The following is a 120053-nucleotide window of genomic DNA, read 5'->3' on the forward strand; positions in this document are numbered from 1 at the left end:
CCCACTGCCACTACAATCCAAGTCTTACATCCGAATCCAGCTTTCAGAGCAATAAGTCCAAAGCATTTTGGTACAGTAAATGAAAGCAGTACAGACAGATTAAAATGGTCTTTGACATAAATGGCCACCCTCTACTATTATACATAACTGTTTATAGTCACATCAGAATCAGCAATACGTTTTGTAAGCCAGGTTTCTGTGACAACTAAAATATCAGGATCTGCCTGTGAGACCAAAATTTTTAAATGGTCTAGTTTTTCCTGCTTCATAAACTCCGACGTTCAGATGTATAAATCCCAAACCTTTTCTGGATTTAAAGGTGAGGGGATTACCAAGGCAGAACGAGGTGGATTCAGAGTTCTGTGGTGACAAGACAGTAGGGTGAGGGGGAATGGCTTTTAGGTTAAGAGCAACAACTCTTTGAACTTTGGCGATTTTCTTTCTTGAATGAATGTAATCCTTATGGGAGTGGTAGCACTATTTGATGTGAGGGAGTTTTTTAAAGTGGCACAACTGTTAGAATGAACTGATTGTTTGTTTATTTGTTTTGAGGGTGGGAGACAAAGGGAGCGCGGTTGGACAGGTGTAGATAAGGACAGTCAGAGGCACAAAGCCTTGCAGGTGCGGAGTGTTAGCTATATAAAATGCTGACGCTTAATCATACTTAAAGTATCAGTGGATAAGCTTAACCAAATACTGATTTGTTCAATCAGTTTTTTATCATTCTGTTATATTAATTTGTCTATACAGTGGAATATGGAATAACTTTTTGAAGGGATTAGGTGAATGTGGTTAATCAAAGCCCTGCAAAAGTCAGTAAAGGCAGAATAGCCTGGGTTGTATTCCTGAGATTAATTGAAAGATTCCTGGACCTAAACAGAAGAATCTGAGTTCATGTTTATACATTTCATTGGGCGGATTCTCACTTCAGAACATTGATATGTTCAATCCACCTGCAAAAATCATTTGGGTTACTTCAATATTCAGTTGATCTGTCACATTCATACAGATTGTTGAACATAAAATATAGTTGAATTCATCCAACTTGACTCGAGTCTGCACACTGAAACATCTGAAGGGAATGTTGTCAATTCTAAAGAGAGGTTAGAAATGTTTATGCATTTAGCAGACGTTTTTATCCAAAGCAACTTACAGATAGGGTAAGGGGGTCTTGCCTAGGGACCCCAACTGGAGACAGTACCTTTCATGCAGGGGAAGAATTAAAATCCCCTGATTCACACAAATGAAAATGCGCTTGCTGGGGCCGGGTTTTGGTTGATTCGAAAAGGATGGAAACAGCTGTGTTCACATCAAGTCTGACGTAGCGCTCTTTGGCCCGACTGCTTCTGGTGTTTGTAGGTCACTCACAAGACAACAAACATGCCGGACAACGGAAGATTTGTGTGGAAGGAGGAAGAAGTTGTGGCGTTTTTAACTTTAATTAAGGAGAAACAAATGACCGCTATCCTTGACAATAAACAGCAGAGAAATGCCAGCTTATGTGAAGAGCTCCGCAGGGAAATGTGTAGCCGGGGGTTTGATGAACCATGGACTGCATTGAGAAATGAATGGAAGCAACCCAACTGTGCGATTTAGTAGTTTTCAAAGTCTGTACTTTTGATGGAAACATACGATTCTAATTTATTTTAATGGGCATTTCCCAATGATTCGAATCACTTTTGGATGGAAACATGACTACTGTAGCACATTTATTTAGAAATATGGTGACTTTCAAAGTTTGATTTTGAACAACACGAAAACTGCTGCGTGTTGTCTGAGTTTTGGTTTATCTAGAGAAAGACTTGGAGCATCTGATTTCATCAGCAACTTGACACAAGACTGTTGCAGAAACACAGGCAAGACAGGCAAAATTTCCAGTACAATGACGTTTATTTATACATCTATAAGTCACCTGAGCACAGATATATGGAAGGAAACAAGAATCAGCTGTGGATCTACTGAGGATCACTTGTGATCATTTACTTATGATTTGAAATCAATGATAGAGATACAAGGATAATATATTGTGGATCCATTGACAATCTGCTGTGAATTGGTTATTTTATAATCACCTAGAGCTCTGGAGAATCTCACGTGGATCAACAAAGAATCCGCTGTTGGTCCACTTTCGACCACAACAATTCACCCCCAGATCTCTTTTGGATCGCTACAAGATTACTATGATTCTCAGGGAAGTCGTAAAGATTCCCAGTGGATCTCCAGTAGATCTGTAATCAAAATCCGGAAGATATTTAGTGGATTTATTATAGATTATTTTTTTATTTAGCCAGGAAGGTCCTGTACAAGATCTTTTCTTCCAGAGAGTCCTGGTCTTTTGTGTGTTTTCAAAGTAACTGTGCAGATCTCTAGTAGATCCCCAGCAGATTCAAGTTGATCTCTAGTGAATTTTCCTTCTTTGGAGGTCTCTGGTAGATTCCCAGAGGGTCTTCAGTGGATCAAGTGTGGTCTCATGTTTAACTACGATGGGTTTATTGCATGTTAACTGATCTTTACACGTCTTCTTTAGATCCCCAATAGATCCGTGGTTCATGAAGAATCCGTCTCAGGGCACAGTCTCCATGTTGACACGGGAAAGGTTGAGGTCATTGTAAATGTTGACCGCGTTGATTGATCTCAGGTTGGTGAGCCGGTGTTTGAAATCAAGCAGGTGAGAATTGTTGACTGCCACCTTAAACTCTCGGTTTGTGCACAGGATTTTTATCTGTAAGAGTAAAACCGTAAAGTGTTAGAAACTTACTTACAAGTTCAAGCGCATAGTCAAGACTGAATATGAATGGAATAAGTGTCTGACCTCAAATGGCTGTCCCTGTACAAAGGGAAAGTGCAGCAGATCTCGCTCCTCTTTGCCCCACTTCTTGCTGAAGCAGCTGTTCCTGACAATCACCTTCTTGCCGCTCTCATTGAAGCGAGGGTTGAAGTGGAAGGCCAAATCACTGGATGCAGCGAAGTCAATTGTGATCCTAATCAACAACATAGTTCTCTGACAATTAGTTTATTGTAAAATATTATTATAATTTAAATATATTATCTATAATATAAACATTGATCACCCATGATGTTAACACTACTGACAAGTACAGTGAACTTGTGAACTTTACTTATTACACTGCAACGTTCTGCTCATAAAACTTACATCCTGGCATTCCCATGGATGTTAAATTAGACACTAGTTATCTAACAAAGCAGTTTTGCAGACCAGTCACACTCCCATCCCCACCTCACATGGTGACAGCATTCTGCAATAATATCAGTCGTCTCCAGTAGGACAGCCGTGGGCCCCACAAAAACTGCTTGGAATAGGCTCAAATAAGTCAGCTGAGTGTGAGACGCTCACACGACCTACAATATCCCCACATGCAAATCTGATCAGATCTGACGGCCCCTGTGAGAGCCTAAGCCATCTCACAAAGACCCCCACAACACATAGGACCCAAAGGATCTATTACTAAGACAACAGATACAACCTTAGATGTTCTATATCTTCGCCATGACTGGTCAGAGCTATTTTGGCAGGATTAGGAGGACCCATTTAATATTTGGTAGATGGTTATAGTGTTTTGGCTCATTGCTTTATATTGTACCTGCTGTCATCTGGGTTGCTAAGAGCAGCGAAAATATCTGCACTGTTCATGCCAACACATAAATCTCATGTCATTACATTCATACTGACTTGTCAGCATTGGGTTTGATGGTCCCAGTGATGGTTATGAGCAGTTTGTCATAAATTCCATTTGGCAATGTCTGTTTGTGGGGGACCACCTGTCAAAAAGTAAACAAGAAAACAGCTGTTTACCACACCCGTCTTTACTTCAGTCTTTCTTGATGTCTGTTTTTATGCTGTGCTTTTGTTTTTCTCACCAAACTGTGCTGTGAGATAGCAGGGATGGTTGGTCCAGGTCCAGGACCAGGTCCAGGTCCAGGGTTGGACCATCCTCCATGTCCATGTCCAGGTCCAGGGTTGGGCCATCCTCCAGGTGCAGCAGGTTGCATCATGCCTTCTCCTCCATGCTGACCCCCAGGCCAGGTGGGGTTGGCAGCTGGTTGACCTCCAGGCCAGGTGGGGTTGGCAGCCGGTTGACCTCCAGGCCAGGTGGGGTTGGCAGCTGGTTGACCTCCAGGCCAGGTGGGGTTGGCAGCCGGTTGACCTCCAGGCCAGGTGGGGTTGGCAGCTGGTTGACCTCCAGGCCAGGTGGGGTTGGCAGCCGGTTGACCTAAAAATTTAATTATTTCAGACTATTTTTATACAATTTCATTCTGGAGATGATTTTCTTTTCCTTTAAAAAAAAAAATATGGTGGATAGCCACCTTTCCTGAGTCTGGTTCTGCCAGAGGTTTCTTCCTGTTAAAGGGAGTCGTGCAATCTGTTGGTTTCCTTAGCTAGGATATTATTTTTGAATTGGCTCTACATGAATGAAATGGATTATTTTGAAATTAATTAATTGGGTTTCATTAGATTCTGATTACAATTAATTGAATTGCAATTGGCTTGAATTGGACTATATTATTTAAGTGCCTTGAGATGACATTTGTTGTAATTTGGTGTTATTCATACATCCATCCATCCATCCATCCATCCATCCATCATCTGCCGCTTATCCGGGGGTCGGGTCGCGGGGGCAGCAGCTTGAGCAGAGAAACCCAGACGTCCCTGTCCCCGGCCACTTCCTCCAGCTCTTCCGGGGGGACCCCAAGGCGTTCCCAGGCCAGCCGAGAGACATAGTCTGTCCAATGTGTCCTGGGTCTTCCCCGGGGTCTCCTCCCAGTGGGACGGGCCCGGAACACCTCCCCAGGGAGGCGTCCAGGGGGCATCCTAACCAGATGCCACCTCATCTGACTCCTCTCAATGCGGTGGAGCAGCGGTCATCATCCAGAAAAAGCAGAGACCTGATTCTGAGGTCGCCAAATCGGACTCCCTCAACACCCTGGCTGCACCTAGAAATTCTGTCCATAAAAGTTAGGAACAGAATCGGTGACAAAGAGCAGCCCTGACGGAGTCCAACCCTCACCGGAAACGTATCCGACTTACTGCCGGCAATGCGGACCAAACTCTGACACCGGTCATACAGAGACCGAACGGCCCCTATCAAGGAGTCCGGCACTCCATATTCCCGGAGCACCCCCCACAGGACTCCACGAGGGACACGGTCAAACGCTTTCTCCAAGTCCACAAAACACATGTAGACTGGTTGGGCGAACTCCCATGCACCCTCGAGGATCCTGCCGAGGGTATAGAGCTGGTCCACTGTTCCACGGCCAGGACAAAAACCACACTGCACCTCCTGAATCCGAGGCTCGACTATCCGATGGATCCTCCTCTCCAGTACCCCTGAATAGATCTTACCAGGGAGGCTGAGGAGTGTGATACCCCTATAGTTGGAACACACCCTCCGGTCCCCCTTTTTAAAGAGGGGGACCACCACCCCGATCTGCCAGTCCAGAGGCACTGTCCCCGATGTCCACGCGATGCTGCAGAGGCGTGTCAGCCAAGACAGCCCTACAACATCCAGAGCTCTGAGAAACTCAGGACGGACCTCATCCACTCCCGGGGCCTTGCCACCGCGGAGCTTTTTGACCACCTCGGCAACCTCAGCCCCAGAAATGGGAGGCCCCGTCTCCGAGCTCTCCGACTCTGCCTCCTCCGAGCATGTGTTGGTAGGATTGAGGAGTTCCTCGAAGTACTCCCCCCACCGACTCACAACGTCCCTAGTTGAGGTCAGCAAAGCCCCGTCCCCACCATACACAGTGTTGACTGTGAGCCGCTTCCCCCCCCTGAGACGCCGGATGGTGGACCAGAATTTCTTCAAGGCCGTCTGGAAATCGTTCTCCATGGTCTCACCAAACTCCTCCCAGGCCCAAGTTTTTGCCTCTGGCCTGCCGGTATCAGCTGCTTCCAGAGTCCCACTGGCCAAAAAGGCCCGATAGGACTCCTTCTTCAGCTTGACGGCTTCCCTCACCACTGGTGTCCACCAGCGGGTTCGGGGGTTGCCACCACGACAGGCACCGATCACCTTACGGCCACAACTCTGATCAGCCGCCTCGACAATGGAGTCACGGAACATGGCCCATTCGGACTCAATGTCCCCCACCTCCCCTGGGATATGCTTGAAGCTCTGCCGGAGGTGAGAGTTAAAGCTCCTCCTGACGGGGGATTCCGACAAACGTTCCCAGCAGACCCTCACAATACGTTTGGGCCTGCCAGGTCTGATTGGCATCCTCCCCCACCAGCGGAGCTGGCTCATTCCGGATCAACTATAAGATTCTGCTGCTCACCCACAAAAGCCTCAATGGACACGCACCTCCCGAGTTACAAGAACTCATCACTACACAATCCTCCACCCGAGTGTCCAGGACATACGGCCGCAAGTCAAGTGCACATATGGACACCCTTATGCCTGAACACACAATATTCGTTATGGACAGTCCATGACTGGCACAGAAGTCCAACAACAGAACACCACTCTGATTCAGATGGGGGGGGGGCGTTCCTCCCAATCACACCCCTCCAGGTCTCACTGTCATTACCCACGTGAGCATTGAAGTCCCCCAGCAGAACGAGGGAGTCTCCGGTAGGAGCATTCTCCAGTGCCTCCCCCAGGGACTCCAAAAAGGGTGGGTACTCTGAACTGCTGTTTGGTGCATAAGCACAAACAACAGTCAGGATCCGTCCCCCCACCCGAAAGCGGAGGGAGGCTACCCTCTCGTTCACTGGGGTAAACCCCAATGTACAGGCACACAGCCAGGGGGGTAATAAGTATGCCCACACCTGCTCTGCGCCTCTCACCACGGGCAACTCCAGAGTGGAAGAGAGTCCAACCCCTCTCAAGAGGACTGGTTCCAGAGCCCAAGCCGGCACCAGCTCCGGCTCCTTCCCCAACAGAGAGGTGACATTCCACGTCCCAAGAGCTAGCTTCAGTAGCCGAGGATCTGACCGCCAAGGCCTCTGCCTTCAGCTGCTACCCATCTCACAAGGCACCCGACCCCCTTGGCCCCTCCCACGGGTGGTGAGCCCGTCGGAAAGGGGACCCACGTCATGTTTTCGGGCTATGCCCGACCGAGCCCCATGGGCACAGGCCCGGCCACCAGGCGCTCGCTGCCGGGCCCCACCCCCGGGCCCCACCCCCGGGCCTCACCCCTGGGCCTGGCTCCGGGGGGAGGCCCCGGTGTCCATTTATTTTTCATCATAGGGAGTCTTTTGAGCTGTTCTTTGTCTGGTCCCTCATCTAGGATCTGTTTGCCTTGGGTGACCCTACCAGGGGCTTGAAGCCCCGGGCAACATAGCTCCCAGACTCATTGGAACACGCAAACTCCGATAAGGTGACAGCTCATGGGGGAGTGACAGCTCATGGGGGAGAGACCGCTCATGTGTATATATATATATAAAAACGAGGTGGAAATCAGTGTTATCTAGATAATTATGGATATTGCTTGTTTTGGTGTAGAAAGGTTGAAAATTGAATAAAACATTCTCATGCACATGGCATCCATAGTCATAGACGAACGCAAAACAAGAGACTGATGATTGTACCTGGCCAAGTAGGATTGCTGGGATTTGTAGGCCAAGGACCACCTGACTGGTTGTTGCCAACATCGGGCCCAAGAGCATCTGAGAGCTAGCGAGAGAGAGAGAGAGAATCTGCTTTCACACATCGAAACATTCAGGAGACACTTTGGTCCTTTTTTCAATTCAGGCATGTATGCACACAGGGGTTGTTCAAGTATGTATCACATTTTCTGTTTTAATGAGCTCTCACAGCTTGAAATGCAAGGGAGTGAATGTTGAGATGCATCTTTCTGCACTGCAAAGGAGGCATGAGACGCAAAAAAGTATGCTGTGTGTTTTCTTTACGACAAACTGAGAACAGCAGCGAGGGCTCTTTGTCCTTCTTGCGTTGATATCAGCATAGCATGGATCAACTGCTACATTTGCACAAGGCTCACCCACTTATCTTCCTGACATTTTAAAAGAGGGCTGGGTGGAAAATAAATGCTGTGCCCTCTACAAACATCTCAGGAATCCAGTGCATGTGTGAAAATCATAGAGAAAGACGGGTGTGAAGAAGTCAAGTGCTTCACAAGCTTCAGGATTCCTAGTTTTCAAGAGAAACTCCTGAAAATACCAGTTCTCAAGGTATTTAGCCACAATTATAAGGATTCTGTGAGCAGACTGTGAACCTTATGAGTTATTCCTCCTGTAGTATGTGTAAATATTTAATATATAGGATTTGTTTTAATATCTATACATAGCTATTTATGTGGGTTGGGTTTGGATTGGGATTCTTGTTGAGAACTCGTGTTTTATTATATATATTATCATATTACATATAGTGTGTCTGACTACTGTGTTCTTTACTCAAATATTTATATTCCTCTAGCTGAAGACCTACGCTGTTCAATAAAGATTAGAAAATAATTTACAAGTTCTAATTCTAAGTCATGACAGGAAGTAGACGACATTTGCATAACAAATCCCCACAGGCTGAATACAGCTTGCCTGCCAAATGCACGAGGTATTGCATTTTCACCATAGCCGTCCCATAATAATGCTGTCTTGTATGTGTGCAGTCGGGTTGCCAACAGAAGAACCTGTTGCAGGGCTGAGATTGCTTTTTACTACAGTATAGGTAATTAAACTGGATTAATCGTTTAGGATACATGTATTTATAAGCAAACCAGTCTTACTGTTGGTTGAATATCTATGTTTTTGATGGACTTACATAGACACCTTTCCTCTTCAGCAGTATTAATCAAGACCAATACACCGATACAATTGAGGAGGGCAGGGGAGTGTAGAGAGCATAATATTAATATTTAGAGTTTCAGATGACGATACATCATAACAGAATTCAAACAGCTTTAAACTAGATCAAGTAAGACTTGCATTTAGGTGTGTCCTCAGGTGTGTGTGGGGGTGCAAAGTGAGGGTGTGTTCAGTGACTGACTCCTCAGGAATGCTCTGAATTAAAAAGTGTTGGTTTAACAGATCCCTTCTACGGGAATGGGGGCTGCGGCCGGCGCTGTCTGTGACATCATCAGCAAAGCTGTTGCCAGGTTACAGACACAACGCTTCAACACATTTATAGGGATCTCTAAAGATATCAACCATGTCTCCCACTCTGCTACGCCTCCAACCTTCCAACGGTTTGCTCCACCATAGACAATAAAAGTTGAATTTACACTTCTTGTTCAGCAGCAACCTGTTACCGTATGGACTTTGAATAAGTAGTCCCAGGAAGCTGAAGAATCTGCAAGGACTCTGTGAGCCACATAGATGACATTAGTGCCATGACTGAGTGAGTGTACAGAAAAAAGCTGGAAAACAAACTTGAGAATAATGTGCAGACTTCAGCAGTGAAAAAGACCTTTAAAGAATCACCATTTACAATGCTGAAGGATTTGAATGCATATGTATGAAATCAATTCATGTGCAACTTAGTGTACATTGTATATATTACAGTATCATGTACTGCAAAAAAGTAGAGAACAAATGAAAATTTAATAATGAAAGTTGTTTTCCCAGTTTTCTCATGAATGAAACGGTATTTCAACTTTGGTTATAAGTGCACAATGTCCAACAGTTCCGCTTGATCAGGGTATAGTTTTGGATCCACGTTAGAGAAGAAGAATTGCTTGCTTGCTGAAATGCTTTTTCCTTGTAACCTTAAGCAAATTTATGAGTTTTTTTTACCCTGTTTAAAAGCTGTAATCGTGTTAGCAAAATACTCTATATAATATTTTTTATGTTTTTTCTCCATCATCATGAAAATGAGTCTTTAATCAGTAAAAAGTATACTTTTTCAGGGTACGTAAGGGGCCTCCAATTAAAGGGAAACTCTGGTATTTTTAAACCTAGACCTTATTTCTGGAATAAAATACATTCATCTACTCACCAAGAACAGTTTTAGAGGCTGCATCCTCTAAGCCCCGTTCACTCCATTATATGGATCTCCAGTTATCTAAATAACTCCGACTTTCACCAAACTGTTCTCGGTGAGTAGATGAACGTATTTCATTGGATTATGATTGTATTACAATTAATTGGATTTGAATTGGATTTGAATTGGATTGTACCTTTCATGATCATGCTTGGCTGTGGAGCTGTGGAGTGCAGGATTATCCCTCTAATTGTTTCAGGAAACTGTTGTGAATTAATTGATTTCCTCCTGTTCCCCGTCTCTAGCATCCCTGTAATTCTTGGCTACCCCTGGTTAGCACTTCATAACCATCACATTCTCTGGGTGGACCGTCGGAATGAAGCCTTTTCAGTCACACCCGTAAGTTTATCTCTATTCTCACCATCGTGGACCATTTTCCTCAGGCTGCTCACTTCATTCCACTAGATAAACTCCCATCATCCTCCGAGACTGCAGCTAGTAAACTATGTCTTCCGCCTTCAAGGCATTCCCTCAGAGGTGGTGTCTGGCTGGGGCCCCTAATTCAACTCACAGGTATGATGGGCTTTCTGTGCTGCTCTGAGAGCCAAGGTCTCTCTAAGCTCTAAGCCCCAATCCAATGGACACACTGAACGGCTTAATCAGGAGCTTAAGGCTGCTTACTGCTGCATTACCAACAACAACCTTTCATCCTGGAGCCAGCAGTTGAGTTGGATTGACTGTTAGATTGTTCAACAGTATCTTTGAAGTGCCCGTTGTAATTTGGCACTATATGAATAAAATTTAATTGAATTAATCATCAATCATTGTATATATGTATTGCTGTGGGCAGGGATGACCTCCTGTCCCATTCTTTGTTGCAGCAGAGTTTATTAATCCTCTGACTGAACACACTGTTACACCATTATGTCAAGTAGAGAGTGTGCAGAGTTGTCCATTAGCTTGTGTAGGCAGCATTCTTCTTTTCAACATCAGCTTCCAGGGCACAGAGCCTGACTTCTTTATCGGTTTGTTCAGTTATATCAATCATCTTTGACGTTTACGGTGGATTTAATAGACCACAGTTTATTTGAATAAACAAAGTAGCAGCAGAGTAGAAACCCCCTGGTTAGACAGCAAAAGTGATCAGTGTGTTAAATTCATTCATATGAAAACATTAGGGCTGGGCACATTAACGCGTTATTTTTGCGTTAAGTAATGAATTCATTATCGCCGACAATTATTTGTCTCCCATTAACTGAGTTTTTATCATTTTTATTGTAAACGTGTATTTTTATTGTAAACTGGCTTTTATTTTGAAAAGGTCCATCGTGAGCGAGCCGAGTGTGTTGCTTCCTGCTGCGGCTCACAGGAAACAGTCAGAAAAGAAAAGATGAAGCGGGTTAAACAAACATGGAGAAGGTTACCGAACTTTTACATTTTCATTTCAAAGTTCTTCCAGACGGCGCAGTTGACAGAGTCAAAGTTATTTATAGCACTGAAACGTTGAATTATCTTATCACCGGAGTACTTCCATCATATGACTGTACAAGTCCAATAAAAGTGCGTTTTATGCTGCTTTTGAATCCATTATTGGATTTTGCGTATATCAATGCGATTAACGCAATTAAAGAATTTAACATTTGTCCAGCTCTAGAAAACATTTTAGATTTATTTCGCCAACATTGGTGCCAAAATAAGCTGCATAAAATACAGAGTGCATGCAGTGTTTCTTGTCTTTTAACATCTTGTACAAAAATTGCAGGCAATTGAGGCAGGTCAACCTCTTTTAACTTGCTTCCCTCCGTTGTTTTATTAAAGTTGTCACAGTAATTCCATAAGCATATTCCAGAAAACTGGACACTAAACAGCCAAATTTAGTCTTTGCTATTGCTGCAGATTTCGAACTGAAGGATGTTTAACTAATGAATGTAGAGAGCACAACTCTCTCATGATACTGAATGATGTTCTTGTTATGATCAACTGTGCTTGCATGCACTTCACAGAATGATGATTTGCAATGATTTCTGAACCAAACTGTATTAGTTATAGTAGTTATAAACACGAGTTGAGGTATGTAGCAACATCCTCACAGCAGACAGGAAAACAGACACTGACAAACAGTAGCATCCTGAAACTAAAGACAGTTTCAGATGAGAGAAGAGTTGGTGAGGCCTGCCAGCTGAATCTGAAGACTGTAATGAATGACTTTATACAGCACAAAGTCTGTGGAGAACTCCTGTAAGTTAGACCTTTGTTTTCCATCCTCACCGGTGTCCTGCACTGTCCCCAAGTGTAATTTCATCTGCTGCCCTGCTCCCACATCAGACTTTCTCACACTGCTACTGACTTTATGCTTGTTTTGAAGTTTCTAAAGTTCCCATTTGTTACTGTGACGTTTATTGTGAAACTTAAACATTTGTCACTCTGCTGGTTAATATGGTTTGATTATTAGATGAATTCATATGAACCTGAACAGCTCTGGAAATGTATTGCACATGCGTCTGATCAGTCTTGCAGATCATCCAGATCATGGATCCTGAATCATCATTATTCAATGTGGAAATGCAAACTTATTACTTGGCTTACCCTCTATTTGGCTTTGATGGCAAATTAATTGCATGATTATATTTCAGACCACCCCACAGATTTAGTATCTTCCGAAGTTTACTCTCAGAATTTAAAATATAATCAGGTGCCGACAGGAACAATGAGCCGTACATTTTTAACCAGAGCATGAGCAAAATCCAATTATGCAAGGTTGTGTGCAAATTTGAATACGTTATCAGATGCAATGTATTGACTTTCAACAATATTAGAACAGTAATTCATATTATGAACCTTTGCGATTTGAGAAGATTATAAGATTAATGTAAACTAAACCTTCGGTAAAACTAGCTGCTTGAAAATCACGGCCTGAGAGCAGGAATACAGAATGAGAGCAGCACAGTGGGGAAACACATTAAAGATATGGTTAGATTTGTTCAGCTATTGCTCTAAAAGTGAACACTTCATTACTGTGTCCTCCATGCTATTTTTCATAGGCTTTTAGGGTTGTGATGAAATTTAATGATTATGTCATTCACATAATTGCAGGAAATGATTTGAGTGTCTCAGTTTTGTTTTAGGCTACGACTATACTCTAAACTAAAGATATATATTCACATGTATGTCTATTTGCATTTAAGGCTTACCATGTCCACAGCAGAGAACAAGCAGGCATGCACTGAAATGAGGTCTCTAAATGAACATGAACTTGGTACTCAGTACCTCAGCTCCTTTAAATGGTAGAAAACAATGTGGACATGTCTCCAACTTAATAATGTAGGTGGTGCTCTGCAGATCCAAAGCAGATATCCCCAGCCACACTCTTTTGTTTAATTGAAAAAAAAAAAGTTTAATTAAAGGGAGACTTTAAAATAAATCCAATCTTGTAGCGTTTTAACCATCTTGGCCATTGCACCATGTGATTTCACATTTCCATTTCAGAAGTTCTAAATCATTCATTTATAACTATTACACAACCATTTGCTTTTCATTTGAATGATGAAATAAAATTATAACCAATTTAACTGCAACCAGATGCTCTGGATATTCTTTCCTTTACTCCCTATCAGACCCATTTGATTCTGCACGTTAAATAAAAGAATAAAGCAAAAAAAAGACAATAACTAATACTAATAATACTGAAAAATAGTTAAACATCTAAAATGAAAAAAGAGACTTACATTCATGCTGCTCCTCGGTGACCTGAAACAAAAAGAAAGACATTTGAAGGCAGTAGATGTTCAGGTTAAAGCTCGTTTTTACTGACTGGAAACATCATCCACAGTGTAGATCATACAGTCTGTCAGAGGTCTGTAAATGTTTGGTCTGATTTTACTGATTTTAGTTTAATTAAATCTAAAAATGTTTTATGCGATTCCAATAAACTGAAACACCATTTTATCCAAATTCTCCTCATCAGTTCTTACTGCTCGGCCAAGCGGGTTAAAGTTGCCTAAAATTAAAAATAAATCAATTAAATCCATGGAGTTGATGATGAACGATTGATCATTTATTTACTTGGGTTATAAAGAAAGATTTTATGTGATCACTGCCATGAACGTCTCTTTACGCGTGTGTGTGGTCTTTGTGCCACGTGACTGTATGACTGCCCGTTAGAACAAAACGTGTGTTTTCAGACTAAAACCTTTGCACTGTGTTGAGAAACAAACCAAAAAAAAAAACGTGAACGCGCATTATTGATTGATAAACGTGCAGAAGGATATGTGATCCATGCACGCATTTTCCAGCTGGGACTGATGCGCTGTCGCTGCGCGCTTTGTCACATATGCAAGTACAGAGGCGATCCGCTCCAGATGCGCCTCTGAGCCAGCACGTGGCGGACGGAGGCAAAACGGGCGCACTCTGCGTGTGCTTAGACACATTAAGCCGGTATCATGGAGCTCGCCGCTCAAACTAGGTGCTGTTGTCACGAGAGGAACGTCAGCTGGTTAATATGGCGCAACTGATATGTGGAAGAGCCTTCTGACTTTTGTTTTCCAGTTTTTGCCCTCTGTTCATTGAACTCCTCTGGCTGCCCTTAGCCGCCTGCATCAGATCCAAGTCCCTGATGTTAGCTACAAAGAGCTTAATGGAACGGCTCCATCTACTTGAATGCTCTTGCAAAGGCTTCTGTCCCAACTGGGTCCCTCCGTTGGTCCCAGGATTGTCGTCTAGCAGCTCCTACACCACGCCTAAGACAATCCAAACTCTGTTCATGTGTCGTCCCACGATGGTGGAATGACCTACCGAGCGCTACCAGAACAGGGGCGTCCCTGTCTATCTTCAAGAAGCTCCTGAAAACCCAGCTCTTCAGAGAGCATCTCCTATCCCAGCACTTACCTTGTACTTCCCTCCCCCCTCTATCTCTGCACTTTATCTTTCTGCACTTCCTTCTATGCCTGCACCCTATCTCTACTCTGTCCCCTCTGACAGAGTCGGACTCCTGGGTTCCTTCTATGTAGCTTATTGTTAGCTTTTTATAAAGCTGTTATATCTTCATTTGTAGGTCGCTTTGGATAAAAGCGTCTGATAAATACAGAAACAGATATGAAAGGTGTTTGCACCGATTTGCAAATTGCGTCTTCAGTAAAAGGACAGAATGCTTGTATTCAGGATTGTTTCTGACCAATCGACGGTCTGCAGTATTTTCACGTCACTTTTTAGCATTTGCACGGCTCACATGGAACCTTGGCTGAAGTATTATTTATGTGGTTCTACCTACAATAATAGTCACGGTCATTTTATTTCAGTTATCACAACATGGCGTCGGCAGCAACACATTTCTAGAATGTCAACAACTCAAGTCTATAACAAGAAAGAAATATATCCTCAACCAACGTGACCTATAACTGCCTATTCAGGTAGCATGTGCACCCCAAAAGTGATATAAATATATATAAATTATTGTCTAAGATAGATGACACAATGTCTCTACCATCCTCAAAATGGGAGGCAGATTTATCCATCAGTTCTAATCGTAACTTATGGCCAAAAAGATGTTTGAATACCTTCAAAATGACTTGAAATCCTAATTTACAGCTCATACAATACAAAATTCTTCACAGAACACATTATACAGGACAAAGGATGTTCAGGATGGGTCTAACACACTCAAACATCTGCTCACATTGCATAGATAACACACCTGATGATTATGCACACGCTTTGTGGTTTTGTGCACCTGTCCAGATGTTCTGGCTTGAGGTTTATGAGGACCGAGCAACATGGCTAAAGTGTAGCATCCCTGCCTGCCCCACACTGTGCATACTGGGTGACTTAAACAACATCAACGTGGAAATTAACTCAGCACACATGGTCCTAAGCGAAGAACAATCTGTGTATTAACCAGTTTCACCTAAGCTTTGGTGACTCGTGGATGATGCTGTCTTGTAGCGATGGGTGGGGTCACTGGGGGCCCGCAGTTATAACTTTATACAATCACTCTATGGTAGGACAATCTTCTCCTTCACTAACCCAGGACTGAGGGAGAAGGTCTGAGTATCTCGATATTCTTGCTGTGAGGACACAGAGCTAACCACCACACCACCGTAAAGCCCCAGAAAATGACTGTCTGTGAACATATAAATTAATTAGATTTATCAGTATTATTGCTACGACATTAAGTTACAAGTAGTTGGTGCAGTTGAATACACATTACTTATAATAACATAAGCCTTCAACTGCATCCCTGGCTGTGTTCAGAAAATTAAGTGCAAACATAGAAACAAAACCAATAATAGTTTATCAGGAATACCAAGAATTCTTAGTGTCAGACACACTTTTTTCAACTCATTCTATAAGCTGGAAGAGTAAAACAGGAACATACAAACATTGTGATGCACAAGTCACTCAACTTGATGCAGAGTATGACAAAGTATAGTGTACTGGTATAATTGCCACCTTCTGGGTTCAAATCCCCTGCATGACAGGTACTACCTCCAGTACTCTACCTGTAAGTTGCTTCAAAGCGTCTGAACAAATCAGCATGGAAACTTCTCATAGTGAAGTAGATGCTTCAGACTGACTGTATACAAAAAACTGACCAACAAGTGACATCATTAAACCACATAGTGCAGACTCAGCAGGATTAGCACACCTCAGCTGTGAACGACTGTGGCGCTGTCAGTGGAAATAGTGTCATAATGGTGGTGCGCCATGCCAATAAGGCAAATGAAACATGATTTATTTAGAGAGCCAAACAAAAGGTGCGGCTGAGCCGGAATAGAGTAACCTAAACTATGCCTGTGAAAACCTAACACGAACAAGACAACAAGGACAAACCTGGAACACAGCATGAACGACAGTGAGGATCTGGCAATGGGCATGAAAAAAACAACCTGGAGACTAAATACTGAGGAGGGTGATTAGTGAGTGAAGGCAGCTGATGGCAGGCTAAGAGTCGCTGAGGAAATCATGGTAAAAACTAAAGACAGCAACCTAAAATGTGAACCAAAATGCAATTTGTGACAAACAGAGCTTCAGAGAAAGAACTCAAGCCAACACCAACGTAAAATGACCGGTAGATTTCAGTTTACTCATGTCTAATGTTCAGATTTCACATCAGCTTGCTGTGTCCTCCTTTGTTTGTATCTCAGAGGAAGAGGAGAAGCGCTGCTACTGTTAAAATAAAGTCTAAACTGCCATTAGGGCAAAGTGTTACATGTGAAAAGGAGGAAAGAGACATACCTGAGTTCACGCGAAAGCTGCACACTCAGACTGATGCCGTGTGAAATGTGGGTGTGTTTAAGTGCTGAGCCTCGCCCTGTTCACGTGTTCAGACCTGTTTCTGTAACTTCAGAGAACAATGGGGCGCTATTCAAACCTCAATCACGACTGCTACCTGTCTGATAGAAACCTTCCCCACACTCATTTTTAATGATTAGTGGTTCCTCTGTGTGAGCAGCCAGCTGTCCCCACAGCAGGAGTAATCCACACAAACAGTCCCTTCTTGGGTGTGTCGGTTGCTGTGAAAGCATTTTCTTTTCTTTTCCAGGATTAACAGGATTTTTGATGCATATCTGTTGTTACAGATCGTTTGGTCTGTTCTCATGTGTTGCCATATAAACTGAAGAGAACTCTTGGTAAAAGGATCTGCTGCAACTATTTTCAGTGAGTCACTTGCTGGTGTCACATGACTTCACGGTCATCACACCCTTTGTGTCTCATGCAGTTTTTTGGTGTTTTGTTTCATATTGTTTTTCCTCTTGCCTCCTGTCTCATGCAGTGTCTCTTGTCTTGTGCTGCCTCTTCTGATATTTCATTTCTCCCTGTTTTCTTTATTCTTTCAACAGCTTATAGGCATGCACATGTTTTTACATGTGTGTCTCTATGGTTCGTTTATTCTTATATGAACAAACTGGTTTATTCGTTCGCTTTCCACTCGCTTCTCATGCAAATGGAGCATATCCCAGCTGCCATTGAGCGAGCAGCAGGATACACCCAGGATATTTCACCTGTTCATTGAAGGGCTGTCTTTAAGTGTCTTGGATTCTAAGTTTAAGTTCAATAGAAACTGAACTGAAGTCCAAGCCACCTTATTCAGTGCTCAGGCTGTGTCAACACAGCACACAAACACACCCTGTCAGTAAAGAATTCTTCTGAGTAAGAGTCAAGCTGTTGCAAAAACCACACAGTGAGAGCTGACTGGGTCTGATCAAATTACACAATCAGCTTTTGTCAACTCTCATGTACAAGGAAACCACAAAAGAATTCTGTTTCGTGTACCATTATGAAAGGAAATGTGTGTATTACCACAGCAGATCAACATTTCTTATATATTTCTAGCAACAATTCATGATTAATACACACTCTTCTGAGAGTTCTTCTCTTTTTGTTATGCACAGCGTTTTCAGTACATGTGCAGTTAGATGCAGTCCAATTCAATCCAATGAATGACGAAGGGATCACTCTGAATCTTCAGTTCGATAGGTGATAGTGGAGAGGAGAGGTCGTTTTAAAGAGGAGGAAACCTCCAGCACAACTAGGGTGGCCAGAGGACAGAAAAGAGGGGTCAACAACAATGTCAGAGTGCAGAAATAGTAGTAAAGAGACCAGAGAGAGGAGGCCAAGACATGTCACTAACCCCCAACACTTCCCCAGAGTAAACGAATGGAAATATAATTATTATTTAAAATTAAATGCATTTATATCCATTTACAATTCATTTATTCACTCTGCCAGGTAACAATCAGAGTCTATTCTCCTCACCTTGTGTTTCTGTAATGAAGCAGCAGGAGGCAGCAGAGCTTCAACACAAGAGCTAAGGATTCAGGTTCATCAAACCTCTGAGTCTAATCCTGAACTCTGAGATAGAAAACTCTGAGTTTCCCGTTCCAGAAACGCCGATTTCAGTTAGTTCAGTCAACTCTGAGTAGTCTCACCTTGAGTTAAGCGCATGCGCCACAACTATAAAAAGCCAGCATCAATGGAGCCTCGATTCGACGAGTCACCATGGCAACGGCGGAGAGGACGGCTGCGTTTTTCACCAACCTCGAATTGGAAAAGTTAATGCGCTCATACGGCGAGTTTCAACACGTTTTTAGAAAGAAGCGCAGGAGACGGCGTGGGAGAACGTTGCTGCTCGGGTCAGTGCGTGAGTTTAAATGTAGTCCTTTGCAATCACAATAATATTACAGGGGAAACTGCTTGAATGGTAGCCTGTTCATTTATTTCATTTAGGTGCAATCCCACAGGGGAGAAGCGCACTTGGCAGCAGCGGCATGGAGGCACCTCATTTTGATCATGTTTTACACTGTAAAGTAAATATTAAGTGGCTATTTGACTGTTTTATCCCAACATAATGCTGTTTTCACACACATAAATGTCTTCATCTACATCTTGTCCTGTTAAATAATCAAGCCTATGTAAACTAACACAGACTTCTACCAACAGAAAGAAGGCAGATGTCCGTAAAATGGGTGGTGGCCCAGCACCGCCACCTCTAACGGAGGCAGAGCAGCTGGCCCTAAAGCAGGATATTGGAAGGCCAATGGCTGAGGGAATCCCTAGAGGGAGCTCACCCTCTGAGTCCACCCCCAAAGACACAGGTGTCTTTATAAAATGTAACAGGCCTATAGATTTATTTTTTAAGCCTATTCATACAAATGTTATTACTAATATATCTTTTTTTCTTTTGTCCCAACAGATTCTGATGGTGCTATCTGCCCGGTGGAGCCCCCTCACGCCACAACAGGCCTTGTAACTGTAAGTTTTACTCCAAAGGTTTTACCAAATGGTAGTTTAAGTATACTGAAACATACCGCTCATCTGGGATGAGGAGGATGAGGAAACTGTGTCTGCTGCCTTTACAAAGGGGGATCCAGAAAGGCCTATAGATGTAACATCCTCATATGTTACTGATAGTTCTCTTTCCATTCACATTTCTTAACATTCTGGTTGAATATATAGTGACATTTAGCCTACACTGAAGTATTAACACATCCTTTTCAACAGAGCATGGCTGGGCAGCAGCAGGAGGATCCCTCAACTTGCACAGATTGACTCAGTGAGATGTTCAGTAAACACCAGAGGTTCATTCTGTGGAATTCATGTGCAACTTTTAATGCCCTCCTTCTGTTGACAGTAAAAGAGGTTTATAAAATTCACCTGAAAAAAAAAAAAAAACGATAAAGCCCTAAATGCCTCTCCCTGCTGCTTGTGGCCTCACCCACCTGTGTTTATGTTTCTGTTTATGCATTTAGCAGACGCTTTTATCCAAAGCGACTTACAGGTAGGCAGATAGGGTAGGGGGTCTTGCCTAAGGACCCCTACTGGAGGTAGAACCTTTCATGCAGGGTCTTGTGGCCCTCTCTGCCTGCTTCTGATTGCTTGGGGGGGCTGTAGATTGTGGCTCTGTACACTTATACACTCATAACTAAGCACGGTTATCATGTAGGTCCTTGTTTTTGTTTGTTTGTGTGTTTGTTTTTTCTCTGCTTGTCTGCTTTCAGGTGCTCCTGGTGGCGCTAAGGCTGGATTCCCCTCAGAAGCCATGGATTGTTGTCTGTTTTGTTTTTACAGGTGTAGCAGCTGGTTGTCTGGTTTTTGTTTCTATTTTTGTTCTGTTTCCTCTTCTTTCCTCTTCTTCTTTCCTTGTCCCCCGGTCCAGTTCAGTTCTATTACATCTTATATATTGTCAACAGAAATAAATAAATGGGCATCAAGGGGAGCTTTACATTTATAAAACTTCCCTTGGCAAAGCAAATCTGTTTGGCATCAAAGGTATTCAGACTACAATTCTGCTGCCATAATGAAAAAAAAAAAAAAAGTCAGGATACTTTGAAAGACTGACCAGTGAAGTATGATTCAAACCAGGAGTGTGCTCTCCCTGTGATGCCCATGTTAGAGAGTATGGACAAAAGGATGCTGTGGTTGACAGTGTCAAATGCTGCTCAAGTTATGAATGAAGGCAAGCGTGAGAATCCTGGCCGGGGTCGGGGGACTGGACAGGTCTTTCATTACTTAGATTATTATTAGTGTTTTTGTTAGAGTTGTATTTTTTTTGCCAAGCTTACATTGGATGAACTTGTGCAGTAAATAGAGGCTAAAAGCTTCAGAATAAAGCCTAAACACCACAAATGTATGAGAGGAACCCTGAGATAAACTGTTTATTGTAAGCTTGGCTGTTTGCTGCAATGTAACCTCTTATCCAAATAAATCAATGTTTACTATTTGGATTTTTCCAGGTGCAATGAAAAAATATTTGAAACTACAACAGGCACCTGAGGAGCCTCCGTCACAAGAGTCTTCAGCTGAGCCTTTCCATGAAGAAGAATGGAAGTTTATTTAATTTTGGAATATGACAGAAGTACAATTATTTTTCACGATCTGTTTTTATTAGGATATATAATATGAATATCAGCTTGTAGACATGGTTACTGTTTTTAAGAATTTTGCTGCAAATTAATATCAAAACAGGAAAGCAGAAATTTCCTGGGACTGATGCTTTAAAATGTTTGAATTCTACTGTTTTTTAGTGCCTTTGTATTTGGTGATGTTAGTGCTATTTTATCGTTTAAGATAATTCTTTTTTGCACACTATGTTCATCGTTTTTAAAATAGTTCTTTGCACTGATATAATAATAAGATCATCATACTCTTACCCCTCTTTCTCTGGTTTGAGTTACCTCCCTTTGTGAAACGGAAAACTCAGAGTTTCCCTCATTTCAGGGTGAAGAAACAGGGTGAGTTTTCACTAAACCTGCTTTGTGAAACCATAAACACACTGATATGAACTCACCTGACATATACTAATGTAAATGAAAATGGGCGGGGCCTCAGAGCCGGTGAACCAGATCAGGAAGGAACCCAGACGCATTTAGGTAGATCAGGCTCAGTTTGGAGGTGAGTGTTAACAACAATCCTCTTCTTTTCCTCCAGACTGGGTTTGTAGAGGCTGAACTCTGGTCGGTTCATCTACAACACAAACTGCTTTTATTCAACTGTGGACGGAGTCTCTGTGAGACTTTGAACAGAAAACACTCCTTTATGTCAGATAACTGAACATTTATCTCCTAACAAACACATTTCAGCGTCTTTTTATTTTTAATGGCGGGTTTAAATCCGCTCATCTCTCGTGTTTCTTCCCACACAGATAAACATGTCGTATTCAACACTTTAAACATTCAGTTTTAGTTGAAACTGCTCGAACCGCGCACACAATGCCGCGATTAAGCCGACGTGTGCGCGTACCCCGCTGGAGCGCGCGCTCCGCTGTGAGCCACCTGACTGAACAAGAACTGCTGCGGCAGAGGTTTAAAAAGGTGTGATTTCCCTCCATGTTTGGTAAATGTTAAGTGACCCGCAGCTTCTGATCATTTACATCGATCAGTAATGTGGTAGAAGCACAACTTGCGTTACAGGAACGGGTTTTATTCACGTGACTTGTTAGAAAGGCCGCCTCTGCGCGCATGCGCCAGCTAGAGCGTTTCTGCAAGTTCGATCCAGCAGCAGAGAGACTTTTGTGTGACATGAGATATAATGACGTGAAATAATCTACGTTCCTAGTTTGTACTTTTCCACTCTGCTCATACAACACAATGTTGAATGGTCCAAGACTTTAAGATGACATAAAGGGACAAAATTACTGGGTCAGATAAAGCATCTGTCTTGTCAGCGTCATGTTCTTTGGATGTGATCAGCAACATGTGTGTGAGTGTTGTTTTCGGCGTGTATCTAATGTGTAATTTCTGCCTGTAACTACTGCTGCTGTACTATTTAAATGTACATCTGAAATGTGGATGTCATGTTATTTTGACCAATTCCTTTTGATTGTGACGACTCACACACAAACAGGCACAATTCTTCATCTATATTCTCAACTAACCTGATGTAAATATGGATGTAATAATTTAATATTTGCACCAACATGAATGATTTGTCTTAATTTTGTCCTGAAATATGTCTTATTAGCTGACAACATAAAGCTTCTGAAGTTTTTATCCATTTTTTTAGGACTTACACTTGAACCAACTCCTCCAACACAGTTTTGGTTAGTATTAGGATCGACGCTTTATTTTAAAAGTGATGTTTTGTGCCACGTCCACCAAGAACAGGAAGTGTGATTGTTGTACACTTTGTGGTCCTGTTTCAACATGAACGCTGCAGCCCAGAAACATCCAATTCAGTTTTATTTATATGACGCCAAATCACAACAAATGTCAACTCAAGGCACTTCAAACATACAGCTCAGTTCAAGCCAAGAGAAGAAAGCAAAATTACAGGAAACGAGAGACTGAATGTTAGAGAACTACACCAACACACACCTCTACTGGGTCTGAAGACTTGACTGAGGGGCTTTACTCTGTGAAGTCTGCAGAGTGAATGAATATCTGTGTCTGATCCGAGTCAAACACTGTTCCAGTCGAAGCACAGGTACTGGGTTAGATTTAGAGTGTGTGTAACTGTCCAGTCATTGACCGTTCCTTATCCTGTTTTGCCTTCTTGTCTCATCACTGTATGCAGTTCAGACAAACTACCTGTTTCTGGTTGTGATCATTGGTACATTGCATTTCCCACACCTATTGTTGACTTTGCGATCTTTGTTACTTGGGCAGATCTGACACCTCTTTCTCTTTGGTTGGCCCAGTCTGCTTCTTTCCTGTGGCTGGGTTGTGGCTTTTGTCACCCTACACCTTTCCATTGCTTCAATGATTGGGGTCTGCAGTTGGGGGCAGCCTTCCAGTCGACTCCTCATGTGTGGTGTGACAAGCTCCTTTGACAGCTCTTTGTGGAAGAGACGTTGTGCATTGGTGATGCCGCTCTTGGGTGCTGAGCCGTGAAAAAGGCATTCAGGGTGGCGATGTCGATTAAGTTGTACCACAGCACCATGGGCCACCTCTGTGTTTGGCACTTGCAGGTGTACATGCCAGCCATCTGGTCAGTGGTGTCTACACTTCGTTTCGTGTTGTTAAATGTGATGACTTCTGTTTTTTTCTTTCTGCTATTTTCATCCACGATTTTGTTGTGTTGAATTGTGCTCAAGAGCACAACAGCTTTTCCTTTCTTTTCGACACAACTGACCATGGTAAGGCTGTCGTTGAATCCAAACTCTGTGCTGTGAACCTCCCTGGACTTGGAAGGTTTCATCAGAGGAGGGATGTCTGGCTTGTTCTGACATAGAGTCCCCACAATAGTGAGCTCCTTCTCCAGGAGATGCTGCACAAGAGGCACACTGGTGAAACACAACTACTACACAACTGCTGGACAATGTTTTCCCCCAGGTTCTTCTGAACTTCTTCCCCTGGTTGTCTCCCTGTGTAAACTATACCATCTATTGCATAGGGGATGCGTGCATCACAAACCCAGAAGATCTTCAGGCCCTACTTGGCGGGCTTGCTTGGCATGTACTGTAGAAACTTGCACCTACCCCTGAATGGCACAAGCTGTTCGTCCACAGTGACACAATCACTGGGGATGAATCGCAGTCTACAGTTGACCAGGAACAGGTCCTATACATAGCGGAAAGCTGCCACATGATCTGTTTCCTGTCGGAAGGCTCTGGTCCTCTTATCATCGAAGCGCAACTTACGGCGAATGTCTTCAAATCTTCAAACAGCCATACTGCCTTTGTACATGGGATTATGTAGAGGACTCCCAAACAGATACATCCCAGTTCTTCTCACTTCCTGCAAGCAGGGTCAATCCAACGAAGGCCATGAATTCATCTTTGGTGACATTTTTCTATTCTTTTCCTCTAGCTGTTGCTACTCTCCGTCCTTCCAAATTTGTGCACTTCATCACCTCTTGTATTATATCATCTGTGATAAAGAGCTCCCATGCATCTTTTGGTGAGACAGTGGTGCTAAGCCCTGGTGCAGGCCCTGACCGACTTCTGACGATATTGTGTCTCTGTGTTCTACCCTGGGTGGGAGGTAACTTGCTCCAGTAAGAGCCCTTTCGACTCATTCTGTTGGACATGATTTGGACACTTCTTCAGAGGACACAGAAGAGGAATCTTCTGAGTCAGATTGATCCTGTTCAGTTGGATTTCCAGGGATGAATGCCACTGTCACCTGGACAATAGTCTGGGTCCTCATCTTCAGAAATTTCAAACTCCGAGTCCAACCCTGTTACTGCCTCTCCATCATCCAGCATCTGTAGAACCATTTCAATTGTGTATCTAGCATCCATGACACCTTGGATGAGGAAAAATAAGAGTAATGTTTTCAATAGATCAATATGTAGTTATATAAATAAATATACTCACACACACACACACTACATATAGTAATGTTAGCTAACTTAGTTAGCTAGCTAGTGTTAGCTAGTTATACAGTAGACTAATTTGTTGATGAATAATAATAACATACTCTTTCACACCACAATCATGAATGACACACACAGACACACAGACACACAATACACATAGTAATATTAGCTATCTTAGTTAGCTAGCTAGTGTTAGCTAGTTATAAAGTAGGCTAATTTGTTGATAAATTATAATAATAAACTCTTTCAAAGCACAATCATGAATGACACACACACAATACATAAAGTAATGTTAGTTATCTTAGTTAGCTAGCTAGTGTTAGCTAGTTATAAAATAGGCTAATTTGTTGAAAAATAATAACAGCAACAGTCATGAAAGACGCACACAATATTATATGAAGATAATACTTACACGTATCAGCTCTTTCTGTGTAAGATAATCTTCCTGAGGGATGACACTTCTGATATAGAATGTGTGGTCCACAGTTCAATATAATATGAGCATCTGCCAAAATGAGTCCAATTCGGGACACTTTTTCAATGACGGAAGTGTGCGAAAGTGAACCCTTCGTTTACATGCTGCATTTTCAGACACTTTAAAATGACAAAAAAGTCTTCCATTCTTACCGGCTTCAGTTTGGGACACTTTTATCGGTTAAAAGTGCCTGATAGTTACTTCATTTTTGAACACTCTTAACTGATGAAAAGTGCCCCATTTTTACTTGCTTCAGTTTGGGGAACTTTTATCAGTTAACAGTGCCCCTTTTATCTTAGTTAGCTAGCTAGTGTTAGCTAGTTATAAAGTAGGCTAATTTGTTGAAAAATAATAACAACAACAGTCATGAAAGACGCACACAATATTATATGAAGATAATACTTACACGTATCAGCTCTTTCTGTGTAAGATAATCTTCCTGAGGGGTGACACTTCTGATATAGAATGTGTGGTCCACAGTTCAATATAATATGAGCATCCGCCAAAATGAGTCCAATTCGGGACACTTTTTCAATGACGGAAGTGTGCGAAAATGAACCCTTCGTTTACATGCTGCATTTTCAGACACTTTAAAATGACAAAAAAGTCTTCCATTCTTACCGGCTTCAGTTTGGGACACTTTTATCGGTTAAAAGTGCCTGATAGTTACTTCATTTTTGAACACTCTTAACTAATGAAAAGTGTGCCATATTTACTTGCTTCACTTTGGGAAACTTTTATCAGTTAAAAGTGCCCCATTTTTACTTGCTTCAGTTTGGGGAACTTTTATCAGTTATCAGTGCCCCTTTATTACTTGCCTAACTTTGGGGGCTAGGATCCCTGGCCCTGAACACTCAGCCACACTTAAGCACTCCTCCTCGGGCACACACTCCCGTCCGAGCCCCCTGGTACTTTGTAAAACAACCAGACTCCAGGCCCCCTGACCTGGCAACCTCACCCTAAATTATGCACTACTCCTTGGGCACACACTCCCGTCAGCACCCGCTGTAGCTCCGGTTCCCATCCAATGCCTCTCCCAACTTCTAGGAGCCAGGCCCCAATTTGGGACACTATTTCAGTCAGGGAAATGCTCCAAAGAACCCCCATTGTAGCCCTTTGCTCATGGCCATGGAGAAAGTACTTAGAAAATCCTTATGAAATCTTGCTATATGTGTTGCACATATGCTGCACATCACATTTGGTGCCGAGCGCCCCACTTTTAAGGCTCCAGACCCCCTCAGGGTACACACTCCCGTCCAAGCCTCCTGGTACTTCATTGTACTTTGTAAAAGATCCAGGCTCCAGGCCCCCTGACCTGAAAAGCTCAGCTGCAATTAAGCACTCCTCCTCATGCACACACTCCCATCAGCACCCACTGGAGCTCCGGTTCCCATCCTGTCTATAATATGAGCATCCGCCAAAATGAGTCCAATTCGGGACACTTTTTCAATGACGGAAGTGTGCGAAAATGAACCCTTCGTTTACATGCTGCATTTTCAGGCACTTTAAAATGACAAAAAAGTCTTCCATTCTTACCGGCTTCAGTTTGGGACACATTTATCGGTTAAAAGTGCCTGATAGTTAATTCATTTTTTAACACTCTTAACTGATGAAAAGTGCCCCATTTTTACTTGCTTCAGTTTGGGGAACTTTTATCAGTTAACAGTGCCCCTTTTATCTTAGTTAGCTAGCTAGTGTTAGCTAGTTATAAAGTAGGCTAATTTGTTGATAAATTATAATAATAAACTCTTTCACAGCAAAATCGTGAATGACACACACACAATACACAAAGTTATGTTAGTTATCTTAGTTAGCTAGCTAGTGTTAGCTAGTTATAAAGTAGGCTAATTTGTTGAAAAATAATAACAACAACAGTCATGAAAGACGCACACAATATTATATGAAGATAATACTTACACGTATCAGCTCTTTCTGTGTAAGATAATCTTCCTGAGGGGTGACACTTCTGATATAGAATGTGTGGTCCACAGTTCATTTATTTCATCCACAGCCAGACAGAAGGTTCCCATTGGATTCCATAGAAAATGGCTAATTTTTGACCCACTTATGGAAACTTGGTGTAGTAATACAAAAACTGCAATTTCTTAAAATGTATAAAAGGTAAGTTAAAAATGGAAATAGCATTATATCAAAGACATGATTTTTGAGGAATACCTAGAAAATGAAATGATAACAATTTTTCATTATGAAGATATTTTAAGAAAACAACCGAGTAATTTTTGACCCACTTATGCATCTAAGGTTGCTGATACCACGATTGAACGGTTTAAATGTATTGCTGATGGTATTTTATCACTAACTAATGCTGCTGGTTTGTTAATGTGCTGCTGAAGTGTAATTTTGAAATATCAGTGAGTTCTTTAACTATAGTAGATGATATTTGTTCCCTACCATAGTGACCAGTTCAGGAAATACAGCCTCCGTTCCATTTTGTATTGGACAGAATGGACCAGAGCCTCCTGCTAATGAAGCTATAAAATACCGTTTCAGTCATGCTGAGTAGTGATTAAACAGAAATTAACTCTGCACCTTGTTTTCCAGACATGATTTCTGAGTAAAAGATGACAACACCTGCAGCAGCAAAGAGGAGGACACCTCAAGAAGTCCTCCTGAAGATCTTGGAAGATTTAGGAGATGAAGAGTTTAAAAGATTTAAGTGGTTCGTTTGTCAAAGGAGGATCTTTGAAGACCTACCATCAATCCCAAAGAGTCGACTGGAGAATGCAGACAGGATGGATACAGTGGATCAAATGTCCTGGACCTACTGTATAAACACGGTTAAAGTCACTAAAAGGCTTTTGGTTAAAATCCCTAGAAATGATCTGCTGGAAGAGTTCCCAACATACATGTCAGAACCCTCAGGTAAGTCAAGTAAAGATTCAGTGGGATGTTCCAACACCTGCTCACCTTGGACAAACCTAACTGAATGTATGACTGTGGTAAACTGGACCTGACTGCATTCAGATCCCCTCCAGACACTATGCTGTAACAACAGTTTGGTTACTGTTTGATATGAGTTTGTGATTCCTCCATAAAACCTCCCACACAGTCAGGACCTGACAGTCCAATGAGCTGAATACACACAGCACTCAGAAAGTCTTCTCTTTCACTCTGTTTCTGTAAAGCATTGTCTCATGTGTGCCTTTCTGTCTTCATTCAGACATCCTCAGTGAGTGTCAGCGTCAGCTCAAGGCTCAGCTAACGGAGAAGTTTGAGTGTGTGTCTGATGGGCTCGGTATGGCAGTGAAGGAAACCTCCCTGAATCAGATCTACACAGAGCTCTACATCACAGAGGGAGGGACTGCAGAGTTTAATGATGAACACGAGGTCAGACAGATTGAAGCAGCATCCAGGAAACCACACAGACCAGAAACATCCATCAGACAAGAAGACATCTTTAAAGTGCCACCTCGAAGGAAGAGACCAGTCAGAGCTGTGATGACAATGGGAGTGGCTGGCATTGGGAAAACAGTCTTAACTCAGAAGTTCACTCTGGACTGGGCTGAAGGCAAAGCCAACCAGGACATCCAGCTCCTGTTTCCATTCACTTTCAGAGAGCTGAATGCGCTGAAAGAGAAAAAGTTCAGCTTGGTGGAACTTGTTCATCACTGCTTTACTGAAACCAAAGAAGCAGGAATCTGCAGCTTTGAACAGTTCCAGGTTGTGTTCATCTTTGACGGTCTGGATGAGTGTCGACTTCCTCTGGACTTCCACAGCAATGAGCCCCTGACTGATGCTACAGAGTCCACCTCAGTGGATGTGCTGCTGACAAACCTCATCAGGGGGAAACTGCTTCCCTCTGCTCGCCTCTGGATAACCACACGGCCTGCAGCAGCCAATCAGATCCCTCCTGACTGTGTTGACATAGCAACAGAGGTCAGAGGGTTCACTGACCCACAGAAGGAGGAGTACTTCAGGAGGAGATTCAGAGATGAGGAGCAGGCCAGCAGCATCATCTCCCACATCCAGACATCACGAAGCCTCCACATCATGTGCCACATCCCAGTCTTCTGCTGGATCACTGCTAAAGTCCTGGAGGATGAGCTGAAAACCAGAGAGGGAGGAGAGCTGCCCAAGACCCTGACTGAGATGTACATCCACTTCCTGGTGGTTCAGACCAAAGTGAAGAAGGTCAAGTATGATGGAGGAGCTGGAAAGGATCCAGATGTCAGGAAAGTGATTGAATCTCTGGGAAAACTGGCTTTTCAGCAGCTGCTGAAAGGAAACCTGATCTTCTATGAATCAGACCTGAGAAAGTCTGGCATCGATATCAGAGATGCTTCCCTGTACTCAGGAGTTTTCACAGAGATCTTTAGGGAGGAGAGGGGACTGTACGATAACACAGTTTACTGCTTCGTCCATCTGAGTGTTCAGGAGTTTCTGGCTGCAGTCTACATGATCCACTGTTACACCAACAGGAAGAAAAAGGCGCTGAAGAGCTTCCTGGGAGAAGACTACAGTTACTCATCTCTGGATGACTTCCTGATCAAAGTCATGGAGAAATCCTTGGACAGTAGAAATGGTCATCTGGACCTGTTTGTTCGCTTCCTTCATGGCCTCTCTGTGGAGTCCAACCAGAGACTCTTAGCAGGCCTGCTGGGTCGGATAGAGAACAGTCCAGAAACCATCCAGAGAGTCATCAACAACCTGAAGAAGATTAATCGTAACAGTGAGGCCCGCACAATCTCTCCTGACAGAAGCATCAACATCTTCCACTGTCTGATGGAGATGAACGATCTATCAGTTTATCAGGAGATCCAAGAGTTCCTGAAGTCAGAGAACAGATCAGAGAAGGAACTCTCTGAGATCCAATGCTCAGCGCTGGCCTACATGCTGCAGATGTCAGAGGAGGTTCTGGAGGAGTTTGACCCACACAGCTACAGCACAACAGATGAGGGACGACATAGACTGGTCCCAGTTGTGAGGAACTGCAGAAAGTTTAGGTGAGTCCAGATATCAGCAAACTTTAAAGGAAAAGCTGCTTCAGGCTTCCAGACAATTAAGACTTGAATGGAGAGTCAGCTTTAAACGTACAGATAAAGTAGAACTTTATCTTCTTCTGTTCATATTTACTTTTGTTCTTAATTGCACAATTGAAATTATTTTCCACCACTGAAACCCCCCTCAAATCTGATCATAATTGCAGGATTTAAGGAAAAAAAAGAAGAATTAGACATAAAAATAAATAGAAAAAGAAAATGAGAGAGTGAAACATTTTAAAGGGGATAGTATCTCGCCTGGTAGCATCTGTAGTCCTCTAGTTGGAGCTTGTACAAACTGCTAATAACAGGGATTATGGGCATCTCTGTTCCACCTGTAGCTACATATGGATGGATGGATGGAAGTATTCAACACAAGATCATTCATATTATTCATAAACAATGTTTCACTACTTTTATGCAACAATTGAATTTCAGGTGTATTTGTTACAGCTCTACTATGAGCTCCCTCCAGACGATGGAGCTCCTCCTCTTGAATGTTGGAGCTCCACCCACTGTATTGGTAAGCTCCTCCCTCTGGATGGGGGAAGCTCCTCCCCCCATCTCTAAGGCTGAGCCCAGACCCCTCTGAAGGAAACTCATTTCAGCTGCTTGTATTCACGACCTCATTCTTTGGGTCAGAACCCAGATTTGTGACCACAGGTGAGGGTTGGAACAAAGATGGAGCAGTAACCTGAAAGCTTCTCCATCTCAGCTCAGCTCCCTCTTCACCACAACGGACCAGAGCAGCGCCCTCATTACTGCTGAGGAAGACAAGATGCCTTTTATTTTTATGTCTCTGCCATTATCATGATCTCTTCCTCCGTGGCCATGTTTGTTATTGTCTGAAACCGATGTCGGAACTCTGTACTGCCCTCTGGTGGATGTATTGTGTAACAACCATGCCAACGTAAAGCACACATGGGATTAACAACGTTGGAACAGCAACGTTTGAAGTGGACGTAGCTATTTACAGTCAGGCAGGACACAGGACACAGATGCAGGATCTTTCAGTATAAGACAGTTTATTAAATAAACCTCTTATGGGTCTCCTGACAGAGAAAACAAGGGGCTATTAAATCCTAATACATTATCCTCAATAATTAGGCTTGAGGCTAGTGTAACTATAAAACTTAATGAAAAATCAAACTCACTCCACGCCAGGAGGAAAACGAAAGACTATAAAAGATTATCTTTAAACTCTACGCACTCGTCTAACGAGGCAGAACAAACAAATGATGCTCTCCCGAAAACAGAGGCACTATGAAACTTTACAAAAAACAAAACACTCTCTGTCTAATGGAGGCTCTATGAAATTACAAATCACTAAACGCAACCGCTCCTTTAACGGAGGTGCTATGAAACGAAAGATCTCTCTGAAGGAGGAATGCTCAACTTCAAAGGACAAAGCGACTATGGAACACTGGAAATGGCTACGATGACGAACTCTCATAAGATTGTAACGAATAAACGAAAGGGAAGTTAATATTTCAAAATAAAACCGGAAATGACGAGACAACACCTATTTCAAAACATAAAGTGTCAATGAATCCTGATATTTACGTTCGTAACAGGAGTATAACTTAGTCTTTAATTTGCCATGGGAGACCCTACCAGGAGCCAACGACACCAGCAACACAGCTCTGAGGATCATGGGGATACTCAAAGCCCTCCACAGGGTGGGAGGGGGGATGTTATTATTATTAGTAGTAGAAGTATTGTGTATGTGTTATTGTTCTCTTTGCCATATACACCAACACTAAACATAAGAAAGATCAGACCATCCCTAACTCAACATGCCACCCAACTCCTGGTGCAGGCCATGGTCATCTCCCGCCTTGACTACTGCAATCTTGACACTTTGTCTTTCTGCACTTCTTTCTATGCCTACACCCTATCTCTACTCGGTCACCTCTGACATAGTCAGACTAGTGGGTTCCTTCTATGTAGTTTATTGTTAGCTTTATATAGCTTGTTAAGTCTTCATTTGTAAGTCGCTTTGGATAAAAGCGTCTGCTAAATACATAAACATAAACATTGTTAGAGCTATTTAGTATCTGCTTTCATAATGACATGCTTTGTCATGTGTTATAATAGATTCGGTTTCTGCGCGCTGTCAGCGGCTCAATGTGAAGTTATTGCCTCAGCGATGAAGTCCAGCCCTTCCCACCTGAGAGATTTGGACCTGACAGGCAACAGTCTGTGGGACCCAGGGGTCAAGATTCTGTCAACTGGACTAGAGAGTCCAAACTGTCATTTGGAGGTTCTCAGGTGAGTTAACTCTATGCCCTAATATGTTAAATCTATTTCCTCTGTAAAGTTTTAATTTTCTTGGTTCATAAATCTTCATGATTTAAAAATGTATGAACTTATCCAGCGATGTTCTAGGTTTTGGAACAACACCATTATAATCAGTGGTACCTGACAGAAAACAAAAGCCAGTCGGGCTCTGTGTATGAATGTAAAGGAGGATGTTAAACTAATTTGAGATTTCAGCAGGGGGCTGCACGGTGGTGTGGTCCTGGCCCATGGAGGCTCGGGCGACCTTGCGCCATCGCTGCTTGTCGCCAGTGGGGACCCTGGAGGTCCCGCAGCGGACTCCACCTCGGATCGCTGCCCTGAAGGGGCGGCTGGGTCACCGAAGATCGGGCCGTCCACCAGACGGCCTCCGGCACTGGGGATCGGGTCCCTGGAGGTCTGGCAGTCCGCCAGACGGGACCCGGCTTTAGGCCCTTCAGAGCCCCTCCCTCCCACCCTCGTTGGATGTCTGGAAGCCATCCTTGAGGGGGGGGGCTCTGCTAGCTTTTCTTTGTAATCCACTGGCAGTTGCTGCGCCACGGTAGTCCTCACGCGGATAGACGCCTTTTCATAAAACGAAAGCACGAAGACGGACCTCCGGCAAAGTTTTCTGCTATCTCTTTTGCCTTCAGCCGAATGGTGACTGTAGAGACGCTTCTCCCGGCTGTTCTTTGTTCAATGACCCATTGCTCAAGTTGGTCTTCTAACTGTGGCCACCTCGCTTTGTTTCCGCAGAAACTCAGTTTGGTCTTTTTAACTTGGCGCAGTTCATTTTGTTTTTTCCTCCACTTCCGTGCAATAGATTCATTGATATTGAATTCTCTCACAGCTTCTCTATTCCCATGAACAGCCTCGTAACTGATAGCCTGCAGTTTGATTTGTGCCTCGTAAGCATGTCTCTTTGCTGGTGCCATTTTCGGGTGTCCTTAGACAAACAAATGTTGTTTTGCAGGATACCGGTAGTATACCTACCAGAGTCTCTGATTGGTTTATCGCTGCCAGCACACATACGTCCCTGTGTCAGCGGGAAATGGTCCAGTCAAGGACAACGTCATCGGTCGTTTTTACACTTGCGCGGCAAAAGTGAACGTGGCGGTGAGCGGTGCGAAGGGAGAGCGGTGAGTGATGTGGAGGGGGCTTAATGCCCTGATGAATGCTCGGTGCTCCCGGCAGTAAGTTCAAAATGGCGGTATCCGTGACAGATTTTGGAATCCGGTGCAGACATAAGGCGCACCGGATTATATGGCGCATGGCCGACTTTTGTGAAAATTTAAGGCTTTTAGGTGCACCTTATGGTGCGGAAAATACGGTAATTAATCAACAGGCCTTCTCTGACCCCTGTTGTAACACTGCGTCTGAGACCAGGTTGTTTTGAGCGTTAGAGAAACTTGAGAGTGAGGAGAGGACCGGTGTTGTGTTGGAAACACACCTCATCCACACAGCTGCAGGTTGTCTGAGTTACAGAACGGAACCGTTCAACTAGAAAGCTTCAGCTAGCAAAGTAATGTGGGAACAATAATGTTCATCTTTCAGAAAGGAACAGCAGTAACTCCTTAGAAGTTGGTGTATGTCATCTTCATTAGCTAAGCTGTTAGCGTTAGCTGCTGCTAAAGGAAGAAATAAACCAGTAAATAAACCATGAGGAGTTATTTCTCAGATGCTTCCATTTCCCTGCTCTGAAGTTCAGGCTCTGAGAGTTGGAACTGATCCTCTTTGTGGCTCAGTTCCTTCAGTTCAGCGTTGAACTGGACCAAGTTGTTAAAACAGTGGGATGAAAAGTGGCTGCTGCACATTCACAGTTTTTAGCTAACTCTGCTGGAACATTAGCCTCAGATATAGTTTATCCACTGGGCTCTTATATACTCTGAGGCTGCTGCTGGATGGAAGATGCATGCTCCTCAGTACAGCTGACAGCAGAATATTTCCACCAGAAGTTGGCTTCATCTGTCAGCAGGATTGGTAATAATTGATATTTAATTGAGTTTTTTTTATCTGAGACAAGTGTCCCGACTTTGATCTGAAGCTGACAGCAGCTGCAAAAAGAGATGATCTTTCCCAGTTGGTACTGCTCACTGAGCTAAACTCGGTCCAGTTACATGAACAATAACGGGCAGTAAACAAGTTCCTCTTCAAAAGTTGGTCTCGGGATCATTTTGAGGATTCAGCTGTGGGTTCAGATCTCATTGATGTGAAGGACAAAAAGTTCTGTTTTCCAATCAAATGCATGAAATCAATATAAAGTGTCTGCTCTCATAGTGACATGACTTGTTGTGTGTGTGTTATTACAGAATCAGTCAGCTCTCAGAAACTGAATGTGAAGTCATGGGCTCAGCTTTGAAGTCCAACCCTTCCCATCTGAAGGAACTGGACCTAGAAATGTGTCGTATATCTGGTTCAGGAGTGAAGTTTCTGTCCGCTGCACAAACTGGAGGCTCTGAGGTCAGTTTGTTGTTATTTTCAAAATATTCCAATCCAGTTTTGACATTTAATTGTTTAGTTTATAGAATTTCAGGTCTACATTATGTGTCTCCTGAAAACATTTGAGTGTTTTTCATTGGCAGGGTCAGAGACACAGGTCAAAGCTGAAGAAATGATGAGAAATTCTTTAAGGGTTGAATATGTAGAATGCGCAAAATATCGACATCTAGTGGCTCAAGAGTGTAGTTGCAACAACATAAAAATAATTCCAGCAGGGTTTCCAGGTTCGTTGTAGAAGCGATCAGCACACAGACGATAACACTGTAGCAGACTGTATTAGCCTTACAGTTTTGAAAGACATCGGTAGGTCAAAGCTGCGTACGGTAGGCCACGACTATGTTAGCGGGGACTCATCCGACTCTGGCCCAGCCACCTCGTCCTCCTTCTGTCTGCGGCGAAGGAGAGAGGTCACTAACACTAACACTAAGAGCCCCAAAGGGTCCAAAGATGTGGGGAATATGGCAAATGGCACATGTGACCTAACTGTTCTGTCATTAGCCAAAAATCTTGATGGGAAGGAGGAGTTTACCCGAGATAAACAAACATGGAGTATCAGAAACGTGTGTGAATACTTTGTTTTGTTGCTTTTCTCCTTTTTTCTGACAAAAATACACGCAATACACAACGGATAATGTAACAATCAGAAATATATATAACAACAACTGCTCGCTCTCCTCACTTTAACTCAATGTGGGTCACCACTAACGGCAACAACGGCTAAAAGCTTAACTTACCGGTCGAGGAGAAAACTTGCCGTTTCAGCGTGCATCCTGATGCCGTGGAAATCTTTCACCATCCCTTGTAGGCGTTGTCGATGTTTACTCTACTGACGTTTACTAGTTTTCGCCCTTCTCCGGTCACTCTGCTGCTGGGATGGATAATGCACCGGTCGCCGAGTCTCTGCCATGTTACCCAGTGTCAGCCAGCTGTGTCGAATGTAGAGACTGTACTTGACAACCCGCAGTGATGGGCCGCTATTGGCTGTTACTATGTAAACACCAAGTCATTGACGAACCAGTCAAAATTTCTTAAAGTCTTTAATTCAGACAAATATTATTTTTTATGGAAACGCTATACTGTCATTCTGCACTCCTCTAAAAGCCTTGTGGATATATTATTTTTTTTTAAATATAGCTTTTCATGAAAATTCTACATATTCAATCTTTAATGTTCCAAAAAAACTTTGACTGGGACAAGCAACACTGAAGTGGTTTAACAATGAACCTTCCTTTTCAAGTTTACAGATTATTCTTATTGTAATTATGGTGGATGTCCTTTGTTCATGTAGCGAAGCACAGCAGGAGAGGAAAATTTGCCGGTCTGACGCTTTAACCTGCGTCCACGTTAACTGGCGCCCTTCAACCGAAAGCGTTGTTGTCTGCTGACAGCTGCGGCAGCTGTTGGAAAACCGGAAGAGGTTGTTTAGCTGTCCTAATCAATGTCGTATTGTGTGTGCGCCACATCAAATTATATGTGTGCCACTGCCAAAGGCAGGGCACACATATAATTATTGTGCATACTTATTATTCTCCCGCTTCCGTCACGTTTTTCGGCGCGCTACTCCTCCCGCAGCGAAGGTTCGACTAAAATAAAAAACACATCGTTACGTGCACGCCGATGGGCAGAAGTGTGCTTGTATTTATCTCTCTCATTACTCGAAAGGAATAGCGGATAAATGGGAAAAAGCGGGAAAATTGTCAATGGGAAAATGAATGGAGAAGGCCTTAACGGCCCTTAGAGGCCTCTGAACTCAGTCATACAAGGTCACACACACATCATTCAAAGTTTGTGTGTGACAGGAAAGACTCAGCTTTAACTCTGATAAAGGGCTTGTTAATAGCTTATACGGCTTTGACACAACGGCAGTTTACGTTTTAGGTGTCCAGAGGACCTCGTCTCATGCCGTCACACTCTGTCACTCTAAAAATCTTTAAAAAAAATTTCTCGAACAAATTCCTCTCACGTTCAAAATGTCTGCCTGATCTGAATAAATTATACATCAAAACGTAGGTATTTTAGTTGTCCTTCACCCAGTGTGACTGTCATTGAGCTTGGCCTCACAGATTTCTCACAAATCACCTCTGAGTGCAGAGAGGGAACATTCCATCCCATTATAAAACGGCCTAGCCCTGAAATCAGTCGGAAAACTCATTTTAAAACTACCATAATAAAGGAGCCACGGGGGTTAGAAGAATAAAAATTACACCGCTGGCTTCCCCCGTCCCTTCTGGCGCTCACAGTGAAAGAATTATTCGGATACGACTTCTACTTTTCGAACAGCGAGCGTTTGTTCCAGACTTGTGCCTCAAAATGAAAACCCCAGGATTTTAAGGGGACAAAGTGAGGTGCCCATAGCAACTAATGCTGACCACACCTAAGATGGCTGCCCTGTTCTATCACAGCTGATGAAGCCAGAGCCAAGATGGCGGATGAGGGCAGAGCCAAGATAGCTGATGAGGGCAGAGCCAAGATGGCTGATGAGGGCAGAGTAAACATAGCAGCAGAAGGGCAGCAGCAGGGCTGCAGAAGGGCAGGAACAGGGCAGCAGCAGGGCAGGAGCAGGGCAGCAGAAGGGTAGCAGCAGGGCAGGAGCAGGGCAGCAGAAGGGCAGCAGCAGGGCAGCAACAGGGCAGCAGAAGGGCAGGAGCAGAAGGGCAGCAGGAGGGCAGCAGCAGGGCAGGAGCAGGGCAGCAGAAGGGCAGCAGAAGGGCAGCAGAAGGGCAGCAGCAGGGCAGGAGCAGGGCAGCAGAAGGGCAGCAGAAGGGCAGGAGTAGGGCAGCAGCAGTAGCATGCCTCGATGTACTCCCAAACCTCCAACTTCGTGGAAGGCCACCAGAACCGTTGAGAAATTACATACATAGTGCGCCAGACCCCCGGGTGGAAGGTAAGCAGCAATGTGTGAGCCCAATGGATTACCTGCGGGTGCAGACCGACTGGTACAAACAGTCAGTTCTCTGGGCAACCCTTAGGTAATGGCGCTCCACCAAGTGCTTGCTTTACGTGTTGTTCTATTTGCCAGACACTGCTCCGACCACACAGTCTGGTGGAAGGATGGATTCAGGTTCCTTGGCCGCCGGCTCGGAGTCGTACAGCCGGGACAGAGCGTCTGGTTTAACGTTCCGGGAGCCCGATCTGTAGGAAAGTGTGAAAAGAAAATGATTAAAGAATAGAGTCCACCTGGCCTGTCGAGAATTAAGTCTCTTTGCCCGCCTGATGTACTCTAAATTCTTGTGGTCTGTCCACACTAAAAACGGGTGCATGGCCTCTTCCAGCCAATGTCTCCATTCCTCCAGAGCAACTTTCACAGCCAGCAGTTCCCTGTTACCAACGTCGTAGTTGAACTCCGCAGGGCTGAGCCGCCGGGACAGGAAGGCACAGGGATGCATCTTGCCATCCTCCGATCGCTGAGACAGCACTGCCCCAACACCGGTGCTAGACGCATCCACCTCCACCACGAACTGCCGCTGGGGGTCTGGAAGGGTCAGAATAGGTGCAGATGTGAAGCGACGCTTGAGTTTGTGGAATGAATTTGCTGGCACTCGAGACCAGACATAATAAACTCGAGAAGAAGTAAGAGCATGTAGTGGTGCGGCGATTGAACTGAAACCATGATAAACCGTCTCTAAAAGTTAGCAAATCCTAGAAATTGCTGGAGCTTTTTTCGGCTGTCTGGAGTTGGCCAATTGGCCACAGCACTGATCTTGGGTCCATTTCGGCTCTCCCTGGTGACACAATAAATCCCAAGAAAGACAGTCTGAACATGAAACTGACTTTTTTCGGCTTTAACATAAAGCTAGTTGTCAAGAAATCGTTGTAGCACTTAGGATACATGGTTTCTGTGGGTAGAAAGATCAGGTGACTAAATCAGAATATCATCCTACACACAAATTTATCTAAGAAATCACGAAGAACGTCATTAATCATGGCTTGGAATACTGCGGGTGCGTTCGTGAGTCCAAAGGGCATCACACAGTATTCGTAGTGTCCCGTGGGTGTGTTGGAGCCGGTTTTCCATTCATCTCCCTCTCGGATGCGCACGAGATGGTATGCGTTGCGTAGGTCCAGTTTGGTGAAGACCTGGGCTAGTTGGATCTGGTCGAAAACCGAAGACATGAGTGGAAGTGGGTACCGGTTCTTGACGGTGATGTCGTTGAGAGGGCTGTAATCTATGCAGGGCCGTAACGACCCATCCTTCTTGTCCACGAAGAAGAATCCTGCTGCGGCCGGCGATGATGAAGGTCGGATGAGTCCAGTTTTCAGGGAGGCCTCGATGTAGTTGGTTATTGCCTGGCGCTCGGTACCGACATCGAATATAATCGCCCCTTAGGGATAGGGGTGCCAGGCAGCAGATCAATGGGGCAATCGAAAGGATGATGAGGAGGAAGTGATGTGGCTTTGACTTTATTAAATACTTCTTTTAAATGATGATAACAGCGAGGAACTGTGGTCAGGTCTGGGTACTGGGAGTCTGTGATGGGATGAGCAGAGATAGCATTAAACATGGTTGAAGATGCTATTCTGGCCCCTAGACACTTCTGTGTGTTCTCCAATGGTTAAGGAGACAGGTTCTGTGGCGTGAGTAATAACAAATAGTTCTTGGCCATCGAGTGAAGTGGCCTTCACGGATCTTTCAAGTCTCTTGGATCCCAATCTCTGGGCTAACCCTTTGTCCATTAGACTCTCGTCTGCTCCAATGAGCGCCTCCATAGAAATAGTGAGGGTGTGGTGTTTTACCTGGACGGGGGTTAGCATTCGGGTTGTTGGCACGACGAGTGTGGTGCTTCGGGGAATCCGGCGGATTCTGGCGGGGCAAGTAGCCACTAGGTGTCCCAGTTCTCCGCAGTAAAGGCACGACCTTCTCTCAAGCGTCTTTCACGCTCCTCTGGAGGGAGTCGGGCCCGTCCCATCTGCATGGGTTCCTCGGTCTGTGGCGTTGGAGCTGGTTGATTCCGCTCCAATGATGGTCCTGTCGGAGGTACCCATGATGTGGTGGTCTGGGTTCGGACGAAGCGCGGCACCTCACGTTCCAACCGCAGAGACTTGAGTTCCTCCAGCCGATTGTCTGTGCGGATGGCCAAGGAAATCAGTGAGTCGAGGTCTGAGGGAAGATCTATGGGCTAAAGTCTTTCGAGAACATGATTGTTTATGTTTATGTATTTAGCAGACGCTTTTATCCAAAGCGACTTACAAATCAAGATATAACAAGCGAGAACAAGTGGGACGACACATGAAAATTGGATTGTCTTAGGCGTGGTGTAGGAGCTGCTAGACGACAATCCTGGGACGAACAGAGGGACCGAGTTGTAACATAAGCCTTTGCAAGAGCATTCAAGTAGATGGGAGCCGTTCCATTAAGCACTTTGTAGCTAACATCAGGGACTTGAACCTGATGTGGGCGGCTAAGGGCAGCCAGTGGAGTTCAATGAACAGAGGGGGGACGTGTTCTTTTAGGCTGATTGAAGACCAGACGTGCCGCCGCGTTCTGGACCATCTGCAGAGGTTTCATAGTACAGGCTGGGAGACCAGTTAGGGGATATATAGGTATGGTCTGATCTTTCTTATGTTTAGTAATGCAAAGTGGCATGAACGAGCAACCGAGGTAACATGTTCTTTGAAGGTTAGTTGGTCATCAATCATGACACCCAAGTTTGTAGCAACCTTTGATGGAGCAAGAGAGAGGGATTCAGTTTGGATGCAGATGCTGTTGGGTATGGTTGGTTTGGCTGGGAAGACCAGCAGTTCAGTTTTTGGGAGGTTAAGTTGGAGGTGATGGGCTTTCATTCATGTTGATATGTCAGAGAGACAGTCTGAGAAATAAACACTATGAAAAATTACTACAAGTTACAAGACAAGTCACAAAACGAAAAGTGTTCAGGAATCATGACAATAATCAACCCGTATTGTTGAAGGTCAGCAGGATCAGCCAAGAACAGGGAGGGAGGAAGAAGCTCTCAACAGCATCCCCTCATTTGCCTACTTTCATTAAATTCCATTAAAGTTTTGTTTTAGTGAACATTTGCATTGATTATTCAGACGCATCATGATAAAGAAAATGTGAAAACCAGAAGTATCACCTGTGGGTCTCTAAATGGCGTTGTGATGAAAGGTTCCCTTTACCAGCCCCATATGTATATGCGTAATTATGTTCATATGTAATAATATTTTACCAGATCCGGTAAGTGTTGTGATGTTTTTCAGAGGTCATTTTTATTTTTGGATCATATAACAGCAGACTCTAAATGTTGCACTGATGGACGTGAAGCTGGCAGCATCATCAGATGTGGGTTCAGATCAGACTGATGTGAACAGCATCATACTGTTTCCCCATTAAAATGCATGAACTCAACATAAAATGTCCACTTTCATGATAGTGTCTTTTGTCTTCTGTGTTATGACAGACTCTATTGGTGTGAATTATCAGACACTGTTTGGGAAGTTGTGGCCTCAGGTCTGCAGTCCAACCCTTCCTATCTGAAAAAACTGGAAGTGGACTATGACAACCTGAAGGATTCAGAAGTGGAGCTTCTGTCTGGTGGACTGGGGAGTCCAAACTGTAGGCTGGAGACACTGAGGTCAGTTCACTGTCTTATTATCATTATTATTGTTACTGTTAGCAGCAGCAGTTGTAAAAACAACTTAGGAAGGGCTATAAAGCCTGTCAGAGAGCCAGAGGTGTTCCCCTGACCTCTAAACTCTCCAGATGCCAATCTGATGGAGTCGAATCTGAGGGAAACAAGCCCAGCACACAAAGACCTTGTTGTTGTTCTTATTAGCATGAAGCGCCTCGCCTGTCCTGCTGCAGCCACCTGCCAGTTTTTAACGTGGTGACGTTTTCCACCCACCAGATATCGTGACATGATGATGATCTACGTTAACAAAACAGCTTGATTCAGAGAAAAAGTCATTGATCAGGGCATGGGAATGTTGAGCTGCCCATTTAAAACCTGAACACACCTGGTTGCATTAAAAATGATGTGACCTTCATGTTTGATTCTTCATTCAGTTTGGACAGCTGCAGTTTGTCAGAGACCAGCTGTGCTTTCCTGGGCTCAGCTCTGAAGTCCAACCCCTCCCATCTGAGACATCTGAGGCTGAACAATAATTCCAGTTTGAACGACTCTGCACTGAAGCCATTTTCAGGTTTTCTGGAGAGTCCACACTGTAAACTGAAGACTCTAAGGTCAGTTCACTGCCTGCTGGTATAGCAGATCTCGTGTTTAAAACCAAGTGAGGTTTGAACACACAGAACATCTAAACATTTAATTCTAAATATCCTTTTCTTCATTTTTCACTTTTCTTCTTGTACATTTAGCCTTCTGTCACAAAAAGTTGAGGTTTTGTTGAAAATGCTTAAATGTTCAGTCAACTCTTCAGTTCAGCAAATATTTATAATTTGAGTATACCGAGAACACAGACACACACATAAATGTAAGTTAAAGCATAACTGCAGATGCAGTTATTAAGATATGAAGGTTAAAGATATAACACAGACTTATGATATAAGAACATCAAATAACAACATGACATAACATAGGTAATGATTATGAGTCTCAGCATTCAGATGGATATCTGTAAATGTATGCTCTATAAATAATGAACCAAATCATGTAATTTTCCTGTGTTAAACATGGAATACAAGAAGTCACAGCAGGAAACATCAGTTAATAGTTGCATTATTTCATATAAATGTCCCACTATTGACTTGATTTTGGGTTTAACTATTCAATACTACAGACCACTAGGGGGCAATATGGCCCCATAGGCAGATCAGTAATTTTCCAAAATAATGATTTCTTCAGTATTCCTCCAAGTACAATCATGAAATAGGTCTTAAAAGGTAGTTCTTGATTTCATTGAGAACCTGAAAGAACTTGTACACAGATATAAAACACATTTAATAGAGTTTCAAGATTAAACTGAAAGTGAATCTGAGCAAGGTCATTGTCAGAGTTCCATGAGGCATCTGGCTGAGCCAGGGTACATGTCACTTTAGTTTATGGTTGTTCAGATAAAATGGGGGTGTCTTTGTATTTTGTCTCCAATACTCTCCTAAGAGGCCCGTTGCTTGTTCAACTTGTTATTAATGCATCCACCTAAGTTTATGGTGCAGGTCTGTGGAAAGGAGGGCTGAGAAACAAAATGCTATCATGGAGCAAAGGTTGTTGTAAATTTATTTTTCTTTTGGTTTAGAAATTCCCCCATCTGGTCTTTACACACTGACTATCCCCACAAAGGAATGTGGGAATCCAAAAGGTTTGCATTAATTCCACTCTTAAGTTCGCTACTTATCCCCCATTCGAATCGGATCTGGAGTTGTTGCAACTCCGAATTGCAGGTGAAGAACTCCAGTGTGTCCGAGAATGGTGGTAGTTGGAAGTTTCAAGAGGGTTACAATTTCTGGATGTAATCAGGTTGACGTTCAATTAATCTACTGACGTGGTGTCGAGACAATTTGTGTTAAACGGATGCGTTTGGGAATCTTCGCAGATAGAAATATCGTTCAAATATGCTCGGATGTCATGTGGTATCCCAGGATTGGGGTCAAACCTGGGTACATTGCGAGCAATTTTGTCAAGGTGTTCATCGGAGCGAGCTTGTGAATTGTGGGGTTCCTAGAGTAGGAAATAATTGATCTGGTTTACCTGGATCAAAAGTGATCATTTCAGATCTGAAAGAATGTGTTGTTGAAGACGGGTATAACAGTTGGGCTTTTGTAGGTCCCTTTCTTGTTAGGACAAGGGTCCCCTCTATCTTCCCAGGAGAAACCATGTGTTTCCTGCTCACATCCAGTCTCCAAGGACTGACGTAGGTCTCTCTTAACACCTTCTGATAACACCAACAGGTGCTCCCGTTGTTGATGTGTTTTGTTCATCTTTAGCTTTGCCTAACTGTTCTTTCATCAGCTCCATTTGTTCCTGCTGAAAGGGGAATTCCGGTATTTTTAAACCTAGACCTTATTTCTAGCATGAAATACGTTTATCTACTCACCGGGAACAGTTTGGCGAAAGTCAGCGTCCTTCGGGAAGCTATTTAGAAAACTCGCGATCGGCATATGTCCATATAACGGAGTAAATGGGGCAGGGACGATGCAGCCTCTAAATAAGCCATTATCTGTCTTTATTTCAAATGAGTGGCTCCTTATCAGGCCACTGCAGAGCTTGATGACGAGCTGATCATTTGAATCAGGTGTGGTGGAGGAGGGAAACATCGAAAACTTGCAGGGCAGTGGGTCATGAGGACTGGACACTGGTCTACCATAAGAGGCCTCACACGGGGCACCAAAAATGCATAGTAAATTGTTTCAAGATTCGACTGAAAGTGAATCTGAGCAAGGTAAGTTCCATGAGTTCCATGAGGCATCTGGCTCTTATCTGACTGAGCCAGGGTAAATGTCACTTTAGTTTATGGTTGTCCAGATAGAGTGGGGGTGTCTTAGTCTGTTTTGTCTCCAATACTCTCCTAAGAGGTCTTTTGTTTGTTCAACTTAGTTAGCACTAAGTCATTAATTCATCCACCTAAGTTTATAGTGCAGGTCTGTGGAAAGAAGGGGTGAGAAACATCCCCCAAAATGCTTTCTGGGGCAAATTTATTTTTCTTTTGGTTTAGAAATTCCCCCATCTGGTCTTTACACACTGACCATCCCCACAAAGGAATGTGGGAATCCAAAAGGTTTGCATTAATTCCACTCTTAAGTTCGCTACATATCCCCCATTCGAATCGGATCTGGAGTTGTTGCAACTCCGAATTGCAGGTGAAGAACTCCAGTGTGTCCGAGAATGGTGGTAGTTGGAAGTTTCAAGAGGGTTACAATTTCTGGATGTAATCAGGTTGACGTTCAATTAATCTACTGACGTGGTGACGAGACAATTTGTGTTTAACGGATGTGTTTGGGAATCTTCGCAGATAGAAATCAATATTGTTCAAATATGCTCGGATGTCATGTGGTATCCCAGGATTGGGGTCAAACCTGGGTACATTTGGTACATTTGGTCTTTTGGTTTAGAAATTTTTAAACACAAACATTTGTGTGGGTGGTGACCGCAGGGCTCAGAGGTGTGAGACTCACTTTGTGTCTCTACTAAAGAAGCAGGTTGCATCATTTTATACTTGATGCACAAGTCAGAAATGATGATTATGATAGCTGCGGGCCTGCAGTGATGATAGCTTTATTACACATTCATTATTTGTCTGTTTTGCTTCATGGCAGAGTAGAGGATTTCACACCATTACTTTAGTTCATGTAGAAACTGTTATTTTAGTTTTTATTTTGTGTCCTTGGGCTCCTTTCTTCTTCTTTTGATGGGTTGTTTGCATTTGTAATGTTCCCATTTTGATTCCCTCTGATTCCAGGAGATGTGATGACATGAACCACATTCACAGAAAGAGAAAATCACTTCAAATGTCACTCAGATCAGGGAAAATCTAATTTAGGACATAATAATGTTCAGTGTTTTATTCTTTCTCCAGTTTGTGTCGGTGCAGTTTGTCAGAGATCAGCTGTGCTCTGCTGGGCTCAGCTCTGATGTCTAACCCCTGCCACCTGACAGAGCTGGACCTGAGTTACAATAAGCTGAAAGATGCAGGAGTGATGGAGCTGTGTGGCTTTCTGAAGAGTCAACGCTGTACACTGAAGACTCTGAGGTCGGTTCTCTTTCTGCCTGCAACTATTATAGATTAAATATATATTTTCTAAACCTATGTATGAGATTATAGAGCTTCCATCCATACAGTTGTTAATGTAGCTTTTGTTCATATTTTAGTTTTCTTGTCCTTAATTTGATCTTTTGTCACAATAAAAGAGTTTCAGTTTTATACAGAAACCGTGGAAAAGGTCGACTGTCAACTCTTCAATGAAATACGTGTAATTTTTCTTTGTTAACTTGGAACATTTGCATGTGGCTATAGAAACATTTCTGTGTTTTACTTTCTCAAAGTGATTTCACTGACTGACAATTGATAGAAATACACTTGTGTGTGTGTGAAGGATTTGCAGATTAAATCACAGATTAAATCAGATTAAATCACATTTGTAGATAATTTCCATTTATTACAAAAACGATGTCCACAAAATCTTTGCTGTGGGAAAGAGTCAAAGCTGACTGCACGTGTTGAGATTCCTGTCAGATATTTCTTGGTCACTGTTGACGAACTCTGATGTTTAAGACTGGAAAGGAAAAAGAGAACAAAGAGGAATTGAACGTGTGGCGTACTAACACCAACGGCTGCAGTAAGATGATTTACAGTTAAAACTGACAACGCCACCCTGGGGATTTCACCAAGGGAAAACATTTATTAAAACAAGTTAAATACAATAAGGTATGGGCTGTTAAAATAATGCTAAGGCTCACCAGTGGGGGAGGCAGTTGCAGTTTAGGGCTTTCAGTGATTGTTCACCTTCAAGCATACAACGATATGACAGGTTTATGAATCACGTTCAGGAACCACTGTAACTCAAAACCTTTTGTCACTTCCCTGTTGAACCAAAATCAAAGCAGCTGGATTAGGTTTATAAAATGATCATGGCAAAGATTCACATTCATTCTTTTTACAATGTGACTTTTCAGTTTATAAAAAACTGGAAACGGTACCATGAAAACAAATTTTCACAGTTTATATGCTATTGAAGGGATTATACAAATAAAATGTGAGAATATGGGTTTAGGTGATTAACTTATCCGATATACAAACTTATGCTATAAGATAAACTTATATCATATTGTACTGTACTGTAGTGCACTGTACTGTTTTGCACTGTACTATGCTGTATTGCACATGTTAATTTGCATTTAAAACCTTAATGTTTTAACTTAATTTACATGTTTTACTCTGCATACAGATTGGTGAACTGCTTTTTGACAGCGATCAGCTGCGCTCTTTTGGCCTCAGCTCTGAAGTTTAACCCCTCCCAGATGACAGAACTGGACCTGAGTCACAACAAGCTGAGAGATTCAGGAGTGAAGCATCTGTATGGTTTTCTGAATAATCAACATTGTAAACTGGAGAGTCTGGGGTAAGTTTCCTTTCTGTCTGCTATTGTAGATCATATGTTTACTTCCTGACTGAAGCAGCTTATGTATAGAAAGAACTTCCATCCATAGAATTGTGAATATTCCTTTGTTCATATGTTCACTTTCCCCGACTTCCTGGAATAATGCCGGATAATAAGCTGGAATGTTGGTCATGAACAGCAGCAGACAGAAATGTGATATAATTACTGATTTATGAACACTATGAACTATGTCAGTGTGTATTTGTTTTTGCCTGTTTGCCACCAACAGTGTTAGTTGGTTAGTTTTTTGTTTTCTAGCTTTGTGTGAAATCCAGATTTTCCACCAAACATGAAAACAAGAAAATTCTACACTCATCTGTCTGTTGTGCTGCTTCAGGAACTTGTGATGATAATTATGGCACTTTTTGTTCTGAATAACCACAACAACCGGAAAGCTGTTCACATGTACCCCTTTTCAACCAAAGCGGTTCCAGCGCGGGTTCAGGACTGGTGTTAGAACCAGTTCTGCTGAGTCTAGCTCAGAACTGGTTTGGTTTTCCACAGTAGGTGTTAGACCCAGAACCAAAATCTACAGTGTTTGTCTCGTGTTCCCAGCAAACGGTCGTCTTTTGGTCGACTACTAATGGATCTGTGTACTTTTCACTGTAGAAACTTGTGACATATTGAGCTGCACATTCAAACCCTGATCAGATGTGACTGGATAAGAAATAATTGCATCTATATATTTTATTCCTTCTCTAGCTTGGTAAACTGCACTATGTCAAAGGTCAGCTGCGACATTCTGGCTTCAACTTTGAAGTCAAACCTGTCCCATCTGACAACGCTCGACTGTGGTGGCAACAACCTGACAGAGTCAGATGTGAAGCAGCTGAGCGACATAAAGAAGAGTCCACACTACAAGCTGAAGACTCTGAGGTCAGTAGAGGTTTGCAGTGATTCTGTGCTTCTTTCAGCAGGAAAGAAGGCTTCATGACTGTCAGCACTTTATTTACACTGTGGATGTCAGTTAAATCTGCAGAGCAAACTGACTTGATGCTAAAGTCTCTGCAGGTGTGTGAGCGTCTGTGTGTTTATTCCAACCCGTTAATGTGAGATCTGACAGGAGGCCGGCTCACCTGCTGCTCTTTATACTGAATACTGCATCAGCTGAGGAAGTGATGCGAGGTCAGTACTCATCCGTTCTTTCTTCTTCTCTCTGCAGCTGGAAGTGATGATTATTTTCCAGATGACAGTGAATGGGACAGTGTCTCTGCTCAGAGCGGTGGAAGCAACAACAGTTTGTCCGTAGAGGCTCTGACTGGACCGTGTAACTGGGAGGTGGAGTAAAGAGGAGGGCTTCCAGATCCAGATGCTCTGCTAAGACTGTCAGCAAAGCTGCACTGAAAGTATTCAGACAGCATGAACATAAAAGCCCGTCCTTCATGAAGCTCATTGATGTTTCACTGTCACGTAAACCTTCCTGCATCAACAGTCCGTTCTGTTGTTAGTCACTGCTGGTTGTGCATATATGTATATATATCTGGAACAGTGTTTTTTACCCCTGATTAATCCACACATTTATTCCATTTGAGCTGCTCCAGCTTCCATGCACAGTTTCTACTTTCTTTCTTACTGTCAGCTGTTTTTATGCAGTGGGAGGAAAATAGTGTCTCATGGAGGAAACGAGTGATTTATTCTGCAGATGAGTTCTACAGTCACAGAAGCTGCTTGAAGATGAATTTTGGAACATTTTTAACTGATGATAAGTGTGCCATTTTTACTTGCTTCACTTTTGGAAAACTTTAATCAGTTAAAAGTGCCCCATTCTTACTCTCCCCACTTTGGGGGCAAGCGTCCCTGGCCTGGAACACTCAGCCACAATTATGCACTCCTCCTTGGGCACACACTATCGTCGGCACCCGCTGTAGCTCCGGTTCCCATCCAATGCCTCTCCACACCTCCAGGAGCCAGGCCCCAATTTGCGACACTATTTCAGTCAGGGAAATGCTCCAAAGAACCCCCATTGTAGCCCTTTGCTCATGGCCAAGTAGAAGGTACTTAGAAAATTCTTATGAAATCTTGCTATATGTGTTGCACATATGCTGCACATCACATTTGGTGCTGAGCGCCCCACTTTTAAGGCTCCAGACCCCCTCAGGGTACACACTCCCATCCAAGCCTCCTGGTACTTCATGGTACTTTGTAAAACAACCAGACTCCAGGCCCCCTGACCTGGCAACCTCACCCTCAATTATGCACTACTCCTTGGGCACACACTCCCATCAGCACCCACTGGAGCTCCGGTTCCCATCCTGTCTATAATTTGAGCATCCGCCAAAATAAGTCCAATTCGGTACACTTTTACAATGACGGAAGTGTCCAAAAGTGAACCCTTCGTTTACATGCTGCATTTTCAGACACTTTAAAAATGTCAAAAAAGTCTTCCATTCTTACCGGCTTCAGTTTGGGACATTTTTATCAGTTAAAAGTGCCTGATAGTTACTTCATTTTTTAACTGATGAAAAGTGTACCATATTTACTTGCTTCACTTTGGGGGGGCACTTTTATCAGTTAAAAGTGCCCCTTTTTTACTTGCCTAACTTTGGGGGCTAGGGTCCCTGGCCCTGAACACTCAGCCACACTTAAGCACTCCTCCTCGGGCACACACTCCTGTCTGAGCCCTCTGGTACTTTGTAAAACAACCAGGCTCCAGACCCCCTGACCTGGCAACCTCACCCGCAATTATGCACTCCTCCTTGGGCACACACTCCCGTCAGCACCTGCTGTAGCTCCGGTTCCCATCCAATGCCTCTCCACACCTCCAGGAGCCAGGCCCCAATTTGCGACACTATTTCAGTCAGGGAAATGCTCCAAAGAACCCCCATTGCAGCCCTTTGCTCATGGCCAAGTAGAAGGTACTTAGAAAATCCTTATGAAATCTTGCTATATGTGTTGCACATATGCTGCACATCACATTTGCTGCCGAGCTTCCCTCTTTTAAGGCTCCAGACCCCCTCAGGGTACACACTCCCATCCAAGCCTCCTGGTACTTCATGGTACTTTGTAAAAGATCAAGGCTCAAGGCTCCCTGACCTGAAAAGCTCAGCTGCAATTAAGCACTCCTCCTCGTGCACACACTCCCATCAGCACCCACTGGAGCTTCAGTTCCCATCCTGTCTATAATATGAGCATCAGACGGAAGTGTGCAAAAGTGAACCCTTCGTTTACATGCTGCATTTTCAGACACTTTAAAATGTCAAAAAAGTCTTCCATTCTTACCAGCTTCAGTTTGGGACACTTTTATCGGTTAAAAGTGCCTGATAGTTACTTCATTTTTGAACACTCTTAACTCATGAAAAGTGTACCATATTTACTTGCTTCAGTTTGGGGAACTTTCATAAGTTAACAGTGCCTTTTTTTTACTTGCCTAACTTTGGGGGCTAGGGTCCCTGGCCTTGAACACTCAGCCACACTTAAGCACTCCTCCTCGGGCACACACTCCTGTCCGAGCCCCCTGGTACTTTGTAAAACAACCAGACTCCAGGCCCCCTGACCTGGCAACCTCACCCTTAATTATGCACTCCTCCTTGGGCACACACTCCCATCAGCACCCACTGGAGCTCCGGTTATATATTATGAGCATCCGCCAAAATGAGTCCAATTCGGGCCAAAGTGATCTCTTTGTTTACATGCTGCATTTTCAGACGCTTTAAGATGTTAAAAAAGTCTTCCATTCTTACCAGCTTGAGTTTGGGACACTTTTATCAGATAAAAGTGCCTCATAGTTACTTCATTTTTTAACTGATGAAAAGTGTACCATATTTACTTGCTTCACTTTAGGTCCAGATGATATCCCACGAAATCAAATCAGACTGACATTTAAATAAATTAATTTGTGTCGACGCCCGACATCAAAACCAGACTAAAAGCACTCGTTATGACTCATGTTGAAGAAACCATAAATATATTATTGACACATTAAATCGGTGATTTCATCTACATGAAAGTGAAACAAACCGAAACAGGACATTAAGATCTAAAAGCCAACAGAAGCATCAGATAATATAGAGAATAAAGAGCAATAAAAGCTAAATCTGAGATTTTAAAGTTGCAGATGAGTCATGCAGATGAAAAAGCCTCCAGTATGAAGCAGTTTGAGTCTCAGCCTGGTTGTTCTGGTCCTGATGCTGCTGAGCTTCTTCATGGGGGGGCAAACAGACGGGTGGTAGGAGTCCTGATGGAAATGTTCCCAGCTTTTTTCCAGCTGCTGCTGATCTTCTGTGCAGACTCAACTACCTGCTGCAGAGCAGCTCCACAGAAATGTGAGAAAAATCCAACACGAGACAATCAGAAATGAGAATGTGGAAGGATGCAGCCACAGAAACAATGTTTCACTCATGTCGTGGAAGTTAGACATGTTTGTGTCTCCTCCATCAAATCTGCTCCTTGTAGCAACAAGTGAGCAGAGTGAGTCCACAGAATAATCAGGAGTGTGACAGGGAACACATGAACGTGGACATTTTGTCCATCAGTGAGCTGCAGATGCAGGAACATGAGTGTCAGACAGCAACAAGAAGCCTCACTCAGCAGTGAGCATGAAGGAGCTCTGAGATGTGACTTCAGCCCTGATGCAGTTGGTTGGTTTGGACAGCAGGTGGTGCTGCTGCACCAACACAAACAGGAAGTTCTGACATGTTGTGAACTCCTCACAGCCACCTCCCCTCAAATGTCCCCCGAAGCAGCTTTAAGGTTAAAAACTGCTGCAGCTGGATGAGACTGAAACACAAAGCAGCATCTTTGTTTAGTTTCTGCTCCACAGCAGAGTGAGCAGCATTAATGTCCCTGTAGCTCCAACAAAAAGGGAGAAACAAGGACGAACAGCAGTCCGATACCTTCTGAATGTGAGCAACAGCTGGAAGTCACCTCCACACGTTTTTTTTCCTGACAGAACTCAGAACAAAGAGGTCCACCCAGCGGGGCTGTTAGTGGACAAAAAGAGAGTTCAGTTGACTTTTTCTGTTCTTAGAGGTGATTCACTGAGATGACACTGAAGTACACCTGGATTACAGGGACGAGTATCCAGAGAAGTCTGAGTATATTTGACCTGTTCTGGTATTTAATCTGTGCTCCTCTTTCTTTCTTTTCAGCTGCTCCATGTGTATTCCTCTGGCAGTGCTCACACAGTGAACTTCAGGTAGATTTAAAGCTGGATTTCAGGTAGAAAAGAGCAAAAGCTAAGCTCAGCTGGAGACTTTAAAGTAGAAAATAACACTGAAGCAGTGAACTGTGCTTTGAAGTTCCCTTACAGAAAACTGACAGGTGTACTGGCAGTATAAAAAACATCAAATTACTATTTGATTCACAGCAGACTTAAATGTACTTTAATGGGAATAAAAGAAAATAATAGAACTTGTGAAAAACAAAGTTTCAAAGAACAAACTAAAACTTAGTTTTGTACTCAGAGTTTGTTCTTCTTACTTTTAGAAAGTAAAACAAGGCCCATTTAAATCCTACAAGTACTGACTGAGTTACACTTTAAGCTACTACTTTGGTCATACTAGTTCACTCAGTCCACAGAGGTCACTGATGGAATAAACCTGGACTTTACCAACATGTGAAATGAACATGAACCGTAAGAAAGGCGGGTGCACAGTTTGTGCTCTTCCTGTAGACCAGAGGCAGGAGAAGTCAAACCGAAAGTGTTCAGGCTCCATTTTGAGTCGACAGCAGTGGGATGGAGCCTGAAGTCAGACTCAGGGTGAGTCTTAACAACATTCTTCTTCTTTTCCTCCTGAGTCTGAGCGGGTTTGTAGAGGCTGAACATTCATAGAGTTGAAACTGCCCGAACCGCGCACACCCGCAGCGGAAACTGCCGCGGTCAAGCCGCTGGAGCGCGCGCTCCGCCGTGAGCCACCAGACCGAAGAAGAGCTTTAAAAAGGGGTGATTGCCCTCCATGTTTGGTAAATGTAAAGTGACCCGCAGCTTCTGACCATTTACATCTATCAGTAATGTGGCAGAAGCACAGCCTGCAGTGTCGCCAGGTGGGAAATGTAGTATTATCTACCAGAGACATAAAATGATCGTATTTTGAGGGAAATTGTCGTACACCCGTCATAACCGAAATAACAAGTCTATTGGTGCGCTACAGTCACTCTAGTGTTGAATAGCGTCTAACAGGCACTCAAGGCTTTGCATCTACTAAATACTCTTCCTGTAACTACTGCTGCTGTACTATTTAAATGTACATCTGAAATGTGGATGTCATGTTATTTTGACCAATTCCTCCCGATTGTGACGATTCACACACAAACAGGCACAATTCTTCATCTATATTCTCAACTAACCTGAGGTAAATATGGAGATAATAATTCAATATTTGCACCAACATGAATGATTTGTCTTAATTTTGACCTGAAATATGTCTTATTAGCTGACAACATAAAGCTTCTGAAGTTTTTATCCATTTTCTTTAGGACTTACACTTGAACCAACTCCTCCAACACATTTTTGGTTAGTATTAGGATCGACGCTTTGTTTTAAAAGTGATGTTTGCCCCGGGAACGAATGGTGAATAAAGCTTTCATATTTCTCTGTCAGTGACTGTTTCCTTGTTTTTTGCGATGTAAGGAGGGGTCTACAGTCCTGTTCCAAAGTCCTAATCCAGCCCTCATTTCTATCTATCTTTAGGCACTTTGTTACCAGCAGCCTGTCACAAAGACACATCATTTGTTCCCATTTCTTTAGTTGTATCTATGAAAAACACCAAAGATAACACAGTTTGACAGACAGAAAATAGGATTTTTGTGGTTCCCAAAGAGCTATTAGCTGAACACTTGATGTGTCACTTCTGCTGAAGACTATTCATAAAAGTTTGAGGTGGCCTCTCGCTCTCAGAATTGAAGCCAACAAGGCAGTAACACTGAAAGTCGCTATAATTCTGGCTCCAAAACATCTGATTCCATCAGACTCCCGTTCAAAAAGGAATATCTTTGCTAATGAAACTCTGAGTCAGTACATTTTTCCCTCGTATCACTCCTTAAGTCCGCCTTCTTGTCCAAATATGGTCTCTTCCTGCTCCAATAAGACAGAGATGCTGCTGTCTGAATACACAATGGGACTGCATAAACTTCTGGGGGCCATCAGTCCACATACATACAGTCTGTGCTTCTACCCTGAAGTGTTGCTGCTAGTTGGCAGCCCCCCCTCTGTTTATTTCAGTTGTATAAAGCATAGCCTGAACTGTCACAGCAGTGTGACAACACCATGCAGCAGAGTTCATTTGCTTCAGAGCGGCGCTCGTGTCCGTGTGACATGTGAAAGCCACTTTGTGACGATGCAGAACTGATTGTGTCTCTGTGCTGACGGCAGTTTCAAACTATCTGTTTGATGCTGGTAGGGATCAATGTTGCTGATTCCACGATTGAACGGTTTAAATGTATCACTGATGGTATTTCATCACTGACTAATGCTGCTGGTTTGTTAATGTGCTGCTGAAGTGTAATTTGGAAATATAACTATAGTAGATGATATTTGTTCCCTACCATAGTGACCAGTTCAGGAAATACAGCCTCCGTTCCATTTTGTATTGGACAGAATGGACCAGAGCCTCCTGCTAATGAAGCTATAAAATACAGTTTCAGTCATGCTGAGTAGTGATTAAACAGAAATTAACTCTGCACCTTGTTTTCCAGACATGATTTCTGAGTAAAAGATGACAACACCTGCAGCAGCAAAGAGGAGGACACCTCAAGAAGTCCTCCTGAAGATCTTGGAGGATTTAGGAGATGAAGAGTTTAAAAGATTTAAGTGGTTCGTTTGTCAAAGGAGGATCTTTGAAGACCTCCCATCAATCCCAAAGAGTCGACTGGAGAATGCAGACCGGATGGACACAGTGGATCAAATGTCCCGGACCTACTGTATAAACACGGTTAAAGTCACTAAAAGGCTTTTGGTTAAAATCCCTAGGAATGATCTGCTGGAAGAGGTCCCAACATACATGTCAGAACCCTCAGGTAAGTCAGGGAAAGATTCAGTGGGATGTTCCAACACCTGCTCACCTTGGACAAACCTAACTGAATGTATGACTGTGGTAAACTGGACCTGACTGCATTCAGATCCCCTCCAGACACTATGCTGTAACAACAGTTTGGTTACTGTTTGATATGAGTTTGTGATTCCTCCATAAAACCTCCCACACAGTCAGGACCTGACAGTCCAATGAGCTGAATACACACAGCACTCAGAAAGTCTCCTCTTTCACTCTGTTTCTGTAAAGCATTGTCTCATGTGTGCCTTTCTGTCTTCATTCAGACATCCTCAGTGAGTGTCAGCGTCAGCTCAAGGCTCAGCTAACGGAGAAGTTTGAGTGTGTGTCTGATGGGCTCGGTATGGCAGTGAAGGAAACCTCCCTGAATCAGATCTACACAGAGCTCTACATCACAGAGGGAGGGACTGCAGAGTTTAATGATGAACACGAGGTCAGACAGATTGAAGCAGCATCCAGGAAACCACACAGACCAGAAACATCCATCAGACAAGAAGACATCTTTAAAGTGCCACCTCGAAGGAAGAGACCAGTCAGAGCTGTGATGACAATGGGAGTGGCTGGCATTGGGAAAACAGTCTTAACTCAGAAGTTCACTCTGGACTGGGCTGAAGGCAAAGCCAACCAGGACATCCAGCTCCTGTTTCCATTCACTTTCAGAGAGCTGAATGCGCTGAAAGAGAAAAAGTTCAGCTTGGTGGAACTTGTTCATCACTGCTTTACTGAAACCAAAGAAGCAGGAATCTGCAGCTTTGAACAGTTCCAGGTTGTGTTCATCTTTGACGGTCTGGATGAGTGTCGACTTCCTCTGGACTTCCACAGCAATGAGCCCCTGACTGATGCTACAGAGTCCACCTCAGTGGATGTGCTGCTGACAAACCTCATCAGGGGGAAACTGCTTCCCTCTGCTCGCCTCTGGATAACCACACGGCCTGCAGCAGCCAATCAGATCCCTCCTGACTGTGTTGACATAGCAACAGAGGTCAGAGGGTTCACTGACCCACAAAAGGAGGAGTACTTCAGGAGGAGATTCAGAGATGAGGAGCAGGCCAGCAGCATCATCTCCCACATCCAGACATCACGAAGCCTCCACATCATGTGCCACATCCCAGTCTTCTGCTGGATCACTGCTAAAGTCCTGGAGGATGAGCTGAAAACCAGAGAGGGAGGAGAGCTGCCCAAGACCCTGACTGAGATGTACATCCACTTCCTGGTGGTTCAGACCAAAGTGAAGAAGGTCAAGTATGATGGAGGAGCTGGAAAGGATCCAGATGTTAGGAAGGTGATTGAATCTCTGGGAAAACTGGCTTTTCAGCAGCTGCTGAAAGGAAACCTGATCTTCTATGAATCAGACCTGAGAAAGTCTGGCATCAATATCAGAGATGCTTCCCTGTACTCAGGAGTTTTCACAGAGATCTTTAGGGAGGAGAGAGGACTGTACGATAACACAGTTTACTGCTTCGTCCATCTGAGTGTTCAGGAGTTTCTGGCTGCAGTCTACATGATCCACTGTTACACCAACAGGAAGAAAAAGGTGCTGAAGAGCTTCCTGGGAGAAGACTACAGTTACTCATCTCTGGATGATTTCCTGAACAAAGTCATGGAGAAATCCCTGGACAGTAGAAATGGTCATCTGGACCTGTTTGTTCGCTTCCTTCGTGGCCTCTCTGTGGAGTCCAACCAGAGCCTCTTAGCAGGCCTGCTGGGTCGGATAGAGAACAGTCCAGAAACCATCCAGAGAGTCATCAACAACCTGAAGAAGATTAATCATTACAATGGGGGCAGCACAAGCTCTCCTGACAGAAGCATCAACATCTTCCACTGTCTGATGGAGATGAACGATCTATCAGTTCATCAGGAGATCCAAGAGTTCCTGAAGTCAGAGAACAGATCAGAGAAGGAACTCTCTGAGATCCAATGCTCAGCGCTGGCCTACATGCTGCAGATGTCAGAGGAGGTTCTGGAGGAGTTTTGCCCACTCAGCTACAAAACAACAGATGAGGGACAACATAGACTGGTCCCAGTTGTGAGGAACTGCAGAAAGTTTAGGTGAGTCCAGATGGGTCATTGTGGAAGGGCAGAAGTAGTTGAGAACTAAATGTTCCTGGATTGTTTTACCAAAGCAAGCAGGACTGTGGTGAAAAGGAGGCATACACCCTCTGGATGTTGGAGCTCTTCCCCTTCGATGGTGAGACCCCTCCCCCCAGATGGTGGAGCCCCTCCCCCTATCTCTAAGGCTGAGCCCAGCCCCCCTCTGAAGGAAACTCATTTCAGCTGCTTGTATTCACGACCTCATTCTTTGGGTCAGAACCCAGATATGTGACCACAGGTGAGGGTTGGAACAAAGATGGAGCAGGAACCTGAAAGCTTCTCCATCCAGCTCAGCTCCCTCTTCACCACAATGGACCAGAGCAGCGCCCTCATTACTGCAGACGATGACAAGATCCCTTTTATTTTTATGTCTCTGCCTGAGAAGTTGCATTATCATGATCTCTTCCTCCGTTGCCATGTTTGTTATTGTCTGAAACGGATGTCGGAACTCTGTACTGCCCTCTGGTGGATGTATTGTGTAACAACCATGCCAACGTAAAGCACACATGTGAATAACAACGTTGAACAGCAACGTTGGAAGCGGACGTATCTTTTTACGTACGTAACAGGAGTATAACTTAGTCTTTAATTTGCCATGGGAGACCCTACCAGGAGCCAACGACACCAGCAACACAGCTCTGAGGATCAAGGGGATACTCAAAGCCCTCCACAGGGTGGGAGGGGGGATGTATATTATTATTAGTAGTAGAAGTATTGTGTATGTATTATAGTTAGAGCTATTTAGTATCTGCTTTCATAATGACATACTTTGTCATGTGTTATCATAGATTTCGTTCCTACGATCTGTCAGAGGCTGAATGTGAAGTTATTGCCTCAGCGATGAAGTCCAGCCCTTCCCACCTGAGAGATTTGGACCTGAGACGCAACAGTCTGTATGACCCAAGGGTCAAGATTCTGTCGACTGGACTAGAGAGTCCAAACTGTCAGTTGGAGGTTCTCAGGTTAGTTAACTCTATGCCCTAATATGTTAAATCTATTTCCTCTATTACCTTTATATCCTCTGTTTTAATTTTCTTGGTTCATAAATCTTCATGATCTAAAAATGTATGAACTTATCCAGAGATGTTCTAGGTTTTGGAACAACACCATTATAATCAGTGTTACCTGACAGAAAACAAAAGCCACAGTCGGGCTCTGTGTATGAATGTAAAGGAGGATGTTAAACTAATGTGAGGTTTCAGCAGCTTCAGTTCCACACACCAAATCTGTTTGTTTCCACAGTTTTCCCTTAGCTCTATAACCCTTAAAGGAGACACATTTTGCCCTTTTTTAACACGTTGCTACTGTTTCCTGAGGTGTTACTGGAAGGTATGAGATAGGCTTTGGTCAAAACATCCATTCAATTCAATTCAATTCAGTTTATTTATATGGCGCCAAATCACAACAATCCTCATCTCAAGGCACTTAAATAATATAGTCCAAATCAAGCCAATTGGAATTCAATTCGTTATAATCATAACCCAATTAAATGGATTAATGGATTAAAAAATAATCCAATTCATTCATATAGAGCCAATTCAAAAATAATATCCTAGCTAAGGACATGCACATGAACTGAAACTTGTCTTCAGTCCAATCTCCCGTCCTGAGCCTGAGGGACTGTGGAAAGGAACGACTCCCTTTTAACAGGAAGAAACCTCTGGCAGTACCAGAACCAGGAAGAAACCTCTGGCAGAACCAGAACCAGGAGGAAACCTCTGGCAGAACCAGAACCAGGAAGGGTGGCCATCCGCCTCGACCAGCTGGGGTTTGAGAAGACAGAAAAGAGGGAAAAAAGGGGGGAAAAACACCATAACACCATTCAAAGGATACCTGTTGGAACAGGGAAACACAAGTTAATAACCACAATAATGTCACATGGACATCAAATCATTTGAGATATTAAACAGGGGGAAAAGAAAGTAGCAGCAGTAACTCTTAGAAGTTGGTGTACGTCATTAGCTAAGATGTTAGCGTTAGCTGCTGCTAAAGGAAAAAATAAATCGATAAATAAACCACGAGGAATCAGATACTTCCATTTCCCTGCTCTGAAGTTCAGGCTCTGAGAGTTGGAACTGATCCTCTTTGTGGCTCAGTTCCTTCAGTCCAGCGTTGAACTGGACCAAGTTGTTAAAACAGTGGGATGAAAAGTGGCTGCTGCACATTCACAGTCTTTAGCTAACTCTGCTGGAACATTAGCCTCAGATGTAGTTTATCCACTGGGCTCTTATATCCTCTGAGGCTGCTGCTGCAGGATGGAAGATGCATGCTCCTCAGTACAGCTGACAGCAGAACATTTCCACCAGAAGTTGGCTTCATTCGTCCGCAGGATTGGTAATAATTGATATTTAATTGAGTTTTTTTTATCTGAGACAAGTGTCCCGACTTTGATCTGAAGCTGCCAGCAGCTGCAAAAAGAGATCATCTTTCCCAGTTGGTACCGCTCACTGAGCTAAACTCGGTCCAGTTACATGAACAATAACGGGCAGTAAACAAGTTCCTCTTCAAAAGTTGGTCTCGGGATCATTTTGAGGATTCAGCTGTGGGTTCAGATCTCATTGATGTGAGGAACAAAAAATTCTGTTTTCCAATCAAATGCATGAAATCAATATAAAGTGTCTGCTCTCATAGTGACATGACTTGTTGTGTGTGTGTTATTACAGAATCGGTCAGCTCTCAGAAACTGAATGTGAAGTCATGGGTTCAGCTTTGAAGTCCAACCCTTCCCATCTGAAGGAACTGGACCTAGAAATGTGTCGTATATCTGGTTCAGGAGTGAAGTTTCTGTCCGCTGCATTGGAAAATCCAGACTGTAAACTGGAGGCTCTGAGGTCAGTTTGTTGTTATTTTCAAAATATCCCAATCAAGTTTTGACATTTAATTTTTTAGTTTATAGAATTTCAGGTCTGCATTATGTGTCTCCTGAAAACATTTGAGTGTTTTTCATTGGCAGGGTCAGAGACACAGGTTAGAGCTGAAGAAATTATGAGAAATTCTTTAAGAAAAACTGTTAATGTTCAAAAGAAACTTTGACTGGGACAAGCAACACTGAAGTGGTTTAACAATGAACCGTCCTTCTCAAGTTTACAGATTATTATAATTGTTAATATGATCTTGGTGTTCTATAATAGTATATGAATTAGGGATGCACCGATCAGCTTTTTCACCTCCGATACCGATATCTGAGGTTTAGTATCGGCCGATACTGATCCGATACCGAAAAATAGCACAGAACTATGGCAACAAATGGTAAATTTCATTGTGTGGAAATTACTGGAATCATTATTTTGTGCAACATCAGACTTGACTTAAACATTTCTTTCCTATTTTTTTCAAAACAAATAGCAGATATAAAGGTACTGAATTACTTGTTTATTTAATAATTGTCCACCAGTAAAACAAAGTTAATCTTAAAAAAAATTTAAAAAAAAGAAGAAATCAGTGATATGGATCGGTCACCGAAACCCGATCTTGATAAAAAAAATTTTTTGCTTGTTGATTCAGTTTTCTGAAGGAGAAAAAACCCCCACATTTTTCGCAGGTGAGGAAGTCTGACACTTTAACCTGCGTCGTGACATAGAAAATGTGAAAACCAGAAGTATCACCTGTGGGTCTCTAAATGGCGTTGTGATGAAAGGTTCCCTTTACCAGCCCCATATGTATCCATCTCACTAAGTGGGCTGTGACGAGGTTTTGCAGAGACCTCACCTACAATATGCAATCCGTTATGTTTTAAAACTGAAGGAAGCAGCTTGATTAACCTGTGAGCACCGAGGCGTTAGCACACGCAGTAAGGTTATGTGGGACAATGATCTACATCTCCACCTTGCACTGATGGAGGTGAAGCTGGCAGCATCATCAGATGTGGGTTCAGATCAGACTGATGTGAACAGCATCATACTGTTTCCCCATTAAAATGCATGAACTCAACATAAAATGTCCACTTTCATGATAGTATCTTTTGTCTTCTGTGTTATGACAGACTCCATTCATGTGAATTATCAGACACTGCTTGGGAAGTTGTGGCCTCAGGTCTGCAGTCCAACCCTTCCTATCTGAAAAAACTGGAAGTGGTCTCTGACAACCGGAAGGATTCAGGAGTGGAGCTTCTGTCTGGTGGACTGGGGAGTCCAAACTGTAGGCTGGAGACACTGAGGTCAGTTCACTGTCTTATTATCATTATTATTGTTACTGTTAGCAGCAGCAGTTGTAAAAACAACTTAGGAAGGGCTATAAAGCCTGTCAGAGAGCCAGAGGTGTTCCCCTGACCTCTAAACTCTCCAGATGCCAATCTGATGGAGTCGAATCTGAGGGAAACAAGCCCAGCACACAAAGACCTTGTTGTTGTTGTTCTTATTAGCATGAAGCGCCTCGCTCGCCTGTCCTGCTGCAGCCACCTGCCAGTTTTTAACGTGGTGACGTTTTCCACCCACCAGATATCGTGACATGATGATGATCTACGTTAACAAAACTATGATTGATTCAGAGAAAAAGTAATTGATCAGGGCATGGGAATGTTGAGCTGCCCATTTAAAACCTGAACACACCTGGTTGCATTAAAAAATTATGTGACCTTCATGTTTGATTCTTCATTCAGTTTGGACAGCTGCAGTTTGTCAGAATCCAGCTGGACTTTCCTGGGCTCAGCTCTGAAGTCCAACCCGTCCCATCTGAGACATCTGAGGCTGAACAGTAATTCCAGTTTGAACGACTCTGCACTGAAGCCATTTTCAGGTTTTCTGGAGAGTCCACACTGTAAACTGAAGACTCTAAGGTCAGTTCACTGCCTGCTGCTATAGCAGATCTCGTGTTTAAAAAAAAACAAAACAAGTGAGGTTTGAACACACGGAATATCAAAGTCTAAATATTATCCTCTGGTTAATTTGGCTTTTAAACTGTTAGATAACCATGGTAACAGATCCTGAACACAGCTCTGAGGAGGTTTCATTTGGACTCTTTGATGAAATTGCTCACGGTGCCATTCTTTCACCAGTCGATGTTCTCACTGAGGGCTACTTTATAAATGAAAGTTCATGATGCCACCTGATGAAGTGGGTAGTAACGGTGCAGCAGACTGAGTGTCAAGAACTTCGGACTCAGGACACAGATGCAAGGTCAGTTCAAAACCAAAGAGGTTTATTTTACAGCACAGCAAGGAAGGATGAGGATCTCCTCACAGAGCAAAAGAACAGGCTTTGAAAATCCTGAGAGCTCTCCTCAGTAACTATGGCCGAGGATGAGTGCAGCTATGAAAGTTAACAAAAGTTCAATCCACACCAGGAGGAAAGCAGAAAAGCTATGAACAATAACAAACATAATCTCTCACACTCTCCTAATGAGGCTAAACGAAAGACGCACTCTTAAAAAACAGAGGCACTATGAAACTTAAACTGTAATCTTAAACACACCTTTAACGGCGGCGAACAGGATCTCAAGAACAAAATGCAAAAGGGCATTTAGGCCAGCTTTGAAAGAGTCCAGACTCTATGCAGCCCTCAGCTGGATAAGGAGACTGCTCCATAGTCGAGGCACCGCCGAGCAGAAGGCTCGGTCTCCCATGGTGGAGAGCTCGGTGCTGGGAGCTCGGAGGAGGAGGCTGCCTGCGGATCTGAGGGTGCGGGTGGAGGATTGTGTAGTGATGAGTTCTTGTAACTCGGGAGGTGCGTGTCCATTGAGGCTTTTGTGGGTGAGCAGCAGAATTTTATAGTTGATCCGGAATGAGCCGGCTTTGCTGGTGGGGGAGGATGCCGATCAGACCTGGCAGGCCCAAACGTATTGTGAGGGTCTGCTGGGAACGTTTGTCGGAATCCCCCGTCAGGAGGAGCTTTAACTCTCACCTCCGGCAGAGCTTCAAGCATATCCCAGGGGAGGTGGGGGACATTGAGTCCGAATGGGCCATGTTCCGTGACTCCATTGTCGAGGCGGCTGATCGGAGTTGTGGCCGTAAGATGGTCGGTGCCTGTCGTGGCGGCAACCCCCGAACCCGATGGTGGACACCAGTGGTGAGGGAAGCTGTCAAGCTGAAGAAGGAGTCCTATCGGGCCTTTTTGGCCAGTGGGACCCTGGAAGCAGCTGATACCGGCAGGCCAGAGGCAAAAACTTGGGCCTGGGAGGAGTTCGGTGAGACCATGGAGAACGAATTCCGGATGGCCTCGAAGAGATTCTGGTCCGCCATCCGGCGTCTCAGGGGGGGGAAGCGGCTCACAGTCAACACTGTGTATAGTGGGGACGGGGCTTTGCTGACCTCAACTAGGGACGTTGTGAGTCGGTGGGGGGAATACTTCGAGGAACTCCTCAATCCTACCAACACATGCTCGGAGGAGGCAGAGTCGGAGAGCTCGGAGACGGGGCCTCCCATTTCTGGGGCTGAGGTTGCCGAGGTGGTCAAAAAGCTCCTCGGTGGCAAGGCCCCGGGTGTGGATGAGGTCCGTCCTGAGTTTCTCAGGGCTCTGGGTGTTGTAGGGCTGTCTTGGCTGACACGCCTCTGCAGCATCGCGTGGACATCGGGGACAGTGCCTCTGGACTGGCAGATCGGGGTGGTGGTCCCCCTCTTTAAAAAGGGGGACCGGAGGGTGTGTTCCAACTATAGGGGTATCACAGTCCTCAGCCTCCCTGGTAAGGTCTATTCGGGGGTACTGGAGAGGAGGATCCGTCAGATAGTCAAGCCTCGGATTCAGGAGGTGCAGTGTGGTTTTCGTCCTGGCCGTGGAACAGCGGTGTCAGAGTTTTTCATTCAGCACCTCCAAATCCGAGACTATGGTTCTCAGCCGGAAAAGGGTGGAATGCTCTCTCCGGGTCGGGAATGAGATCCTTCCCCAAGTGGAGGAGTTCAAGTATCTCGGGGTCTTGTTCACAGTGAGGGACGAATGGAACGTGAGATTGACGGGCGGTTCGGTGCAGCGTCTGCAGTGTTGCGGACTCTGCACCGACCCGTCGTTGCGAAGAAGGAGCTGAGCAAGAAGGCGAAGCTCTCTATTTACTGGTCAATCTACGTTCCCATCCTCACCTATGGTCGCGAGTTGTGGGTAGTGACCACTTTCACACCATTACTTTACTTCATGTGGAAACTGGTATTTTAGTTTGTATTTTGTGTCATTGGGCTCCTTTCTTCTTCTTTTGATGGGTTATTTGCATTTGTAATGTTCCCATTGTATAAAGAAATGGACTGACAGTGGACACAGTGAAAAGTGGCATGGCTTACTGAGTCTGGTTGGAGTTATATCTTTGACCAGCCTCACTGGGTTGTCTAATGAATGTTTGATAATGTTGACGAAGATGATGCCTTTATAGTTTGAAATCCATTTTTTTTAAATAGTCCCAGAAGAAAACATGGATTCATTGTGTCCTCTTTTGGAGAGATAACCATAGAAGATCAATGATTTGAAGATCTGCAAATAAACACAGTGAAGTAATTGAAAAGTCATTTAGTGCCATTTAGTGTAGAGTTGGGTCATCCCAGAGGCAGCTCACACATCAAACATGAGAACTAACTCCAGCCAACACATCTCTGTCAGGTTTACTGCGACGTCCTGAATCCTCTGATTCCAGGAGATATGATGACATGATGACGAGCCACGTTAACAGGAGGAGAAAATCACTTTAAATGTCTCTCAGATCAGCGAAAATCTCATTTAGGACATAATAATGTTCAGTGTTTTATTCTTTCTCCAGTTTGTGTTTGTGCAGTTTGTCAGAGATCAGCTGTGCTCTGTTGGGCTCAGCTCTGATGTCTAACCCCTGCCACCTGACAGAGCTGGACCTGAGTTACAATAAGCTGAAAGATGCAGGAGTGATGGAGCTGTGTGGCTTTCTGGAGAGTCAACGCTGTACACTGAAGACTCTGAGGTCAGTTCTCTTTCTGCCTGCAACTATTATAGATTAAATATATATTTTCTAAACCTATGTATGAGATTATAGAGCTTCCATCCATACAGTTGTTAATGTAGCTTTTGTTCATATTTTTATACTGTACTGTAGTGTATTCTCTGTACTGTATTGTAGTGTACTGCACTGTAACCTTGTTTAATGTAATGTAGTGTACTGTACTGTTTTCCACTGCACTATACTGTACTGCACTATACTGTACTGTACTGTTTTGCACTGTACTGTACTGTTTTGCTCTGTACTGTACTTTATTGCACATGTTAATTTGCATTTAAAACCTTTTAACTTAATTTACATGTTTTACTCTTCATACAGATTGGTGAACTGCTTTTTGACAGCGATCAGCTGCGCTCTTTTGGCCTCAGCTCTGAAGTTTAACCCCTCCCAGATGACAGAACTGGACCTGAGTCACAACAAGCTGAGAGATTCAGGAGTGAAGCATCTGTATGGTTTTCTGAATAATCAACATTGTAAACTGGAGAGTCTGGGGTAAGTTTCCTTTCTGTCTGCTATTGTAGATCATATGTTTACTTCCTGACTGAAGCAGCTTATGTATAGAAAGAACTTCCATCCATAGAATTGTGAATATTCCTTTGTTCATATGTTCACTTTCCCCGACTTCCTGGAATAATGCCGGAGGAATGAAGAACTGGTTTGGTTTTCCACAGTAGGAGAGCCTCACCGTTATAGCGCTTCTTTTCCAACACATCTGACCCTCACTCCCGTGTGCTCTGAATTCCTGTGGAGGAATGCAGTGAATTTTCACAAAAAACATAAAAATCTACAGTGTTTGTCTCGTGTTCCCTGCAAACGGTCGTCTTTTGGTCTCCAGTTTAGTTTTAAACCTATTTAAACCTATTTTAAAGAGTTGGTGTTTGTGAATTTACGATGCTGACAGGTGTTTCCAAACGCTAACAGTAATTTAAGACCAGTAATACAAAAACAGGGTTTAAATACGTTTTAGTGGGGTCAATAAACACCAGCTGAATATTGAAATAGCAACAGTGTTCAGAAGCAGAGCTGCAAACACTGGGGAAGCTCAGCTGCACACTGATTGTTTCTGCAGCTCTGTACAGCACATTTGGCAGCATTCACTGACACCGCTGGCATATAGAACATTAAACAAGAGGAAAATGAGAGGAACACTGACCTCATGTTCCTCTACTGCTGCTTCAACATATTTATCACTGTTCTCACTTGAATTAAGTCGACTACTAATGGATCTGTGTACTTTTCACTGTAGAAACTTGTGACATATTGAGCTGCACATTCAAACCCTGATCAGATGTGATTGGATAAGAGATAATTGCATGTATATATTTTATTCCTTCTCTAGCTTGGTAAACTGCAGTATGTCAAAGGTCAGCTGCGACATTCTGGCTTCAACTTTGAAGTCAAACCTGTCCCATCTGACAACGCTCGACTGTGGTGGCAACAACCTGACAGAGTCAGATGTGAAGCAGCTGAGCGACATAAAGAAGAGTCCACACTACAAGCTGAAGACTCTGAGGTCAGTAGAGGTTTGCAGTAATTCTGTCATCAGCTGAGGAAGTGATGCGAGGTCAGCACTCATCTGTTCTTTCTTCTTCTCTCTGCAGCTGGAAGTGATGATTATTTTCCAGATGACAGTGAATGGGACAGTGTCTCTGCTCAGAGCGGTGGAAGCAACAACAGTTTGTCCGTAGAGGCTCTGACTGGACCGTGTAACTGGGAGGTGGAGTAAAGAGGAGGGCTTCCAGATCCAGATGCTCTGCTAAGACTGTCAGCAAAGCTGCACTGAAAGTATTCAGACAGCATGAACATAAAAGCCCGTCCTTCATGAAGCTCATTGATGTTTCACTGTCACGTAAACCTTCCTGCATCAACAGTCCGTTCTGTTGTTAGTCACTGCTGGTTGTGCATATATGTATATATATCTGGAACAGTGTTTTTTACCCCTGATTAATCCACACATTTATTCCATTTGAGCTGCTCCAGCTTCCATGCACAGTTTCTACTTTCTTCTTACTGTCAGCTGTTTTTATGTGTGTGATCTCTTTGTTTACATGCTGCATTTTCAGACGCTTTAAGATGTTAAAAAAGTCTTCCATTCTTACCAGCTTCAGTTTGGGACACTTTTATTGGATAAAAGTGCCTCATAGTTACTTCATTTTTTAACTGATGAAAAGTGTGCCATATTTACTTGCTTCACTTTGGGCCACTTTTATGAGTTAAAAGTGCCCCTTTTTTGCTTGCCTAACTTTGGGGGCTAGGGTCCCTGGCCCTGAACACTCAGCCACACTTAAGCACTCCTCCTTGGGCACACAGTCCCATCCGAGCCCCGTGGTACTTCATAGTACTTTTGAAAAGAAACAGGCTCCAAGCCCCCTGACCTGGAAACCTCACCCACACTTAAGCACCCCTCCTCGGGCACAAACTCCCGTCCGAGCCCCCTGGTGCTTTATAAAAGAACCAGGTTCCAGGCCGCCCCAGCTGTACCCGGAGCCAGGCTCGCTAAGTGCTCCAAGATGACCAAAAGTACCCCAAAATGGAAGGAGAGTGCCCCCTGTGATTTACTGTCAAAGTGCCCCAAAATGACAAAAAAGCACCAGCTTCCATGCACAGTTTCTACTTTCTTTCTTATTGTCAGCAGTTTTTTTATGCAGTGGGAGGAAAATAGTGTCTCATGGAGCAAACGAGTGATTTATTCTGCAGATGAGTTCTAGTCACAGAAGCTGCTGTAACTCTGTCTGTGTTCAGCTGATGAGTTAACAGGAGTGATAATATCGGACAGCCAGCTCTGAATCTATACTTCATGTTGCACAATTTCACATAAGAACAGCAAGAATCACTTTGTTTTCCTTTTTTAAAAGCTTGCATTAATCAATTAATTAGAAGGATAGATTCAATTTATAGTTTTGATATGTATTTCCATTCATTTATGGGGACTTTGCACGTAGGACTGAGCAAATTTGCTTCTATGATCTTCTTTATCATTTGTTTGGAAACCTGAAACTCATCTGGAAGAACCGACTCCTGTTCAGATCCTGAACTGTGGCTGACGGATGCAGATCTTTGTCCGTTCCAGTGTCTCTGGCATCAGGCAGGGGAATGGAGGCAATTTGCCCCCCTGTTGTCTGGAATATATATTCCAGAAACAAACATTACGTTTTTATGTTTCACTAGTTGTCAGACGTGAATAAAACTTTACTCTTTACTTTAAAAACTTTTCTTCATTGTTGTTACACAGAAAAAAAGGAAAACAGAAGCTGTTTCACTGTGTCACCTGGAAGGAAAAGAAGTGAAATGATGATACTGGAAAATGGAAGTTTTTCAGTGTTAGAGTGTAGAAATTAAAACTGATATATATCCCAGATGTCTTCTTTTCCTCAGGAGTCAGAACGGCGCCGCCCTACTGGCAGCTCGCTGCTACAGTCCTGGACAGAATGCATCTTTCTTTGTATCTTCTTCAGATTTTCTACTGAGCTTTTTTGTGTGAAAGATGTTTCTGTGCAGCTGGAAGGACCTCTGCAGGTAATTCTTTACATCTGTTGTAATGCGTAACCAGAGGATGCCCTGAGGATGAACCTGAGGGGTGAACTATGAAGACAGAAAAGCCCATCTCACAGAGATATGTGGCAAAGGGAAGAAGAATGCACACAGCTCTCTGCCCGATGAGTGGATACTCCCTCTCCACTCCAAACCAGAATTCATTCAGAGTCTGAGCTTTAAACTTCAGCCTCAGGGTGGAGTCAGATGTCATCTCAATAAACTGGTCCTCCTCAGCAGAGCTAAAGTCAGCAGGTGCTGCAGACAGAATATAAATAAATAGGCTTACTTTATGTAGAGGTTTCTATCGTTTTGAGATCTTCCAATGGCTTACTCGGTTGTCTATCGTTGGCAAGAAGTTTCGTTCCACAAGCCCATAGCTCGCCCAGCTGTACAGTTCAACAAAAATCCACTTCAGAAACGTTGTAATAAAGAGAAAAGAAATCTCCATTTCATTACTCAGTTCCAAAGTTATAGTTCCACTGGCTTACTAAAAATGTTGCAGCTAACTGCAACTAATTACTAAGCACTGAAAGGAAGGTAAGAAAACGGTTTGATTCCATTGCTCTCAAGCACTGACAGCCCGCTCTCCACGTCAGAATATCTAGCGCACATATATGGTCTTAAAGGGCAAGTACACCTTTTTATCAACGTGTACCAAATGACATAAAACAGGAATTCTAGTATGCTTTTGATGTTTTTAACCATTATATGAACTTCTATATGAAATGATGTATCTTTTTAACACATTTTAATCATGTTAACTATAGTTATCACTATGAACTGTTCTTTTGCCTCTACACTTTATTTGTAATTGCTTAATAAACACAAATAAATCTGTTGTCAACATCCATTCCAGTTAGTAGTAGGATACAACATAAATAAAATGCATGTATAATATATGAGTTTAATATTCAATAAAATGTCAAAATACCAACCTGTTGGATCCATAACCCAGGCATACTGAGCACTGTTGTTTGGGAATTATTTTTTAAACAATCCTCTCAGGGAAGAGATGTTACTGTGGTAGCTCCAGAATCAGTGGTTCTGATTCTTCATTCAGGTTCTCAAAAACATAAACATGTTTTGCTGATCAAGGCGCTTGCACCATACCTCGAGCTTTCGGGAGAATGCAGTGGTCTTATCTGCCAGGTGAGGTAGGTGCTTGTCTTTGCCATGAAGCTGGAGATTTAATTCATTCAGCTTGCCCATTTACACACTTACACATCGCTGAGGTAGGCCAGTTTAAACAGAAATTGTTCATCACTAAACTTGCTTGCAGCCTCATACATGCGCTCCTCCAAGAACATCCGAATCTCTGCCCTGAGCTCAAAGACGCACGACAGCCACCTTGCTTCACTGTGAAAGAGCACAGATGTGTGATCAGCTCCCATTTCCTCACAAAGTGCGAAGAACAGTTGCACTTTCAGGGGTCGGGTTTTGATAAGATTTACCACACTCACAACTTCTGCCAGAAACTCATTTAGTTCAGGGCTGAGCTGCCTTGACGCGACTGGGAGTGGGACCCTCTATGCACTTTGGGCCACCTTTAACTTTTAACAACACCAGGTGGCATTTAAGTTGAGCGAGTATTCACTTTCGGTCATCCGTGCCATCAGAAATGTGTTCCAAATTGGACCATCCGCCAAAATGAGTCCAATTCGATTTTTTCAAAGGTAATGGTACCTTTTTCAAAGGTAAAAGTGGACCAAAGTGGACCCTTTGTTTACATGCTGCATTTTCGAACCCTTTTAACTGATTAAAAAGTGTGCCATATTTACTGATAGGGTTTTGTTCCTTATTAACAAAGTCCCACATTAAACAGAAAGAACCACACAAGAGATCAATATTAAGTTCAGCTTTTGCAAAAGAGGAGAGCCGTCGCTGCTTCAGCCACAGGTGTATGTGTCTGAGCAACCAACAATATCCGACTCCCTCCTTGCAGCACCCTTGTTTTATTCAAAGATATGAAAAGGGGAAGAGCTTTACAAAACAAAAGGTTGCATAGAAAACTCAGAACGCGTGACTCTGTCGAATGCTTAGATATGGAGACACATCTGCAAATTCAGGGTGTGAGACTTTGTAGAAAATCATACAAAGAGATGCATCTGTAAACTGGTTTAAAAAAATACTTTGTATCCATCTTAAACTCACTCTGTTAGTTTCTTCATATTTTTACTCTTATTTTCTAATGATCATTGAAAAGAACTGGAGTACAAAGTTCAGAGTTTGTTGTTCAGGAACTTAGAGGTGTTTTTCTAACATGAACTCCAAAGGTCAGACAGGTTCTATCTGTCCCGCCTCCATCACAAGTCTCTGCTCTGACTGGTTCCAGGAAGCAGCTCACCTGCGTCTCAATCTGTCGAGTGGAGAGTTTTCTTCTTCTTCAGCTATGAAGAATCTGTAAGTTCAAACTTTCCAGTGTTTTTCTGCTCGCTTCTTATTTCAGAACAAACTTTGATCAGTTTGTGTTTGAAGACAAATCTACATGATTATCAGATTATTGATTAACAGGAAACAAAGTGTCGTCTCCACCTTTAAAGTCAGAAAGAGCAGCTTCCTGTCAGACCTATCAAAGACAACACTGTAGCAGATATTTTACAGTTTTACATTTTACAGTCCTCTCACTGCAACCGAGTATTGCATGTAATAAATTTAATTCTGCTTCCTCTAAAGATAACACAGAAATAAAGGCGACCTATGAACGCTTACAGTCTTTAGTTTAGACTGTGGGATTTAGATTAGATTAGATTCAACTTTATTGTCATTGTGCTGAGTGTAGGTACAGAGCCAATGACATGCAGTTAGCATCTAACCAGAAGTGCAATATACGAATCCTGATTCGTCCTGATCAACTCCTGCTCTCCTGAACATTTACTGACATTTCCCAGCAACCCCACCCCCAACCCACACAGGGGGGAAAAAAAGTAGTCACTGAATTATGCTGAACAAGAAATTACTTGATTACTTGAAGCCCTGGCGGTCCAGCTGCTGCTTCCACAACCTGCACTACACTTGTACTGGATCTCTGAGTTTCCTGAATGACAAATAATGCTTCAATGAATAAAATGTAGACGTTATATGATGACTATATGCATTACACTTTTCAAACTTATTAGAAAAACGTTTGAATATTACAGGAATAAATCCCCTGTTAGGAGCTTTAACTCCCACCTCCAGCAGAGCTTTAACCATGTTCCGGGGGAGGTGGGGGGACATTGTGGGCCATGTTCCGTGCCTCCATCGTTGAGGCGGCTGACCAGAGCTGTGGCCGTAAGGTAGTCGGTGCCTGTATGGCGTCAGGGAAGCCGTCAAGCTGAAGAAGGAGTCCTATCTGGACTTTTTGGCCAGTGGGACTCTGGAAGCAGTTGATGGTTGCAGAGGCGGGGGTTCCATGGTGGCACGGTGGGGGCGCCCTCTGCAATCTGATTGGCCACCCCGTGTGTCCCCCCCAATGGTCATTGACTCGTGGTAATGTCAATCATTTTGTAAAGCTCTTTACTGACGCTCAGTGTTGCCAGGTGTGCGATAATTATCGTATTTGCACGATAATTTTGGCCTGTGTACGATGTACGATCAATAATCCCAAAAAAGGCCAAATATACAATAATTTCACCATTCTGTGAATGTGTGGTTGTAATCGGTTGTAGTCAGCCTGTCGCAACTGTCTGTCGGATTTTTTTGTGAACCCTGAAGGCATTTCCATTTCCATGTCACAAGTTTCAAGCCAATCATGCTTTTCTATGTGAGCTACGAGTGATGTGCATGTGTTTGCCTCAGAAGTTCCTAACAGTAGGTGGAGCTCATTAGTTCCAACTCGTCATTGTTTACGGGGACATTTAACCTAACGCAACTGTGGGGCTGCTGATGCAAAGCTGTGAGTGCCTGTTAGACGCTATTCAACACTAGAGTGACTATAGCACATCAATAGACTTCCTACCTCACGGGATGAGTTTCTCTGTGATAATTAGCGACCTCTCCTCCTCATCAGCTCCTCTGTTTTCTGGCGTTTCCCATTTTGGGCCCTGTTTTGTTCTCATTATATCTCTTGCCATTAGGTTCAAAAATTCAAAAATTCTAAATTCTCCTTTCATCTGTATGCAGATGATCTACAACTCTATATGCCCATCATGTCAAACTCTCCAGATGCCATGGAGTCCATCCACAAATGTCTGAGTGACATTAAAATCTGGCTGTCACAATATTTTCTCTCCCTAAACGACAGAATTTATTTAGTTTGGCTCATCAAACCAGCCTCGACTACACTTGTTCTTGGTCCACTGTCACCCTACTGTAAGAATCTGGGAGTGAAATTTGACTCCAGTCTTAAATTAAATGGTTAATGTGCTGCTGAAGTGTAATTTTGAAACACCACTGAGTTCTTTAACTATAGTAAATTAAATTTGTTCCCTACCATAGTGACCAGTTCAGGAAATACAGCCTCCGTTCCATTTTGTATTGGACAGAATGGACCAGACCCTCCTGCTAATGAAGCTATAAAATACCGTTTCAGTCATGCTGAGTAGTGATTAAACAGAAATTAACTATGCACCTTGTTTTCCAGACATGATTTCTGAGTAAAAGATGACAACACCTGCAGCAGCAAAGAGGAGGACACCTCAAGAAGTCCTCCTGAAGATCTTGGAGGATTTAGGAGATGAAGAGTTTAAAAGATTTAAGTGGTTCGTGTGTCAAAGGAGGATCTTTGAAGACCTCCCATCAATCCCAAAGAGTCGACTGGAGAATGCAGACCGGATGGATACAGTGGATCAAATGTCCCGGACCTACTGTATAAACACAGTTAAAGTCACTAAAAGGCTTTTGGTTAAAATCCCTAGGAATGATCTGCTGGAAGAGTTCCCAACATACATGTCAGAACCCTCAGGTAAGTCAGGGAAAGATTCAGTGGGATGTTCCAACACCTGCTCACCTTGGACAAACCTAACTGAATGTATGACTGTGGTAAACTGGACCTGACTGCATTCAGATCCCCTCCAGACACTATGCTGTAACAACAGTTTGGTTACTGTTTGATATGAGTTTGTGATTCCTCCATAAAACCTCCCACACAGTCAGGACCTGACAGTCCAATGAGCTGAATACACACAGCACTCAGAAAGTCTTCTCTTTCACTCTGTTTCTGTAAAGCATTGTCTCATGTGTGCCTTTCTGTCTTCATTCAGACATCCTCAGTGAGTGTCAGCGTCAGCTCAAGGCTCAGCTAACGGAGAAGTTTGAGTGTGTGTCTGATGGGCTCGGTATGGCAGTGAAGGAAACCTCCCTGAATCAGATCTACACAGAGCTCTACATCACAGAGGGAGGGACTGCAGAGTTTAATGATGAACACGAGGTCAGACAGATTGAAGCAGCATCCAGGAAACCACACAGACCAGAAACATCCATCAGACAAGAAGACATCTTTAAAGTGCCACCTCGAAGGAAGAGACCAGTCAGAGCTGTGATGACAATGGGAGTGGCTGGCATTGGGAAAACAGTCTTAACTCAGAAGTTCACTCTGGACTGGGCTGAAGGCAAAGCCAACCAGGACATCCAGCTCCTGTTTCCATTCACTTTCAGAGAGCTGAATGCGCTGAAAGAGAAAAAGTTCAGCTTGGTGGAACTTGTTCATCACTGCTTTACTGAAACCAAAGAAGCAGGAATCTGCAGCTTTGAACAGTTCCAGGTTGTGTTCATCTTTGACGGTCTGGATGAGTGTCGACTTCCTCTGGACTTCCACAGCAATGAGCCCCTGACTGATGCTACAGAGTCCACCTCAGTGGATGTGCTGCTGACAAACCTCATCAGGGGGAAACTGCTTCCCTCTGCTCGCCTCTGGATAACCACACGGCCTGCAGCAGCCAATCAGATCCCTCCTGACTGTGTTGACATAGCAACAGAGGTCAGAGGGTTCACTGACCCACAAAAGGAGGAGTACTTCAGGAGGAGATTCAGAGATGAGGAGCAGGCCAGCAGCATCATCTCCCACATCCAGACATCACGAAGCCTCCACATCATGTGCCACATCCCAGTCTTCTGCTGGATCACTGCTAAAGTCCTGGAGGATGAGCTGAAAACCAGAGAGGGAGGAGAGCTGCCCAAGACCCTGACTGAGATGTACATCCACTTCCTGGTGGTTCAGACCAAAGTGAAGAAGGTCAAGTATGATGGAGGAGCTGGAAAGGATCCAGATGTCAGGGAAGTGATTGAATCTCTGGGAAAACTGGCTTTTCAGCAGCTGCTGAAAGGAAACCTGATCTTCTATGAATCAGACCTGAGAAAGTCTGGCATCGATATCAGAGATGCTTCCCTGTACTCAGGAGTTTTCACAGAGATCTTTAGGGAGGAGAGAGGACTGTACGATAACACAGTTTACTGCTTCGTCCATCTGAGTGTTCAGGAGTTTCTGGCTGCAGTCTACATGATCCACTGTTACACCAACAGGAAGAAAAAGGTGCTGCAGAGCTTCCTGGGAGAAGACTACAGTTACTCATCTCTGGATGACTTCCTGAACAAAGTCATGGAGAAATCCCTGGACAGTAGAAATGGTCATCTGGACCTGTTTGTTCGCTTCCTTCATGGCCTCTCTGTGGAGTCCAACCAGAGACTCTTAGCAGGCCTGCTGGGTCGGATAGAGAACAGTCCAGAAACCATCCAGAGAGTCATCAACAACCTGAAGAAGATTAATCGTAACAGTGAGGCCCGCACAATCTCTCCTGACAGAAGCATCAACATCTTCCACTGTCTGATGGAGATGAACGATCTATCAGTTCATCAGGAGATCCAAGAGTTCCTGAAGTCAGAGAACAGATCAGAGAAGGAACTCTCTGAGATCCAATGCTCAGCGCTGGCCTACATGCTGCAGATGTCAGAGGAGGTTCTGGAGGAGTTTGACCCACACAGCTACAAAACAACAGATGAGGGACAACATAGACTGGTCCCAGTTGTGAGGAACTGCAGAAAGTTTAGGTGAGTCCAGATGTGTCATTGTGGAAGGGCAGAAGTAGTTGAGAACTAAATGTTCCTGGATTGTTTTACCAAAGCAAGCAGGACTGTGGTGAAAAGGAGGCATACACCCTCTGGATGTTGGAGCTCTTCCCCTTCGATGGTGAGACCCCTCCCCCCAGATGGTGGAGCCCCTCCCCCTATCTCTAAGGCTGAGCCCAGCCCCCCTCTGAAGGAAACTCATTTCAGCTGCTTGTATTCACGACCTCATTCTTTGGGTCAGAACCCAGATATGTGACCATAGGTGAGGGTTGGAACAAAGATGGAGCAGGAACCTGAAAGCTTCTCCATCCAGCTCAGCTCCCTCTTCACCACAATGGACCAGAGCAGCGCCCTCATTACTGCAGACGATGACAAGATCCCTTTTATTTTTATGTCTCTGCCTGAGAAGTTGCATTATCATGATCTCTTCCTCCGTTGCCATGTTTGTTATTGTCTGAAACGGATGTCGGAACTCTGTACTGCCCTCTGGTGGATGTATTGTGTAACAACCATGCCAACGTAAAGCACACATGTGAATAACAACGTTGAACAGCAACGTTTGAAGCGGACGTATCTTTTTACGTACGTAACAGGAGTATAACTTAGTCTTTAATTTGCCATGGGAGACCCTACCAGGAGCCAACGACACCAGCAACACAGCTCTGAGGATCAAGGGGATACTCAAAGCCCTCCACAGGGTGGGAGGGGGGATGTATATTATTATTAGTAGTAGAAGTATTGTGTATGTATTATAGTTAGAGCTATTTAGTATCTGCTTTCATAATGACATACTTTGTCATGTGTTATCATAGATTTCGTTCCTACGATCTGTCAGAGGCTGAATGTGAAGTTATTGCCTCAGCGATGAAGTCCAGCCCTTCCCACCTGAGAGATTTGGACCTGAGACGCAACAGTCTGTATGACCCAAGGGTCAAGATTCTGTCGACTGGACTAGAGAGTCCAAACTGTCAGTTGGAGGTTCTCAGGTTAGTTAACTCTATGCCCTAATATGTTAAATCTATTTCACTTGACTTAATTAATCAGTAGGCCTTCTCTGACCCCTGTTGTAACACTGCGCCTGAGACCAGGTTGTTTTGAGAGTTAGAGACACTGAGAGTGAGGAGAGGACCGGTGTTGTGTTGGAAACACACCTTATCCACACAGCTGCAGGTTGTCTGAGTTACAGAACGGAACCGTTCAACTAGAAAGCTTCAGCTAACAAAGTAATGTGGGAACAATAATGTTCATCTTTCAGAAAGGAACAGCAGTAACTCCTTAGAAGTTGGTGTACGTCATTAGCTAAGCTGTTAGCGTTAGCTGCTGCTAAAGGAAGAAATAAATCAGTAAATAAACCATGAGGACTTATTTCTCAGATGCTTCCATTTCCCTGCTCTGAAGTTCAGGCTCTGAGACTTGGAACTGATCCTCTTTGTGGCTCAGTTCCTTCAGTCCAGCGTTGAACTGGACCAAGTTGTTAAAACAGTGGGATGAAAAGTGGCTGCTGCACATTCACAGTCTTTAGCTAACTCTGCTGGAACATTAGCCTCAGATGTAGTTTATCCACTGGGCTCTTATATCCTCTGAGGCTGCTGCTGCAGGATGGAAGATGCATGCTCCTTAGTACAGCTGACAGCAGAACATTTCCACCAGAAGTTGGCTTCATTCGTCCGCAGGATTGGTAATAATTGATATTTAATTGAGTTTTTTTTTATCTGAGACAAGTGTCCCGACTTTTTTCTGAAGCTGACAGCAGCAGCAAAAAGAGATGATCTTTCCCAGTTGGTACCGCTCACTGAGCTAAACTCGGTCCAGTTACATGAACAATAACGGGCAGTAAACAAGTTCCTCTTCAAAAGTTGGTCTTGGGATCATTTTGAGGATTCAGCTGTGGGTTCAGATCTCATTGATGTGAAGGACAAAAAGTTCTGTTTTCCAATCAAATGCATGAAATCAATATAAAGTGTCTGCTCTCATAGTGACATGATTTGTTGTGTCTGTTATTACAGAATCGGTCAGCTCTCAGAAACTGGATGTGAAGTCATGGGCTCAGCTTTGAAGTCCAACCCTTCCCATCTGAAGGAACTGGACCTAGAAATATGTCGTATATCTGGTTCAGGAGTGAAGTTTCTGTCCGCTGCATTGGAAAATCCAGACTGTAAATTGGAGGCTCTGAGGTCAGTTTGTTGTTATTTTCAAAATATTCCGATCCAGTTTTGACATTTAATTTTTTAGCGAATAGAATTTCAGGTCTACATTATGTGTCTCCTGAAAACATTTGAGTGTTTTTCATTGGCAGGGTCAGAGGCACAGGTCACAGCTGAAGAACTGATGAAAAATTCTTTAAGAAAAACTGTTAATGTTAAAAAAAACTTGCAAACAAACAACACAAGATTGCCACCTTTCATGTGGGTGACCTGGGTTCAAATCACAAAGCCACCTTGCAACACTGAAGTGGTTTAACAATGAATCGTCCTTCTCAAGTTTACAGATTATTCTAGTTGTTAATATGATCTTGGTGTTCTATAATAGTATATGAATTAGGGATGCACCGATCAGCTTTTTCACCTCCGATACCGATATCTGAGGTTTAGTATCGGCCGATACTGATCCGATACCGAAAAATAGCACAGAACTATGGTAACAAATGGTAAATTTCATTGTGTGGAAATTACTGGAATCATTATTTTGTGCAACATCAGACTTGACTTAAACATTTCTTTCCTATTTTTTCAAAACAAATAAACAGATATAAATGTACTGAATTACTTGTTTATTTAATAATTGTCCACCAGTAAAACAATGTTAATCTTAAAAATTAAAAAAAAAAAAAGATATGGATCGGCCCATTGTCACTGATACCCGATCTTGATAAAAAAAAAAATTTGTTTGTTGATTCAGTTTTCTGAAGGAGAAAAAAATAAAACATTTTTCGCTGGAGAGGAAAATGTGCCGGTCTGACGCTTTAACCTGCATCCATGTTAACTGTCAACCTAAAGAGTTGTTGTCTGCTGACAGCTGCAGCGGATGGTGGAAAACCTGAAGAGGCCGCTTAGCTGTCCTTGATTATAATGTGGAGTGTGGCCTGAGTGAGCAGACACATCCAAGAAATATTCAGTCAATATTCAACCCGTATTGTTGCAGGTCAGCAGGAACAGCCAAGAACAGTGAGGGAGGAAGAAGCTCTCAGCAGAATCCCCTTATTTGCCTACTTTCATTCAATTTCATTAAAGTTTTGTTTTAGTGAACATTTGCATTGATTATTCAGACGCATCGTGATAAAGAAAATGTGAAAACCAGAAGTATCACCTGTGGGTCTCTAAATGGCGTTGTGATGAAAGGTTCCCTTTACCAGCCCCGTATGTATCCATCTCACTAAGTGGGCTGTGACGAGGTTTTGCAGAGACCTCACCTACAATATGCAATCCGTTATGTTTTAAAACTGAAGGAAGCAGCTTGATTAACCTGTGAGCATTAGCACACGCAGTAAGGTTATGTGACCATATCTGTGATGTCGCATTGCTCGTCTCATGAAACCAGCTGAACACCAGCTCCCTCATCAAGGAAGCCCAGCAGAGGATGTGCTTCCTGGGACAGCTGAAGAAGTTCAGTCTGCCTGGGACAATGATGGTGAACTTCTACACCTCCATCATCGAGTCCATCCTCAGCTCCTCCATCACCGGATGGTACGCCGCAGCCACTGCCACACTCCCAGGACTCTAAGGCGTGCAACAAAGGTTGTAGCTGACCCCTCACATCCGGACCAAAACCCTTTGAGGTGCTCCACTCTGGCTGCGGCCCTTCAGAACCAAAACCTCTCGCCTAATCAACCAGGCTAAAGAGCCTCACTGACTCTGACCAGCAGCTCTATCCACATTCCCATCACTTTGCACAGTGATATCAATACTCATGATCATTACTATCATCATTACTCATCATTATGTAAATATTCCACATAACTTTTTTACTTAACTTATTCTTACCTTTATTTTAGTTTTAAATGTTTTTATATTTATTTTCGAGTGTCTTATTTATTTTATCATCCACAAAATGCGTAATTGTGTTCATATTTAATAATGTTCAGATCCGGTAAGTGTTCAGATGTTGTTCAGAGGTCATTTTTATTTTTGGATCATATGACAGCAGACTCTAAATGTTGCACTGATGGAGGTGAAGCTGGCAGCATCATCAGATGTGGGTTCAGATCAGACTGATGTGAACAGCATCACACTGTTTCCCCATTAAAATGCATGAACTCAACATAAAGACAACACGTGTTTTTTTGTCTTCTGTGTTATGACAGACTCTATTGGTGTGAATTATCAGACACTGTTTGGGAAGTTGTGGCCTCAGGTCTGCAGTCCAACCCTTCCTATCTGAAAAAACTGGAAGTGGTCTCTGACCACTGGAAGGATTCAGGAGCGGATCTTCTGTCTGGTGGACTGGGGAGTCCAAACTGTAGGCTGGAGACACTGAGGTCAGTTCACTGTCTTATTATGGGTGCCAATGCCAAAGGCAGGGTGCACATATTACTATTGTGAATACTTATTATTTTTCCGTTTCCGTCAGTTTTTCGGCGCGCTACTCCTCCCGCAGCGAAGGTCCGACTAAAATAGAAAACACATCGCTGCGTGCGCGCCGATGGGCAGAAGTGTGCTTATATTTATCTCTCTTATTACTCGAAAGGAATAGCGGATAAATGGGAAAAAGCGGGAAAATTGTCACTGGGAAAATGAATGGAGAAGGCCTAAACTGCCTCACATTGGAGGCCTCGTAACTCAGCCATACAGCGTCACACACACATCATTCAAAGTTTGTGTGTAACAGGAAAGACTCAGCTCTAACTGTGGTAAAGGGCTTGTTAATAGCTTATACAGCTTTGACACAATGGCAGTTTACGTTTTAGGTGTCCAGAGGAGGTCGTCTCATGTCGGTTACACTGTAACTGTCACTCTAAAAATCTTTAAAAAAAAATTCTCAAACAAATGCCTCTCACGTCCAAAATGTCTGCCTGATCTGGATAAATTATATATAAAAACGTAGGTATTTTAGTTGTCTTTCACTCAATGTGACTGTCATTGAGCTGGGCCTCACAGATTTCTCACAAATCACCTGTGAGCGAAGAGAGGGAACATTCCATCCCATTATAAAATTATTTAATTTAATTAATTATTTATTATATTTATTAAAAATTACACCGCTGGCTTCCCATGTCCCTTCTGGCGCTCACGGTGAAAGAATTATTCGGATCCGACTTCTACTTTTCGAATAGCAAAAGTCTGTTCCAGACTTGTGCCTCAATATGAAAACCCCATGATTTTAAGGGGACAAAGTGAGGTGCAGATTTGACAGTTGACAGTTGGCAGTCACAGCTGTTGCCCATAGCAACTAATGCTGACCACACCCAAGATGGCTGCCCTGTTCTATCACAACTGATGAAGCCAGAGCCAAGATGGCGGATGAGGGCAGAGCCAAGATGGCTGATGAGGGCAGAGTAAGCAGGGCAGCAGCAGGGCAGGAGCAGGGCAGCAGAAGGGCAGCAGCAGGGCAGCAGAAGGGCAGCAGAAGGGCAGGAGAAGGTCAAGAGCAGGGCAGCAGAAGGGCAGATGCAGGGCAGGAGCAGGGCAGGAGCAGGGCAGCAGAAGGGCAGCAGAAGGGCAGCAGCAGGGCAGCAGAAGGGCAGGAGAAGGCAGGAGCAGGGAAGCAAAAGGGCAGATGCAGGGCAGGAGCGGGGCAGCAGAAGGGCAGCAGCAGGGCAGCAGAAGGGCTCATAAATTCTGCCTTTAACTCATAAATTTTCATTATTCAGAACAGATTAACAGGTTCATGCCAGCCCCTGATGAGACAAATGCGCGCTATAGCGCGCACTAACTCATAAATTTCCATTATTCAGAACAGATTAACAGGTTCATGCCAGCCCCTGATGAGACAAATGCGCGCGATAGTGCGCACTAACCCATGTTTTCCATTAATCTGAACAGATTAATAGGTTCATGCCAGCCCCTGATGAGACAAATGCGCGCGATAGCGCGCACTAACTTATGTGTCTAAAGCAGGCAGATTTCACCAGAACAAGCCAGAATCTCATATTTTAGACTGGATTATGATCATATAATGGTTGACCTTCAATTTGACCTTCAACTCTCAGCACATTAACTCATATGTCTCTGTGTGGACGGGCAGCAGCTTGGCACCCATCAAAATTTCTGAAGAAATTTTCTGGTTATCATTATTATTGTTACTGTTAGCAGCAGCAGTTGTAAAAACAACTTAGGAAGGGCTATAAAACCTGTCAGAGAGCCAGAGGTGTTCCCCTGACCTCTAAACTCTCCAGATGCCAATCTGATGGAGTCGAATCTGAGGGAAACAAGCCCAGCACACAAAGACCTTGTTGTTGTTGTTCTTATTAGCATGAAGCGCCTCGCCTGTCCTGCTGCAGCCACCTGCCAGTTTTTAACGTGGTGACGTTTTCCACCCACCAGATATCGTGACATGATGATGATCTACGTTAACAAAACAGCTTGATTCAGAGAAAAAGTCATTGATCAGGGCATGGGAATGTTGAGCTGCCCATTTAAAACCTGAACACACCTGGTTGCATTAAAAATGATGTGACCTTCATGTTTGATTCTTCATTCAGTTTGGACAGCTGCAGTTTGTCAGAGACCAGCTGTGCTTTCCTGGGCTCAGCTCTGAAGTCCAACCCCTCCCATCTGAGACATCTGAGGCTGAACAATAATTCCAGTTTGAAGGACTCTGCACTGAAGCCATTTTCAGGTTTTCTGGAGAGTCCACACTGTAAACTGAAGACTCTAAGGTCAGTTCACTGCCTGCTGGTATAGCAGATCTCGTGTTTAAAACCAAGTGAGGTTTGAACACACAGAACATCTAAACATTTAATTCTAAATATCCTTTTCTTCATTTTTCACTTTTCTTCTTGTACATTTAGCCTTCTGTCACAAAAAGTTGAGGTTTTGTTGAAAATGCTTAAATGTTCAGTCAACTCTTCAGTTCAGCAAATATTTATAATTTGAGTATACCGAGAACACACACACACACATAAATGTAAGTTAAAGCATAACTGCAGATGCAGTTATTAAGATATGAAGGTTAAAGATATAACACAGACTTATGATATAAGAACATCAAATAACAACATGACATAACATAGGTAATGATTATGAGTCTCAGCATTCAGATGGATATCTGTAAATGTATGCTCTATAAATAATGAACCAAATCATGTAATTTTCCTGTGTTAAACATGGAATACAAGAAGACACAGCAGGAAACATCAGTTAATAGTTGCATTATTTCATATAAATGTCCCACTATTGACTTGATTTTGGGTTTAACTATTCAATACTACAGACCACTAGGGGGCAATATGGCCCCAAAATGGGGTTGTCTTTGTATTTTGTCTCCAATACTCTCCTAAGAGGCCCGTTGCTTGTTCAACTTAGTTATCACTAAGTTATTAATGCATCCACCTAAGTTTATGGTGCAGGTCTGTGGAAAGGAGGGCTGAGAAACAAAATGCTATCATGGAGCAAAGGTTGTTGTAAATTTATTTTTCTTTTGGTTTAAAAATCCCCCCATCTGGTCTTTACACACTGACCATCCCCACAAAGGAATGTGGGAATCCAAAAGGTTTGCATTAATTCCACTCTTAAGTTCGCTACATATCCCCCATTCGAATCGGATCTGGAGTTGTTGCAACTCTGAATTGCAGGTGAAGAACTCCAGTGTGTCCGAGAATGGTGGTAGTTGGAAGTTTCAAGAGGGTTACAATTTCTGGATGTAATCAGGTTGACGTTCAGTTAATCTACTGACGTGGTGTCGAGACAATTTGTGTTAAACGGATGCGTTTGGGAATCTTCGCAGATAGAAATCAATATCGTTCAAATATGCTCGGATGTCATGTGGTATCCCAGGATTGGGGTCAAACCTGGGTACATTGCGAGCAATTTTGTCAAGCTGTTCATCGGAGCGAGCTTGTGAATTGTGGGGTTCCTAGAGTAGGAAATAATTGATCTGGTTTACCTGGATCAAAAGTGATCATTTCAGATCTGAAAGAATGTGTTGTTGAAGACGGGTATAACAGTTGGGCTTTTGTAGGTCCCTTTCTTGTTAGGACAAGGGTCCCCTCTATCTTCCCAGGAGAAACCATGTGTTTCCTGCTCACATCCAGTCTCCAAGGACTGACGTAGGTCTCTCTTAACACCTTCTGATAACACCAACAGGTGCTCCCGTTGTTGATGTGTTTTGTTCATCTTTAGCTTTGCCTAACTGTTCTTTCATCAGCTCCATTTGTTCCTGCTGAAAGGGGAACTCCGGTATTTTTAAACCTAGACCTTATTTCTAGCATGAAATACGTTTATCTACTCACCGGGAACAGTTTGGCGAAAGTCAGCGTCCTTCGGGAAGCTATTTAGAAAACTTGCGATCGGCGTATGTCCATATAACGGAGTAAATGGGGCAGGGACGATGCAGCCTCTAAATAAGCCATTATCTGTCTTTATTTCAAATGAGTGGCTCCTTATCAGGCCACTGCAGAGCTTGATGACGAGCTGATCATTTGAATCAGGTGTGGTGGAGGAGGGAAACATCGAAAACTTGCAGGGCAGTGGGTCATGAGGACTGGACACTGGTCTACCATAAGAGGCCTCACACGGGGCACCAAAAATGCATAGTAAATTGTTTCAAGATTCGACTGAAAGTGAATCTGAGCAAGGTAAGTTCCATGAGTTCCATGAGGCATCTGGCTCTTATCTGACTGAGCCAGGGTAAATGTCACTTTAGTTTATGGTTGTCCAGATAGAGTGGGGGTGTCTTAGTCTGTTTTGTCTCCAATACTCTCCTAAGAGGTCTTTTGTTTGTTCAACTTAGTTAGCACTAAGTCATTAATTCATCCACCTAAGTTTATAGTGCAGGTCTGTGGAAAGAAGGGGTGAGAGACATCCCCCAAAATCCTTTCTGGGGCAAAGGTTGTTGTAAATTTATTTTTCTTTTGGTTTAGAAATTCCCCCATCTGGTCTTTACACACTGACTATCCCCACAAAGGAATGTGGGAATCCAAAAGGTTTGCATTAATTCCACTCTTAAGTTCGCTACATATCCCCCATTCGAATCGGATCTGGAGTTGTTGCAACTCTGAATTGCAGGTGAAGAACTCCAGTGTGTCCGAGAATGGTGGTAGTTGGAAGTTTCAAGAGGGTTACAATTTCTGGATGTAATCAGGTTGACGTTCAATTAATCTACTGACGTGGTGACGAGACAATTTGTGTTTAACGGATGTGTTTGGGAATCTTCGCAGATAGAAATCAATATTGTTCAAATATGCTCGGATGTCATGTGGTATCCCAGGATTGGGGTAAAACCTGGGTACATTTGGTACATTTGGTCTTTTGGTTTAGAAATTTTTAAACACAAACATTTGTGTGGGTGGTGACCGCAGGGCTCAGAGGTGTGAGACTCACTTTGTGTCTCTACTAAAGAAGCAGGTTGCATCATGTTATACTGGATGCACAAGTCAGAAATGATGATTATGATAGCTGCGGGCCTGCAGTGATGTTAGCTTTATTACACATTCATTATTTGTCTGTTTTGCTTCATGGCAGAGTAGAGGATTTCACACCATTACTTTAGTTCATGTAGAAACTGGTATTTTAGTTTTTATTTTGTGTCCTTGGGCTCCTTTCTTCTTCTTTTGGCGGGTTCTGTGCATTGGTAATGTTCCCATTTTATAAAGAAATGGACTGACAGTGGACACAGTGAAAAGTGGCATGGCTTACTGAGTCTGGTTGGAGTTATATCTTTGACCAGCCTCACTGGGTTGTCTAATGAATGTTTGATAATGCTGAAGAAGATGATGCCTTTATAGTTTGAAATCCATTTTTTTTAAATAGTCCCAGCAGAAAACATGGATTCATTGTGTCCTCTTTTGGAGAGATAACCATAGAAGATCAATGATTTGAAGATCTGCAAATAAACACAGTGAAGTCAGTGAAAAGTCCAGCCATTTAGTGTAGAGTTGGGTCATCCCAGAGGCAGCTCACACATCAAACATGAGACCTAACTCCAGCCAACACATCTCTGTCAGGTTTACTGCGACGTCCTGAATCCTCTGATTCCAGGAGATATGATGACATGATGACGAGCCACGTTAACAGGAGGAGAAAATCACTTTAAATGTCTCTCAGATCAGCGAAAATCTCATTTAGGACATAATAATGTTCAGTGTTTTATTCTTTCTCCAGTTTGTGTTTGTGCAGTTTGTCAGAGATCAGCTGTTCTCTGTTGGGCTCAGCTCTGATGTCTAACCCCTGCCACCTGACAGAGCTGGACCTGAGTTACAATAAGCTGAAAGATGCAGGAGTGATGGAGCTGTGTGGCTTTCTGGAGAGTCAACGCTGTACACTGAAGACTCTGAGGTCAGTTCTCTTTCTGCCTGCAACTATTATAGATTAAATATATATTTCTAAACCTATGTATGAGATTATAGAGCTTCCATCCCTACAGTTGTTAATGTAGCTTTTGTTCATATTTTAGTTTTCTTGTCCTTAATTTGATCTTTTGTCACAATAAAAGAGTTTCAGTTTTATACAGAAACCGTGGAAAAGGTCGACTGTCAACTCTTCAATGAAATCCCTGTAATTTTTCTTTGTTAACTTGGAACGTTTGCTTGTGGCTGTAGAAACATTTCTGTGTTTCACTTTCTCAAAGTGATTTCACTGACTGACAATTGATAGAAATCCTTCATACACACACACACACACAACTGCAGATCAAATCATATTTGTAGATAGGCAAGCAATAATCACGTCCCAATTACACCAAGGATTTGGAGCCAGCCTTGAATTTGATTTTTCAGTTTATAAAAAACTGTAAACGGTACCATGAAAACAAATCTTCAGTTTATATGCTACTGAGGGGATTTTACAAATAAAATGTGAGAAGATGAGTTTCAGTGATTAACTTATCCGATATACAAACTTATCCTATAAGTTAAACTTATATCATACTGTACTCTACTGTAGTGCACTGTAAATGGTAAATCGACTTGTACTTGTAGCTTTTCTTTTCTAACTGACCACTCAAAGCGCTTCACTTCTGCCGGAGTCAAACCACGACCTTCCGATTGGTGGGTGACGGCTCTTCCTCCTGAGCAACAGCCGCCCCTCTGTACTGTACTGTACGGTACTACACTGTAGTGCACTGTACTGTTTTGCACTGTAGTGCACTGAACTGTCGTGTAGTATACTGTACTGTACTGTTTTGCTCTGTACTGTACTGTATTGCACTGTACTACACTGTACTGTACAGTACTTTGCTATACTGTACTGTTTTGCTCTGTACTGTACTGTATTGCACTGTACTATGCTGTAGTGTACTGTACTGTATTGAACTGTACTGTATTGCACTGTACTATAGTGTACTGTACTACACTGCACTGTACAGTACTATACTATACTTTTCTATTCTGTACTGTACTGTACTGTACTGTACTGTACTGTTTTGCTCTGTACTGTACTGTGTTGCACATGTTAATTTGCATTTAAAACCTTAATGTTTTAACTTAATTTACATGTTTTACTCTTCATACAGATTGGTGAACTGCTTTTTGACAGCGATCAGCTGCGCTCTTTTGGCCTCAGCTCTGAAGTTTAACCCCTCCCAGATGACAGAACTGGACCTGAGTCACAACAAGCTGAGAGATTCAGGAGTGAAGCATCTGTATGGTTTTCTGAATAATCAACATTGTAAACTGGAGAGTCTGGGGTAAGTTTCCTTTCTGTCTGCTATTGTAGATCATATGTTTACTTCCTGACTGAAGCAGCTTATGTATAGAAAGAACTTCCATCCATAGAATTGTGAATATTCCTTTGTTCATATGTTCACTTTCCCCGACTTCCTGGAATAATGCCGGATAATAAGCTGGAATGTTGGTCATGAACAGCAGCAGACAGAAATGTGATATAATTACTGATTTATGAACACTATGAACTATGTCAGTGTGTATTTGTTTTTGCCTGTTTACCACCAACAGTGTTAGTTGGTTAGTTTTTTTGTTTTCTAGCTTTTGTGTGAAATCCAGATTTTCCACCAAACTTCTTTTACATGAAAACAAGAAAATTCTACACTCATCTGTCTGTTGTGCTGCTTCAGGAACTTGTGGTGATAATTACCACAACAACCGGAAAGCTGTTCACATGTACCCCTTTTCAACCAAAGCGGTTCCAGCGCGGGTTCAGGACTGGTGTTAGAACCAGAACCAAAATCTACAGTGTTTGTCTCGTGTTCCCAGCAAACGGTCGTCTTTTGGTCTCCAGTTTAGTTTTAAACCTATTTTAAAGAGTTGGTGTTTGTGAATTTACGATGCTGACAGGTGTTTCCAAACGCTAACAGTAATTTAAGACCAGTAATACAAAAACAGGGTTTAAATACATTTTAGTGGGGTCAATAAACACCAGCTGAATATTGAAATAGCAACAGTGTTCAGAAGCAGAGCTGCAAACACTGGGGAAGCTCAGCTGCACACTGATTGTTTCTGCAGCTCTGTACAGCACATTTGGCAGCATTCACTGACACCGCTGGCATATAGAACATTAAACAACTAGAAACAATTAGAAACTTGTGAAATATTGAGCTGCACATTCAAATCCTGATCAGATGTGACTGGATAAGAGATAATTACATCTATATATTTTATTCCTTCTCTAGCTTGGTAAACTGCAGTATGTCAAAGGTCAGCTGCGACATTCTGGCTTCAACTTTGAAGTCAAACCTGTCCCATCTGACAACGCTCGACTGTGGTGGCAACAACCTGACAGAGTCAGATGTGAAGCAGCTGAGCGACATAAAGAAGAGTCCACACTACAAGCTGAAGACTCTGAGGTCAGTAGAGGTTTGCAGTCATTCTGTGCTTCTTTCAGCAGGAAAGAAGGCTTCATGACTGTCAGCAGTTTATTTACACTGTGGATGTCAGTTAAATCTGCAGAGCAAACTGACTTGATGCTAAAGTCTCTGCAGGTGTGTGAGCGTCTGTGTGTTTATTCCAACCCGTTAATGTGAGATCTGACAGGAGGCCGGCTCACCTGCTGCTCTTTATACTGAATACTGCATCAGCTGAGGAAGTGATGCGAGGTCAGCACTCATCCGTTCTTTCTTCTTCTCTCTGCAGCTGGAAGTGATGATTATTTTCCAGATGACAGTGAATGGGACAGTGTCTCTGCTCAGAGCGGTGGAAGCAACAACAGTTTGTCCGTAGAGGCTCTGACTGGACCGTGTAACTGGGAGGTGGAGTAAAGAGGAGGGCTTCCAGATCCAGATGCTCTGCTAAGACTGTCAGCAAAGCTGCACTGAAAGTATTCAGACAGCATGAACATAAAAGCCCGTCCTTCATGAAGCTCATTGATGTTTCACTGTCACGTAAACCTTCCTGCATCAACAGTCCGTTCTGTTGTTAGTCACTGCTGGTTGTGCATATATGTATATATATCTGGAACAGTGTTTTTTACCCCTGATTAATCCACACATTTATTCCATTTGAGCTGCTCCAGCTTCCATGCACGGTTTCTACTTTCTTTCTTACTGTCAGCTGTTTTTATGCAGTAGGAGGAAAATAGTGTCTCATGGAGGAAACGAGTGATTTATTCTGCAGATGAGTTCTACAGTCACAGAAGCTGCTTGAAGATGAATTTTGGAACATTTTTAACTGATGATAAGTGTGCCATTTTTACTTGCTTCACTTTTGGAAAACTTTAATCAGTTAAAAGTGCCCCATTCTTACTCTCCCCACTTTGGGGGCAAGCGTCCCTGGCTTGGAACACTCAGCCACAATTATGCACTCCTCCTTGGGCACACACTATCGTCGGCACCCGCTGTAGCTCCGGTTCCCATCCAATGCCTCTCCACACCTCCAGGAGCCAGGCCCCAATTTGCGACACTATTTCATTCAGGGAAATGCTCCAAAGAACCCCCATTGTAGCCCTTTGCTCATGGCCAAGTAGAAGGTACTTAGAAAATTCTTATGAAATCTTGCTATATGTGTTGCACAGATGCTGCACATCACATTTGCTGCCGAGCTTCCCTCTTTTAAGGCTCCAGACCCCCTCAGGGTACACACTCCCATCCAAGCCTCCTGGTACTTCATGGTACTTTGTAAAACAACCAGACTCCAGGCCCCCTGACCTGGCAACCTCACCCTCAATTATGCACTACTCCTTGGGCACACACTCCCATCAGCACCCACTGGAGCTCCGGTTCCCATCCTGTCTATAATTTGAGCATCCGCCAAAATAAGTCCAATTCGGTACACTTTTACAATGACGGAAGTGTCCAAAAGTGAACCCTTCGTTTACATGCTGCATTTTCAGACACTTTAAAATGTCAAAAAAGTCTTCCATTCTTACCGGCTTCAGTTTGGGACATTTTTATCAGTTAAAAGTGCCTGATAGTTACTTCATTTTTTAACTGATGAAAAGTGTACCATATTTACTTGCTTCACTTTGGGGGGGCACTTTTATCAGTTAAAAGTGCCCCTTTTTTACTTGCCTAACTTTGGGGGCTAGGGTCCCTGGCCCTGAACACTCAGCCACACTTAAGCACTCCTCCTCGAGCACACACTCCTGTCTGAGCCCCCTGGTACTTTGTAAAACAACCAGGCTCCAGACCCCCTGACCTGGCAACCTCACCCGCAATTATGCACTCCTCCTTGGGCACACACTCCCGTCAGCACCTGCTGTAGCTCCGGTTCCCATCCAATGCCTCTCCACACCTCCAGGAGCCAGGCCCCAATTTGCGACACTATTTCAGTCAGGGAAATGCTCCAAAGAACCCCCATTGCAGCCCTTTGCTCATGGCCAAGTAGAAGGTACTTAGAAAATCCTTATGAAATCTTGCTATATGTGTTGCACATATGCTGCACATCACATTTGCTGCCGAGCTTCCCTCTTTTAAGGCTCCAGACGCCCTCAGGGTACACACTCCCATCCAAGCCTCCTGGTACTTCATGGTACTTTGTAAAAGATCCAGGCTCCAGGCCCCCTAACCTGGCAACCTCACCCTCAATTATGCACTACTCCTTGGGCACACACTCCCATCAGCACCCACTGGAGCTCCGGTTCCCATCCTGTCTATAATTTGAGCATCCGCCAAAATAAGTCCAATTCGGTACACTTTTACAATGACGGAAGTGTCCAAAAGTGAACCCTTCGTTTACATGCTGCATTTTCAGACACTTTAAAATGTCAAAAAAGTCTTCCATTCTTACCAGCTTCAGTTTGGGACACTTTTATCGGTTAAAAGTGCCTGATAGTTACTTCATTTTTGAACACTCTTAACTCATGAAAAGTGTACCATATTTACTTGCTTCAGTTTGGGGAACTTTTATAAGTTAACAGTGCCTTTTTTTTACTTGCCTAACTTTGGGGGCTAGGGTCCCTGGCCTTGAACACTCAGCCACACTTAAGCACTCCTCCTCGGGCACACACTCCCGTCCGAGCCCCCTGGTACTTTGTAAAACAACCAGACTCCAGGCCCCCTGACCTGGCAACCTCACCCTTAATTATGCACTCCTCCTTGGGCACACACTCCCATCAGCACCCACTGGAGCTCCGGTTATATATTATGAGCATCCGCCAAAATGAGTCCAATTCGGGACACTTGTGCCAAAGTGATCTCTTTGTTTACATGCTGCATTTTCAGACGCTTTAAGATGTCAAAAAAGTCTTCCATTCTTACCGGCTTGAGTTTGGGACACTTTTATCGGATAAAAGAGCCTCATAGTTACTTCATTTTTTAACTGATGAAAAGTGTGCCATATTTACTTGCTTCACTTTGGGCCACTTTTATGAGTTAACAATGCCCCTTTTTTGCTTGCCTAACCTTGGGGGCTAGGGTCCCTGGCCCTGAACACTCAGCCACACTTAAGCACTCCTCCTTGGGCACACAGTCCCATCCGAGCCCCGTGGTACTTCATAGTACTTTGGAAAAGAAACAGGCTCCAAGCCCCCTGACCTGGCAACCTCACCCACACTTAAGCACCCCTCCTCGGGCACAAACTCCCGTCCGAGCCCCCTGGTGGTTTATAAAAGAACCAGGTTCCAGGCCGCCCCAGCCGTACCCGGAGCCAGGCTCGCTAAGTGTCCCAAGATGACCAAAAAGTACCCCAAAATGGAAGGAGAGTGCCCCCTGTGATTTACTGTCAAAGTGCCCCAAAATGACAAAAAAGCACCAGCTTCCATGCACAGTTTCTACTTTCTTTCTTATTGTCAGCTGTTTTTTTATGCAGTGGGAGGAAAATAGTGTCTCATGGAGCAAACGAGTGATTTATTCTGCAGATGAGTTCTAGTCACAGAAGCTGCTGTAACTCTGTCTGTGTTCAGCTGATGAGTTAACAGGAGTGATAATATCGGACAGCCAGCTCTGAATCTATACTTCATGTTGCACAATTTCACATAAGAACAGCAAGAATCACTTTGTTTTCCTTTTTTAAAAGCTTGCATTAATCAATTAATTAGAAGGATAGATTCAATTTATAGTTTTGATATGTATTTCCATTCATTTATGGGGACTTTGCACGTAGGACTGAGCAAATTTGCTTCTATGATCTTCTTTATCATTTGTTTAGAAACCCTGAAACTCATCTGGAAGAACCGACTCCTGTTCAGATCCTGAACTGTGGCTGACGGATGCAGATCTTTGTCCGTTCCAGTGTCTCTGGCATCAGGCAGGGGAATGGAGGCAATTTGCCCCCCTGTTGTCTGGAATATATATTCCAGAAACAAACGTTACGTTTTTATGTTTCACTAGTTGTCAGACGTGAATAAAACTTTACTCTTTACTTTAAAAACTTTTCTTCATTGTTGTTACACAGAAAAAAAGGAAAACAGAAGCTGTTTCACTGTGTCACCTGGAAGGAAAAGAAGTGAAATGATGATACTGGAAAATGGAAGTTTTTCAGTGTTAGAGTGTAGAAATTAAAACTGATATATATCCCTTCTTTTCCTCAGGAGTCAGAACGGCGCTGCCCTACTGGCAGCTCGCTGCTACAGTCCTGGACAGAATGCATCTTTCTTTGTATCTTCTTCAGATTTTCTACTGAGCTTTTTTGTGTGAAAGATGTTTCTGTGCAGCTGGAAGGACCTCTGCAGGTAATTCTTTATATCTATTATGATGCGTAACCAGAGGATGCCCTGAGGATGAACCTGAGGGGTGAACTATGAAGACAGGAAAGCCCTTCTCACAGAGATATGTGGCAAAGGGAAGAAGAATGCACACAGCTCTCTGCCCGATGAGTGGATACTCCCTCTCCACTCCAAACCAGAATTCACTCAGAGTCTGAGCTTTAAACCTCAGCTTCAGGGTGGAGTCAGATGTCATCTTAATAAACTGGTCCTCAGCAGAGCTAAAGTCAGCAGGTGCTGCAGACAGAATATAAATAAATAGGCTTACTTTATGTAGAGGTTTCTATCGTTTTGAGATCTTCCAATGGCTTGCTCGGTTGTCTATCGTTGGCAAGAAGTTTCATTCCACAAGCCCATAGCCCAGCTGTACAGTTCAACAAAAATCCACTTCAGAAACGTTGTAATAAAGAGTTTTGATAAGATTTACCACACTCACAACTTCTGCCAGAAACTCATTTAGTTCAGGGCTGAGCTGCCTTGACGCGACTGGGAGTGGGACCCTCTATGCACTTTGGGCCACCTTTAACTTTTAACAACACCAGGCGGCATTTAAGTTGAGCGAGTATTCACTTTCGGTCATCCGTGCCATCAGAAATGTGTTCCAAATTGGACCATCCGCCAAAATGAGTCCAATTCGATTTTTTCAAAGGTAATGGTACCTTTTTCAAAGGTAAAAGTGGACCAAAGTGGACCCTTTGTTTACATGCTGCATTTTCGAACCCTTTTAACTGATTAAAAAGTGTGCCATATTTACTGATAGGGTTTTGTTCCTTATTAACAAAGTCCCACATTAAACAGAAAGAACCACACAAGAGATCAATATTAAGTTCAGCTTTTGCAAAAGAGGAGAGCCGTCGCTGCTTCAGCCACAGGTGTATGTGTCTGAGCAACCAACAATATCCGACTCCCTCCTTGCAGCACCCTTGTTTTATTCAAAGATATGAAAAGGGGAAGAGCTTTACAAAACAAAAGGTTGCATAGAAAACTCAGAACGCGTGACTCTGTCGAATGCTTAGATATGGAGACACATCTGCAAATTCAGAGTGTGAGACTTTGTAGAAAATCATACAAAGAGATGCATCTGTAAACTGGTTTAAAAAAATACTTTGTATCCATCTTAAACTCACTCTGTTAGTTTCTTCATATTTTTACTCTTATTTTCTAATGATCATTGAAAAGAACTGGAGTACAAAGTTCAGAGTTTGTTGTTCAGGAACTTAGAGGTGTTTTTCTAACATGAACTCCAAAGGTCAGACAGGTTCTATCTGTCCCGCCTCCATCACAAGTCTCTGCTCTGACTGGTTCCAGGAAGCAGCTCACCTGCGTCTCAATCTGTCGAGTGGAGAGTTTTCTTCTTCTTCAGCTATGAAGAATCTGTAAGTTCAAACTTTCCAGTGTTTTTCTGCTCGCTTCTTATTTCAGAACAAACTTTGATCAGTTTGTGTTTGAAGACAAATCTACATGATTATCAGATTATTGATTAACAGGAAACAAAGTGTCGTCTCCACCTTTAAAGTCAGAAAGAGCAGCTTCCTGTCAGACCTATCAAAGACAACACTGTAGCAGATATTTTACAGTTTTACATTTTACAGTCCTCCCACTGCAACCGAGTATTACATGTAATAAATTTAATTCTGCTTCCTCTAAAGATAACACAGAAATAAAGGCGACCTATGAACGCTTACAGTCTTTAGTTTAGACTGTGGGATTTAGATTAGATTAGATTCAACTTTATTGTCATTGTGCTGAGTGTAGGTACAGAGCCAATGACATGCAGTTAGCATCTAACCAGAAGTGCAATATACGAAATTATTTACATAAAGTGCAGTGAAAATTTTACAGGAAATAAATATCTGATCAACTCCTGCTCTCCTGAACATTTACTGACATTTCCCAGCAACCCCACCCCCAACCCACACAGGGGGGAAAAAAAGTAGTCACTGAATTATGCTGAACAAGAAATTACTTGATTACTTGAAGCCCTGGTGGTCCAGCTGCTGCTTCCACAACCTGCACTACACCTGTACTGGATCTCTGAGTTTCCTGAATGATAAATAATGCTTCAATGAATAAAATGTAGACGTTATATGATGACTATATGCATTACACTTTTCAAACTTATTAGAAAAACGTTTGAATATTACAGGACTAAATCCCCTGTTAGGAGCTTTAACTCCCACCTCCAGCAGAGCTTTAACCATGTTCCGGGGGAGGTGGGGGGACATTGTGGGCCATGTTCCGTGCCTCCATCGTTGAGGCGGCTGACGAGAGCTGTGGCCGTAAGGTAGTCGGTGCCTGTATGGCGTCAGGGAAGCCGTCAAGCTGAAGAAGGAGTCCTATCGGGACTTTTTGGCCAGTGGGACTCTGGAAGCAGTTGATGGTTGCAGAGGCGGGGGTTCCATGGTGGCACGGTGGGGGCACCCTCTGCAATCTGATTGGCCACCCCGTGTGTCCCCCCCAATGGTCATTGACTCGTGGTAATGTCAATCATTTTGTAAAGCTCTTTACCGACGCTCAGTGTTGCCAGGTGTGCGATAATTATCGTATTTGCACGATAATTTTGCCCTGTGTACGATGTATGATCAATAATCCCCCCAAAAAAGGCCAAATATACAATAATTTCACCATTCTGTGAATGTGTGGTTGTAATAGGTTGTAGTCAGCCTGTCGCACCTGTCTATCAGATTTTTTTGTGAACCCTGAAGGCATTTCCATTTCCATGTCACAAGTTTCAAGCCAATCATGCTTTTCTATGTGAGCTACGAGTGATGTGCATGTGTTTGCCTCAGAAGTTCCTAACAGTAGGTGGAGCTCATTAGTTCCAACTCGTCATTGTTTACGGGGACATTTAGCCTAATGCAACTGTGGGGCTGCTGATGCAAAGCTGTGAGTGCCTGTTAGACGCTATTAAACACTAGAGTGACTATAGCACATCAATAGACTTCCTACCTCACGGGATGAGTTTCTCTGTGATAATTAGCGACCTCTCCTCTTCATCAGCTCCTCTGTTTTCTGGCGTTTCCCATTTTGGGCCCTGTTTTGTTCTCATTATATCTCTTGCCATTAGGTTAAAAAATTCAAAAATTCTAAATTCTCCTTTCATCTGTATGCAGATGATCTACAACTCTATCTGCCCATCATGTCAAACTCTCCAGATGCCATGGAGTCCACCCACAAATGTCTGAGTGACAGTAAAATCTGGCTATCACAAAATTTTCTCTCCCTAGACGAAAACAAGACAGAATGTATTTTGTTTGGCTCATCAAACCAGCCTCGACTACACTTGTTCTTGGTCCACTGGCACCCTACTGTAAGAATCTGGGAGTGAAATTTGACTCCAGTCTTAAATTAAATGGTTAATGTGCTGCTGAAGTGTAATTTTGAAACACCAGTGAGTTCTTTAACTATAGTAAATTAAATTTGTTCCCTACCATAGTGACCAGTTCAGGAAATACAGCCTCCGTTCCATTTTGTATTGGACAGAATGGACCAGACCCTCCTGCTAATGAAGCTATAAAATACCGTTTCAGTCATGCTGAGTAGTGATTAAACAGAAATTAACTATGCACCTTGTTTTCCAGACATGATTTCTGAGTAAAAGATGACAACACCTGCAGCAGCAAAGAGGAGGACACCTCAAGAAGTCCTCCTGAAGATCTTGGAGGATTTAGGAGATGAAGAGTTTAAAAGATTTAAGTGGTTCGTTTCTCAAAGGAGGATCTTTGAAGACCTCCCATCAATCCCAAAGAGTCGACTGGAGAATGCAGACCGGATGGATACAGTGGATCAAATGTCCCGGACCTACTGTATAAACACGGTTAAAGTCACTAAAAGGCTTTTGGTTAAAATCCCTAGGAATGATCTGCTGGAAGAGTTCCCAACATACATGTCAGAACCCTCAGGTAAGTCAGGGAAAGATTCAGTGGGATGTTCCAACACCTGCTCACCTTGGACAAACCTAACTGAATGTATGACTGTGGTAAACTGGACCTGACTGCATTCAGATCCCCTCCAGACACTATGCTGTAACAACAGTTTGGTTACTGTTTGATATGAGTTTGTGATTCCTCCATAAAACCTCCCACACAGTCAGGACCTGACAGTCCAATGAGCTGAATACACACAGCACTCAGAAAGTCTTCTCTTTCACTCTGTTTCTGTAAAGCATTGTCTCATGTGTGCCTTTCTGTCTTCATTCAGACATCCTCAGTGAGTGTCAGCGTCAGCTCAAGGCTCAGCTAACGGAGAAGTTTGAGTGTGTGTCTGATGGGCTCGGTATGGCAGTGAAGGAAACCTCCCTGAATCAGATCTACACAGAGCTCTACATCACAGAGGGAGGGACTGCAGAGTTTAATGATGAACACGAGGTCAGACAGATTGAAGCAGCATCCAGGAAACCACACAGACCAGAAACATCCATCAGACAAGAAGACATCTTTAAAGTGCCACCTCGAAGGAGGAGACCAGTCAGAGCTGTGATGACAATGGGAGTGGCTGGCATTGGGAAAACAGTCTTAACTCAGAAGTTCACTCTGGACTGGGCTGAAGGCAAAGCCAACCAGGACATCCAGCTCCTGTTTCCATTCACTTTCAGAGAGCTGAATGCGCTGAAAGAGAAAAAGTTCAGCTTGGTGGAACTTGTTCATCACTGCTTTACTGAAACCAAAGAAGCAGGAATCTGCAGCTTTGAACAGTTCCAGGTTGTGTTCATCTTTGACGGTCTGGATGAGTGTCGACTTCCTCTGGACTTCCACAGCAATGAGCCCCTGACTGATGCTACAGAGTCCACCTCAGTGGATGTGCTGCTGACAAACCTCATCAGGGGGAACCTGCTTCCCTCTGCTCGCCTCTGGATAACCACACGGCCTGCAGCAGCCAATCAGATCCCTCCTGGCTGTGTTGACATAGCAACAGAGGTCAGAGGGTTCACTGACCCACAGAAGGAGGAGTACTTCAGGAGGAGATTCAGAGATGAGGAGCAGGCCAGCAGCATCATCTCCCACATCCAGACATCACGAAGCCTCCACATCATGTGCCACATCCCAGTCTTCTGCTGGATCACTGCTAAAGTCCTGGAGGATGAGCTGAAAACCAGAGAGGGAGGAGAGCTGCCCAAGACCCTGACTGAGATGTACATCCACTTCCTGGTGGTTCAGACCAAAGTGAAGAAGGTCAAGTATGATGGAGGAGCTGGAAAGGATCCAGATGTCAGGAAAGTGATTGAATCTCTGGGAAAACTGGCTTTTCAGCAGCTGCTGAAAGGAAACCTGATCTTCTATGAATCAGACCTGAGAAAGTCTGGCATCGATATCAGAGATGCTTCCCTGTACTCAGGAGTTTTCACAGAGATCTTTAGGGAGGAGAGGGGACTGTACGATAACACAGTTTACTGCTTCGTCCATCTGAGTGTTCAGGAGTTTCTGGCTGCAGTCTACATGATCCACTGTTACACCAACAGGAAGAAAAAGGCGCTGAAGAGCTTCCTGGGAGAAGACTACAGTTACTCATCTCTGGATGACTTCCTGAACAAAGTCATGGAGAAATCCCTGGACAGTAGAAATGGTAATCTGGACCTGTTTGTTCGCTTCCTTCATGGCCTCTCTGTGGAGTCCAACCAGAGCCTCTTAGCAGGCCTGCTGGGTCGGATAGAGAACAGTCCAGAAACCATCCAGAGAGTCATCAACAACCTGAAGAAGATTAATCGTTACAATGGGGGCAGCACAAGCTCTCCTGACAGAAGCATCAACATCTTCCACTGTCTGATGGAGATGAACGATCTATCAGTTTATCAGGAGATCCAAGAGTTCCTGAAGTCAGAGAACAGATCAGAGAAGGAACTCTCTGAGATCCAATGCTCAGCGCTGGCCTACATGCTGCAGATGTCAGAGGAGGTTCTGGAGGAGTTTGACCCACACAGCTACAAAACAACAGATGAGGGACAACATAGACTGGTCCCAGTTGTGAGGAACTGCAGAAAGTTTAGGTGAGTCCAGATGTGTCATTGTGGAAGGGCAGAAGTAGTTGAGAACTAAATGTTCCTGGATTGTTTTACCAAAGCAAGCAGGACTGTGGTGAAAAGTCAGAGAAGCATGTGTAACAACTGGGTAAATTCCCAGCTGTTAATCCCAGTTGTTTTAAAACAAAAAACAGTGACTGTCAATACTAAATTATGTTATTCAGAAATGATAAGATTTGTCGCAGTCTGTCTGGGACATACAAGCTCAACTTGAGGGATGACATACTCTGTTACCAAACTACTATAATATCTAATATATATATAATATAGTATATTTCTAACACTGTTTCCAGTAATTTTTTCAAGCCACACACGCCATATAGTTAGAGCTATTTAGTATCTGCTTTCATGATGACATGCTTTGTCATGTGTTATAATAGATTTAGTTCCTACGATCTGTCAGAGGCTGAATGTGAAGTTATTGCCTCAGCGATGAAGTCCAGCCCTTCCCACCTGAGAGATTTGGACCTGAGAGGCAACAGTCTGTATGACCCAAGGGTCAAGATTCTGTCGACTGGACTAGAGAGTCCAAACTGTCAGCTGGAGGTTCTCAGGTTAGTTAACTCTATGCCCTAATATGTTAAATCTATTTCCTCTATTACCTTTATATCCTCTGTTTTAATTTCCTTGGTTCATAAATCTTCATGACCTAAAAATGTATGAACTTATCCAGAGATGTTCTAGGTTTTGGAACAACACCATTATAATCAGTGGTACCTGACAGAAAACAATAGCCACAGTCGGGCTCTGTGTATGAATGTAAAGGAGGATGTTAAACTAATGTGAGGTTTCAGCAGCTTCAGTTCCACACACCAAATCTGTTTGTTTCCACAGTTTTCCCTTAGCTCTATAACCCTTAAAGGAGACACATTTTGCCCTTTTTTAACACGTTGCTACAGTTTCCTGAGGTGTTACTGGAAGGTATGAGATAGGCTTTGGTCAAAACATCAATTCAATTCAATTCAGTTTATTTATATGGCGCCAAATCACAACGATCCTCATCTCAAGGCACTTAAATAATATTCCAATTCAAGCCAATTGGAATTCAATTCGTTATAATCATAACCCAATTAAATGGATTAATGGATTAAAAAATAATCCAATTCATTCATATAGAGCCAATTCAAAAATAATATCCTAGCTAAGGAAACGCACATGAACTGAAACTTGTCTTCAGTCCAATCTCCCGTCCTGAGCCTGAGGGACTGTGGAAAGGAACGACTCCCTTTTAACAGGAAGAAACCTCTGGCAGAACCAGAACCAGGAAGGGTGGCCATCCGCCTCGACCAGCTGGGGTTTGAGAAGACAGAAAAGAGGGAAAAGAGGGGGGAAAAACACCATAACACCATTCAAAGGATACCTGCTGGAACAGGGAAACACAAGTTAATGACCACAATAATGTCACATGTACATAATATCATTTGAGATATTAAACAGGGGGAAAAGAAAGTAGCAGCAGTAACTCTTAGAAGTTGGTGTACGTCATCTTCATTAGCTAAGATGTTAGCGTTAGCTGCTGCTAAAGGAAAAAATAAATCGATAAATAAACCACGAGGAATCAGATACTTCCATTTCCCTGCTCTGAAGTTCAGGCTCTGAGAGTTGGAACTGATCCTCTTTGTGGCTCAGTTCCTTCAGTCCAGCGTTGAACTGGACCAAGTTGTTAAAACAGTGGGATGAAAAGTGGCTGCTGCACATTCACAGTCTTTAGCTAACTCTGCTGGAACATTAGCCTCAGATGTAGTTTATCCACTGGGCTATTATATCATCTGAGGCTGCTGCTGGATGGAAGATGCATGCTCCTCAGTACAGCTGACAGCAGAACATTTCCACCAGAAGTTGGCTTCATCCGTCCAGCAGGATTGGTGCAAGCATTCGGTGCTCAGAATTTGAGTCTGAGTAGAGGAGGCGGGAGTAACTTGATAAGTGGCTTAAGTGTGCTGTAGATATCTGTATATCTCGTTGACATCCTTCCTTTTGTTGCTCAGTGGAGAGCATGTGTGATTAAAATAGAAATTAACATAATACTGATAAAAACGACTCTTTTTTATTTTTATTTTTATTGATATTTAATCTAGTTTTTCATCTGAGACAAGTGTCCCGACTTTGAAGCTGACAGCAGCTGCAAAAAGAGATCATCTTTCCCAGTTGGTACTGCTCACTAAGCTAAACTCGGTCCAGTTACATGAACAACTAGAAAATATCTGAAGAAATTTTGATGGGTGTCAAGCTGCTGCCCGTCTTCTGCCCATCCACACACAGACACAGAGAGACTGAGAGAGCTGCTAGTTGCCAGATACTTCAAATCCAGTCTTAAATATGAGATTGTGGCTTGTTCTGGTGAAATCTGCCTGCTTTCGACACATAAAGCCCAGTTTATCTGTTCAGAATAATGGAAAACATATGAGTCAGCGGCTGGCATGAACCTATTATCACAACTGATGTGTTGAAAGTAATGGAAACATGAGTTAGTGCTATCGCGCGCATTTGTCTCCTCAGCAGCTGGCATGAACCTGTTAATCTGTTGAGATTAATGGAAATTTATGAGTTAGTGCACACTATCGCGCGCATTTGTCTCGTCAGCAGCTGCCATGAACCTGTTAATCTGTTCAGATTAATGGAAATATATGAGTGAGTGCGCACTATCGCGCGCATTTGTCTCATCAGGGGCTGGCATGAACCTGTTAATCTGTTCAGATTAATGAAAAACATGAGTTAGTGCGCGTTATCGCGCGCATTTGTCTCGTCAGCAGCTGGCATGAAGCTGTTTAACCATGTTGGCTGCCCTGCTGCTGCCCCGCTGCTGCCCTCCTGCTGCTGCCCTTATGCTGCCCTGCTCCTGCCCTTCTGCTCCTGCCCTTCTGCTGCCCTAATGCTGCCCTAATGCTCCTGCCCTGCTCCTGCCCTTCTGCTGCCCTGCTCCTGCCCTCCTGCTGCCCTTCTGCTCTTCTGCTCCTGCCCTCCTGCTGCCCTTCTGCTCTTCTGATCCTGCCCTCCTGCTGCCCTTCTGCTCCTGCCCTGCTCCTGCCCTGCTGCTGCCCTTCTGCTGCCCTTCTGCTCCTGCCCTGCTCCTGCCCTCCTGCTCCTGCCTTGCTCCTGCTGCCCTCCTGCTCCTGCCCTAATGCTGCCCTCCTGCTGCCCTAATGCTGCCCTCCAGCCCTGCTCCTGCCCTAATGCTGCCCTAATGCTGCCCTCCTGCCTTGCTCCTGCCCTAATGCTGCCCTCCTGCTGCCCTCCTCCTGCCCTCCTCCTGCCCTCCTGCTGCCCTAATGCTGCCCTCATGCTGCGCTAATGCTGCCCTAATGCTGCCCTCCTGCCCTGCTCCTGCCCTAATGCTGCCCTCCTGCTGCCCTAATGCTGTCCTCCTGCTGCCCTGCTCCTGCCCTCCTGCTCCTGCCCTGCTCCTGCTGCCCTTCTGCTGCTATGTTTACTCTGCCCTCATCAGCCATCTTGGCTCTACCCTCATCAGCTGTGATAGAACAGGGCAGCCATCTTGGGTGTGGTCAGCATTAGTTGCTATGGGCAACAGCTGTGCCTGCCAACTGCCAACTGCCAAATCTGCACCTCACTTTGTCCCCTTAAAATCATGGGGTTTTAATATTGAGGCAGAAATCTGGAACAAAACGCTCGCTGTTCGAAAAGTAGAAGTTGTATCTGAATAATTCTTTCACCGTGAGCGCCAGAAGGGACGGGGGAAGCCAGCGGTGTCATTTTTATTCTTCTACCCCCCGTGGCTCCTTTATTATGGCAGTTTTAAAATGATTTTTCCGACTGATTTCAGGGCTCGGCCGTTTTATAATGGGATGGAATGTTCCCTCTCTTCGCTCAGAGGGGATTTGTGAGAAATCTGTGAGGCCCAGCTCAATGACAGTCACATTGGGTGAAAGACAACTAAAATACCTACGTTTTTATATATAATTTATCCAGATCAGGCAGATATTTTGGACGTGAGAGGCATTTGTTTGCTTTTTAAGTTGAATGGGATTAGTTAAACATGCTCAAAAAGCTTAATCTAGTGAAAATTTATCAGAAATCAAGTGATTAATAGTTAAAATGGCTTCAGTGTAATATACAGCAGGGAGTGGAACAGTGATGTCATCAGTGATAGCAATGTTTGTCAACAGCTGCAGCTCTCTCCCTGTGTAACCTGCAGAAATTGCATTTTGGATACTATGACCTCCTGTGAGAAAACCGGAAGAGCGAGGAAAATAATTTGAAGACCGTAAGAAGCAGAAGGCTTGGAGGAACGCGGCAATGTAGTTTTTATTTCAATGGAGTGAAAAAAATTTAAACAGCAGCGAGTTGAACACAGTTGAACCTCTCTCTGGCGTCAGACCAAATTTCCATTGGAGTTATTGAGAGAAATTGAAAGGTTTCTCTCGCTTCAAGGCTCATAGTTGTAATTCTATAAATGTGAGCTCTTTAGTAGTTACATCAGCTGAAAGAGGACAAGTGTACCTACATTTTAAGGTATAATTTGTTTATCTGAGTTAAACAGTATTAAAGTTAGAGGAATTTGTTTGAATATAAGAAAAAGTTAAAATGATCGGTGTGCCACTCTAATCTTCTCATTCATAAAACTCAAGAAGGAACAAAAATGTTCATGTTTTTTAAACTGTCATATTTCAAAAGTGGCTTAATATTTGAAAAAGCAGAATCATTTGGTAATAGCTGAATGTCTTGTGAACATTTTAAAGTTTGAATGGTGTCTCCAGCTGAATGTATGTTGAACTAGTTAGGTTGGAAAGAGGAGGAAGTTTTTGAAGAGTTGAAAGAAATTTCCATTCATTTGAATGACGGGAAAATTTGAATTAAAAGTTAAATAGTTTAAAAAATATAAAAGATATCAATACCAAAAGTCATAGCATAAATCTCCCGAAGGAGCTGAACGTTTTGATACCAAAATTGTTGAAATTGGTGAAAGATTGCAGGAGTAGTTAAGTGCCAAAAAAGAGAAACAGGAAAACAATAGTGAGAATGCCTTAATGCATTCTCACAATAAGTATTCACAATAGAAATATGTGTGCCCTGCCTTTGGCATTGGGCACTCATAATAACGGGCAGTAAACCAGGTTCCTCTTCAAAAGTTGGTCTCGGGATCATTTTGAGGATTCAGCTGTGGGTTCAGATCTCATTGATGTGAGGAACAAAAAGTTCTGTTTTCCAATCAAATGCATGAAATCAATATAAAGTGTCTGCTCTCATAGTGACATGACTTGTTGTGTGTGTGTTATTACAGAATCAGTCAGCTCTCAGAAACTGAATGTGAAGTCATGGGCTCAGCTTTGAAGTCCAACCCTTCCCATCTGAAGGAACTGGACCTAGAAATGTGTCGTATATCTGGTTCAGGAGTGAAGTTTCTGTCCGCTGCATTGGAAAATCCAGACTGTAAACTGGAGGCTCTGAGGTCAGTTTGTTGTTATTTTCAAAATATTCAAATCCAGTTTTGACTTTTAGTTTTTTAGCGAATAGAATTTCAGGTCTACATTATGTGTCTCCTGAAAACATTTGAGTGTTTTTCATTGGCAGGGTCAGAGACACAGGTTAGAGCTGAAGAATGATGAGAAATTCTTTAAGAAAAACTGTTAATGTTCAAAAGAAACTTTGACTGGGACAAGCAACACTGAAGTGGTTTAACAATGAACCGTCCTTCTCAAGTTTACAGATTATTATAATTGTTAATATGATCTTGGTGTTCTATAATAGTATATGAATTAGGGATGCACCGATCTGCTTTTTCACCTCCGATACCGATATCTGAGGTTTAGTATCGGCCGATACTGATCCGATACCGAAAAACAGCACAGAACTATGGTAACAAATGGTAAATTTCATTTTGTGGAAATGACTGGAATCATTATTTTGTGCAACATCAGACTTGACTTAAACATTTCTTTCCTATTTTTTTCAAAACAAATAAACAGATATAAATGTACTGAATTACTTGTTTATTTAATAATTGTCCACCAGTAAAACAATGTTAATCTTAAAAAAAATTTCTGATCAAGAAATCGGTCACGATACCCGATCTTGATAAGAAAAAATGTTTGTTTGTTGATTCTGAAGGAGAAAATGTGCAAAAAAAATTTTTGCAGATACCTCACCTACAATATGTTTTAAATGTTTTTATATTTATGTTCAAGTGTCGTGAGCACACGCAGTAAGGTTATGTGGGACAATGATCTACATCTCCACCTTGCACTGATGGAGGTGAAGCTGGCAGCATCATCAGATGTGGGTTCAGATCAGACTGATGTGAACAGCATCATACTGTTTCCCCATTAAAATGCATGAACTCAACATAAAATGTCCACTTTCGTGATAGTGTCTTTTGTCTTCTGTGTTATGACAGACTCTATTCATGTGAATTATCAAACACTGCTTGGGAAGTTGTGGCCTCAGGTCTGCAGTCCAACCCTTCCTATCTGAAAAAACTGAAAGTGGTCTCTGACAACGGGAAGGATTCAGAAGTGGAGCTTCTGTCTGGTGGACTGGGGAGTCCAAACTGTAGGCTGGAGACACTGAGGTCAGTTCACTGTCTTATTATCATTATTATTGTTACTGTTAGCAGCAGCAGTTGTAAAAACAACTTAGGAAGGGCTATAAAGCCTGTCAGAGAGCCAGAGGTGTTCCCCTGACCTCTAAACTCTCCAGATGCCAATCTGATGGAGTCGAATCTGAGGGAAACAAGCCCAGCACACAAAGACCTTGTTGTTGTTCTTATTAGCATGAAGCGCCTCGCCTGTCCTGCTGCAGCCACCTGCCAGTTTTTAACGTGGTGACGTTTTCCACCCACCAGATATCGTGACATGATGATGATCTACGTTAACAAAACAGCTTGATTCAGAGAAAAAGTCATTGATGAGGGCATGGGAATGTTGAGCTGCCCATTTAAAATCTGAACACACCTGGTTGCATTAAAAAATTATGTGACCTTCATGTTTGATTCTTCATTCAGGTTGGACCACTGCAGTTTGTCAGAGACCAGCTGGGCTTTCCTGGGCTCAGCTCTGAAGTCCAACCCCTCCCATCTGAGACATCTGAGGCTGAACACTAATTCCAGTTTGAACGACTCTGCACTGAAGCCTTTTTCAGGTTTTGTGGAGAGTCCACACTGTAAACTGAAGACTCTAAGGTCAGTTCACTGCCTGCTGCTATAGCAGATCTCGTGTTTAAAACCAAGTGAGGTTTGAACACACAGAACATCTAAACATTCAATTCTACATATCCTTTTCTTAATTTTTCACTTTTCTTCTTGTACATTTAGCCTTCTGTCACAAAAAGTTGAGGTTTTGTTGAAAATGTTCAAAAGTTCACTGTCAACTCTTCAGTTCAGCAAATATTTATAATTTGAGTATACCGAGAACACACACACACACATAAATGTAAGTTAAAGCATAACTGCAGATGCAGCTCGTTAGTTTGCTCAGCAAATTAAGTATATTCCCAAATACTGCGAGTATATGAGGTGAGATGAATGGGTTAGTGATGTATGCTGACCCAAGTGTCCGCACTAAATGACTTTAAGGTGGCTTTTAAACTGTTAGATAACCATGGTAACAGATCCTGAACACAGCTCTGAGGAGGTTTCATTTGGACTCTTTGATGAAATTGCCCACGGTGACATCCTTATATTTATGTTTCTGTTTATGTATTTATCAGACGCTTTTATCCAAAGCGACTTACAAATGAAGATATAACAGCTCCATAAAAAGCTAACAATAAACTACATAGAAGGAACCCAGGAGTCCGACTCTGTCAGAGGTGACAGAGTAGAGATAGGGTGCAGGCATAGAAGGAAGTGCAGAAAGATAAAGTGCAGAGATAGAGGGGGGAGGGAAGTACAAGGTAAGTGCTGGGATAGGAGATGCTCTCTGAAGAGCTGGGTTTTCAGGAGCTTCTTGAAGATAGACAGGGACGCCCCTGTTCTGGTAGCGCTCGGTAGGTCATTCCACCATCGTGGGACGACACATGGACAGAGTTTGGATTGTCTTAGGCGTGGTGTAGGAGCTGCTAGACGACAATCCTGGGACCAACGGAGGGACCCAGTTGGGACTGAAGCCTTTGCAAGAGCATTCAAGTAGATGGGAGCCGCTCCATTAAGCACTTTGTAGCTAACATCAGGGACTTGAATCTGATGCGGGCGGCTAAGGGCAGCCAGAGGAGTTCAATGAACAGAGGGGGGACGTGTTCTTTTAGGCTGATCCAAGACCAGACGCACCGCCGCGTTCTGGACCATCTGCAGAGGTTTCATAGTACAGGCTGGGAGACCAGTTAGGAGACCAGTTAGGAGAGCGGTGCAGTAGTCAAGGCGGGAGATGACCATGGCCTGCACCAGGAGCCGGGGGGCATGTTGGGTTAGGTATGATCTTTAGGTCTGATCTTTCTTATGTTTAGTAATGCAAAGCGGCACGAACGAGCAACCGAGGTAACGTGTTCTTTGGAGGTTAGTTGGTCATCCATCATGACACCCAAGTTTCTAGCAACCTTTGATGGAGCCAGAGATAGGGATTCAGTTTGGATGCAGATGCTGTGGTGTATGGTTGGTTTGGCTGGGAAGACAAGCGGTTCAGTTTTTGTGTGGTTAAATTGGAGGTGATGGGCTTTCATCCATGTTGATATGTCAGATAAACAGTCTGAGATTCGTGCTGAGACCGTATGGTCATCAGGTGAGAATGACAGATAGAGCTGGGTGTCATCAGCATAAGATTGGTATGAGAAGCCATGTGATCGGATGATCTGTCCCAGTGAGTTGGTGTATATGGCAAAGAGAAGAGGTCCCAGTACTGAGCCTTGGGGGACCCCTGTGGTGAGGTGGTGAGCTGCAGAAGTGTGACCAAGCCAGGATACTTTGAAGGACCGTCCAGTGAGGTATGATTCAAACTAGGAGTGGACACCAGTGGTGAGGGAAGCCGTCAAGCTGAAGAAGGAGTCATATCGGGCCTTTTTGGCCTGTGAGACTCTGGAAGCAGCTGATAGGTACAGACAGGCCAGGCGGGCTGCGGCTTCGGCGGTTGCTGAGGCAAAAACTCGGGCCTGGGAGGAGTTCGGTGAGACCATGGAGAATGACTTCCGGATGGCTTCGAAGAGATTCTGGTCCACCATCCGGCGTCTCGGGGGGGAAGCGGCTCACAGTCAACACTGTATGGTGGGAACGGGGCTTTGCTGACCTCAACTAGGGACGTTGTGAGTCAGTGGGGGGAATACTTCGAGGAACTCCTCAATCCTACCAACACATGCTCGGAGGAGGCAGAGTCGGAGAGCTCGGAGACGGGGCCTCCCATTTCTGGGGCTGAGGTTGCCGAGGTGGTCAAAAAGCTCCTCGGTGGCAAGGCCCCGGGGGTGGATGTGGTCTGTCCTGAGTTTCTCAGGGCTCTGGATGTTGTAGGGCTGTCTTGGCTGACACGCCTCTGCAGCATCGCGTGGACATCAGGGACAGTGCCTCTGGACTGGCAGATCGGGGTGGTGGTCCCCCTCTTTAAAAAGGGGGACCGGAGGGTGTGTTCCAACTATAGGGGTATCACAGTCCTCAGCCTTCCTGGTAAGGTCTATTCGGGGGTACTGGAGAGGAGGAAACCTGTCGGATAGTCGAGCCTCGGATTCAGGAGGTGCAGTGTGGTTTTCGTCTGGGCTCTCCCTTAGAGATAGGGTGAGAAGCTCAGTCATCGGAGAATGAACCTCGGAGTAGAACCGCTGCTCCTCCACATTGAGAGGAGTCAGATGAGGTGGCTCGGGCATCTGGTTAGGATGCCCCCTGGACAACTCCCTGGTGAGGTGTTCCGGGCACAGAGTTCCCACTGTGTTTTGTGCCTTATTCCTTGCCTTGTTAGCAGTGACAGTGTTAGCTTTTGCTCTGATCATTTTTGTAGTTTCAATCAATAGCCGTTCAATTTTAAGGTTAGTCAGATGAGGTGCCAGAAATCCCGGTGAAGAGTCCGATGCAGTAGTCCAGTCTCGAGGAGATAAAGGCACGGACAAGCTCCTCAGCATTTGGCAAGGTTAAAGTGGGCAGAGCCTGGAAATGATGCGAAGGTGGTGGAATGAGGTCACACAGGTGCTTGATATGGTCATTGAAAGTCAGATGAACCAACTCTCAGATTTCTTACTGAGGAGGAGAGAGGGATGATTTGGCCATGAAAGGAAAGTTGAGATATGGGTGAAGATGGCAGCACAGATTGAACCTGTGCTGCCAATGACAAGGACCTGTGTTTTATTGCTATTTAGCTGGAGGCAGATGCTGAAGTTAAAGAGTGCTAATGTCCAGCTGTGTTTTGTGCCTTGTTAGCAGTGACAATGTTACTTTTTGCCCCCCATCATTTTTGGGGTTTCAATCAATAGCCGTTCAATTTTAAGGTTAACGTTGGATTAAGATGTGAGATGTGATCTGAAGGTGCTTCCCTCCTGGTATGTCGTGTATCAGACTACAATGCTATTACAATGTCTTTAATCCTTATTTTTCACCGTCTTTTACGGGCATATTAGTCTATGTGGGGTCCTGATTACATAACAAATATAATCAATACGCAGTGTAGCGTTATGTGATTAAAATATAAGGAGTTATAGGAAAGTTCTCACTATCTAAATAAGCCTTATATATCCTCGTTTTGGAGCACCACCTTCAATGGAAGGAAAAAGCAGAAAATCTTACGATTCTGGTATGATAAAATGAATAATTCATTAATAATTAATTGATTCCAGTCTCATATAATGAATCTTGTGAATTTTTGTTTGAATTCTCTTTCCACCCTCACTTTCTCATCTTTGCTGTTTCTTCTTTAATAATTCCATATAAATGTCCCACTATTGACTTGATTTTAGGTTTAACTATTCAATACTACAGACCACTAGGGGGCAATATGGCCCCATAGGCAGATCAGTCATTTTCCAAAATAATGATTTCTTCAGTATTCCTCCAAGTACAATCATGAAATAGGTCTTAAAAGGTAGTTCTTGATTTCATTGAGAACCTGAAAGAACTTGTACACAGATATAAAACACATTTAATACAGTTTCAAGATTAAACTGAGAGTGAATCTGAGCAAGGTCATTGTCAGAGTTCCATGAGGCATCTGGCTGAGCCAGGGTAAATGTCACTTTAGTTTATGGTTGTTCAGATAAAATGGGGGTGTCTTTGTACTCTCCTAAGAGGCCTGTTGCTTGTTCAACTTAGTTATCACTAAGTTATTAATGCATCCACCTAAGTTTATGGTGCAGGTCTGTGGAAAGGAGGGCTGAGAAACAAATTGCTATCATGGAGCAAAGGTTGTTGTAAATTTCTTTTTCTTGCTACTTATCCCCCATTCGAATCGGATCTGGAGTTGTTGCAACTCCGAATTGCAGGTGAAGAACTCCAGTGTGTCAGAGAATGGTGGTAGTTGGAAGTTTCAAGAGGGTTACAATTTCTGGATGTAATCAGGTTGACGTTCAGTTAATCTACTGACGTGGTGACGAGACAATTTGTGTTTAACGGATGTGTTTGGGAATCTTCGCAGATAGAAATCAATATCGTTCAAATATGCTCGGATGTCATGTGGTATCCCAGGATTGGGGTCAAACCTGGGTACATTTGGTACATTTGGTCTTTTGGTTTAGAAATTTTTAAACACAAACATTTGTGTGGGTGGTGACCGCAGGGCTCAGAGGTGTGAGACTCACTTTGTGTCTCTACTAAAGAAGCAGGTTGCATCATGTTATACTTGATGCACAAGTCAGAAATGATGATTATGATAGCTGCGGGCCTGCAGTGATGATAGCTTTATTACACATTCATTATTTGTCTGTTTTGCTTCATGGCAGAGTAGAGGATTTCACACCATTACTTTAGTTCATGTAGAAACTGTTATTTTAGTTTCTATTTTGTGTCCTTGGGCTCCTTTCTTCTTCTTTTGATGGGTTGTTTGCATTTGTAATGTTCCCATTTTGATTCCGTCTGATTCCAGGAGATGTGATGACATGATGATGAACCACATTCACAGAAAGAGAAAATCACTTTAAATGTCACTCAGATCAGGGAAAATCTCATTTAGGACATAATAATGTTCAGTGTTTTATTCTTTCTCCAGTTTGTGTTTGTGCAGTTTGTCAGAGATCAGCTGTGCTCTGCTGGGCTCAGCTCTGATGTCTAACCCCGGCCACCTGACAGAGCTGGACCTGAGTTACAATAAGCTGAAAGATGCAGGAGTGATGGAGCTGTGTGGCTTTCTGGAGAGTCAACGCTGTACACTGAAGACTCTGAGGTCGGTTCTCTTTCTGCCTGCAACTATTATAGATTAAATATATATTTTCTAAACCTATGTATGAGATTATAGAGCTTCCATCCATACAATTGTTAATGTAGCTTTTGTTCATATTTTAGTTTTCTTGTCCTTAATTTGATCTTTTGTCACAATAAAAGAGTTTCAGTTTTATACAGAAACCGTGGAAAAGGTAGACTGTCAACTCTTCAATGAAATCCCTGTAATTTTTCTTTGTTAACTTGGAACATTTGCTTGTGGCTGTAGAAACATTTCTGTGTTTCACTTTCTCAAAGTGATTTCACTGACTGACAATTGATAGAAATCCTTCATACACACACACACACACAACTGCAGATCAAATCATATTTGTAGATAGGCAAGCAATAATCACGTCCCAATTACACCAAGGATTTGGAGCCAGCCTTGAATGTGATTTTTCAGTTTATAAAAAACTGTAAACGGTACCATGAAAACAAATCTTCAGTTTATATGCTACTGAGGGGATTTTACAAATAAAATGTGAGAAGATGAGTTTCAGTGATTAACTTATCCGATATACAAACTTATCCTATAAGTTAAACTTATATCATACTGTACTCTACTGTAGTGCACTGTAAATGGTAAATCGACTTGTACTTGTAGCTTTTCTAGTCTAACTGACCACTCAAAGCGCTTCACTTCTGCCGGAGTCAAACCACGACCTTCCGATTGGTGGGTGACGGCTCTTCCTCCTGAGCAACAGCCGCCCCTCTGTACTGTACTGTACGGTACTACACTGTAGTGCACTGTACTGTTTTGCACTGTAGTGCACTGAACTGTCGTGTAGTATACTGTACTGTACTGTTTTGCTCTGTACTGTACTGTATTGCACTGTACTACACTGTACTGTACAGTACTTTGCTATACTGTACTGTTTTGCTCTGTACTGTACTGTATTGCACTGTACTATGCTGTAGTGTACTGTACTGTATTGAACTGTACTGTATTGCACTGTACTATAGTGTACTGTACTACACTGCACTGTACAGTACTATACTATACTTTTCTATTCTGTACTGTACTGTACTGTACTGTACTGTTTTGCTCTGTACTGTACTGTATTGCACTGTACTATGCTGTAGTGTACTGTACTGTATTGAACTGTACTGTATTGCACTGTACTATAGTGTACTGTACTACACTGCACTGTACAGTACTATACTATACTTTTCTATTCTGTACTGTACTGTACTGTACTGTACTGTTTTGCTCTGTACTGTACTGTGTTGCACATGTTAATTTGCATTTAAAACCTTAATGTTTTAACTTAATTTACATGTTTTACTCTGCATACAGATTGGTGAACTGCTTTTTGACAGCGATCAGCTGCGCTCTTTTGGCCTCAGCTCTGAAGTTTAACCCCTCCCAGATGACAGAACTGGACCTGAGTCACAACAAGCTGAGAGATTCAGGAGTGAAGCATCTGTATGGTTTTCTGAATAATCAACATTGTAAACTGGAGAGTCTGGGGTAAGTTTCCTTTCTGTCTGCTATTGTAGATCATATGTTTACTTCCTGACTGAAGCAGCTTATGTATAGAAAGAACTTCCATCCATAGAATTGTGAATATTCCTTTGTTCATATGTTCACTTTCCCCGACTTCCTGGAATAATGCCGGATAATAAGCTGGAATGTTGGTCATGAACAGCAGCAGACAGAAATGTGATATAATTACTGATTTATGAACACTATGAACTATGTCAGTGTGTATTTGTTTTTGCCTGTTTACCACCAACAGTGTTAGTTGGTTAGTTTTTTGTTTTCTAGCTTTTGTGTGAAATCCAGATTTTCCACCAAACTTTTTTTTTTACATGAAAACAAAAAAATTCGGCACTCATCTGTCTGTTGTGCTGCTTCAGGAACTTGTGATGATAATTATGGCACTTTTTGTTCTGAATAACCACAACAACCGGAAAGCTGTTCACATGTACCCCTTTTCAACCAAAGCGGTTCCAGCGCGGGTTCAGGACTGGTGTTAGAACCAGTTCTGCTGAGTCTAGCTCAGAACTGGTTTGGTTTTCCACAGTAGGTGTTAGACCCAGAACCAAAATCTACAGTGTTTGTCTTGTGTTCCCTGCAAACGGTCGTCTTTTGGTCTCCAGTTTAGTTTTAAACCTATTTTAAAGAGTTGGTGTTTGTGAATTTACGATGCTGACAGGTGTTTCCAAACGCTAACAGTAATTTAAGACCAGTAATACAAAAACAGGGTTTAAATACGTTTTAGTGGGGTCAATAAACACCAGCTGAATATTGAAATAGCAACAGTGTTCAGAAGCAGAGCTGCAAACACTGGGGAAGCTCAGCTGCACACTGATTGTTTCTGCAGCTCTGTACAGCACATTTGGCAGCATTCACTGACACCGCTGGCATATAGAACATTAAACAAGAGGAAAATGAGAGGAACACTGACCTCATGTTCCTCTACTGCTGCTTCAACATATTTATTACTGTTCTCACTTGAATTAAGTCGACTACTAATGGATCTGTGTACTTTTCACTGTAGAAACTTGTGACATATTGAGCTGCACATTCAAACCCTGATCAGATGTGACTGGATAAGAAATAATTACATCTATATATTTTATTCCTTCTCTAGCTTGGTAAACTGCAGTATGTCAAAGGTCAGCTGCGACATTCTGGCTTCAACTTTGAAGTCAAACCTGTCCCATCTGACAACGCTCGACTGTGGTGGCAACAACCTGACAGAGTCAGATGTGAAGCAGCTGAGCGACATAAAGAAGAGTCCACACTACAAGCTGAAGACTCTGAGGTCAGTAGAGGTTTGCAGTCATTCTGTGCTTCTTTCAGCATGAAAGAAGGCTTCATGACTGTCAGCACTTTATTTACACTGTGGATGTCAGTTAAATCTGCAGAGCAAACTGACTTGATGCTAAAGTCTCTGCAGGTGTGTGAGCGTCTGTGTGTTTATTCCAACCCGTTAATGTGAGATCTGACAGGAGGCCGGCTCACCTGCTGCTCTTTATACTGAATACTGCATCAGCTGAGGAAGTGATGCGAGGTCAGCACTCATCCGTTCTTTCTTCTTCTCTCTGCAGCTGGAAGTGATGATTATTTTCCAGATGACAGTGAATGGGACAGTGTCTCTGCTCAGAGCGGTGGAAGCAACAACAGTTTGTCCGTAGAGGCTCTGACTGGACCGTGTAACTGGGAGGTGGAGTAAAGAGGAGGGCTTCCAGATCCAGATGCTCTGCTAAGACTGTCAGCAAAGCTGCACTGAAAGTATTCAGACAGCATGAACATAAAAGCCCGTCCTTCATGAAGCTCATTGATGTTTCACTGTCACGTAAACCTTCCTGCATCAACAGTCCGTTCTGTTGTTAGTCACTGCTGGTTGTGCATATATGTATATATATCTGGAACAGTGTTTTTTACCCCTGATTAATCCACACATTTATTCCATTTGAGCTGCTCCAGCTTCCATGCACAGTTTCTAGTTTCTTTCTTACTGTCAGCTGTTTTTATGCAGTAGGAGGAAAATAGTGTCTCATGGAGGAAACGAGTGATTTATTCTGCAGATGAGTTCTACAGTCACAGAAGCTGCTTGAAGATGAATTTTGGAACATTTTTAACTGATGATAAGTGTGCCATTTTTACTTGCTTCACTTTTGGATAACTTTAATCAGTTAAAAGTGCCCCATTCTTACTCTCCCCACTTTGGGGGCAAGCGTCCCTGGCCTGGAACACTCAGCCACAATTATGCACTCCTCCTTGGGCACACACTCCCATCAGCACCCACTGGAGCTCCGGTTCCCATCCTGTCTATAATTTGAGCATCCGCCAAAATAAGTCCAATTCGGTACACTTTTACAATGACGGAAGTGTGCAAAAGTGAACCCTTCGTTTACATGCTGCATTTTCAGACACTTTAAAATGTCAAAAAAGTCTTCCATTCTTACCGGCTTGAGTTTGGGACACTTTTATCAGTTAAAAGTGCCTGATAGTTACTTCATTTTTTAACTGATGAAAAGTGTACCATATTTACTTGCTTCACTTTGGGGGGGCACTTTTATCAGTTAAAAGTGCCCCTTTTTCACTTGCCTAACTTTGGGGGCTAGGGTCCCTGGCCCTGAACACTCAGCCACACTTAAGCACTCCTCCTCGAGCACACACTCCTGTCTGAGCCCCCTGGTACTTTGTAAAACAACCAGGCTCCAGACCCCCTGACCTGGCAACCTCACCCGCAATTATGCACTCCTCCTTGGGCACACACTCCCGTCAGCACCTGCTGTAGCTCCGGTTCCCATCCAATGCCTCTCCACACCTCCAGGAGCCAGGCCCCAATTTGCGACACTATTTCAGTCAGGGAAATGCTCCAAAGAACCCCCATTGTAGCCCTTTGCTCATGGCCAAGTAGAAGGTACTTAGAAAATCCTTATGAAATCTTGCTATATGTGTTGCACATATGCTGCACATCACATTTGCTGCCGAGCTTCCCTCTTTTAAGGCTCCAGACCCCCTCAGGGTACACACTCCCATCCAAGCCTCCTGGTACTTCATGGTACTTTGTAAAAGATCCAGGCTCCAGGCCCCCTAACCTGGAAACCTCAGCTGCAATTAAGCACTCCTCCTCGTGCACACACTCCCATCAGCACCCACTGGAGCTTCAGTTCCCATCCTGTCTATAATATGAGCATCAGACGGAAGTGTGCAAAAGTGAACCCTTCGTTTACATGCTGCATTTTCAGACACTTTAAAATGTCAAAAAAGTCTTCCATTCTTACCAGCTTCAGTTTGGGACACTTTTATCGGTTAAAAGTGCCTGATAGTTACTTCATTTTTGAACACTCTTAACTCATTAAAAGTGTACCATATTTACTTGCTTCAGTTTGGGGAACTTTTATAAGTTAACAGTGCCTTTTTTTTACTTGCCTAACTTTGGGGGCTAGGGTCCCTGGCCTTGAACACTCAGCCACACTTAAGCACTCCTCCTCGGGCACACACTCCCGTCCGAGCCCCCTGGTACTTTGTAAAACAACCAGACTCCAGGCCCCCTGACCTGGCAACCTCACCCTTAATTATGCACTCCTCCTTGGGCACACACTCCCATCAGCACCCACTGGAGCTCCGGTTATATATTATGAGCATCCGCCAAAATGAGTCCAATTCGGGACACTTGTGCCAAAGTGATCTCTTTGTTTACATGCTGCATTTTCAGACGCTTTAAGATGTCAAAAAAGTCTTCCATTCTTACCAGCTTGAGTTTGGGACACTTTTATCGGATAAAAGAGCTTCATAGTTACTTCATTTTTTAACTGATGAAAAGTGTGCCATATTTACTTGCTTCACTTTGGGCCACTTTTATGAGTTAACAGTGCCCCTTTTTTGCTTGCCTAACTTTGGGGGCTAGGGTCCCTGGCCCTGAACACTCAGCCACACTTAAGCACTCCTCCTTGGGCACACAGTCCCATCCGAGCCCCGTGGTACTTCATAGTACTTTGGAAAAGAAACAGGCTCCAAGCCCCCTGACCTGGCAACCTCACCCACACTTAAGCACCCCTCCTCGGGCACAAACTCCCGTCCGAGCCCCCTGGTGCTTTATAAAAGAACCAGGTTCCAGGCCGCCCCAGCTGTACCCGGAGCCAGGCTCTCTAAGTGTCCCAAGATGACCAAAAAGTACCCCAAAATTGAAGGAGAGTGCCCCCTGTGATTTACTGTCAAAGTGCCCCAAAATGACAAAAAAGCACCAGCTTCCATGCACAGTTTCTACTTTCTTTCTTATTGTCAGCTGTTTTTTTATGCAGTGGGAGGAAAATAGTGTCTCATGGAGCAAACAAGTGATTTATTCTGCAGATGAGTTCTAGTCACAGAAGCTGCTGTAACTCTGTCTATTTTCAGCTGATGAGTTAACAGGAGTGATAATATCGGACAGCCAGCTCTGAATCTATACTTCATGTTGCACAATTTCACATAAGAACAGCAAGAATCACTTTGTTTTCCTTTTTTAAAAGCTTGCATTAATCAATTAATTAGAAGGATAGATTCAATTTATAGTTTTGATATGTATTTCCATTCATTTATGGGGACTTTGCACGTGGGACTGAGCAAATTTGCTTCTATGATCTTCTTTATCATTTGTTTGGAAACCCTGAAACTCATCTGGAAGAACCGACTCCTGTTCAGATCCTGAACTGTGGCTGACGGATGCAGATCTTTGTCCGTTCCAGTGTCTCTGGCATCAGGCAGGGGAATGGAGGCAATTTGCCCCCCTGTTGTCTGGAATATATATTCCAGAAACAAACGTTACGTTTTTATGTTTCACTAGTTGTCAGACGTGAATAAAACTTTACTCTTTACTTTAAAAACTTTTCTTCATTGTTGTTACACAGAAAAAAAGGAAAACAGAAGCTGTTTCACTGTGTCACCTGGAAGGACAAGAAGTGAAATGATGATACTGGAAATTAGAAGTTTTTCAGTGTTAGAGTGTAGAAATTAAAACTGATATATATCCCAGAAGTCTTCTTTTCCTCAGGAGTCAGAACGGCGCCGCCCTACTGGCAGCTCGCTGCTACAGTCCTGGACAGAATGCATCTTTCTTGGTATCTTCTTCAGATTTTCTACTGAGCTTTTTTGTGTGAAAGATGTTTCTGTGCAGCTGGAAGGACCTCTGCAGGTAATTCTTTACATCTATTATGATGCGTAACCAGAGGATGCCCTGAGGATGAACCTGAGGGGTGAACTATGAAGACAGATTCATGTATTAGCAGGTCAGCTGAGCCCAGAGTCTGAGAGGGTTTCTAGAGGCTGAACTTCAACACAAACTGCTTTTATTGACCAAGTTCAACAATGGGGAAAATAAAAGTGCCACTTTGCAATCGGTTAAAAAAAAAGATAAATACATTTGGCAAGACAGGTGAGCAAGTGAACATATGATTCTTATCCCTGCATTACTGGCTGCAATGAGCCTTTTTTGCATTGCACATCTTTTCAAAGCGGGGTTGCAGGCTTCATACTGCCTCTCTCGACTCATGCTCAATGTACAGCTGAGATCTGTACTTTGTTTTCAGTGAAGCAACAGCTGAAAAGCCCATCTCACAGAGATATGTGGCAAAGGGAAGAAGAATGCACACAGCTCTCTGCCCGATGAGTGGATACTTCCTCTCCACTCCAAACCAGAATTCATTCAGAGTCTGAGCTTTAAACCTCAGCTTCAGGGTGGAGTCAGATGTCATCTCAATAAACTGGTCCTCAGCAGAGCTAAAGTCAGCAGGTGCTGCAGACAGAATATAAATAAATTAAAAAAAAAAAATAAATAAATAAATAGGCTTACTTTATGTAGAGGTTTCTATCGTTTTGAGATCTTCCAATGGCTTACTCGGTTGTCTATCGTTGGCAAGAAGTTTCATTCCACAAGCCCATAGCTCGCCCAGCTGTACAGTTCAACAAAAATCCACTTCAGAAACGTTGTAATAAAGAGTTTTGATAAGATTTACCACACTCACAACTTCTGCCAGAAACTCATTTAGTTCAGGGCTGAGCTGCCTTGACGCGACTGGGAGTGGGACCCTCTCTGCACTTTGGGCCACCTTTAACTTTTAACAACACCAGGTGGCATTTAAGTTGAGCGAGTATTCACTTTCGGTCATCCGTGCCATCAGAAATGTGTTCCAAATTGGACCATCCGCCAAAATGAGTCCAATTCGATTTTTTCAAAGGTAATGGTACCTTTTTCAAAGGTAAAAGTGGACCAAAGTGGACCCTTTGTTTACATGCTGCATTTTCGAACCCTTTTAACTGATTAAAAAGTGTGCCATATTTACTGATAGGGTTTTGTTCCTTATTAACAAAGTCCCACATTAAACAGAAAGAACCACACAAGAGATCAATATTAAGTTCAGATTTTGCAAAAGAGGAGAGCCGTCGCTGCTTCAGCCACAGGTGTATGTGTCTGAGCAACCAACAACAATATCCGACTCCCTCCTTGCAGCACCCTTGTTTTATTCAAAGATATGAAAAGGGGAAGAGCTTTACAAAACAAAAGGTTGCATAGAAAACTCAGAACGCGTGACTCTGTCGAATGCTTAGATATGGAGACACATCTGCAAATTCAGAGTGTGAGACTTTGTAGAAAATCATACAAAGAGATGCATCTGTAAACTGGTTTAAAAAAATACTTTGTATCCATCTTAAACTCACTCTGTTAGTTTCTTCATATTTTTACTCTTATTTTCTAATGATCATTGAAAAGAACTGGAGTACAAAGTTCAGAGTTTGTTGTTCAGGAACTTAGAGGTGTTTTTCTAACATGAACTCCAAAGGTCAGACAGGTTCTATCTGTCCCGCCTCCATCACAAGTCTCTGCTCTGACTGGTTCCAGGAAGCAGCTCACCTGCGTCTCAATCTGTCGAGTGGAGAGTTTTCTTCTTCTTCAGCTATGAAGAATCTGTAAGTTCAAACTTTCCAGTGTTTTTCTGCTCGCTTCTTATTTCAGAACAAACTTTGATCAGTTTGTGTTTGAAGACAAATCTACATGATTATCAGATTATTGATTAACAGGAAACAAAGTGTCGTCTCCACCTTTAAAGTCAGAAAGAGCAGCTTCCTGTCAGACCTATCAAAGACAACACTGTAGCAGATATTTTACAGTTTTACATTTTACAGTCCTCTCACTGCAACCGAGTATTACATGTAATAAATTTAA

The 120053-nt window shown here is 43.3% G+C and overlaps 5 protein-coding genes and 1 long non-coding RNA gene across 6 annotated transcripts; 4 read left to right on the top strand and 2 right to left on the bottom strand.

Moving 5' to 3' along the window:
• Positions 1-1871: 1871 nt before the first annotated feature.
• On the bottom strand, positions 1872-6339 carry lgals3b (lectin, galactoside binding soluble 3b). Its single transcript, XM_072365836.1, has 6 exons — positions 6318-6339; positions 3972-4232; positions 3880-3935; positions 3692-3780; positions 2813-2981; positions 1872-2722 (listed from the first exon to the last, which is right to left on the bottom strand). Exons 1-6 carry the CDS (start codon positions 6337-6339, stop codon positions 2564-2566), a joined length of 756 nt encoding a protein of 251 aa, XP_072221937.1. The 3' UTR covers positions 1872-2563.
• Positions 6340-7544: 1205 nt separating this feature from the next.
• On the bottom strand, positions 7545-14000 carry LOC140270204 (uncharacterized). Its single transcript, XR_011907693.1, has 3 exons — positions 13956-14000; positions 13619-13640; positions 7545-7631 (listed from the first exon to the last, which is right to left on the bottom strand). It is a non-coding gene; the product is annotated as an uncharacterized lncRNA (long non-coding RNA).
• Positions 14001-28437: 14437 nt separating this feature from the next.
• LOC140270188 (protein NLRC3-like) lies at positions 28438-48992 on the top strand. The gene is made up of 9 exons (XM_072365296.1): positions 28438-28503; positions 28802-30584; positions 32718-32891; positions 41795-41968; positions 42400-42576; positions 45864-46037; positions 47233-47406; positions 48148-48321; positions 48608-48992. The coding sequence occupies exons 1-9, from the start codon at positions 28488-28490 to the stop codon at positions 48615-48617; spliced, it is 2856 nt and encodes a 951-aa protein (XP_072221397.1). The 5' UTR covers positions 28438-28487; the 3' UTR covers positions 48618-48992.
• Positions 48993-55719: 6727 nt separating this feature from the next.
• Positions 55720-89593, top strand: LOC140270186 (NACHT, LRR and PYD domains-containing protein 12-like). Its single transcript, XM_072365294.1, has 13 exons — positions 55720-57479; positions 58310-58494; positions 60190-60352; positions 61504-61677; positions 62119-62295; positions 65193-65366; positions 65721-65894; positions 66742-66915; positions 82555-82731; positions 86174-86347; positions 87522-87695; positions 88638-88811; positions 89098-89593. Exons 1-13 carry the CDS (start codon positions 55774-55776, stop codon positions 89105-89107), a joined length of 3636 nt encoding a protein of 1211 aa, XP_072221395.1. The 5' UTR covers positions 55720-55773; the 3' UTR covers positions 89108-89593.
• Positions 73506-75903, top strand: LOC140270190 (protein NLRC3-like). Its single transcript, XM_072365298.1, has 2 exons — positions 73506-73818; positions 74117-75903. The coding sequence occupies exons 1-2, from the start codon at positions 73518-73520 to the stop codon at positions 75901-75903; spliced, it is 2088 nt and encodes a 695-aa protein (XP_072221399.1). The 5' UTR covers positions 73506-73517.
• A 7099-nt stretch (positions 89594-96692) lies between the features above and the next one.
• Positions 96693-114894, top strand: LOC140270187 (protein NLRC3-like). Its single transcript, XM_072365295.1, has 10 exons — positions 96693-97005; positions 97304-99086; positions 99500-99673; positions 104359-104526; positions 105472-105645; positions 106078-106254; positions 111182-111355; positions 112691-112864; positions 113991-114164; positions 114451-114894. The coding sequence occupies exons 1-10, from the start codon at positions 96705-96707 to the stop codon at positions 114458-114460; spliced, it is 3309 nt and encodes a 1102-aa protein (XP_072221396.1). The 5' UTR covers positions 96693-96704; the 3' UTR covers positions 114461-114894.
• The last annotated feature ends 5159 nt before the right edge of the window (positions 114895-120053 follow it).

Source organism: Leuresthes tenuis, unplaced genomic scaffold (assembly GCF_036924035.1).
Source record: "Leuresthes tenuis unplaced genomic scaffold, fLeuTen1.0.hap1 SCAF_15, whole genome shotgun sequence".
Lineage (NCBI taxonomy): Eukaryota > Metazoa > Chordata > Actinopteri > Atheriniformes > Atherinopsidae > Leuresthes > Leuresthes tenuis.

Bases quoted from the DNA above. Each gene is read 5' to 3' on its own strand.
- LOC140270186 (XM_072365294.1), top strand. From the start codon at position 55,774: ATGGCAGTGAAGGAAACCTCCCTGAATCAGATCTACACAGAGCTCTAC. The intron at 65,367-65,720 runs GTCAGTTCTCTT...CTCTTCATACAG, and splicing joins TGTACACTGAAGACTCTGAG to ATTGGTGAACTGCTTTTTGA. The intron at 87,696-88,637 runs GTAAGTTTCCTT...TTCCTTCTCTAG, and splicing joins TGTAAACTGGAGAGTCTGGG to CTTGGTAAACTGCAGTATGT.
- lgals3b (XM_072365836.1), bottom strand. From the start codon at position 6,339: ATGAGTTCTTGTAACTCGGGAG. The intron at 4,233-6,317 runs GTGCGTGTCCAT...TTAAATTTTTAG, and splicing joins GAGTTCTTGTAACTCGGGAG to GTCAACCGGCTGCCAACCCC. The intron at 3,936-3,971 runs CTGGACATGGAC...CCAACCCTGGAC, and splicing joins AGGATGGCCCAACCCTGGAC to CTGGACCTGGTCCTGGACCT.
- LOC140270188 (XM_072365296.1), top strand. The intron at 30,585-32,717 runs GTGAGTCCAGAT...GTGTTATAATAG, and splicing joins AGGAACTGCAGAAAGTTTAG to ATTCGGTTTCTGCGCGCTGT. The intron at 32,892-41,794 runs GTGAGTTAACTC...GTGTTATGACAG, and splicing joins TGTCATTTGGAGGTTCTCAG to ACTCTATTGGTGTGAATTAT.
- LOC140270190 (XM_072365298.1), top strand. From the start codon at position 73,518: ATGACAACACCTGCAGCAGCAAAGAGGAGGACACCTCAAGAAGTCCTC. The intron at 73,819-74,116 runs GTAAGTCAGGGA...GTCTTCATTCAG, and splicing joins ATACATGTCAGAACCCTCAG to ACATCCTCAGTGAGTGTCAG.
- LOC140270187 (XM_072365295.1), top strand. From the start codon at position 96,705: ATGACAACACCTGCAGCAGCAAAGAGGAGGACACCTCAAGAAGTCCTC. The intron at 99,087-99,499 runs GTGAGTCCAGAT...GTGTTATAATAG, and splicing joins AGGAACTGCAGAAAGTTTAG to ATTTAGTTCCTACGATCTGT. The intron at 112,865-113,990 runs GTAAGTTTCCTT...TTCCTTCTCTAG, and splicing joins TGTAAACTGGAGAGTCTGGG to CTTGGTAAACTGCAGTATGT.